The 144,179-nt window shown below is 37.0% G+C and overlaps 4 protein-coding genes and 3 pseudogenes across 4 annotated transcripts; 5 read left to right on the top strand and 2 right to left on the bottom strand.

The window, feature by feature from the left end:
- The first annotated feature begins 3,257 nt into the window (after positions 1–3,257).
- On the top strand, positions 3,258–25,760 carry LOC114688064 (taste receptor type 2 member 136-like). The gene is given in 4 exon segments (XM_028862674.1): positions 3,258–3,347; positions 3,681–3,804; positions 4,133–4,213; positions 24,718–25,760. Coding segments are annotated over 4 exon segments (1,338 nt in total).
- A 21,386-nt stretch (positions 25,761–47,146) lies between these two features.
- Positions 47,147–48,076, top strand: LOC114688059 (taste receptor type 2 member 124-like). The gene has a single exon (XM_028862669.1). The coding sequence runs from the start codon at positions 47,147–47,149 to the stop codon at positions 48,074–48,076; it is 930 nt and encodes a 309-aa protein (XP_028718502.1).
- A 5,526-nt stretch (positions 48,077–53,602) lies between these two features.
- Positions 53,603–54,589, top strand: LOC114688058 (taste receptor type 2 member 102-like). Its single transcript, XM_028862668.1, is given in 1 exon segment — positions 53,603–54,589. A coding segment is annotated over 1 exon segment (987 nt).
- A 1,981-nt stretch (positions 54,590–56,570) lies between these two features.
- On the bottom strand, positions 56,571–108,183 carry LOC114688065 (annotated as a pseudogene).
- Positions 108,184–112,233: 4,050 nt separating this feature from the next.
- On the top strand, positions 112,234–115,301 carry LOC114688066 (annotated as a pseudogene).
- Positions 115,302–125,302: 10,001 nt separating this feature from the next.
- On the top strand, positions 125,303–126,216 carry LOC114688060 (taste receptor type 2 member 13-like). Its single transcript, XM_028862670.1, is given in 2 exon segments — positions 125,303–125,657; positions 125,660–126,216. Coding segments are annotated over 2 exon segments (912 nt in total).
- Positions 126,217–134,552: 8,336 nt separating this feature from the next.
- LOC114688061 lies at positions 134,553–135,711 on the bottom strand (annotated as a pseudogene).
- Positions 135,712–144,179: the final 8,468 nt, after the last annotated feature.

Here is a 144,179-nt window from a genome sequence, read left to right on the forward strand (position 1 = left end):
ACTCTTAATCCCAGGATCGTGGGTTCGGGCCCCACGTTGGGCGCCAGATATTGGTGAAATTATTAAGGCTACTCCACTTAGTTAAAAGGATATTTATTTAATGGTGTAACTTACAAATTAAGGGATAGGTAGGTCGCGGGGTCTGGGGAAGGTATATTGCAGTCCAGCAGTGTTCTCTGGAGCTCTGCTAGGTCCACCTCCACCGTTCAGGGTCCGGAAAAGAGCGAGCCCTGGCCCATCCAGAACTCGGGTCTCTAGGCGCCTCCCCTGGCCTGGCCTCATAGGTGTGACAGTTGCCAGAGTCTCAGTTGGGGTTGGAACTTCCAGATCAAAGCTGGAATGGCTACCTACTACACCCCACACTTAAAATGGTAACAATGACTTATTTCATCTGGACAATTGCTAACCATTTCAGTATCTGGCTGGCTACTAGACTTAGCATCTTTTGTTTTCTCAAGATAGTAATAATTTTCCATTCTGTTTTTTTCTACCTAAAAGAAGAGTTAAAGTAAACTTTTTCTTTCTTTCTTTCTTTCTTTCTTTCTTTCTTTCTTTCTTTCTTTCTTTCTTTCTTTCTTTCTTTCTTTCTTTCTTTCTCTCTCTCTCTCTCTCTTTCTTTCTCTCTCTCTCTCTTCCTCCTCCTCCTCCTCCTCCTCCTCCTCCTCCTCTTCTTCTTCTTCTTCTTCTTCTTTGGTTTTTTGAGACAGGGTTTCTCTGTGTAGCTTTGCTCTGGAACTCGCTTTGTAGACCAGGCTGGCCTCAAACTCACACAGATCCACCACATACATACACAAAATAAAAATTAAAAAATAGGGTCTATAGTGATGGCTCAGCAGCTAAAAGCACTGGCTCCTTTCCCCAGAGAATCCAGATTCAGTTCTAGTGATCACATGGAAGCTCACATCTGTCTGTAACTCCAGTTCCAAGTGATCCAAGGTTCTTGTCTGCACCAGGCACATATGTGGTACACAGACATACATACAGGCAAAACACCCAATCACATAAGACATATAATTTTAAAAAAGGGTTTTAAAAACAAAAAAGTTAATCTTTAAAGATAAATAAATATTTAAAATGTTTGTGAAAAAAAGAAGAGTTAATAAGGTCATTTTAACAACGTTGTTTTTGTTTCTCATCCTTTTATTTTTAAATATTTCAATGATGAACACACATATTAAAATTCTGATTGATGAATTCAAGAAGAACTTGTATTACAATTCCAGATCAAAGTCTATTGCAGACTTCCAAATTTCTTTTATTGATGAACATAATGTTCATGTTAATACCATATACTATGTCTCTAACAAACATTTCTTTTGTTAATTTTCTCCTCATGGAAACATCTGAAGAAGATACAGGACTTTGTCCATGGATACAGAGATGTCATTGTCTCAAATACAGGAAGATGTTTTACTCACATTGCTATGGGTATTTTTAGTTTCATAATAAAGAACAATGGAACATGAATAGCAATACTAGGAATGTGTAATTTACATTTGGAAATATATTTCAGTTTTCTTTGTAGCTTTCTGGCATGAACAAGAGACCATTTTAATTTTATGCTTCAAATCCAAGTATATGACCATTGGCTTACAGAGTACCACACTAGGAGTTCTGTATTTATGTTTGACTCTATGTCATTGAGTACTGGCATTATTTTATGGTTATTATGGAAACAAAATTTAGAGTGACTTCTGAGTTAATTATTACAGTACACAATTAATACTGTCTTTTTCTTTATAAAAATGTTGCTAGTATTGATATTGTTGTAGAAAAACAGGGTAATGAATTATACAAAGTTATTGAAATCATTTTTTAAAACTTAAGTAGGTTGAGGAATTGATACAAACAGAAACATAGTCCTTTGTGCTTCACTGCTGTTAAATTTTTAGTATGATTCCATCTTTTTCCTTTTAAATAATGAATGATTCTTTGCTCTTTTTGTTTTAACAAAGAAATCCCTTTAGAGTGTGGGGTTGTATTTCAGCAGATATTTTTACTGAGTTCATTCATTCATCTATTGGTTGATTGAAAAAGTATGTGCTGAAAGTAGTTTATTAAATACATTTTAATTGAAACTAGATATCACAAAATAGAAATTTCACGTTACTTGTATAAATATATGTTATAGTTTTCAAGTGTGTATTTTTATTTATGAAGACAATTGTTTATTTCTCTCTTATATATCTTATATAATAAATATAATGATAGATATTAGTAGTGACACACACACATTATGCTAAGTATAGCACTGTTGGGGCCAGTGAGATGTCTTACTGTGTGAAGGCACCTGCAGGGAAGCACAACAAGTGGAGTTTGATCCCTGGGGTCTTTACTGTTGAGGGAGAGGATTGATTCCTCTAAGCACTCATGCACACACTCACACACATGCCTGCACATAAAAATAATAAATAACAAATGAATAAATGTCATTTCCAAGCTACTGAAATTGAAAATAAAGGAGATTCAAATCCAAAGAAGTGTGTGTGTGTGTGTGTGTGTGTGTGTGTGTGTGTGTGTGTATTTTTGTAATGTTACCTGTAGCCCATTATGTACCATGAGGAAGGAGAGAGACAACACTTTTGGGTTCCAAAGGTTTTATTAAATCACCATGTAAGCGGATCACTGATTGTTTCTTCTGACAGCCCTGAGCAGGGGCAGAAGAGTTTATAAGCACAAAAATTCCAAATATTTGTTGCCAAGTTACAATTAGAATTTTCACCAACCAGAAGTCAAAGATTAGGGACTTTCTTTGTGTGTTCCATCACAGTCAACTAACATAAAATGCAAGCTTTCCAGTCCAATTGATCAGATTCATTTGTTCCTTCTGTTGTTAGGAATAGTCGTAATGTTTCCAGAGAACTAAAGATGGATAATGACTAGTTCTATGGTTTAGGGAGGAGGTTAATCAGCTATTGGAAAGTTCTCAGGTTCCCTAGGTCTTGGAAACCTCAATTGTATTTCACCCTACAGATAAAATGGAGTCTTAAGTCAAAATGGCAGTGCCTAGACCAAGGTGCTTTTTCCTGCTCCCTTCAGTGAAAAAGTAGTATTCTCATTATCAAATGTCCAAAGTTTAATTATCTGTATGGTTTTCTTATATAACTAACAGTTCATAGGTGGAGCCTTGGACACATAAGCACGGATCTCTCTAAGGTCTGAATTTTCACTCTTTAAAAAACATCCTTGGTATTAACACTACCAAGTTTCTAATGGCCCTTGCCTGAACTCAAGTTATCATTAGAAAATATGTAAATATGGCAAAAGCAGAAAGATATATCATTATCTGCAGGTTAGTGTCTGGGATTTCAGCATTTTCTTTATCTTCAGTTACAGCTGCAACTACTGTAAGACAGAGAGTTACTGGATGAAACACTGCTGAGTGGTGTCAGAAATACAATACTTTTATGAAGATGGTTTTTCCACATTGGAAACTTTCATCCTTGCATGATTGTTATTATACTGGAAGCTTTTAAAGGTATGTTATAAAATTTTAAAAATAATATGAACACAGAATTTTAAATGAATGTCTTCAATATTCATCAGTGACTTTTGAAACCAAGGTCTTTTCTTACAGGTAGTGGATGGCATCATACAGAGCACACATATTCATAATTGAGGAAGTCACAATATGATGTTTTGGAAATGAACTCATTGCTCTGATGACCTACATGGACTAGGTCAAGAGAAGAAAGATCGCTGCAGTGGATCAGATCTTAACTAGTTTGGCCATCTACAGAACCGATCAGCTGCATTATATTAATAACTTCAGTACTTCCAGATTTATTGATGGCTGGAAAGATGGTAAGTGTGACTAATTTTATCTAGATTATTTCAAATAATTTTACTATGTGGATAGCTACCAGCGTCAACATCTTTTATCTTCTCAAGATATCAAATTTTTCTAATTCTGTTTTTTTCTACCTAAAGTGGAGGCTTAACAAAACACTTTTAAGGACATTGTGATATCTCTGTTTCTCCTTTTAAATATCTTAGAATGAAAACACATATTGATATCCAGGTTGACTAATTAAAAGTAGATTTATGGTTCCAGATCAATGAATCTTTTACAGGTTTCCTTTATTAGCCAATATCACACTCATATTCATGTCCTTTACTTTGTTCCTGACAGACTTCTTTTGGCTAATTTTCTCCCAGTGGAACCATCTGAAGAAGATGCAGCTCAAAGCCAAAAGCTCCGGAGATGGCAGTGGTGTGACCCCCACAAAAGCCTTACAAACTGTGGACTGCGGCTAGCTTTCTCCTATACACCATTTTCATTCTTTTTTTTTTTTTCTATGCAGCTTTGGACAACTGGGATTCAGGATAGATTTTCAATACGTTTTGTCCTTGTCTGCTCTTGTGTCTTGATTCTTGGAAACAGTAAGTGGAGATGGAACTCTCTTTGATACTGTGTTGCCTGTTGTACATAGTCTAATGTTTGGGTCTCTGACACACCTGGAAGGTAATTTTATATAATATAAATGAAAGTCACTTCATAAGAAATTCTTATTCATAAGAAATTCTTGATCAGCCAGGTGGTGGTGGCACACAACTTTAATCCCAGCACTCAGGAGGCAAAGGCAGGCGATCTTTGTGAGTTCGAGGCCAGCCTGGTCTACAGAGCGAGATCCAGGAAAGGCGCAAAGCTACACAGAGAAAGCCTGTCTAAAAAAACCATAAAAAAGAAAAGAAATTCTTGATCATAACTACATACTATTCAAGTAGATTCGATGTTAATTTGTTTATAATATAGGTCTGGAATAAACAGATCCTAAACTTACTATAAGTTTATAAGAAGATATACAAGTATAGGTATTAATATAATTTTACAAAGAAGGGTATTAATTCAAGCTATTCAGATGTAGAAACACTTTATAGTAACTAACAATTTTAGTGGCATTCAGAAACTCATTTGAGATTTTTTAATTATTGGTTTATAATAGGAAAGGTGAGGAAATATATATGAATATGAGATACAGTAAGTATACAACTGTGCAGTATATGTAAATAAAATAATTCCAAATATAGGAACATAGGCATAATTTCAGATAAGAAGTGAGGGACTGAAAATAGTTAGAAATCTTTCTTTTAAAAATTATCTCAGAGGCGTATGGTGTTTTACTCAAGTTCCTTTGTGCACACTCACTATTTACTTAATGAAGAAGTATTATGAATAAGTGATTGCATCTGGAAACATCCCACTTCTCTCAAGCATCAGTGTTTATCCTTTTCTTATTGAAAATAGATTCTTCTCCCATACAATACATCCCAACACAATTTCTCCTACCTTCACTCCTCCTAGACCCCAGGATCCCCATTTCCTTTTCCCCAGATCCATTCTCCCTCCATTTCCTCTTCAGAAGAGAACAGGTCTCCAAGAAATAACTGCCAAACAATTCAAAAAAGATACAATGAGAAAAGGTGAAAGCCCTCATATTGAGACTGGATAAGGCTACCCTGTAGGAGGAAAAGAGTCTCTCAAGCAGGTAACAGTTAGAGATCCACCAGCTCCTATTGTTAGGAGTCTCACAAAAACACCAAGCTAATGGCCATAATATACTCAGAGGGCCTGGTGCAGACTCATATAGGCCCCACGCTTACCATTTCAGTCTCTGTGAGCTCATGTGAGCCCTGCTTAGTTTATTTGATAGGTCATGTTTGCCTAATGTCCCCCATCATCTCTGGCTCCCACAGTCTGCCTGCCCCCCACCTCTTCTGTAGGGTTCCCAGATCTGTAAAAGGATAGATGCAATGGAGACCTCCAATTTAGACTTCCTTTGCATAATGTCTGGCTGTGGGTCTCTGCAGCCGCCTCCATCTGCTGTTGGAGGAAGCCTCTCTGATGATGACTGGACAACTCACAGATCTTCTCATGTCAAAGAGATTAGAATGTAGGGATGAAGACTCCAAGGAGACACCAGCTCTACCTTCAGTGAGCTGTGTGGACGTTTTCCTTGACAATGGGGCCCTGCTGTCAATTTTCAGAGAGTGACCATCTGTCATAGCAACAGTCTGGGTTGCTTAGGGATCTCCATGGGACTCTCTCAGTCAACAACTCAGCCAAATGTAACCCAATCTTACCACTAGGAGACTTTCCTGCCTACAAAAGATGACCAGTTCAGACTTGATATGTTCCATTACTAGAAACTCTTAGTTTCCACTGAACTAGGTTTCTATACCACCCCAAGTGTCCCCCAATTCCAGCTGTCCTCGGACACTATCCATCCATCTCTTTCACCTCCCCAACCTGATCCCTCCAACTCCTGTCTCAACCTGCCCTCAGTTCATCTGCAGAATATATTCTAATTCCAATTCCCAGAGAGGTTCATGCTTCTATATCCCACCACTTTACCTAACCTTTCTGGGTCTGTGGTTTGTAGCTTGCTTCCCATTGACTTAATAGCTAATATTCATGTATAAGTGAGTATATACCATATTTATCTTTCTGGGTCTGGGTTACCTTATTAAGGATGATTAATTTCCTAGGTCCATCCATTTGCCTGAAAATTTCATGATGTCATTTAAAAAATCGCTGAGTACTACATCATTGTGTAAACATACCACATTTTCTTTATATATTCTTCAGCTAAGGGGCAACTATGTTGTTTCCAGTTTCTGGCTACTATAAATAAAGCCACAAGGAGTACAGTTGAGCAAGTGTTCTTGTGGAAGGATGGAACATTTTTTGGGTATATCCCAATAGTAGTATAGTTGGGTCTTGAAGTAGATTGAATCCAAATTTTCTTAGAAAATGCCATATTCATTTTCATTGTGGCTATACAAGTTTATATTTCCACCTGTTTCAAGAACAGGAAAGTTTGTCAGGTGACAGTTCACTCATTGAATATCATACAAAGGTGTGGGTGTCTGTTTACTTTATGTTATCAGGTACCAGGATTTTATCATGATGGTCAACTTGTTTGTTATCTGAAAAAAAGTTGTATAACTTCTAAGTTACTTATGTAAGCAAGGAAATTTACATTTTTGATCTGGATAAGTGATTTACAAATTAATTTTTGGTAGAAATAGAAATGTAATGGGAAATTACATAAAGTGAACGAAACAGGTAGAAACATTGTCCTATAACCTGTGCTCAGCGCTGATGAGTCTTCAGTAAAATACAATCTGGTAAGTCTATAAGATGAAGAATATTTTTTTTCTGTCTTACTTTTCCAAAGAAAGCTCTTATACTGATAGATTGTGTTTAAATATTGATTTTATTTTGTATAAGTTAGATAATTCATCTATTAAATAATGAATAAAATGTGTGTTGAACTTAATTTCTCTGGTCCCTGAAGTCTTTTTTAATGCAAACAAGACATCACAGAACAGAAGCTGGAAATGTTTGTAGATAACCACACAAAACAGGGTGTTATTCTCATGTCAGATAACTGACATTTTGTACATTTTAGTCACTCATATAATATTTTTCAAGCAAAGAAGCTGGTGTCCTTAGATGTTTATTTTTGGCACATGGGTAATGTAAAAAGGAATAGACAATAATTATGTTTACTGAATAGGAAGTCCTGGTTAATATATAGTGGGATATACTGTTTACTGAATGGGAAGTCAAAATGCTTTAATAAAATGTTACATGAACTTTGTGTGCTAATCTCAGCCATTTGTCTTTTGTAATTATAAAGTAACTATGGGTGATGGTGGCACAGGACTTTAATCCCAGCATTAGGGAGGCAGAGGCAGGCAGAACTCTGTGAGTTTGAGGCCAGCCTGGACTACAGAGTGAGATCCAGGACAGCCGTGCTGTTACACAGAGGAACCCCATCTTGAAAAAAAAAAAAAAGAAAAAAGAAAAAGAAAGTCATATAATCTACATCTAATGGTTTCTTTGAATTATTTATGATTTTAGGGTTTTTTTTGAGGGGGTGTTGGGTATTTAAGGAAATGGCTGGAACTTTCCAAATGTTCTATAATTGTGCTAATAACTGGCCCCCCAGTAAATGGAGCATTTCTTAGTTTTTTTTACTAGCAGTTATAATAATATTTTTAGCTTTCAGATAAAAAGAATTGAAACTTTCTTCACACTGAATTATTAGCTCTTCATTTGATAAAATCCATTAAAAGTATCAAAAATGTGTTATTTCATAAAATGCTATTTCTTTTTAAAAAATTAAAAAACTTTAAATGAAAAAAATTACATCACTTTACTCCTTTCCTTTCCTTCATCCAGTCCCTCCTAGCTGCCTTCCCTAGAGCCATTCCTTCTCCCTCAAGTCGATAGCCTCTTTGTCTTTGATTATATTTGATGTGTGTGTGTGTGTGTGTGTGTGTGTGTGTGTGTGTGCGCGCGCATGCACGCGCCCACGTGCACTCACATGAGTGTGTTTACAAGTATGTAGAAATACAACTTGCTGAGTCCACTTTGTGTAGTGGGTAGTCAATCCAGCTTTGGTTGGGAAGTTCCAACCCCCATTGAGGTTTTGGTAACTATCACGCCCACAAGGCAGGGCCAAGGGAGGGCCTGAAGCCCAGAGATCAGGACATGCTGGGCTCTCTTGTTGCTGTGGGAGCCCTGGACACTAGAGGTGGATAGAGGAGAGTTCTCCAGAGAACATTGCCAGACTACTGCTGCGTCTTTCCCAGAACCCTCAACCTACCTATTCCTTCATTTGTAAGTTACACCATTAAATAAATCTCCTTTTAACTACATGGAGTGGCCTTAATAATTTCACCAATAACATTGTTTTTTGTGTGTTTATAGTTTTAGGGTTGACTATCCTGCACTGAACAACCAGTAATGGACTCATCCTAGGGAAGTTTGATTCTCCTTCTCCCAGCATACTTCTCTCATTTCTAATAAAAACAATGACACTTGTCAATCATACATAAACAGTGATGTACTTAGTAATATACATATGCTCAATTAGACCTTTGTATGTGTGAAACTTGTAAATGAAAGAAGCAAAGAAAAATAAGAATGTACTTACAAATAGTAAATAATGCCCAAAGTAAAAATATCAAATTCAATCACAGAAATTTGTTTCTAAAAATCGTAGTCTAGAAAATATTTGCATTTTACTATTAAGTGCTCAAGCATGGAGCTGGGTTGGTGGGGGTGGGTGGGAAGGATCTGGGAGAAGTTGGGAGAGGGGAACCATGATCAGAATACATTATATGAAAAATATTTTTTCAATTCAAACAAGAAATACATGTCATCATATTCTTAACCTCCTAACTCAAAACCTGTCTTTAGTTGTTCCATTAATTACTACTACTTTTAAGTGACTGGTACAAGTATTGGTGATTGATAGCATTGGAATACAGGGAGGTGTCATTCTTTAAGCTGTGTCCCCTGGTGGGTTTAATGTGCTTCAGTGATGGCCATACACTTAGGAGTATACAAGCAACACTAAGGAGACTCGATGGGTTCAAAGTAAAAGAGGACACAAAGTTGGGTATAGTGTAGAGAGTGGGTCTTGCAGGACATGGGAGAGTGAGTGAATATGCTTGGAATACAATGTATGAAATTCTCCAAGAATTCATTAAAATATGTATTTAAAGTGACTTGTATAATTTCCTACACATACATTCTCGCTACAATATCTAGTAATGGGCCTGTTTTACAAAGACTGTAATGGACTGATTTGTTTTTAAATGATGACGTATTAACCCACAGTGAGACAGTATTTGATGGTAACTATTTAAAGGATATCAGTAAAATTAAATGAGGTTATAAATCAAGGCTCTGATCATAAAAGAACAGTCCTCTTGTGGAGAGGAGAGGCCTCAGAAGTCTCTGTGTCCTACCAGCTACTAAGAGAAGCTTCACCAGAGTCCATATTTGCTGGCCTCTTGATTTTCATGCATATCCTCTTGAACTGTGAGGAAGTAAAGCTTGGTTTTCAAGATTATATGAATGGAATCATGCCACAGAAATTTAAACAAACTAACACAGAGAGGAAAACTTAGGATAAGGGATAATATTGAAGAAATGAAATAATAAATATTAAGAGAAAATATACAAAATTTAGCTCTGTATAAGTCACCAAAACTGTGATCTTATTACCTAAATTAGACTACATTTAAAGTTATAAATAAAATTAACTATACCATCAAACATATGAAATTTTAATTGATTATAATATTCTTTAATAATGCTTATTAATAAACCAAAAGTATCTGCATAATACCTAATGGAAAAGTTGGTTCATTCAAGAGGATGATAAAGTTGACAGAGTCATTGTCTAATTTGAAAAAGGAATATGACATAATCCGAAAACAATTAGGAAGATAAGTGTTAGACATATGAGCAAGTATTGGTCACAGTTAATAGTCAAAGGTGGGAGAGATGTCTCAGTAGTTAATATCATGTACCGCTCATGTTTTCAGCACAAACATCAGACAGCTGAAATTGCCTGTAATTCCAGCTGCAGTGTAGCTATTGTCTCTGACTTCTTTGGGTACCTGCACACATGTATACATGTTGACACTCTCAGAGCAAAAGACTGGTTCTTCCAATTCTAAGGAAAGTATTATTAGAAGTAATCTCTAAAGCAGCTACATGAAAATTGTGAAGAGAACTTAAATATCAAAGGAAAGTATAAGTAATAATTAAAAATAAGTTATTTTAGCAACATATAAGAAGATAATTCTAAATGCATATGTGTATTATTTTGGATGAAATATTTTCATCTATTTTAGTTTTCATTTTTTATTAATTATTTGAGAGTTTTGAATTTCATACAAAATTCATACAAAATTGAATTTCATACAAAATTCATACAAAATTGAATTTCATACAAAAATTGGATGTGTGGTCTTCCACTGGATCATAATCAAATTATCAGGGGATATACTAGAGAAAACCAGACAGATGATGTCATGTAGGTGACAGAGACCCAAGTATTTATACATGTTACAGTGCTCAGCAGTGTAATGTCAGTTTTCATATGGAGAAACTGAGGTCTTCCCATGCAGCAAAAGTTTAGGACCTAGTAATACATATATAGAGACATAGGAATTGCATTTGTTTTCTGAACTGGCAGCCAGGTGCTTTATTAAAACATCACATGAATTTTCTATGTTAAGCTCACTCTTTCTTGTTCATATACTCTGCATGTAATAATTTATAATCATTATATATCTTCTTCCTTTTAATTATTACAATTTTATCTTTTGGGGCTGATTCATAAGGAAATGAAGTATAATTGTACTAATGACTGGTATTGCAGAAGTAGGAGTATTTTCAGAGTCCAGAGAGTTAACTTTTAGACCATGGAACCAGATGGAATATTTCTTAGTGCTTCAATGGCAGGTGAAATACTAACTTCACCTGTGACATAAATTCTTAAAAGTTATCTTCACAGTGAAACAATTTCTATGTTTTCTCATAAAATCTGTTATAATTATCAAATGTGTATTGTTAATTTAATTATATTCATTTATTTATACTTATTTCATGCACATTAGTGTTTTGCCTGCATGAGAATGTTATATCCCCTGGAACTGGAATTGCAGACAGCTGTGAACTGCCATGTGGGTGCTGGGAATTGAACCCAGGTCTTTTGGAAGAACAGCCAGTGCTCCCAACTACTGATAGCTTTCTTTTTTTCTTTTTTGTTTGTTTGTTTGCTTGTTTTGAGACAGAGTTTCTCTATGTAGCTCTGGCTGTCTTGGAACTCACTCTGTGGACCAGACTGGCCTCAAACTTAGAGATTTGCCCTCCTCTGCCTCCTGAGTACTGAGTTGAAAGGCATTCTTATTTATAAGAGGATTTCATATTTCTTGTCTGTTGAATGAAAGTACTGACATATGTTAATAGTGTCACATAAACAATGGTATATCATCTAATCCATAGTACTGTATTAAATAAAGTATCTTGTTTGAGCTTTTCATGTGTGGGACTTTAAGCTATCAGATACAAAATAAAATTAAGTACCTAAAAAGAGTAAGTTATAGCCAAAGGGAAAAAGTCAAATTAACTGATTTGAAAAATATTGTAAAGATGTTTAAAGGTTATAGCTAAATATATATCTATAAATTATGTGTTTGCATTTTTTAGACAATGTATTTTGGTTATATTTCTTCCTTTATCCAAACTTCTCCCAGATCTCCCTTCACCATCCACCCAATTTAATATTCTTTCTCTCTCTTTATTAAAAACAAAAACAAAACCCACAAAATCCCCAAACAAAACCAACTAATCAATTAAACAAACAAATTATGGAATTCATTATGTGTTGACTAGCTATTCCTGAGTGTATGGCTTTCCCTAGAATGTGGTCTACACAGTATCACTCCATTGAAGAAAACTGATTTTCCTCTCTGAAAAGCTATAAAATGTAGATAGCCTCTTGGTTAGAGATAGGACTTTAAGTCCATTTTCCCCTTTACATACTGAGATTTTTTTCTGGTCTGAACTTGTGTCAGCCTTGTGCATACTGTCACAGTCTCTGCGAATTTATATATGTACCAGTCCTGCCGTGTCTGGAAAATACTGATCTTTAGAGTCCTTTACCACCTCTGGCTCTTACAGTCTGTCCACATCCTCTTCTACATAGATCCCTGAATCTTGAAGAGAGGGGGGTGATACAGGTATCCCGTTAAGGATACAAACTCTGAAGTCTTTCCCTCTCTTCTTGTTCTGTTGCGGGTTTCTGTGTTAATTGCCATCAACTGCAAGAACCTTCTCAGATGAGGGTTTAATGATGCACTGATCTATGGGTAAAGCAATATGTTATTAGTCGTCATTTTATTGTTATGTTCATTTATCAGAAAAATAATTTTTCCTTGTGCTTGTGATCTATCTGGTCACAGGTTCTTGGTCTCATTTACAAATCAGGTATGGGTTCCATTTCCTGGAGTTGGCCTTAAAAAGAGTAGTTGGTTACTCTATAACTTAACTCATGTCACTATTATACAAGTGGGCATATCATGCAGGCAGGTTGTACGTATATCTCATGAAGTTTAGAATTGGGCAAGACTGATGATTACTTAACTTCTAGAAATGATCATTAGTCTATAGGCTTGAAGTTTCCAGCTGAATAGCAGCTATATCTCTCCATACTATATGCCATAAGTGTGTGGTGTCATCTGTAATAGGGTCCTTCTGTGAAATTCTGCAGGGCAATGAATAGCATTAGCAGTAGCCTGTAGTGTTTAGGGGGTTTATACAGCAACTCTTCGGCAAACAACTCAAAAAAGATGTAACTCACTAGGTTTTATTTCATATGATGCATACGATGTGTAGTTGGGTCATTATATGGTAACTTCACTTAAATTTCACATATATATGTATATGTATATGTATATATATATTATATTATATTAGAAGCATCAAAGATACTTTATGCTGGAGAGGATGTGGAACTAGGGGAACTCTCCTCCACTGCTGGTGGGAATGCAAGCTTGTACAACCACTTTGGAAATCAATATGGCGCTTTCTTAGAAAATTGGGAATCAATCTCCCACAAGATCCAGCTATACCACTCTTGGGCATATACCCAAGAAATGCTCAATCATACCACAAGAGCACTTGCTCAGCTATGTTCATATCAGCATTGTTTGTAATAGCCAAAACCTGGAAACAACCTAGATGTCCTTCAACTGAAGAATGGATAAATAAATTATGGCACATATACACAATGGAATACTACTCAGAGGAAAACAATGACATCATGAGGTTTGCAGGCAAATGGATGGATCTAGAAAAAATCATCCTGAGTGAGGTAACCCAGACTCAGAAAGACAAATATGGTATGTACTCACTCATAGGAGGATAGTAGATATGGAACAAGGATGACTGAACTGCTACTCACTTCACCAGGGAGGCTACCTGTAAAACAGGACCCCAAGAAAGACACGAGGATTGCCCAATGACGGAGAAATGGCTGAGATCTACATGAACAACCTAGACATGAGTAAACCAAACAATTCTGATGAAAGTGAACAGATTCTCATTTTGAAGGCAACTCTACATTTTAAAAAAGTAAATCTAGAGGGACACTAGTGGAAGAGATTTGTCCCGACTGCCAGCAGGCTGGGGCACAAGAAAACGTCAGCTGCAAATGGCACCCACAGGCTCAAGTTTCTACCTGAAACCTGGGAATACTGCAAGTGACCAGGGTTAACGAATTGGTTCACTAAGCTGGACATTGGTGGTCCACAGGATGTGATACCCACGTCAGGTCTCCATGGGCACTGCATGTATGTGGTGTACAGATATGCAGAATTTAACAGAGTTCTCTGGAGAAAGAAGACATGATGTGGGAAAACAGAAGATGTGTAGGACAAAATCCTGACCAGCCATCCACACATCCCTTGGACCCTGGGACCCTTCAGCTTTAGGCAACCAAGAGAATACTAGTGATTTCAAGAAAACAGAGCAGTTTCATTTTCTGAATAGTAGAGCCTCATAAAGAGAAATTTTGCCAGGCATAGAGATGCTCATTTAATGCCAGTGCTTGTGAGGCAGAGGCATGTTGATCTTTATGAATGCAAGACCAGCTTGGACTATATAGCAAATTGCAGGCAAGCCAAGAATTTGTCTCAGAAAAAAAGGTTCAGAAATTATTAAATCCAATTTCAGAAAACCTCTTGGCTGTACATACTTTATAAAAAAATCAACATGACTAAAGAGTGTAGTTATAATTTAGAAGGGAAGTAAATAAAATTCAAAATGGCTTGTGGATCTGCAAGGAATGGGAATGAGTATAGTAACTTTTTTTTATTAACTTCCCAAGGAATCATTAAAATATTATTTTAAAAAAGAAGCATCTGCAGTAGTAGTTTTCAAGGGTTTTTCAAAAGGCCTTCAGATAGATATCTCACTCAATATCGAACTTTAAACTGTCTTTCCATTCCCATCTCCATTTAATGTTCCTATTCTAATTTCTGTCTTTACTACTTTATAAAATTGGAAGATACCCTACCACATCCAGGTGCCCTCCTTTATTTTATATATAGTATATAATAAATAAATATATACACGTGCATATATGTAACAATAACAATTAAGATGAAGTCATGAATTTGTAAGGCAGGAACATCCATGGGAGGAGTTGGGGGAAGAGGGAAGATTTACAATGTTGCAAATACACTACTCATATATGATATTCAAAAAAACTTTTTAAAGAGTGAAAAAAGAACCAACACACACACACACACACACACACACACACACACACACACACACACACTCATGTGTGTGTTCCCACCTTTCTGACTTAGAACAACAACCTCTTGAATACAACACAGCTTACCAAAACGAGCCACAAAAAAGATAGTTAAATCTTCTGTTGAGAATCCACTTTGCAGGCCATTAATTCTCTACATTGTTTCTTGTTGAAATTTTTGTGTGGGCCATTTCCTGATTAGACACTGAACCAATTAAGTGCAGGGATAATAACAACTCAATAAAAGGAGTGTGTGCTAGATGCATAAAGGACATACTTAGTGTTAGAAGGCATAAATATGTATAGTGATGACAAAATTGATGAAATCTTTGTATTAGAGGAATTTGACAATACAATGAGAAAAGACAAAAATATTAAAATTCAAAGAAAATGACAAGAATGATATATGTATCTTGTAGTAAATTTGCTTGTGATTGCATACTGCAATTCAAAAATAAGTGGTATATGAATTTATCAAATAGAATCCATAAGTTAACAGTACTGCTATGCACTAGCAAAGGCTATTTAGGATATTTCATATAAAACTGGATGTTTTCACAATAGCAACAAAAATTTGAAGGGACCTAGATAAAACATCAACCATCATATGTTATTGAGAAAGTCATTGAATTATAATGATGAGCGTAAAACATACTCTGTTCTTTCAAAGACGTTCATTTCTGAAGGTAAATTTAGTGTTGAAATCCTCATTCCCAATATAATTCCAATGAAAATCAAAATGGATTTCAGAGTTACATGTAAAATTCCTGGATATATTTGGTAAATGGTGAATAATTGAACACATAGTCAAGCCAGGAGATAAATTTTTATCAATATTGTAGTCTGGAAGGCTGGGGCATAGAAGGAAAGAATTTAAATCCTAGTAAGTTTTCCAAGGTTGTTGTAGGAAGTTTAACTAAATGAATTTGTGTCTCATAGTTGCTTAGAATTTTTTTATAAACCAAGTGAAACATATGGATCGTTTTGCTGGTATCTGTAGTTTGTGTCTATTTCTACAGCTTGTGAACAGGAAAAATGTGCAAGACTAGTTTTCTGTAGCTTATTGTATAAATGATTATCTTATCTGGGGTTTTCCAGAAGAAAAAATAAAATAAAAGCAAAAACATACAATAACAACAAAACAAACAAGCAAACAAAATAGAGAAGGTTTTGAAAGGAAAACTTTCCATAGAAGTTCCTCCAAACTTTTCTGCTTGTCTCCAATATTTCTGGCAAGATTAATTCTTGGTGACATTGAGACATTTGGCTCATTTACAGTGGTCTCAAGTTCATTTACTGTAACCGTGTCTAGCATCTGGTTCATTTGAATTGATCAAGTGTAGATGTCATCTAATATTTAAAATTGAAAGAATGGAACAGGAAGAAAGTGTCTAAATTGCTAGATGAAACCTAATCTGCAGTTGATTTGGACAGTTTATCATTACCAAAGAATAATGTTTTAGAAATAATTGCATTCATGCAGAGGATTTAAAAATTCTGTAGTTTTTCAATTAATACCTTCCTTTTTTCTCCAAATTCCCAGAAATTAAATCTTCTATAATATGGATAATAAACACAAATAAACACACCCCTGCGACCTACAATCTACCACTGTTTCCATCTGGATTCTTAAAAGTTCTAAGAAAATACAAACATGAAATTTTACTCTATATTTCCCAAAGTGATCCTCAAAGCAAGAGACATTCCCCTGCCCACCACCAGCCTTTCACGTGTACTCAGACTTCTTACCCCGTAATTCTCAACAAGCACCTCTCTCAGGCTAACAGTAATGGAAAACTCTCTTCCAGTGATTAATTAAAATTTAATTCTTCAGTACTGATAAAGCATTTCACAGATGTTCCTGAAATCTATTAGTTTTTAATTAAAATTTGCTGCCCCACAAAAATCTCACACTAATTACTTTGGAAACTGAATCCTTCACTATAAGAAGAAATAATCTCAATAAATCATACTGCTTTTTCAAATATAATTTTCTTTGGTGTGTATGTAGCTGAGTGTATGTATGTGTACTGCATACATATGGGAAACCTGGAAGGTCAGAAAAGTTGTTGAATTCCTAGGAACTAGGTTTACAGAGGGTTGTGAGCAACAGCATGGGAGCTGGGAACTAAAACCAGAAACCAGGTCCTTTGCAAAAGAAGTAAGTCCTGTTAAGTACCAAACCATTTCTCCAGCCCTAAAGTATGATGCAGAAGACATATTCTAATGCCCCTTTTAGATTTTCTTAGTAAGAAAATTTTGTCATTACAAAGTTTCAAATATCATGTTCTAAATTGTCTTGACTAAAGAATAACTTAAATTGTATTTGAAAATATTGCTTGACTTCTGTTTGATTAACATACTACCTATTTCTCTCTCTCTGTCAAGGAGAGCTGCCCATAGGTAATGGAATGCATCCCAAGAGAAAAACATATGTTGCAGGAATTAAAGGCAAGGTGAGAATGTCGTGTAGCATTGGACTGGACTTATATTTCATCTGCAAAAGAAAATTAAAGTTGTCATGTATTTTTCAAAACCCAGAAAAATGTGCATTGGAAGTGATATAATTTACTGTTTATCAATCATCTATCTGTGTACCAGAATTCTCTTTAAAATTAAGTGTCTCAGAGAGGAGAGGTGTAATCAACCACACGAAGTCAGTATTATATGCCTGTTTATTTATAATTTATTGTATATTATATTAATTTTCATTTAGCTAATCTAGTGTACTGATTAAACCAAATTTAAGCATCCTTAAATAATATAATCAACCACAATTTTATTTATTCCTTCATGCCTAAATAAGTATTTCTGTGGTGATAATTCCAGGTATATATTTCTATTAGTATTTATTTTATGATATTAGAAGACTCCCTGACAAGCCAATTTGCTTACAAGTGTCTTAGGTCAACTGAGCCACCTGGAAAGGACACAATTCAACTTGTTGAGCTGCCTGTAGGTTATTCAATGCACTCTAGGTTTCCAGCTTTTCTGAGCTGTCACCCATGTTGGGGTGGGCTATTGGTGATGTAGCTGTCTTTCAGTCAATTATGTTCCTTATAGTAGCCCTTCATCCATATTCTCATTAGTTTTGCCAATAAAACTAATTGGTTGAGCAAGTTGAAATTTATCTGTACTTTGATCTATCACCAGTTCTATATATAGGGTGAGTGGGTATTTGTTCACACCCGACCCCCCAGGAATAATGTCACAGAACAGGATTTAAATTCAATCAGAAAGTAGTTGGTTACACCAAAGAGTGTGTCGGCAGCACTATGGACTTGATAGGTTTAAGGAAAAATGACACAAAGTTAGTTATGAAAAGTGGGGGCTGGGAGGACCTGAGGGGGAAGGATAAATAGGATCAAAATATAATATATGAAATTCTCCTTCCTTTTTTAAAATCCTGGTGTGATTACACACCTGACACCTGGGAGTTGAACCCAGGTCCTCTGGAATGTCAGTCAGTGCTCTTAACCACTGAGCCATTTCTCTCCTCTGTATAAAATTCTCAAAGAATTAATAAAAAAAATTTTAAACATGGATTTTCAGTGACAGTGGGTCACTCAAGTGATGCCCAGATGACTATGACTCCTCTGCAAATTTGAATTTTTCTATCATGGCCTAGTACCGAGTTTCAAAATTTTACTAGCTGGTGTGATGAACCCTAAAATTATGCATAGATTTGCAAAAAAATGCAGCAACATAATGCAAAGTAGTATGCATACTTTGCTTCCCAGGAAATGAAACTTTAACATCCACTGCAATATCAACCTTGAAAAATGAAGAGATCAGAGATCAAAGCTTGAATTTCATTAATAGGTGCTTATTTGATCTCTTTTAGGAATATTAAAACCATTATTGAAATCATGCTTTATTATTATGGTATTGTCCTTTTCTGTTTGACATTAGTCAAATAATTAAGGAAAAGAACTTTTGTACATGTCTAGTAACCAAATGGTGAAATATTAGGTAATCAGATTAAGAATTTACAGCCAGAGATATTAGGCCTGGCTTCTACCTTCTTCAACAATGATGACTTCCTTACTCCAGCACCAAGAGAGCTAAACAATTACTGAATGAAGCCTCTGAAACCATTAGCTCAAATGATTCTCTCCACTTATTATGTATATTACCTCTGATTATTTTGTTACAGTTACAGAAAATTAATTAACATAGGACTGTCTTGCTTCCATTTCATTGGTGTGCTTGTATTTAGGAATTTTTCCTTAAAAATTGCTTATGTTACCCCACCCTCATCTTTTTTTTCACTTTCATCTTATCTTCCTCATAAGGAATGGCATTTAAGAATTTTCAGAATCTGTATGATTCACTAATTTTTCTCAGTACTACTTCGGGACAGAGAAGTTAGGTTCAACCCTTCACAGTTAATATCCTAGTCATTCTCTGCAGTATCTAACATTTATAATGCTTTCTACTCTCTTTCCTATGTAACTTTCTGTAGGCAGTCTATGCCTCATTTCAAAAGGAATCAGTAAGCTATGCTGAAGTTATAGACAGATGATCCCAATTTTAGCCCCATGACTGCAATACTTTTCCAAACATGAGCCTGTATGGATACTATTTCTTTGCTCCTCAGCTTCTGTTTGACAGAAACTAGGGAAATATTTTTATATATAATGCCAAAGAAGACCTGAAAATCAACATCTGAATCGATGGAGTCTGGAAAGAGACACAGTCAGTGACAGCTGATATTCATAAGGCCAACCCACAAGAAAAACATCCATCTGTTGAGGAAACTCATGAGCAAGCCTTATGGGATATATTGCCCATGGGTAGCTGGCTGTCAATCAGCACTTTATTTATTAACCAATCAGAGCAACACATTCACAGCATACAGAGTGATATCCACAGCAACTCTCTTCTTCTTTGATTATGTTACTTTGAGGAAAACCAGCTGCTGTATTGTGAATGATCCCAGGGATGGGCTATGTGACAAGAAAGATTCTTTGGTCAACATGCAGTTAATATCTGAAGCCTGACAATACCCAACTGAGCTTGAAAGTGTATTGACCTGCACCTTCTGCTCTCAGTGATCCCAGTGAGATTGTGGCCATATTAAAAAGTAGAGGCAGTTGTACTTAGCTAAGTTGTGCCTCAATCCTATTACTTAAAGCTACCAAGTTTGAGAGAGTAGTTTGTTATAAAGCCATAAATAATAAATGCACCAAAAAAGAGGCTGCATGATGTGTACTCATCAATAAACATCAAATAGTAGATTCAAAAACATAGATACAAAACCAATAGTTTTTACTATAGGAACTTTATGTGGGTAATTTGATTATGGCCTTGTCAGTCTGCGCAAGACTGTCTAGTATCTGTCAATGACAGTAGCATGATTAATAAGAGAAGAATATAAGTCAACTGAATCTCCTGTTTGAGCTAGACCCCATGGACTAGAGGGAAACTGTATATTCTTCTTGCTGTAGATCTTAAAGACAATGTAGGCCTGAAGAAATCAGGACAAAAGTTGGACATCTCACTAAATAGAAAGCCACCTCAATAGTTCTCATAACCTCAGGACAGGTAGGAAAGGCAACTCCATTTAGTTTTCTAAAATCAGATATCAATACCTGTTGCCTGAAATTGTCTGACTTACTATATTTATTCAGCTCTCTGAAGCTCATCCTTACCCTCAAGTTAAAATTAAGAATAACAAACTATTGGGGATGGTGGCACAGCCTTTAATCCCAGCACTCAATAGCAGAGGCAGGTGGATCTGTGAGGTCAAGGCCATCCTGGTCTACAGAGCAAGTTCCAGGACAGCCAGTGCTACATGGAGAAACCCTGTCTTGAAAAAACAAAAGAAAAAATAAAAAACCCTCCCATATCACAAATAAATGAACCCTCATGTTAGGCATCTACTTTGCCTTACAAATCAATTCAAAGGATAGTGGCTTTTCTCTAGCAAACAGAAATACTGTTGTCTTTTGCTGTTTCTGTGAGTTGTTTCCTTCCTCTGAGAGCTGAAACAGTTGGAAAAGCAAAGGATAATTGAAACAGCTCTATTTTTCTATATACTATATTTTTATCCAAGATTGTGACTCAGAGCCCCTGAAACAGATACAAGAGAAGTTCTCTGATCTAGCCTTAGTTTCTAACTAATTTAAGTCCCATGATGTCAAGAGATAACATTGCTACAAGTTCACAGATTTTAATGGCTCTTATTTGCAAATATAGTTTTTAAGGATTCCTTATTCTGCAAAATGAAATATGTATTCTCATGCTCTGAGAGTGAGTGTTAGCTTTATAGACAGAATACAGTTAAGAAAAACAAGGATTTATAAAAAAAATCAAAGATTGACCAATGAGTATTTGATCAATAACTGATCAAAAATAAAAAAAATGATTTCAATTTTTTTTTCAGAAGTAAAATTTGAGGGACTTTTTCTCTTAAAAATCATATTTATGAAAACTGGCCAGTTGGAGGGATTTCCTCCTCCTCGTCTTCCTCCTCCTCCCCTCCTCCTCCTTCTCCTTTTTTTGTACTTCCCCTGTCTTCTATCCACCCTCCTGCTAATTTTAACAACTCTGTTTGGAGTCATGATGTGGAGTTACAGCATGTTTATTTGGTTTGTTGAGCTTGGTGTAAGAACTCAGTTTAAACCCAGGCAACTTGGAGGCATGGGAGAAGCTCATAATACCAAAAAAGTAAACACTTACAAGGTTCAGAATGCTCCTGGGATGCACAAGGCTCAGGTCCTCTCTCCAAGGTTATTTAAGTAATAACAATCACTGGGAAGGGGAGACTTTCTTACTGTTGAGCTACTAACAAATCTAACATCTTTCCTAAGTCCTGACTGGCACTGAGATAGGCTGCTCATGGATGCATCTATCCAGAGACACCCATGTTACTGTAAGTCACCTCTGACCCATCCTCCCACAAGCAACCCAAAGAAACTCATTGGTTCACCAAGCTGGATATGGGTGAAATCATTTATTTGGTCTATATTAGCCTTTTATCTGAGCTGAACATCTCCCCTGGATTACATCCTTCCATCAATGTTATTTAATATTGACATACTAATTGTGAAAATAAATTATCATGGTAGGTAGATTATATCCTACCCACTTATGTATGATGTGTCAAGCTATCAAATTACGAAATGTAAACTTTTTTTCACCTTCATAATTACATCTTCTCCTAAATCCATTATTTTTGATGATTACAATGCTTCCCTTAACCACATCATCATTTTCCTCCATCACTTTTATTCTGTAGATGAGAGTATAAAAATAATCACCACCAATCTATGCTATATGAAAAAGTAAAGTCAAAAAGAAAAAACAAAACTTAGTAAAGATATATAATGTATGTAATTTATAGTAACTTCCAAATGGCTCTAAAAGGACCATCTCTGTCAAAGATATATATAAGTTCTGGGTTAAATTTGAAAATCCCAGAACTCTACAGTTGGTGGAAAATAAACGTGGAGAACTTGTTAATGCTTTTTGGAAAGCTAAGCAGATAATATAACAGGAAACAGAGACTCTGACCCTGAACTGTGTCCTCAGTTCCTTCAGCCCAGTAAGTATATGGGTGTCAGCAAGTAGTTACTGCACAAAATATAAAATAAAAACTATATATGGTCTTATAGCTCAATGAACTAATCTTGGCAACTATATTTTAACATTCCATCAAACGTTTCATTTACTGTTTAACATTAATCTAAGGTCTTACATATGAATGCAGAAATTAATTTAAGATAATATCCCACAGAAATAGTCACTGTTATATATTAATTTTTGTTTTGAGGCAAGGTCTGTCCATGTAGCTTTGGTGGGCATGGGAATCACCGTCCAGCTAAGCTGACCTTGAACTTGAAGTTCTCCTTCCAGGTGCTGGGACACATTCATGCACTATCACACCTGACAGCTATCTGTCTCAAGATTCTTCTTTGGTTTACTTGAGCAAACACATTTACATTTGTGTGTTTTATATGGGAATAATATTACTCTATTAGTAGTAAACCAGGTTAGGAGGTTTTGAAATTTTAGGTCAGTAATACCAAATCTTATAAAGTAAAGCATGTCAGAAAAACATCAACCCCATCTCCAAAGCAAACACAGCAAGTTTGCTTAATCTGTTGGAAAATAATCATTATTGGATGAATTTGTAATTTTTTTTCTTATAGAAAAATGTTCTGAAAAAGCAGTTTCTATTTGAAATATTTTAAGATTTTGTTTGTTTTCAATTTAGGAGGGAATTGTCACTGTTGTTGATAATGAAGATGTTATTTTTATTTGTATTTTACTGATAAGTGTACTGAAGTAACAAGCAGTTGTAAAAACGTCCATATTACAGCTGTGTGAAGTCAAGTGCCTGGTTTTCCATTTTTGTAGTGTAACTTCGACAGCCTTCTCTAAAACCAATCATATTACCAAAATTGAAAAAATTAGAACTCATAAATAAACCTATTTTAACATCTATTAATCTTAAAAACAAAGTCATCAAAATCAATTACATAAAAACTGAATATTTATATAGGAAGCCTTAATTCCACAGTAAGAAACGCATGTTCTTTGAGAAATCTTTGGAAAACTGTTGGGGCTAGAGAGTTAGCTCAGAGGTTAAGAGCACTTGTTCTTGAAAAACACCTGGGTTTGTTTCCCAGCCCCCACACGGAGGCTCCCACCCTTTAGGCACCAGGCACACGTAGTACACCAACATACATGAAGGTGAAACACTCATACACATAAAATAATAAAATAAATTTTAAAAGAGTTTAACAAAGATTTTTTTAAAACACTGTTTATTATTTGAATAAAATATATTTAAATATTAACTCTACCTAAGAGAATAATTATATAAATATCTAACTATGGTACATATATTTGGAAATATTTATATGTTACATATATTTATAGTGGACCAAATGGCTTGAAGTGCAAAAATGAGTACTTTAAACTTAATGTGATATTTTTAAAAATAGTCTCCAATTTAGAAGAGTATAGTACAATGATTCGTCTATCTATGAGGGATGCATAAGAGATGAGGGCGCATGTGTGGGTGCTTTTGTCAGCTTTTGAGGAAAAATTATGCACAGGTGATAGGTGTTTTCAGCAGTTGTCAGACTTCATAAAAGTATTAGCCTTCCTGGTGTCCCATGCAAAGGTCTTGACAACTTGGTTAGGAAATTTTCCAATTTTTTAATACATCAATCTGTCATTTAACAGGAATCCATATTGGTAATAATTTTATGTATAATTAAGATAGAATAAAGGATTTACAAACTCATTGTATATTCTCTGTACTGAGTTTTAAAATTTTAATAGCAAATCAGTAACATGGATGAATACAAATTATGGTGGGCCTAAGCAAGAGGAAATTGGTTTAAACCATAAAACCATGTATTTGTTTATTTGCATGCTTGCAAATGAGAAGGCAGCTTTCCTCTAACCTCAGCCCTGAAGTACACTAGTACTTAAAAGGCTGTATAAGTAGAAATCCACTTGAACTGTTTCGCAAGCATTTTTGTTTCTATAAAAACAGCACCAAACTCATTCACCAGCACATGGGGTTGCTTTCAAATTTGACATTGGCCATGGCATTTAAACACAGTGCGATCTTCACTGACCATAAATGAAGAGCACAGCGATGTGTTCACAGAATCACAACCAGTGATACGAGAGCTACATTTCGTTTTTTGTCTTTTAAATATTATTTGCTGAGACGTGATGAGTGTTTTTCTCAGAATTGCCACCATGGCAATGGTGGCAGAAATTACTCTGGGAAGCTTTGCCAATGTCTTCATTGTTCTGGTGAACTTTACTGACTGCATCAAGAGAAGAAAAATCTCCTTAGCTGATAGAATTCTCACTGCTCTGGCCATCTTCAGGATCGGTTTTCTCTTGGTAGTGTTAATGAATTGGTGCTCAACTGTGTTTAATCCAGCTTTATTAACTATACAAATAAAATTTATTATTTGTGTCACCTGGGCTGTAATCAACCATTTTAATACCTGGCTGGCAACTATACTCAGCATACTGTATTTGCTGAAGATAGGCAATTTCTCGAACTTGCTTTTTCTTGGCCTGAAGAGAAAAATTAAGAGTGTCATTGTAGTTGTTCTTTTGGGGAGTTTGGTGATTTTGTTTCCTAATCTGGTGATGGGAACCATATATGGGAAAATCCAAGTAGATGGTCACAGAGGCAACTTGACTGGGAAGCCCAAACTGGCTTATGTCGTAAACCATCATACACTTTTGATGACATTCACTCTGAACAATGTCATTCCCTTTACCACATCTGTGATCTGTCTTCTGCTGTTAATCTATTCTCTGTGTAAACACCTTCAGACAATGAAGCTTTACAGAAAAGGACCCCAAGATCCAAGCACTACAGCCCACATTAAGGCTTTGCAAGTTGTGATCTCTTTTCTGCTGTTATTTTCCATGTTCATTCTATCGCTAATCATATCAGGTTACAATTATATGACATCTCTGGATGAGCCAGTCCACCTGATTTGCCAGGTTATTGGGACCTTGTATCCTTCAAGCCATTCCTTCATACTGATATGGGGAAACAAGAGGATTAAACAGGCCTTTGTGTTGGCAATGGTGCACGTGCGACCAAGGCTCTGGCTGAAAGAAACAAAACCTTGAAGTCCTTCAGCCAATATTAGAGATGTGCTGTGACTAGTAGCAGAGTCGATGGCATTTTATGCTTCCTATTGCTTTTGAAAAATGAACTGTGTGTGAATTATTTCTAAAGAAATTTCAAGAAAGTATTTATGTCTATGTCAACAAAATTAGAGATTATTTGTGTTTGTGGACATGTATAAAATATATAAGAAAATGTGTCTATAGCATTCCCTTAATATTATTTTCATAAAAACCATGGTATAATTCAAAATAAGCTTCACATTCTTCAGAAATATGAAGCCAGGTATAACTGATACAAATGTTTATTTATCCTCTACATAATAAGTTTAAATATTATTTAAAACTTAATTTGTTTCAAGAAATCATTGCTGTTCTCATTTTTCTTTGTACCACATGTATGTATCAAATATTTTTACATTTCTGATAAACTGTCTAATGCTGGTCAATTCTAAATATGGATACATATAAGCAAAACTAAATATGCTTAGTAGGTTGTTGTTGTTGTGTGTGTATGTGTGTGTGTGTGTGATGATAATTATAGTGAAAGAAGATTCTGAATTTAAGAGGGATTGGTGGGAGGAGATGGGACAGAGGGAGGGTAAAAATGATACAAATACAGTACTCGTGCATGAAATTCTCAAAAACAGTAAAACTTTAAATTTAAAACAAAATGTATTTATGTCCTGGAATAAAAGTTGCAAATTTAAGCACATGTGTATTAGAAGAAAAACCCAACATTATTTTGTCAAAAAAAAAATAAGAAATGTAATTAAATATAGCAAATATATTCATCTGTTGCACAATGTTTATGGCACTTTTTCATTGAAAATGTCTTAATAATCTAAAGAAATTATAAAAACCATGACTAGAATTCATCAGCTATATTATACTTGTCTCTTTCCTTATTGTCTATTCCCCTGCCCTCAATGATTTTTTTCTACTTAGTAAACTATACTGGATATGAGCAGAGAGGACAAGAACACTGTGGGGAGAAATATATAAGCAGATAGAGGATGAGCCGATGAAGAGGAAAGGTAAGAGTAATGTGTAACCAAAACTAAGCATATATAGATTTCAATGATGAATTACCACCTCTTTTAGACATCTAGTATATCAATTCTAAATCACATATTGAAAACTTGTTTGAGGTATGTAGCTTTAGTTTTCCTGCCTTGCCCACTGTCAGGACAAATCTCTGCCACCCGCCAGTCCCACAGCCGCTCAGACCCAACCAAGTAAACACAGAGACTTATTTTGCTTTCAAACTGTATGGCCGTGGCAGGCTTCTTGCTAACTGTTCCTTTATCTTAAATTAATCCATTTCTACAAATCTATACCTCGCCACGTGGCTGGTGGCTTATCGGCGTCTTCACAGGCTGCTGGTCATGGCGGCGGCTGCAACATCTCTGGTCATTGCGGCGGCTGCAGCGTCTCCTTCTGCCTTTCTGTCCCTTTTATTTCTCCTCTCTGCTAGTCCCGCCTATCATTCCTGCCTAGCCACGGCCGATCAGGTTTTATTTATTAACCAATCAGAACAACTTGACATACAGACCATCCCCCAGCACAGCCAAGTGCAGACCATCTCAAACACCTGCACTCAGGCCCATGGTCCTAATCATCCTCTATACAGACCTGCTGGGTAATGCCACAAGGAACCCAAGAAGGGCTCCCACAGGACATACAGAACATCCCACAGCAGAGGTAGATTTTAGTTTTTCACGAATTGTTGGGTGGTGATGGTGCCCGCCTTTAACCCTAGTGTTCGGGAGGCAGAGGTAAGTGGATCTCTGTGAGTTTGAGGCCAGCCTGGTCTACAGAGCAAGTTTCAAAATAGTTAGAGCAACACAGAGAAACCCTGTCTCAAAAAAATCAAATAATAACAACAACAACAAAGCAGGAACTTTGAGACCTAGGCACGTAAGAGAAGAAAAGCAACAGCTCTGTGCCATGCCTTGCAGCTGGGTTGGGCAGGACATAACCAGGAGCCTGCACGGTGTTCCTGGCCATGCCGATCCAAATGACTACCACTTGTGCTACCACCTGGGACCATGGTAACATCTAAGCCTGGGCTACTGCTTGGGACTAGATGCTCAGGGTCTAGACTGCAACCTGCGGCCATGTGGGTATCCAAGGACTGTGATGCCACCAGGGCCATACTCATCTGAATGGACTGCACTGTCACCAAGGATCATGGTGTCATTCAGGCCAGGGCTGCTTGCCAAGGGCCATGTCTGGGTCTGCAGCCCTTACAGCAGCTAGGGTCTTACTTGATGTCCATAGCTTCTGTTACCACCAAGGGCCATGTAGATGACTGCAGTTGAGTCAGCCCCCTGAGACCATGTCAGCGTCTGAGGGCCATGCTGCTGCTGGGGCCATACTGATCTGGGTGTCCTCTTCTGCCACATGGGGCCATATAGACATCCAGGCCCAGGCTACAGCCTAAGGCCATGTCTCACTCCATGGCTCTGCAGCAGCCAGGATCTGGGGTGATATCTGAGGCTCCTGTTACTACAAGGGGTCATAGATTCAACCATGTGTGTTGAAATCCAAGGGCTGTACTGAACTGGCCTTGCCCCTCTCTAGAAACTGTAATAGGAGAGCTGGCTCTGCCCCTCAGGGGAGAGCTGGCTCCTGCCCTCTGGAAAGATGGCCCTCACCATGGTCCCCTGACTACCAAAGCTGACCCTGTTGGAGTGGGTGCAGGTGAGCCAGTCCTAAGGACATGGAGAGCAGGAGACCTGATCCCACCTCCTCACATCTGCCGTGTGGTGGCACGGGTGTGAGAGAGAGATGTCAGCTCTCTTGCTCTTGTGCCCTCAGGGCTGTCTCATGTGTGGCCCTACAATGGGCTTAGGTCTCATATGCTGCCCAGGCAGGATGCAGGGCCTGCTCTCTGGTGTGCTGCAGCGGGTGAGGGGCAGGGCTAGTTCTCCCTCTGTCATGACCACAGAGCCAGTTCTCTCATCAGTCACAGATGGTAATGGGTAAAGGGATGACATCATCACCCCCAATATACCTCCTACAACAATTGAGAGAGGGCCCTGCACTTGGCCTGGGCAAAATAGTAGAGCTGTCCATGGTGGTGTGAGTGTGGGTGAGGTGGATCCTAGGACCTGAGAGAAAGAGAACTGCCCCTGCTCCTTGCTGAGGCTGCATTTGGGGAGCTGGGTGAGGCAGTGCTGGAGAGCTTGCCCTGGTAGTGATGATGAGGGAAAGCTAGTGGGCAGGTAAACCCAGCCACCACCCAGGTCTAGAACCAGGACTGAGCTAGCCCACCCCAACATCCACCTTATCTAAACTGTTGGAGCATGTGAAGGGGACGAACCTACAGATCCATAACTGTAGGACCTTCATGAACACAGGACCACAAGATATCCAAGAGGAGCCCCAGTGAGAGCCTATTATCAATAGTATAGCAGAAGCCAGAGGCCTCAAACCAGACCAGTGACTCATAGCAATGAACAGTTACAAGTAAAGATGAATGGACTAAAGGGGAAACTGTGTGACTCATTGGGCTACACTACAGCTTCCAAGATGAGATTCTTTATTTTTGTTTTTGTTTTGTTTGTTTTGTTTTGTTTTTTGTTTTACTTTTTAAATTTTTGTTTTGTTTTGGGTAGAGGTTGCAAGAGCAGAGGGTACTGGGAGGTAAGTGGGATCAGATTGCATGATGTGAAATGCACAGAATTGTTATTAGAAACTCACACATAATGCATTTATGCATGAACAGACATATAATAAATTCAGCATGTGACTGCCATAAGAAGCACAAAAGAGTTTCATATTGAACACAAATAGTGACAAATTTTGGAAATATATTGAATCTGTGACAATGGCCTGACTTAAGTGCTATTGATGCTTTACTGACACAGCTAGGAGAATGCTAGTACCATGTATTGTACTTCTTGAAACGATGAAGACCAATTCTGAATTTGAGATGAGATTTTAAAATATTTTTCTGTTTTTTTTCAAAACCACATGTGACTTTGAAATTTAAAGTTGTTTGCCTTCATTTTTCATCCTTAGGAGTTATTTGAAATTTAGCAGATGAAACTATAAAATACCTACATTAAACATATTCATACTATGACAAGATTATATATAAATGATTATATATTATATATAAATAAATAATTACATATAAATAATTATTTTTAATCCATGACTCTCTCTGCAACTGTGAAAAAGGGGCCGAGTTGTATGTGGTACATAGACAATAATAGGTGCTTTCTCAAGGATCTGGCAGCCTCTTGTGTAAAATATGAAAATGAGAGAGAGTGTATTGATATAAGCACTGAAGAAAGTTCTGTTAGAAGAAGGAAATATATAAAACTATACAATGGCTAAATTCTATGTGTCTGCACTAGCATTGACATAGTGCAATTTTTGCTCAACATCCCTAATCATCAGGGAAATGCAAATCAAAACAACTCTGAGATACCACCTTACACCTGTCAGAGTGGCTAAGATCAAAAACACTGAAGACACTTTATGCTGGAGAGGATGTGGAACTAGGGGAACTCTCCTCCACTGCTGGTGGGAATGCAAGCTTGTACAACCACTTTGGAAATCAATATGGCGCTTTCTTAGAAAATTGGGAATCAATCTCCCCCAAGATCCAGCTATACCACTCCTGGGCATATACCCAAGAAATGCTCAATCATACCACAAGAGCACTTGCACAGCTATGTTCATATCAGCATTGTTTGTAATAGCCAAAACCTGGAAACAACCTAGATGCCCTTCAACTGAAGAATGGATAAATAAATTGTGGCACATATACACAATGGAATACTACTCAGCAGAGAAAAACAATGACATCATACGGTTTGCAGACAAATAGATCGATCTAGAAAAAATCATCCTGAGTGAGGTGACCCAGATTCAGAAAGACAAATATGGTATGTACTCACTCATAGGAAGATGCTAGATGTGGAACAAGGATGACTGAACTGCTACTCACATCACCAGTGAGGCTACCTGGAAAACGAGATCCCCCAAAAAACACGGAGAAATGGATGAGATCTCCATGAACAGCCTGGTCATGAGTGGGAACAATGAAGGGCGACGGTCGAGGGAAAGAGAGTGGGAGATCCTAGCTGGATCAAGAAAAGAGAGGGAGAACAAGGAATAGGAGACCATGTTAAATGAAGACCACATGAGAAGGGGAGGAAGCAGAGAGCAAGGGAGGCCCACGGAGATCCACAAAGATACCCCCGCAAAAGACTGCTGGCAATGGTCGAGAGACGGCAGGAACTGACCTACTCTGGTGATGGGATGGCCAGACACCCTGTTAGTTGTGCCATAAACCCCATCCAAGGAAGGTCTGAGGAATCTGGATGCAGACATCCATGGCTGGGCCCCTGGTGGAGCACTGGGAGTCTAATTAGTGAGAAAGAAGAGGGTTTATATGAGCGAGAATTGTTGAAGCCAAGGTTGGATAAAGCACAGGGACAAATAACCAAATGAATGGAAGCACAGGATCTATGAACCAAAGGCTGAGGGGCCCCCAACTGGATCAGGCCCCCTGAACCGGTGAGACAGTCATTTGACTTGATCTGTTTGGGAGGCAGCTGTGTGTTGGTGCTGGGTCCTGGGCTCGTTGCATGAGTTGGCTGTTTGAATCCTGGGACCTATGCAGGGACGCTTGGCTCAGTCTGGGAGGGGGGACTGGACCTGGCTGGACTGAGTCTACCAGGTCGATCCCGGTCCTCGGGGGAGACCTTGATCTGGAGGAGGTGGGAATGAGGCGTGGAGTGGGGGGAGGGGGAGGGGGGCGAGAGTGGGAGAACAGAGGAATCTGTGGCTATTATGTTGAACTAAATGATGTTGTAAAATAAATTTACTAAAAAATAAAAAAAACAAAAACAAAAAAGACATAGTGCAATTTTAGCATTGCTATCGAAAGCTCACCAAGATGATAAACAGATGATTATGTTTATCACTCATCTCCCTCAGCAGCATTTTTTCTAGTTTTCTCTTATTAAAAATAGACTTTTTTCATGCAAAATGTTCTGATTATGGTTTCTCCTTACCCAACTCCTCCAATTACCTCCTCACCACCAGACCCATGTGAATCCACACCATTTCTGTCTGACATTTAAAGAATAATAACAAAATAAGACAAAAACAAATAAACTAGAATAGGGCAAAACAAACAAACAGAAGGAAAAGAGCCAAAGAAACACATATAGATACAGAGACGCACACATTCATACACACATAAATCCCATAAAAAACACACAACCAGAAGCTATATATATATATATATATATATATATATATATATATATATACATATATATAATGTGTATGTGTAAAAACAAACAAACAAACAAACAAAAAAACCTGACAAATCATTAGGAGACAAAGAACCAACCCATAAGGTTTCTGTTGAGTTTGTTTTGTATTGGCCATCTGCTGCTGGTCATGGAACCTGCCCTGAAGAGTGGTTTCTATCACCGTGAGACTTGATTTCAGTCTTTCTGTTGACCCTATAATAATGCCACATTATAGTCGGAAAGCAATGCAGAATTTTACAAACTAGCAAATCTATTTCACTTATGCGTTCAGTATTAAATAACTAACTAGCAAACAAACAAACAAACAAACAAAGAGTCCTCCTTATGATGGTCATGGATCACAGTTCAAATGAGCACCTGATATCAAAAGCTTCTGCTCTGTGTGATAAACCGCAAAACCTTTTTGGGAACCCACATGATGCCATCAAATCCAGTGGAATACTTGAAAACCATTGAGAATGTGAACTTGTGTGTTCTCCCGGACAAATTTTATTGTTATTGTTAAATAACTACACATTTTGAAGGACACCACATGGTTATATCTTGAAATTTCAGGATCTAATACCAAGGGTTCTTATATGTCCCAAGGTGCCTGAGATCTGTTTCTCTAAATCAGCTCAATGTTAAGAAACAGGTGAGGAAGTTGACTCTCCATATTAATGGTTAACCTCGGAAAACACATTCATAGTTCTCCCATCATTTGTGCAGTTTGTCCTGCCTCTGTCATAGGGGACCTCTTGTCCTTACCATCCTCCTACTCTGCCACCATGAGTGAGTGCTGCCAGCACTCTGTGCAAATCTTGTGTGTCCTATGAGCAGCACTGGAGGAAACTTGTTTGGTTTGCGTGGTGCTAATCTCTTGATTTATATCCATCCACTTTGGGCCCTGCTTCTTGTTTTTTTTTGTTTTTTTTTTTTTCTTCTTTTGTTCTTCGGAAACAAACAAATGAAAACAATGTCAGATTTCCCTAGGGCTCAGTTCTTCAAAATAAACTATTGGGCTGATTTTACGACCCTAACCTCTGGACTGAAAAGGAGACTAAACATTTTTAAGACAAGAGTGAGCTTCACTTTGATATTTATCATCCATCACTCTTGGTGCTAATTTCACCTTTGGAAAAGCAATTTTTGCTCAACAGGTGCCGTTCAAGTGCAAAACTTAAATGTTTGCAAAACACTACTTGGGTGTGAGTGTTGCCTCCTCTGGGGACCCGGGTTCCAGCTCTTTGCCAGAATCCCTTGAATCAGCTGGTTGTTTTTATTTCCCTGTTTAACTGCTGAATCTATCTTTTATATCTGGAAGGAGATAAGTGAAAAAGACATTTCTGTCATGCCTTGAAATTAAGATTTTCAACTTGTAAAATTTTTATTTTCCATTCATCTGTTGAGAACATTTAAATTGTTTCTATTTCCTTGCTATATTGTGAATAGACTGGCATTGAACACAGCTAACCAAGGCTGTAGGGTAGGATGTGCAAAGAACTGGTATAGCTGAGCCATATAGTAGATTTGTTTTAATTTTTTGAAAAGTTGTTGCACTGATTTCCATAGTGGCTGTAATTAAAAAAAAAAAAGAAATTTAGATTTTCTTCCAGTTTTAGTTTTCTTTAAAATTGGAGCATGCTATCTTATTTCTGTTTTCAGCACATCTCTACCCTAGCTGGAGGCATCTTCGAGAACTTTAATGCATATTTGATTCACTTTTACTTAGTACTGCTAAAAGATGGAGACTGTGTCAGACATTCAAAATAAGATATCTTACTCTCTCTGCATTTTTGAAGGCCAAGATGTATTTTTCTCCATCATTTTTAGCATTTGCTTATTTCTTGTCTTTTTGTTTGTTTGTTGTTTTTGGTCTCTGTCTATCCTTTATCTCGTTAAGAACATCTGTGTCATACTGCTTAATTACCAACTTGCCTAGTTCATGTAGTGACGGCAAAGGAGCAGATACTGAAGGGAGGTGAGGCAGAAGATAAAAGTCTCAAGACTCTTGATGTTTATGCAGCACTGTGTCATCCTGTGCAGAAGGGTAAAAGAAAATGGGGAAGTTTTAGGCTGTATGATGGAATTTGCACACCAATGAGTCTGTTTCATTGAGCCAGAGATAGAATCTCATCTTTTCATACACTCCTAAAAATGTTTCACAGTGACTCCTTAAAGTGAATGACATATACTTGTGGTCAGTCATTGTTTTTTATTGAAAAATGTGAAAAAATGTCTCTTTACCCGAAGAAGACACAGTAAAGTAATGGGTCAATCTACATGCAATTTCTTGACCATCAATTTTAGGTAAACTGTTTATTAAGTTTTTAATTAAGCTTATAGTAATATGTGTGATTCAAAAGCAGTTGTATTATTAAACAAAAATCCCATCCTGGCCTCACCTTTTTCCCAATCTGTTACCATCTGCCCAGGAATCATCTTTGTGTGTCAATCACCTTTTCTGGATGAAAGTAACTAACAACTCATATCAAATAAATTTCTCTTTATGGAAAATGGAGACCATCACCGAAAGTCTTAAATGAGTAGACTATAGAGATGAACAGATTGTGGAGAACACAGCCCCAGTAGATACATTTATATCACAGCTCTGGCTTCTATGGCTCGGGGAACATCTGAGAAGACAGGAAAAAAGACTGTGAAAATCAGAATACCAGAAAGTCTGCTGTGAAATAGTCTCTTCTGGAAATGGCTGCATAAGCAAGACAGGAATGGGCCTGTCAGTGGGCATGGTCATGTGGAAGGGGAAGTTTGTGTGGTCCCATCCCTAGACATAGAACTGCAGACAACTAATGACTGCTGGGAGAGGAATTAACTTCTTCCAGGTCTGAACCTCCTTATTAGTTGTCTAATATGAGTGGTCAGGTCTGAAGCATATACACTCAAACAACAAGATCAAACTCAGCAGGTTGTATTTATATATTTGTACATACCAATACATACATACACACACACCTATGTATATGTAAGAAAAACAATCAAAGAAAAAGAGGCTTGAGAGTAGGGAGGCATGGAAAGGATTGGACAGAAGGTACGTGTGAGGGCTGGAGGAAGAATAGGGAAGTGGGAAATTGATGTAATTTTATTTCAATTAAAAGTATGCATATATAAAAATATCCTACCCTGACCTAGATGATTGCCTTCAGTTACCATCCATCTCCTGTATACTATTACATCTCAGCCAAGACTACATGGAACTGGGAAGCAGAAGGGAACAATAGCTGGACTTATAAATGAGAGTCTCATAATTCTATCCTGTTCTTGTTATGATAGGAATGCTAAACAAGCCTATTGCCATTATCCTGTACCTAGCTTGACTGTATTATTTTGCTGAATTCATTGTTGTGACTATGGCACCAAACAATTAGAAGTTTAGCACAGCAACCATGATAGCTATTGCTAGAAACTGCTTAGTTAGGAACACTAAGAAGCACCCCTGAGACAGTTTCTTCATAAGAATGAGTAAACTGACAATGACCTCAGCTGATGTTAGTGAAAGTGAAAACCTGGATTATTGGGGAGAGGAAAAAAGGGAATGGATTTAATAAGTTTAGGCATAGGCCTTTTTATGTAAAGTAAAATAAATACTATGTAAAATACAAAGTGAAATGATAGACATACTATATTCAGTGCCTGGCTTTGTAGGAATATTACTCTATTCATATTTATGATGAAGATTCTACAAGGTGGATTTATTGGCTAGAAAACATGCTGCTTTTTTATCACCATATTATTGGAAATGCACATCCTTCAGTCCACTCTTTTGTTTTGATTCTGGCAGACAATAAGCTGAGTCAAGCTTCCCTTAAGGTACTGTGGTGGCTGAGGGGCAAACCCCTAAAACACTCAGCACCTTGGTTTCTAAAACAGGGAACATGTTGCAATTCCTGAGAAAGGACATTCCCTGTGAGATATTTGCATGCTAGAAATTTATGGATTTCTATTCATTTGCTTTGAACATATTTTTTTTGTATCCTGACAATGTGTGTTTGGAATAAACACTAACTCAACGTATTTATGGGTGCACATGAGAAATAAATACCGTGAAGAGTCCTTTATAGCTTTATTGAAATAAATATAAACTTTAATATTAAATATGTCCTAAACATTTTAAATTAGAATTAAGGAATAAAATATGAGCATTAGAAGTCAGATATTCTAAATGCATGAGTTCAAATGAAGATTCCAAGAAGTATTTCTAAATTCCTCAATATCACAAGGTAACATCATCCTAATTATCTTATTATATTTTTTATTTCAAATTGAAGAAATAATGGAACATATCATTCTGAAGTGTTTGATATATTGTGCACCACAATAAACTTATCTGGGGGTCAAAGAAAAGAACAGCCACTATATTAAACATGGGGGTTAGGCAATGGTAGCACATGCCTTTAATCCTAGCATTCTGGAGGCAGAGATCCAGATCTCTGTGAGTTCAAGGACACACTGGAAACAAAGCCAGGCATGGTGGCACACACCTTTAATCCCAGAACTTGAGATCTCATGTCTTGCTTGAGAAAGACACATGCCTTTGATCCCAGGAAGTGATGGCAGGAAGCAGAAAGGTATATAAAGCATGAGGACAACAAATTAGAGGCTTTTTAAACATTTGGCTTTTTAGCAGCAGTACAGCTGAGATCCATTTAGATGAGGACTCAGAGGCTTTCAGTCTGAGGAAACAAGATCAACTGAGAAGTTGGCAAGTTGAGGTTGGATGTGGCTTGTTCTGTTTCTCTAATCTTTCGGTGTCCACCCCAATACTTGGCTTCAAGTTTTTTTTATTAATAAAACTGTGTATTGGTTTGTGTTATACTAAGGCACAACTGAGATCATTCAGAGGTACATATTTTATGATGCAGTTGTCAGGAATATACTAAAACATTTGAATTTTAATTTGTAAAATATGAAATTGTGACTGATTAGTCTTTTAATTGAGTATCTCATTAGGGAAGTATACATTGTTACTTTATTGCATCACATACCTGTGACTAGAGAAACAAATGGTTGTCCTAGGAATAGAAATTTAGAGACACCTATGGAGAATAGTCATATGATTAACAGGAACATGATATTCTGTGACAGAAATAAAAATTAAATAAACAGAATTGGTAATCAGTTTAGTTATGTTCATGAGTTGAAACACAGGAGGTAAAAATGATCACATATTCTCTATTTGTGTTGCTAAATCTTGATTAAGATATCGACCTACACATTTGTAGAAATGGATTATTCATTCCTTGTTTCTGTAAAGAAATGCTACAAACCGCAGGGTTATGGTTTGCAATCATTTTCTTGTTCTCTTAATGTTGTTCATTAATTTATTTTTTCATTCATTTATTGAAAAATCATACGTGAAATAATGTGTGATTGTGATGTTATCTTGTATTTCTATTTACAGATGGAGAATGCTAATTATCTAACAATGAGCATGCTACTATCTTGAGTTTTGAGATAAATGATTCATTTGTGTACATTTTTGAGAAATTTCAATGAGAAGTGATGAAAAAAGTAATGACATTTCTAGCAAAAATCCATTACACTAAGAAGGCCCCCATGGCAAAATCAGTCCAGTCCTTTTCTGCCATCATAAAAGAAACCACTTCTCAGAGCAATTAAATAATCATATACCTATTGCAAAAAACCATACTGCTTGGGGTAATAGAACAGATATAGAAGAAAAAAACAAAAAAATTCAGGAGAAACCATAAAGAATTTTTTGGGCAAACTTCTATAAATGAACAAAGACAAAAATTAAAAATACAAATAAATGACATTCTCATTAAAGGTCTTGTAAACACAGGTGTAGACATAACAATAATTGTGCCAGAATTTTTGCATCCAAATTGGCTTCTTCAGGATGTAAATGTTCAGCTGTTAGGGATTAGAACATTATCTCAAGTAAAACAGAGTTCAAGATGGGTTGAATAAAGGACAGAGAGGAAAATTAAAGCCATATATGGCTAATATAAATATTAATCAATGGAGCAGTGCTTTATTACAACAATGGAATACCTGGATTAATATTCCTCCAATCTCAGACATAAACCATAAACTAACATATGTTTCTGAGAAAAAATATTAGAAGGTATTACAAAGAACAGTCACCAACTATCCAGATTATACAAGAACAGGGCACAATAGCTGCTGATATTTCAAAGTCACCAACAGCCCTGCCTTTAAAATGGTTAACAGACAAGCCTGCATGGGTTCAGCAATGGCCTTTAACAACAGAGAAACTACAGGCCTTAGAAGAGCTGGTACAAGAGCATTTAAATCCTCAGCATATTGAAGAATCAATTAGCCCTTGGAATTCTCCTTTATTTGTAATTAAAAAGAAATCTGGTAAGTCGAGAATGGTAACAGACCTTAGAGCAATTAACAAGGTAAATCTGCTGATGTGCTCTCTACAATCTGGAATTCCTTTGCCTACTCTGTTACCTAAAGGATGGCCTCTTATAGTTATTGATTTAAAAGAACTATTTCTTCTCAATACCCTTACAAGAAAAAGACAGAGAAAACTTTGCCTTCACAGCCATTTAAGAGATATCAATGGAAGGTTCTCCCAAAGGGAATGTTAAATAGCCCAACCCTATGCCAATATTTTATATGACAGCCATTGGAAATAATATTGAAACAATTTCTTAAATCTATAATTTATCATTACATGTACAATATTTTACTAGCTGATTCAAATATAGATACTTTAGAAAGAATGTTTGAAGAAGTAAAGAAAATTTTGCCTTGTTGGGGATTACAAATTACTCCTGAATAGATGCAAAGAGGAGATTCTATTAATTATTTAGGATATAAAATAGGTCTACAAAATAGTAGACCTCAGAAGGTACAAATTATGAGAGAATGATTACGGACTCTTAATGACCTTCAAAGATTATACAGACACATTTCCTATCTACAGACCTCTATTGGGGTAAAAAATGATGAACTGAGTAATTTGTTCAAAACTGTAGAGGGTGACAAGGACTTAAATAGTCCAAGAGACTTATCAGCTGAAGCTGAGAGAGAATTGGCTTTGGTGGAAAAGAAAATACAGGAAGCACTCGCGGATTGTGTGGATCCAAAGCTTGATTTCATTTTATTTTACTCTCTATGCATTCTCCTATAGGAATTTTAATGAGGAGGGAAGATATTATATTGTAATGAATATTTCTACCAAATAATGTAAAAATTAAAAACTTATGTGGAAAAGATCTCTGAATTGATTTTAAAAGGAAAATTAACAGGAATAGACCCAGCAGAAATTGTGGTACCTTTAACTAATGATGAAATTAACAAATTATGGGCAGAAAGTGAACTTTGGGAAAGAGCTTCCAGTAATTTTTTTGGGAAGATTAACAACAAATATTCCAAAAGTGATAGAATTAAACTTATAAACAGAGCTAATTAGATTCTGCCTCACATTGTACAGGAAATACCAATATCTTGAGCCCCTACATTTTATACAGATGCAAGCAAACAAGGAAAGGCAGGTTACAAATCAGAAAACATAAGTAAAGTGGTTCAAAGTCCTTATAATTCAGTTCAAAAATCAGTTAGTTATGAGTTGTTAATTGATAATGGTCAGGAAAAAAAGCTCAACAAAGGAATTAGATTGAGAATTTTTGTTTGGGAAAAAAGAAGGAAAAAAAGGACATAGATAAGAGATAGATTATTGAAACTATTCTAAAAAAGATACAGAAATGATGGATAAAGGGTAGATGATTGAATCTACTCTGAAAAGAAAAAAGAGGATATAAATACATTAAGATAAAAGGTAGATTGTTGAAACTACTTTTAAAAGGCAACTACTAATTTTAAATATTTTACATTGGAATGGACTTCTGTATATTGCATACAAATTATGTATATTGACACAAATTTGAGATTGATTTTGTTAGAAAGTATTGTACATATTGTTCAAGGTATTGCACCTATACAGTTCATTTAACAATATAATGCAATTTGCTAGTCCTTGAAAGTTATTATTATCAACTAATTAGGATATAAAAAAATGAAAATTAATAGTTAGTCATTACAATAGAACTTATAGTCATATTAGGTATATTTTCAAGGTCAAACAGAGATATATTTTAGATAGGTCATCATCAAACACTTCAGAAATCTATAGAATATGGCATTTAAAATGTTTTAATAACATAGATTATTTTTCTTTCTTTATGACAATGAGACATGTCTGCTCCTAGCAGCACCACTCTACTTCAGAGATGATGATGGACACCAAAGAAACTCTTTATGAAGTTTACTTTCATTGTTGCAAAAGTTAGCCACTGGGCAAGAAAATGCCCTTGCCTCAACTGCAGACAGTATGATGTCCAAAATGGACAAGCAGGACACAAAGAAAAGACTGCTGATCCTTGCCAAGGCAAGGTAGGAAATCCCTTTAGAAAATCCTGCTTCACAAATGAGTCTGTCAGAAATTCTAGGCCTGTAGGCCGAAAATGGATGCCCCAACATTGCAGAGAAACATAAGGTAACTGTCTAGGCAGCCAGCTGTTTCTGTCATTCCTCACATTTTTTTGGAAGTCATTTGTTTGCACTTCCTGTTTAACTAGTTAATATTATTTCCTTCTTGGGTCTCTGAGGGAGTTGAAAATTAGATAGTTATAGTTACAGTTTTCCTTGTTTACAAATTCAGGAAAAACTCACTAAAACGGTACAAAGCGTATAAATTTGAAAGACATTAAAATCTTGTTTGTGGTTGGTAATAGAAGTTAGGATAGAAAGTGAATTCAGTACATTTTGGACTCACCAAAATAGAATAGATAATGGAATATTTTTCACTGAATTTGTCAAATGCAAATGGACTAGAAATTGTTGATATATTTATTGTCTGTATATATTGTATACAGTTTTTCTTATATTAGTGATAAATCTTTTGATTTTAGACAAAAATGGTGAAATGTGGTGATATTTCATTTGTGCTATAACAAATGAAGCTTGCCTGAGGATCAGATGACAAAGCCAGTCACTGTATTAACCATAGAGGTCAGGTAGTGGTAGCACACGCCTTTAATCCTAGCCTTCTGGAGGCAGAGATTCATCTGGATATCTATGAGTTCAAGGCCACACTGGGAACAGAGCCAGACATGGTGGCACATGCCTTTAATCCCAGCACTAGTTAACCATAGAGGTCTGGAGGTCTGTACAGATAGACAGGAAGTGATAGAGCTGGGCATAAAGAGAAAGTGATGTAGCTAGATGTAGAGAGGAACTGAGATGGCAGGGTACAGAAAGGTTTATAAAGGTGAGAGTACACAGGAAGTAGCTCTCTTGGGCTGAGGATTTCCCAGTGCTAAGAACTTGTGACTGGATTGTTCTATTTCTGTTATCTCTCAGCTTATACCCCAATATCTGGCTCCAAGTTTTTTTTTTAACTAATAAGTCTGTTTAGCAATTCATATTACAGAAGGGAAATAAGATTATGAATCTTATTCAAGGACTCACATCTGGGGAGTAAAAATTCTAGGAACATTAGAACACGGATGCAGTGGTACCCAGCTTTATCATGGTCATGAAGCCTCATGCTCATGACCTGTAAGAACTGGATTCACTTCTCTCTGTACACATAAGCACTTGTGAATGCTTCAGTGACTTGGATTGAGTTTGCATATAGTCATATTTCTGGATATGTATAATACCTATTACAATAGGATGTTATACAAATATTCATTACTTGTACTGTATAGAAATATGAACACAAAATTATAATGTTCATTAGGAACAAAACTCAAAACTAATTTATTTCTATTATCTTCAGTCTGCAGTAGCTTGAATCAGCAGGCATAGAAACCATAGATATTAAGAACTAACTCTTAACTACAAATGAAGGAACTAATGACACAGAACTATCCTCTCTCTCTTTACACACACACACACACACACACACACACACACACACACACGGGTTAATGGGGTTGAGGTAAAAAAAAATCAAAGGATTCTTCATAAAATTTAAGAACCAAGAGAAACAAATATAGTTACTATTAGAAATAAATAATCGACACTAAAAAATAAAAATTATGTCAGCACATGTTTGCAACTGAAAATGGAAAGATAGGTCAATCAAATTTTTTTAGCCTTTAGACAGGCTCCATGGCAGCTTCTCTATGCAAATTTCTTGAGGAACATGCTCAACCACAGCACCATGCTGCTAGTGTCTTCTAAGTCCTCAAATAGACTTATACACAATGGATTTATATCTCTTGGAAGACTTTTGGGGTAGGTAGGATTTTTGTTTGTATCACATCTTAGGTATATATGTTGTTATTTTGTCCCAATGGATATATTTACAAAATACTACCACACCTAAGGCTCAGGAAACATTGTGAAAAAGTGGGCAGAAAGACTGTAAGAGCTGGAGTCTCAGAGAATTGACTGTGAGATTGTGTCTTCTGATAATGTCAGAATCTACAGCGATAAGTCTGACCAACATGACTGCCCAAATACGAGCTGAACAAGAATACCAATGGACATGACAAAGTAGATGAGGAAAACCCCATGAGGCCTCAAGTCTACACAAAGAACTACAGGCAACTGAGGAGAACTGGGAACAGAGGAGGTGGTCTTCCTTAGAGAAGAGTACACTAAATGGTTTTCTAGTACCAAATGGTCAGCCCTGAAAACATCCTTATAAGCAACATTGCATGGACTGAGTAGGTTATACTTAAGAATATATATGTATGGAAATGAGTGCAACAGTCATGTCATGTCCAGAAGGCAGCCGTTCAGAGCACTTTTCCATAGCCTCAGCTCTTACAGTCTTTCTGCCTTCTCTTCCAGAATGTTCCCTAAGCATTGGTCTGGAAAATTCAATAAAGATGTCGAATTTATGGCTAAGTCTCCTATTATTAGCACCTCAAACACTTATATAAATCTCTATTAATTGCTGTCCAATTGTGAAAAGAAGTTTCTCTGATCAAGGTTAAGAGCAACTAGGTTTCTAGATGTAAACATAAACACTCAGAAGACAATTTGACATCATGACCATTTATTAAAAGAACAATAGTAGGTTCTACCTTAGGACTATGATCTCCCAAGACAGAGTTGTTTTTACCAAGATTACAATACCAGGCATCAGAGTCCATCCCATGGACTAGGGATTTACATTAGTGGTTTTATTCATAAGATAATAGACTCATAAAATCAACTTCTGATGAACAAGAAGATTATTAAATGTAGCTAGGCTTGTTGGAACATTCCTATAATGTCAGCACTAGAGGTAAAAAGATCAAGAATTAGAGGACCACCTGGACAACATTGTAAGATATATGCTGTGTGGGCTACATAGCAGAGCCCTATTTCAACAAATTTGACTGCCAATATTCCTTATAAACAAACTTATAATGCATTATTGGCATACTGAATCCAGAAATGCTATAAAGGGTTGTACATCATAGCCAACAAGGTTTTTTCCCAACATTGAAAGTTCTATTTACTGTAAGAATATTATTAAGATTTGAAGTAACTTAGTGCTGTATCAAGAAAAAATTAAAGTATAACTGAGGAGACCCTTAATTCATAAAAGGGTCCACTAACAATCTACAGAAAATATCTTATTCTGCTGTGATAAACATCATTCTTATTGAAAGGTAATGTAAGATGCATTGTCTGTAGGGGCAATAGTGTAGTAATGCTACTGCTGACACATTTTTTAAATTAAAATATAATTACATTACTTCTCCCTTGTCTTTCCTCCCTCCACCACTTATATACCCCTTTGTCCATTTTACATTACATTTTACATAGTCTTCAATTTTTATTTTTACAAATACACAACATACACACTCACAGATACATTGATATGTCTATTATTATTTCATGGACTTGTTTGTCAGTGCAAGAAAATTATTCTCTGTGTATAATTAGCACACAAAATCTTAGGAAATACACTAAAATTTACCAGGGTGTTAAGTAAATCTTAAGTGAATGAGAGTAAGAAAATCAAAGCACTTGTCATACATCCTCAATCCAAGGAAAAGAAAGAGTTGGAAATACTTAAATTTTTCATACAACCCCATTCGTATCATTGTCTTCTTTATTGTCATTCAGACATTGAGAAAAGTTTCTGTGTACTTCCATGTTTATAGGAAACCACTCTCATTGTTCTGGTTTATCCTCCCAAAGTTTTTACTTATAGAATCCTTCTGGGACCATGAACAATGTGTAGCTCAAACTGTAACACAGCCTCTCATCCCTTAACTCATAGCACTCATTATGCCACAAACTCTAGTGTCAGTGGTATTTCCTAATATATAAAGTCTGTGCTGTCCCTTAGGTGACCAGTGTGTACAGATTCTGAGTGCCATTAAGCTCTAGGGAATATCACTATTTTTTTTCTACTTATAATAGAAAACTCTCATTTGCTCCTAGAATCAAAAGATATAAAATACTTATTTTCAGGTCTATGAGAATAAAATTAAAAGCTCCAATATTTAATTATTCAGAAGTTGTAAATATATAATGCTAAAAATTTAGTGTAGAACATTTATTTTTACCTAAGTGGATATAGAACTATCATGAGAAGAGTCTTGGGTTGAGAAGAGAGATGGAAAGGGGATACCTCAGACACCATTATGGGAGCATGAATATCAATATGACAGCATTCTCTGGCTGGAGTGGCACAGGTGGTTGATCCAGACTTTATAAGTGGAACTGGTAGGTGGTTACACTATGTGCCTCTCATGTGCATACAAGATTGTGGCTTTCTTTAAGGAAAGATCCTGATTTAAAGAGGAACTCCCACTTTACAACCTAAAGGAAATCACTCTAATAGAACAGGGAAGACATGACACAGCTGAAGATGAGTTTGGGAAATGGGAAAAATAATTGTCCCCTCAATGGGATACGTGCTTGCTCATTGGGTTCTACTGCAGTGCCTGTTTGCTTTCTGCTTTCTACACCAGAAAGCAAGAAAGTTACTAGAGAAGTAGATGACCGTCTTGGTCTTTAAGTAGGGCAACCTAAGGTTAGGGGGACCACATCTAGAACACCATACCCACAAATGTAGAAAGAACAAGGCAAAAAAGAAATAATAGTAAGAGAGGATTTAGTAAAGTGAAAAGAGAAAATACATGTAGAAGGTTGAAGGTGGGCAGAACAGAGAGAACAATGAAAAGAACACCTGGAGTCTGCGTCCATTAAGGCTTTTAGTGAGGTGGGAATAAACACTATGTATTCTGTTCTGTGGTGTGAGCCTAGGGGTTAGAAACTTCTGTACCTTTTCAGTCCAGCCAAAGAAACAAACAACTAACAATATTCCATTACTATCTGTTTTAAGTTATTATCAGTTAAAGTCTGTCCTATTTTGGCCCAAATTTAAGTTTGTTTGAGATAGGAGAGTTACCCACATTCACTACTCTTGGCTAAGTGGAGGTGCTCATGGCTGGCTGCCGCCTGTGCTGGCCATGCCAGAAGAGACCACTGGATGCCGTGGTCGGGGAAGAATCACGAGCCATGATTACATTTCTAGAGCTTTATTGGGAGAGAGGGAGAGAAAGAGAGGGAGAGATAGATAGATAGGTAGATAGGTAGATAGATAGATAGATAGATAGATAGATAGATAGATAGATAAGTAGGTAGGTAGATAGATAGATAGGTAGATAGGTAGATAGAGAGACCTCACAGAGGAGAGAAAATACAGAAGGAGAGGCGATACGGAAAAGGGAGAGGGCACAGAGGGCACGCCTGCTTTTTAGGCTGGGATGCCATCGTAGGCTAGTGACGTAATTAAGGAAATAATCCTTACAACTACCACAAGTTTTCCTTTTAGCTCTTGTTAACTGGATATAAAAGACACAACTAGTTGAATTCCTTGTCTTCAGTTTGTTTGTTAGGTTTTTGGGACAGTTTAGGGCCATGAATTCTTGCTCCGTCCTGTTTGAATTAAGCACTTACAAGCATTTTGAGAATTGCTTTCTGAAGTGTTAGCACCTGACACTTGCAAATATCTTTGAGAATCCCAGTTACTTCACTCATGGCCTAGATTCTTTTCTGATGCCTTCTCTTCCCATCCCCCTGCTCCTCATGGCTGCTGACATCTGAAGCTCACCTATTCAGCTAGTTAGGCAACCACTTTCTGCTCTCCAACCCCATCATTCCCTTTTGTATCGGACTTTCAACTTCCATGATAATGATATATAAGAATGCAGAAAAGGGACTTTGTCTCCTGGCATTGGAAACAACATAACTATGTTAAACTATAAATCAAATTTAAAAATTAATTATAAATGTCCAAGTGTTTTGTATACCACCTGACAAAGTTTGAGTGATTAATAAAATGCAAAGCTTATTAATCCATAAATTGATAATTTATTAAATGAAAATTTTTCCCATCAGGTGAAATAATGATATATCAGTCAAGGTTAAAACAGTATTTAAAGTATTTTATTAACATGACTTTGGTCCGTATTTTTGAATTCTGCTTTCTGCTTTTCTTCTGAGGCAGAGAGAGAAATTGACTATTTACTATGAATCCCTCTTTCTTTATTTGAAGCCAGATTCCACCCTTAGTGTGGTAAAACTGGGGCCTGAGCTCCAGTGGAAATTGAAGTTTTGTGGAAAAACACAGACCTGTCACCACATGACTTTTAAGTCTTCAGTGGCTCAAAAGAATCTTGAGCACAAAACCCTTTTTTAACTTCATATTTGTTGAATAAGAATTTTGTAACATTTGTACTTCAGAACTCAAGTTGGCACAACCAAATTTCCTAAATTGGAAAAGGGCCAGATATGCAAAAGAGTGGGAAAGAATCTTTCTTGATTTGCACATTAGGAAATGTGAGCTGTCCTTGGTTTCTAAGTCATCTGGTGAATATTTTAGCCCACGGCAAACATATAAAAACTTTAGCTAGGACTCAGCAGAAAACTGCAGAAAAATATTTCACAAGAATGTGTGCAAATTAAATGTCAAATGGGACATGATTGTCGTGCCTTAAAAATCAGAGGTTGGAGAAGGAGCAGGACAAAGAGGAGAAAGATTTTAGCTCCACATTGGACCATACACCAGGCATTTAACCCGTACATGAGGAGCAATGCTAGTAGACTTTGAGTTTTCTCTGTTTGAACATGGGGCCTGTCCTCCACAGCATCTCCACCACTGCAGTAGTTGCAGAGTTCATTCTGGGGAATCTGAGCAATGGATTGATAGTGCTGAACAACTGCATTGACTGGATCAACAAGAGAGAGCTTTCCCCAGTTGATCAAATCCTCATTATCTTGGCAATTTCCAGAGTTACTCTCCTCTGGGAAACAATATTTATTTGGGTTAAAACCCAATCAATTTCATTTATTACCAGAGAAGAATTAAAAATACTTGTGTTCTGCTGTATACTATCTAGCCACTTCAGTCTCTGGCTTGCCACAGCCCTCAGCATCTTTTATTTACTCAGAATAGCTAACTTCTCCTGGCAGATCTTTCTCTACTTGAAATGGAGAGTTAATCAACTGATTGTGGGGGTGCTGCTGGGAAGCTTGGCCTTCTTGCTTGCAAATCTGATGCAAATGAGCATCACTCTTGAAGAGAAGTTGAATCAATATGGAAGAAACACAACTGTGAATTCCATGGAGAGAGATTTCACATTACTTTCAGAGTTGATCTTATTCAACATGACTATGTTCTCTGTAATACCATTTTCTTTGGCTTTGGTATCCTTTCTCCTGCTAATATTCTCCTTGTGGAAACATCTCCAGAAGATGCAGCTCAATTCCAGAGGACATGGAGACCCCAGTACCAAGGCCCACAGGAATGCCATGAAAATTATAGTCTCCTTTCTCCTGCTTTATGCTACTTACTTTCTGTCCCTTCTGATAGCATGGATTTCTGAGAAACATCGTAGTGAACTGGTTCACATTATTTGTATGATAACTGGACTCATGTATCCGTCAACTCACTCATTAATCTTGATTCTAGGAAACTCTAAATTAAAGCAGACTTTTCTTTTGATACTGAGGCATTTGGGATGTAGGCTGAAAGGACAGAATATCCCAACTACTTAAAGCATCCAAACAACATGCTTTGCTGTAAAGAACAAGCAAATCTATGAGGCAATAGTTCAAGAACTTTTTTCTTTTGCCATAAACAGTTTATTATTAGTTAGTCTATATCACTGACTAAGGCTCACAGAATTATTTGCATAATATTTGAGAAATTGTTAGTCAAGAGTCACTGGAAGTTTATGCAAGTCAGAACAGAGTTCCTGTATAACCATCTTGCCTAGAGACAAATCCCCTAAAAAGGAGTAAGTGATAATGGGAGAAAACTAAATCAGTCTGACCGAAGTGCTGGGAAACAGGTATCTGCTTACAAATCTATGTTATGGAATCTTGCTTCTGGTTGCTAGAAATACATCTTATTTTAAAGCATATAGCCCCTACCTAGCAAGTATATAGGCTGTAATAGTATATATACTGTACTCAAAGTAGTAGAATTTGCTTACTTACCTGTTTTACTTAATCTTACTGTTGCTGTAACAAAATGTCCTAAGTAAAGCAACTTTAGGAAGAAAGTTTTATTTCAGCCCACAATTCAAGGGCATTTTACTCCATTTTCTTGCATCATAACCACAGTTTTTTTCAAAGTATATATACAATTTTGTCTTACCTAAAAACATTAAAAATTTATGATGAATATTTCTGTATTATCAACAATTTGAAACCTTTTTGAGGAAATCATTGATTAGTAGCCTTATCATTTAGAAATAGCTACAATTACTTATTTACATGGTACTTGTGGACATCAAACCTTTTGGCTGTAAGTAACCAATTTTATATTACACATTGTGGGGTGCACTTGATGTAATTATTTTATTAGATTATGAAGCTGTGTTTAGTTGAATTAAGGACATTAAGTGCAGTTATTTAGAACTGAAATAGAGAAGTTTTTATTTGTTCCTTTTACTGATAATTATAGTGTATAAAATGATTAAAAATTATGGATGTACTGCAATAAAGTTAAAAGATGTTCCTCTTTGGATAATTTAAACCAAGAGCAATGTAAATTTGAATTCTCTACTTCTTTCCTATTGAATTCTGTCTCACTCTCTTTGTTTGGTATCTGTCCCTAACAAATGGTCACATTAAATATGTCATGGGGAAGGCATGAGAAACTTTCTCATTGGTCAATCTTATCCTAGAGTTTGCAATGATAGTAGTTATTTTACTGACCTCTATTGATTCAGAATAGCCCTGCAAACTACAATCATTTCAATCATGGAGCCTGCATGGGTCTTTGCTAGGTCCTCTGCACATATGTTATGGTTGTTAGCTTGGTGTTTTTGTAGAACTCCTGATAGTGGAACTGGGGTATCTCAGAATCTTTTGTCTGCTCTTGGGACTCTTCCTCCTACTGGGTTGCCTTACCAAGACCTGATATGAGGGTTTGTGGCAAGTCTTATTGTAACTTGTTATGGTGTGTTCAGCTGATATCCCTGGGAGTCTTGCTTTTTTCTGAAGGGCAACAGAGGAGGAGAAGATGCAGGGGAGAGGGGACGTGTGCAGTAAAGAGGAGGTGTGTTGTAGAGAGGAGGTGTGTGTATTGGGTACTGGAAGGAGTGGAGGGAGAGGAAACTGTAGTCAGGATGTATTGTATAAGAGAAGAACTAAAAAAAAAACCTTACCCATGTGTTACTTCCAACATTTATGTTTGTTTTTTTCACAGTTGCTTTCAATCTGTTGGCTGCTTTCAACAAATAAAAAAAGGTTAATATAATTAATTTAAAACTATGGCCTTTCTATTTAATTATGTTATGCATCTGCATAAATGCACAATTTACAACAAGCATTTTTAAAATGAACACTATTAGCACATAATGAATATAGCAAAATAATTTTTTTCTCTGATTATATTGTTGTTGCTGTTCCTGGGTGGTACTGGTAAGTGGTATTCCACAACTGTAATAAATAGTACATTTAAAATAAGTCACTTTACCTTCTGATGACCTATGAATGGTTTTAACCATTGGCCATTATAAATAAAACTTATTAGTATTCACTATCCTCGACCAGAGATTCTTCAGGTCTGATCTTCATTTTAATTTACTTAAATGCATATAAAGGAACTAACTTTGCTGGCATTTTATTTTCCCTGAAGTGTCAGTCCTTAAGAAGTGCAGTATGTTCATTTGATTCCTTTTAGCTTTGTGTGAGAGCAGGCAACTCACTATCCTCGATATTGGCTACAACCACTTATAGCTGGATATTTATCTAAATGTAATCCAGTCATTCTCAATATGAGATTGCCAGCCACATTATAGAGATGATTGTATCCAGTTTTTACTTATCTCTGATAATCAAACATTATTTGATTTTGAGAAAGAAATTAGCTCTTCCAAAACCAAATGAAATCCATGCTTCTGAAATCCCTGAAATTTTTCCTAATCACAAAATATTCATTTTTTTCTGAGCTTAATTGAAAATAAATGAAGTAGAATGTACTGCTAATATCATCCAAATAAAATGTTTTACTATGGTGTGAGAAAATCCTCAAATATATGGTATCATGTGTTAGTTTAATAACTGTTAACTCTCATTTTGTTTATAAGCAGTTAACTATTATTTTTCTTGGTTGCTGTTAAGGAAGAATTAAAATATTAATTCAATGTTTCATTAATTATTATTTATTAATATATTATAGTTATCTTATGATTATTATGTCATAATTATTTATTATAATTATTATTTATTTTAGCTATAATTACTATAATTTATCAATTATTACTAATTTAATATTCCAGCATCACACATAGAAAAACCTGAACAAAATGACGATCAAATTAGTATATTGCACATTTGCTTCAATAACAAGACCTCACATTTCATTTTGGTTAAATGAAGCATTGTGTTATTTCTGCTTATGTGGTTTGTCCGATAGTCTTCTGGCCACAGAAGGGTGTAAGGTGACACACAGTTTTTCCTTGGAACTTGTTTTAGTTCAAGGCAAACTGGGAATTCCCTAAGGGCTTCAGCTCATTTGGAAGCAACATGATATGCCCACAGCATATAATTGATGTAAAATTTCACAGAACAATGTGTAAATTTAAGAGGGATAGCAGAATTCTCAGAAATGCTTTTCTCATAACCCTACAGTAACTAGAATGCTAGTATTAAGTCTCAAGTCTTTACTCTTTTTTTATTTGTTTGTTTTTGCTTTTTGGTTTTTCTACACAGGATTTATCTGTGTAACAGCCCTAGCTGTCCAGGAACTTGATTTTGTAGATGCTGCTGGCCTTGAACTCACAAAGACCTGCCCACTTCTGCCTCCCAAGTGCTGACATTAAAGGTTTGTACCACCATGCCGCACAGACTCAAGTTTTTTATCATAACTTTTATGCTGCTTACAAGCCACATCTCAGCCCCTAATAATCCTAGTTCTTTCCTAAGACTTAAAAGAATATAAACAGGAGAAACATCCATAAATATAAAAATAAAGTAGTTACTTTGAGTTCATAGAAGGTCTTATTCTATGAAGAACAAGTACAATGAATGTAAAAAACAGAAGTTTAAAAAAAACATTCATACCCAGTCCAAATCCCCTTCCCAAAATTTCAAAGACATAGGATGATAAACATTAAAGCTTGACATAATAAGTGCAAGAAATGTGAAAAAGTCTTCACTGGTCCATGTTGCATTCAAATATATAAAATCTACACAGTGCATAGAAAAATCTATGATTGTAAATAATATGTTAAAATCTTAAGTAATTCAGTTTATTTCAAACACAATTTATGTATACATACACACACATCAGGGGCTGGAGTAGGGTTTCAGCAGTTAAAAGTACTTGCTGCTCTTACAGGGGACCCAGGTTCAATTCCCAGTGTCATATTGTGGTGTATAACCACTTGTAGCTCCAATTCCAGAGGATACAATGCTCTCTTTTGACTGCTTCAGGCAACAGTCATGCATGTGGTATACATACAGACACTCAGCCAAAACATTTAAACCTATAGAAGAAAATAAGTAAATCTAAACAATTTTTAAATACATATCACTATACAATATATAAACCAATTTTTATAGTTTTTTTTACTTTATTATAATTTTATTTGTTTATTTAAAACCTTTTTACTCTTTGAAAGTATCATACATTTATACTGTGTATACTGATCATATTGATGCATCACTACCTCCCATCAACTTCCCCTAGTGCACTCCACAATATTTCCTTCCCAACTTCATATTTTACTTATACATTTTTGTTATTAATAATTCCCAACATCCAGTTAGTGGTACCCATACACACATAAATAAATTGTAGTCTGATAAGGCATAGAAAACCTTCTAATGCCCATGTCTCCAAAGGAAGCTGACTCACCTACTTTGATGGACATCAACTTACAAAACTCTTCTAATATAAATGGGAATTCAGATTCTCTACCCCACCTGTGCTAGAGTTTTGACTAGCTTGATCTTGTGGAGATCTTGTGCAGGCAACTGCAACTTCTGTGAGTTGATGCATACAACATCCATATTATGTCTAGGTATTGGCATCTCACAGCTCTCTCTTCATCCATCCCTCTTTTATGAAGTTTCCTGAGCTTTGAGAGGTTGGAGGTTGATAAACAAGACCCACTTACTGATGAATACTCTCCTACCCTATTACTTAGACTATCTCTTCTACCTCCCCAATCCCAAATAACTAACCTTCCTGCACCTGGATTTTAACTTCCTTGATGTATATGACTATGACTATGGAAAAGGGATAGTAAAGATGATGTAATTATATTAATGGTAAATATCTTAATGCTCTGTAAATCACCTGATCAAATGTATATGACTAATAAAACATAGAGCTTTTAAAATCATGAATCATGTGTTTATGAAATGAAGTATTTTCCTCATAAAGCAATGAAGCTACACATTTTCTATAGTCAAGATAAAATAGTATTGCAAGTATTTTGTTAAAATGAATATCAAATTAGCCATTTTTATTAAGACTATATATTTCCAGATTTTTGCTGATTCTTTTGAGAGAGCGAGAGCGAGAGCGAGCGAGAGCGAGCGAGCGAGAGAGAGAGAGAGAGAGAGAGAGAGAGAGAGAGAGAGAGAGAGAGAGAGAATTGACTCTTCACATGAATATCTCTTTCTTTGGTTGCCATCTTCCACTCTGTGATAAAACCATGAAGCCTGAACTCCAGGGAAAACTACAGTCTTATGAAAGAACACAAACCAGTCTCTGCATTTTCCCTAAGTCCTCATTAGCAAGGCTGTAGAGCAGAAGACTTCATTAAGCTTCATATTGTAACACTGTAACCCATGAACTTAGATTAGAACTCAGGGAGCCCAAACAAATTCCCTTAAGCTAGAACAAGGTGAAAGTGCAAAACAGTGTAAAAGAATATATCTTGATTTGCATATCAGCAAATATGAGTTTGCCTTCTTTTCTGAATAGAACTTTAAAAAAATAACAAGAACAATGTGCAGATTAAATGACAAACAGGAAATGTTCAGCTTGCTGTATAGCCAGAGATTTCAGAAGGAGCAGGACAAAGGGAAGAAAGAATTTAACTGAACATTGGACCACAAATGGGGCACTTGGTTAGCACATGGTGAGTAGTGCTGTTACACATCCTGCTTTCTCTGAACATGGAACCTGTCCTGCATAGCTTTGCCACTATAGTAATAGTGGCAGAGTTCATTTTTGGGAATCTGAGCAATGGATTCATTGTGCTGTCAAACTTCCTTGTCTGTGTCACTAAACAAAAGCTTTCCTCAATGGATAAAATACTTCTTACATTGGCAATTTCAAGAATTACTGTTATCTGGGAAATATATATTTGGTTTAACATTATATGTGATCCATCTTTATTTATGATTGGAATAGAATTACAAATTCTTTATTATAGCTGGATGCTTTCCAGCCACTTCAGCCTCTGGCTTGCCACAGCCCTCAGCATTTTTTATTTACTCAGAATAGCTAACTTCTCCTGGCGGATCTTTCTCTACTTGAAATGGAGACTTAATCAACTGATTGTGGGGGTGCTGCTGGGAAGCTTGGCCTTCTTGCTTGTAAATCTGATGAAAGCTGGCATCATTCTTGAAGAGAGTTTCCATCATTATGGAGGAAATACAACTGTGAATTCCTTGGGATTTCCTCTGTTTTCAGAGCTGACCTTATTCAACATGACTATGTTCTCTGTAATACCATTTTCTTTGGCTTTGGTATCCTTTCTCCTGCTAATATTCTCCTTGTGGAAACATCTCCAGAAGATGCAGCTCAATTCCAGAGGACATGGAGACCCCAGTACCAAAGCCCACAGGAATGCCATGAAAATTATAGTTTCCTTTCTCCTGCTTTATGCTACTTACTTTCTGTCCCTTCTGATAGCATGGATTACTGAGAAACATCACAGTGAACTGGTTCCCATTATTTGTATGATTACTGCACTCATGTATCCTTCAATACATTCATTAATCTTGATTCTCGGAAACTGTAAATTAAAGCAGACTTTTCTTTTGATGCTGAGGCATTTGGGATATAGGCTGAAAGGACAGAATACCCCAACTACATAAGGTATTGAGACAACATACTGTCATGTGTTCTAGATATTAAAGAAGTCTATGAGGAGGCAGTCTGAGGACATTTATTCCTATCTTCAAAATGAAAGTATCCAGCTAAGGAATCTGAAGACCATTGGACAAATGAGACATCTGAGGAAAAAGGATGAATTGTCTGGAGAAAATGTCCCAAGAAATGGAGTAAATTGCCCTATTGGTATATCACATTTCCAACAGGATAAGATTTTATAAATCTTCCCAAATGTTGATTTCTGCTATGCTCTACAGACACATAACACAAATGGTCTTTTTATAGTCCCAGTTCAATTAAAAATTAAAGCTGGTTTTGGAATTAGGGTGTGGCTCTCTCCTTCTCTAAATCCTAGCATGCTTGTTGAAAAGAAAGTCCAAAATCTCTGTCTTATGACAGAAGAACTACACGACATAGAACCAAAATTAAAGGACTATTCTATTGCTACTAATCTCATGATCCTTTGGTTTTATTTGGACTTTTAAAAGCTTTTCCTTTTCTTTTTTTTCCAGTTTTAAACCATTTTTTTTTTATTTTAGAACCTAAGGAATATTAACCACATATCTTTAAGCAGAAAACCCCTCTATCTTCTTATAGTATTTTTCTTATAGTATCTTTAGTGAAAAAAAAAAAACCAAAGAATACTTCTGGTGTAGAAATGATACTGAGTCTTTATGAAAAAAAAGAAGACTGTATTTTTTTTAATCTATGGAACTCAGAAGTCTAAAAGCAAAGGACAGTTATCAGAAGAGCAATTTCACCCATTTATGGTAGTATTTGCAATATTAGAATATAATTAGGTCATGTATAGTCAGACTACAAAAGAAACTGATCTTCAGGAAAGCACAGCACACCATGGAAATTTTATGAAAGAACACACTTGAACAAAAAGAACACTGTGCAAACTTCAAATTTAAGATTATGTGTTGCTGGAGGGCTTCTCTCCAGGTTCCACTAAGCCCCGCAGTCCCACAATCCACGTATAAAGTAATCACTCAGATGCTTATATTACTTATAAACTGTATGGCTGTGGCAGGCTTCTTGTTAACTGTTCTTTTATCTTAAATTAACCCATTTTTATAAATCTATACCTTGCCACATGGCTGGTGGCTTACTGGCATCTTTACATGTTGCTTGTCCTGGCAGTGGCTGCAGTGTCTCTCCCTCCTTTTTCCTGTTTCTCCAATTATCCTCTCTCCTTGTCCCGACTATACTTCTTGTCTGGTCACTGGCCATCAGTGTTTTATTTATATAGAGTGATATCCACAACAATTATGGGATGAATGTCTCTCAAGGACTTTAAATGCATGCTCTGTTCAAATACAGCTTTTTCTTACATGTAACAAGATGCATCTGTGTCTGCTGTATGAAGCAGTTAAACCTGCACAAACATATGATTTCAGATATGTGCTAATTTAAATATGCACTCTGCATATCATTTTTCTTCATCTTTGCAGCAGAAGGAAGGAGAGAAAACAGGCATTAAATACATCACAGTACTTAAGAGCTAAATAGGACAAATGAATCTTTCATCATACGTAAACAATTTAAACTCTTCAAAATATAAAGATGTATACTTCAACATGAACTCTAAATTCGCAATTGTTTCTCAATTTCATAAGCATACCTAAAACCAAAGTGAATCCCTCCTTCCAATGTCTTTTGATATGATAGGAGTTCACAAGTGTAGAATTTTAATATTTAAACAAGCAACCCCATGTCCAAGTACGATACCACAGCTGTTACAGGTATGGCCTTACAATTACCATATGTACCATATATGAAATTAAACTAGCAATAAATATGCTTCCACAATTACGCTGTGAATGATAGAACTGATGATGTTAGTGAAAAAACACTATCTTAGCTCAAGAAGATTATAAGAGAAGGACAAGCAGACGGGTATTCTCTTATAGGAAAGGTCATTTTTGGCAGAAACACAGAAAGCACTCTTTCTCCACGATGTGGGAATGCTATGGAACATTTATTTGAAACAGTGACAATGGCAGAACTAGACATTCTAACTCCACTGTAACACTTAAAATATTACAAACAAAGATCGCTGCTGCAGCACAGTGTAAGATTTCAATGGAGCTTACACAAGGTCAAATAAAACCTAGGACTTGCTGCTGCTCTGTCCAACACTTCAGTCCTATCCAAGTCAGATTCAAATATTGGTGGTCCCAAGAGATTCACTGAAATAGATCATTTTGAAATAAAACATTAAAAAAAAGACAAATCAAGATGCTTCAGTAACCATATGTCCAACTCAATCAACTTAAATGGGTTTTATTTGCTTCCCACTAACAAATCTTTATTTCCATTCATGAGAGCAGTAAGTCGACCATATTCAGCTTCCTTGCCCAGTAATTCAAAAGAAAAACCCAAAAAGATTAGTAAAGAAAAATGTAGGAATTAACACCCCCTAAATTTTTTAAAAATATGTTTAAGGTTGAAAAGTGTTTCAGGTTTGTACTTCCTAGTAGGAAAACATTATCTGAATGAAGACCCTAATGGCAAACCACTGTAAAATGCTTCAGCTGCAGTTGATGCAGAAGGGTAGGGATAATCTTCGAAGCACCCTAGCTCTCCCGATGAGGTCAGAGGTACACTGGTTTGTATTATTGCAACATCCAGTAAGTGAGCTAAGCAGCTCTTCATTCAGCAAGGGCTCTGTTTAACATTACGCTTGACCTCCAAACTTGGCTGACAATTTACTGATGAGATTCATAACCTTTGGGTTGCTCTGATATTTTGACATATTTCCTGGGTTCTGGGCCACATCCTGGAAAGCCACCATGACTTCTGGATCCTGCATGGCTGCAAGAACCTCTGAATCACTGAGGATTTCATTGAGTCCAGGCATTCCTGCCATTCCAGGTATGCCAGCGCCCATTCCAGGCATTCCTCCAGGGAAATTACCAAGCATACCCCCAGGAAAACCACCTGGAAAAGAGCCATATTGAGCTCCGGACTGTCTTCTGGCTTCTTCTTCCCTCTGGGCTCTCTGATGCTCTTCTCGAGCCTTCTTCACCCTTTCTATCCTTTCTTTTATCTCTTGCTCTTCACGCTTTCGCTCCTATTTTCTCCGATGTTCAGCAATTTTTTGAGCCCGAGGTTGAATCTCTTTCAGCATTGCACTGGCATCCTCGTCATAATCCAGTTTACAGGCAAGGGCAAGATCATGAGCTGCTTCTTTCCAGTGACCTAGAAGTCTGTGTGCTTTCCCTCGCCATTTGTACGGCTGAGCTGAATCAGGGTTTATTTCAATGGCTCTGTCACAGTCTCGGATGGCAGCGTTTGGCTTCTGCAACTTGATGAACACACTGACTCCCTTGGCATATAGGATTGCCAAGCGAGGATTTAGCTTGATGGCATCAGTGAACAAGTCAATGGCTTTCTGCAGCTCACCATTGTTTAGGGCCTGAATGGCAGCCCCCTTCTTTTCATTTGCTTGATCCATCATCTCCTCAGTGATCTCTGCATTATCATCTCCCATCTCTTGAGGGGCATCAGTGTCTGGCTCAATTACACCCTCACAGTCAATTTCTAGATCACTCTCCTCACTTGACAGTTTATCCGTCTTTGTTTTCCTGTCTTAGTGTCTCTTTTTTCTTCCTTGGTATTTTCTTCTGACTTAGTTTTATGAGTAGCAGGTGGTACTTTGCTCCCCATGCTCTCCACCCACTCCCTCAGGAAACGCATTTCCTCGGTGTGCAGGATACTCGGATCCTGCTTACACAATCTTCATGAGCAGGGATCCATGGTCAGGAGGCGGGAGGCGGTGGGCAGCGGTGGAGACCCGAGGCCAGGCCGGGGCGGCTCAACGTGACCAAGTAGAAGGGGACACAAGGCAGAACAGACTAGAACCTCCCCGGCCACTGGCTCCTCCCCCCAACAGCCTCGTGACCCCGGTCCCTAGCTCGCTCATTCCTACTCCCTCTGCCTCTGGACTTGTGCACCACCTAGAACCTTCTAGAAGTGTAGCTGTCCATGATATTGCCCACTTCTAGACCTGAACATTCTTACTCGTATTCTTTCCTCTGATCTAGCTCCTGGGAATAGATGAAGGACCTCGCATGTATGCTTCCGAGCGGGAGACAGGGAGGCACTTTTAAAAACTTTTCTTTTTTTTTTCTTTCTTTTTTTTTTTTTTTTTTTTTTTTTTTTTTTTTGGTTTTTCGAGACAGGGTTTCTCTGTGTAGCTTTGCGCCTTTCCTGGGACTCACTTGGTAGCCCAGGCTGGCCTCGAACTCACAGAGATCCGCCTGCCTCTGCCTCCCGCGTGCTGGGATTAAAGGCGTGCGCCACCACCGCCCGGCTTTAAAAACTTTTCTTAAGGAATAATATTATATCAAAATTTATAAAATATATATGTATATCTTATAAATTTTGATATATATATATATATATATATATATATATATATATATAACTTTCTGCCATGATATTAATGGTCATATAGGGTATTGACTAATTCTAGAAAAAAAGCTTCATCTAGCTTCCTATACATGATTTTAGGTTTGAATCTCTCTCAGGTAAGTAGGATTAATTTTTTGTACTCATGATGTATATAATAAATTATGGTCCTTTTTTAACCCTCCCAGATCTGCTGCATATGACATTTAAAATGTTTGTTTTCTGCAGTGAACCATGTCCATGCCTAACATTGACTTTTGAAGTCTCCAAAAGGAGGATGGGGCCCCACAAAGACAATTCCATCTGGACTTAGTAAAGTCACTAAACTGACAAACATCACCTAAAGATCGACTTTGTGCTACACAAACTGTTCAGGACAATTTCAAGGTAGCTAGCTTAGATGGTCCAGCCTAACAGACTACTGTAGCCAGGACTTGAGACAAATCCTGAACTTTCCTATTACACAGAGACATAACAAATGATACAGCTAAGTCTCCCAGGACTTGACAATTATTCCAGTTTTTTCAGGGTCCTCTAAAGATGCCATCACCCCCAGACAGCAGGAAGTAATTTTAAGAATTTGACACTCATATCCCCAAGAGGTAGGATTGTGATTATTGGTTGTTCTGTGGGTTATGGATATTTGTCATCACTTAGTAGGCTTGGTTACAAGTTGTTATTGGTAGTGATCAGGAAAAAAGCCGAACAAAGGAGATTAGACTCAGAGATCTTGTTCTAAAAAGAAAAAGAGGAGATAAAGAAATAAGAGAAGATGGTGGAGACAAGCAGACGCAGGTAGGCCTGTGGCAGCGGCCCGCAGAGGTAGACGATTCCAGCGGCAGTGGCCAACAGGGACATTTAGGCCCGGCGGCAGCTGGTGGAGACATTCAGGCCCAGCGGCGGTCCACAGAGGTGGACAGGCCCTGCGGTGGAGAGAAGCAGACGGCGGCGGCCAACAGAGACATTCAGGCCCAGCTGCGGCCCACAGAAGTAGACAGGCCACGCTGCGGAGACAGGCGGACGCAGGTCGGCGACTCACGGAGGTGGAAGGGCCCAGTGGAAACCCGCAGAGACATTCAGGCCCGGTGGCAGTTCGCAGAGGTGGATGGGCCTGGCAGCAGTGACAAGAAGAGGTAGGTAGGCCCGCGGTGGCAGCCGGCAGAGACATACAGGCCCCTTGGCTGCCCGAGGAGGCAGACAGACCCAGCGGTAGCTGACAGGAACATACAGGCCCAGTGGCGGTGGAGACAAGTGGACGCAGGTGGGCCTGTGGCAGCGGGCCACAGGGGTGGACAGGCCTGGGGACGGAGAGGGGCGGACGCAGCTTGGAGCAGGGACACCCCTAGCCCCAACACCTGGAGTGGAGGCTATCTTCGTGGGTCAGAACTGGGGCGAGTCTGGACACTCTGTCTGGGGACAACCCAGGGCCCAACTGCTGATCCTGTGAAACCCAACAACTTGGAGGTGTTGGTGAGACTACCCTGCTCAGCTGAAACCCATCTGGGAGAGGATTCAGATGCCTACAGTTTGAAGTCTGAAGAAACAAGATCAGCTGAGAAGTTGACAAATGAACAAAACATGACCTGGGAACACAGAAGAAGGCACTACCCAGTCACCAAACCAGATCACCAGAATCATAAGTATATAATTCACCGACTGAAATCAGCTGTCCCTGAAGAAACAGCCCAATAGCACCAATTTAACCAAGAACCCCTACTAAACCAAGACTAAAAATTAGAACAAGAGAGGCACTCTCAGACACAGACACCGCCTGCACCGCACAGAGGAAAAGATGAGTAGACGCCAGTGCAAAAATACAGGCAACAACATAAAGACCTATATGGCAACATCAGAACCTAGTGATTCTACACCTGCAAGACCTAAACATACCATGACAGAAGAAACAGAAGAAATCAACCCTAAAAATGACTTTAAGAAGATGATAGAGGCCCTTAAAGAAGAAATAAAACATTCCCTCAATGAGGAAATAAAAACTTTCCTTAAAGAGGAAATGAAAAACTACCTTAAAGAGGAAATAAAAACTTTCCTTAAAGAGGAAATAAAAACTTCCCTTAAAGAGGAAATGAAAAACTCCATTAAAGAGGAAATAAAAAACTCAAAGAAATGGAAGAAAAAACGAACAAAAAATGGGAAGAAATCAAATCAAGCCAAGAAAAAGCAATTAAACAGATGAAAGAAACATTCCGAGATCTGAAGAATGAATTTGAGACAATAAAGAAAACACATGCTGAGGGAATGCTGGAAATAGAAATCCTGACAAAACAAACAGGAACTACAGAAACAAGCATAACTAACCGATTGCAAGAGATGGAACAGAGAATCTCTGACACTGAAGACACGATAGAGAAAATAGATTCGTCAGTCAAAGAAAACACTAAAGACAAAAAAGTCATAACACAAAACGTCCAGGAAATTTGGGACACCATGAAAAGACCAAACCTAAGAATAATAGGGATAGAAGAAGGAGAAGAATACCAACTCAAAGGCACAGAAAATATATTCAACAAAATCATAGAAGAAAACTTTCCTAACCTAAAGAAAGAAATACCTATGAAGATACAAGAAGCTTACAGAACACCGAATAGGCTGGATCCAAAAAAAAGTCCCCTCGCCACATAATAATCAAAACACTAAACACACAGAAGAAAGAAAAAATATTAAGAGCTGCAAAGGATAAAGACCAGGTAACATATAAAGGTAAACCCATCAGAATAACACCAGACTACTCAATAGAGACTATGAAAGCTAGAAGATCATGGACAAATCTTATGCAGACACTAAGAGACCACGGATGCCAACCCAGATTATTATACCCAGCAAAACTCTTAATCACCATAGGCGGAGTAAACAAAATATTCCAGGATAAAACCAGATTTAATCAATACCTGTCTACAAACCCAGCCCTACAGAAAGCACTATAAGGGAAAATTCAACCCAAAGAAGCTAAACACATCCATGAAAAATCAAGCAATAGATAATCCCACACCAACATACACCACAGAAGAAACAAGCTGGTGTAGCTATCCTAATATCTAGAGAAAAAGGATGTTTCAAAAGAGAAGAAGTCTTGTGGCAATGCCTCAGTGGTCCAGGTAACTACCAGAACTCGGAAAAGTTGGTTGAACTTGGGATTGTCTGGGAGGCCAAAAATTTAAAAAGCAGAACATTCTCTCAAGACACAAGTTGTGTGATAATAGTGTGTTTTGTGTGTGTGAATGAGAATTTGTAAATGTTGAATTCTAGGCTTCGACAATCATTGTCAGTGCAGATTAAGCTGCAAGTATTTATGCTTTAAAACTTAAATTATAAAGCTAGTTACGTCTTTCTAACAACTAGTTTTAATGTTTATGAGCATATTTTACCTACATTACCTTTTCAGGATGTTGAGAAAGATGCATCACAAGCACAGGCTGGAGGCTGGGGGCTAGATGGTTTTGAGGAAGAGGTCTTGGTGGACTCTTTCATAGAGAAAAGGGAAGCATGCCTTCTGGGAAATGAGCTAAGTTTTAACCTAGTCTTTAAGATTAGAAGTCAAAAACAAAAATATTAAGGAAAGGAAAACCTAATTGATCTTTGAAGTATTGTTATGTGGAATTGAGTGGGACTTTTGAGGCCTTTCTTCCAGAAAACAAGGACTTGGTTGTCAGGCCTATATTAGGCCTAAACCTTGGTGCCATGTAGTTGTACTTAAATCATGTCAATGAAAAGTGTCTTAGTGATTGGAACTTCTAGTGCAGTTTGGAGTTCTTCCATTTGAAAAATGTGATATTTGCATGGGATTGTTTAAATCTTGTTTTCTAGTCCCTCCCCATCACCACCCTCATAGTCTGAAGGTAGATTTTTCTCTTGATAAAGGAACAAAAAAGGTGAACATCTTGTTTGTAAATAGGTATCTAGTAACTAGTGGTAAACTTGAAATGGTAGAATTCTTTAAAGCCTAATTCTAGGTAGCCTTAAGAAAATGTATCTTAATTACTTTTGAACCTGTATTCACCTTGTTTTTTTCAAATATCTTAAGTTATATTTTCTTTTTCAGAGCTGCTTCTTATTTGGGGCTACTTTTTTTTTTAAATTGAGTCGTAATTCATAAAAGGGTATATTGTTTTGATGAGACTTTTTACAACTGTGGCTGGATGTCTTTCTTTAGTCTTCCAAGAAGGGCCATTTTACTTTTTTAGAGTTACTTTTTAAAGTCATGAGGTCAACAACTTGGACTACTATGCATGTAAGTGCTAATGCAAATTAAAGCCCAAGTTGACCTCTAGCAGCAGTTCATTCTATGTTGACAGTGAGAGAACACTTTGCCTGTTAGGATACTGTTACTCGTGGACTGAAATGCTGAAGAAACCCCTCCCCCTATTTTGTTTTTTTTGCAAAAATCAAGGTATATTCTAGGGTTTCCTGGTTGACCTCAACAGATAAACTGAGATGATAGTCTTAGTTCAGAAATGATCTGAATGTAGATTTACAGTCTGCGTGTACAGCTGGCTAAGTGAGATCGCTTTCACAGTTATGCATGTATCCCATCGGCTCCCCATTAGTCACTGAACTCTTAAAACTGGTATTGTAACATTATCACAATGTTTTGCGCCAATTTTATAAACTTTACAGTGCAATATGTGTTCCTTTTCTGAGGCAAACCAAAGGTATATTTCTCAAGGTTCTGCTGCTATCAGCAGCGTTGATGGAGGATTTTTTATACATTTGTAATAGATAGAAATAAACCAGAAAAAAAGAAGAAAAAAAAGTGGTGGAGGAAAAGGTGAACACTGCAAGAATACTCAAAAGGGCTGAGAGTTGCAAACACCAAGAATGGCTTTGCATAGTAAATGGAACAGAACAGCTCTGAACGATAGCTTACTTTTCCTGGTTTGGTCTGACAGAATGATTGAATGCTTTTGTACAAAAATCAGAGCCTTAAAAACAAGGATTTGGTGAGATTGTAAAATGGTGTGCCACTTTGGCAAAACAGTTTGGTGGTTGATCAAAATGCAAAACATTGTTATTCTGTTACTCAACAATTCTACCCTTAGGAATATATCCTCAAACTACTGAAAATGTGCACCTATGAAACATGTACATGAAGGTTTACAGCAGTGTGTTGCTAATAGTAAAAAAGTTAAAACAACTCAAATAGCCATCAAATACTGGAGAGAAATAAAATGTGGCCTATTCATACAATAGAATATTATTAAGACATAAAAATGAATGAGAAACTGACAGATTAAATGACTTTGGTGAACCTTCATAATTTCATTTGTAGATCTTTCCATTTCTAATTTATAAATATATTTGGGGTTATAATTTATAAATGTACTGCCTCCTGTCAACATTGTATACTTCTATTTGATGATTTCTGTGTCAAACATTATATGGAAATGTTTCCAAGTATTTTCTGTATTAACTGTGAATGAATAGAACAAAATAAATTGCCTGTGATGAAAAAAAAAAAGAAAGAAATAAGATAAAACGGTAGATTACTGAATCTACTTTTAAACCAAAAACACAACTACTAGCCTTAAATATTTTACATTGGCATGGATTTTTTATATTGATACAAATTTGAGGTTATTTTTGTTATACTGTATATATGTTATAGAAATGATAGGACAAAAAGGTAGATTATTGAATCTATTTTTAATTCAAAAAAGCAACTACTAGTTTTAAATATTTTACATTGATATGGATTTTTATATACTGATACAAATTTAAGGTTATTTTTGTTAGAACATACCATATATACATTCGTATTCTTGTTCAAGGTCTTGTATCAATACAGCTCATCTAACAAGGTAATGTAAATTTCTAGCCCTTGAAAGTTATTATTAAAAACTATTTAGGATAATAAGGAAATGCAGCTTAGTAATTAGTTACTTATCACAATCAAACTTGTAGTCAGGTTAGGTATGTTTTCAAGGTCAAACAAAGATATAATTTAGATATGCAAGTGATCTTCAAACACTTCAGAGATCTACAGAATAAGAACTTTAAAAAGTTTTGCCGGGCAGTGGTGGCACACGCCTTTAATCCCAGCACTCAGGAGGCAGAGCCAGGTGGATCTCTGTGAGTTCGAGGCCAGCCTGGGCTACCAAGTGAGCTCCAGGAAAGGCGCAAAGCTACACAGAGAAACCCTGTCTCAAAAAAAAAAAGTTTTAATAAAATAAGGTTCTTTTTTATGACAATGAGACATGTCTACCCCTGGCAGCACCAATCCACTTCAGAGAAAATGATGGGCCTAGAAAAATCTCCATGTGGAGTTTACTTTTTTTGTGGCAAAAGTTATCTATTTCGTAAGAAAGTGTCCTTGCCTCAGGTGCTGACAGTATGCTGTCCAAATTGAACGAGCAAGATATAAAAAAAAGTGACTCCCAATCCTTGCCAAGACATGGCAGGACAGTCCTTGAAAAATACTGCTTCACAGAGAAGTCCATGAGATATTCTAGGCTGAAGATGGATACCCCAACATTTTGGAGAAATTTGGGGTGACTGTCCAGGCAGCCAGTTGTTTCTGTCATTTCTTAATTTTGGAAGTGGTTTGCTCTGTACTTCCTGTTTACTCTGGTAATATTATATCATTCTCAGGTCTCTGATGGATTTGAAGACTAGATAGTTATAGTTTTTCTTGTTACCAGACTCAGAAAATAAACTCACAAAATAGGTATAAAGTATATAAGGTTGAGAGACATACAAAGAAAGTTTTGGGTTGGTAATGAAAGTTAGGATAGCAAGTAAATTAGGCACAATACTTTGTACTCACCACGATAGGATAGATAATGCAATATTTTCTTTGAATTTGTCACACGCTAATAGATTAGACATTGTTAATGTAATTATTGCCTTTATATATTTGTGTATAACTATTGTACTTATTGTGTATAATTTTTCTATGTTAGTTAAAAACTTCACTGTTTATTTAGACAAGAGGGGGAAATGTGTGATTTTTGTGTGTGTGTGTGTGTTCTGACAAATAAAGCTTGCCTGGATATCAGAGGGCAGAGCTAGCCACTAGTTAGCCATGGATGCTGGAAAGTTGTGGCTCATACCTTTAATCTCAGCAGTTGGGAGGCTCAAGCCTAAAATTCCAGCACCCAGGAGGTGGAGAGAAGTGACAAGGTGGAGCAGAGACAGGATTTCTGCCCTTTTGGTCAGAGGATATGGAGAGGTAAGAAGTCATTTGCCTCCTTTGATCCTTTCAGGTTATTACTCCGATATCTGATTCCTGGTATTTATTGATAAGACTAATTGGGTTATGCTTTGACACCAAAATGCCACCCCAGCAGTTCTTCACAGCACTCCCCCACTCTCCCCTGAAAGCTGATATTCTCATCCCCATCTGCCCTCCGTTCACTCAGAAAATTTTATAGTGCACATACTATACTTGGATGAAGTATAGCTTGGCTATGAGAAAAACTGCATGAATTTCATGAAGAATCCTAACAAGGAAATCTTTAGCAAATAACATGTTTACTAGTATTAAATCATCTTTGTGAGTTTTTCACATAAATAATTGAGTCTTCATGAATCAGATAAACATAGGGCTTTTTTTGTTGTTTTTTTGAGGGAGGGTCTCACGGGTCCTAGAATGGCCTTGAATTTGTTTATACTTGAGGATGATATTAAAATTATGACTTATCTGCTACCTCCTTCCAACTTCTGTTAACAGAGGCATGTGCCGCTGTGCCCAGTTTTTGTGGCCTTGGTTCAAACCCCAGACTCCATACATTGCAGACAAGTACTTTAGCAACTGAACCATATATCCAGTCCCCAAACACAGTTTTATAGATGAATATATAAAATAACTGTTTTGGGACATTATCTTACAGATACTGGATGTTTTGCAGAGCATATTTGCAACCTTTTTCATAGTGGAATTTGTAATGGGAAATTTAGGAAATGGATTCATAGCCCTGGTGAACTGCATGTAGAGAAGGAAGTTCTCTGCATTGAGTCTAATCCTCACTGTTCTGGCCATCTCCAGGACTAGTTTACTCTGGTTGGTATTGCTAAATTGGTTTGTGTCAGTGCTCTACCCAGATTTATTGGCAATTGAAAAAGTCCTGAGAATTATTTACATCACCTGGACGGTGAGCAATCTTTTCAGCACTTGGCTTGCCACATGCCTCAGCATCTTTTCTTTTCTCAAAGTAGCCAATCTTTCAAACTCCCTTGTTCTTTGCCTAAAGTGGGGAGTTAAAGAAATGATTTTAGTGACTTTGCTGATATCTCTGCCCCTCTTGTTTTTAAACATTATAATTTTGAACACACGTGTTGATATCTGGATTGGTAGATCTAAAAGAAACACTTCTAATGTAAAGAACCATCCACAATTTTCCAAACTCTTTCTAGTTCCCAACTTCACTCTCATCCGCTTCACTGTGACCCTGGTCACTTTCCTCTTCCTCATCTTCTCCCTGTGGAGACATCAGAAGAACATGCAGATCAAGGCCCAAGGATTCAGAGATGTCAGCACCATAGCCCATGTCAAGGCCCTGCAAATGTTGATTGTCTTTCTCTTCCTGTACATCGTTTTCTTTCTGTCAATTCTGACACAACTTTGGAAGTTTGGATCTCTGATCATTCATTTTGGACAGGCCTGTATGCTAGCTTTTCCTTCTGTGCACTCGTGTATGCTGATTTTGGAGGACAAGAGGCTGTGGCAGGTCGTTCTTGTGGCAGAGGTACTGCCAACCCAATGATGTGGATCCTGGAGATTCCCAGAACATTATGTGGATCATTTTGAATATTTTAAGTGGAGCTGACTTCAGAAGATATTCTTATATTTATGAATTTGTAATTTTAAAACTATACTGCTTTCATAAACTTCGTGAGTTTTAAGAAGTATGCTTGCAATAAAAATGGTGCTAAATATGGGAAACCCTTAGGTTTCTGTGTTTGGAAACTTCTGCTGAAAAAGACATCAATGCAGACTACCGGGATGTGCGACAGCTTCATCATAGCTAATAGTGGGAACTTGTGTCAATTTTTAGCCTATTGCAAGTTTTAAAATGGGAAATCTAAAATGTGTAAGAATGTGTGTTTATTATCATGTGAGGCATAGTGAAGAAAATAATACCTTATAATTTATAATATTCTAAATGTAGAAGATGTACATATATATTAGATGAGAAACAAGAAAAATATAGACTCTATGCCAAATTGATCACATTAAAAATGAGACCCAATACTAATTATGAAATCCTCATGCATGAACCTAAATTATTTTCATATTATTATTTATACTTACTCATGCTTCTCACTTTAATGTTCATTTTATTATCCAATGTAGTTCTCAAATGTACACCAGCATCCATTTACTTTAATGTAAAAGAGCACAAAGCCATTCCTTTAACAGTATTTTAATTGTGTATAACAATGGGATGTTGTTTCATCATATTAATGTTAGTATAAAGCTGTATGGGCAAATGTAGGGCAGAAAACAACTAGATCATCGTATGAAAAACTTTTCATAAAAGCTGATTTATGAGCTCAAACAAAGCATTAACATGGACATTTGTCAGGCTTAAGTTAAAATGATTGTGCCAATTCTCACAGCATAAAACAAAATTAACCTTCCCTGCTCATACTGATTTGTGTCAGACATTTGGAAAGAGCAGAGACAAAACAACCTAATGCAGCTAGGTAATGAAATAACTCTAAATTAAAAGCATTAGTTTTTTGAGTAACTTTCATCTCTGTAAGTGGAAGGCTTCCTGTTGTCCTATCAATAATGGTAAGACAGACTTATGTTAGAGACAACGTTAAAATACTTTTAAAATTTATGTTCACAGATAATTTATTTGTACTATGCTTATCTTTTCTGATAAAAGTTATGATAAAAACTGTCAAATATATATTATTTATTTAGATGGTTACATGGTTCTGTCTCCTCTGACCAATTAAAATGACAATACACCTCCCATCCCATCCCATTTACCTTCTACTCCCTCTCCACATCCACTCATCCTCTTTCTCCATTCAGAAAGGGTGAGGCCTCCTGTGGTAGGCAACAAAGCATGGCATATCAAATTGAGGCGGGATCAAGCTCCTCCCCCCTGCCCTGCATCAAAACTGAGTAAGGCATCCCATCATAGAGAATAGGTTCCAAAAAGTCAACTCATGTAGTAGGGACAGGTCCAGAGGATGGAGGAGAAACTGTGGTTGATATGTAAAATAAATAAAATATTAATAAAAAAGTGAAATAAAAATAGAAAGAAATGTTGAAGAAAGTTTACAGCTTAAAAGGCAGCATCAACTTAGATTTTGATTCATAGTAATATACCTTTTGTATTTTGGGGTTATTGATTATAAATGAAAACTTTCCTTTTTCAAAGAAAAAATTAAAATGCTAAAAATGACAATAAACATTAAGAGTTGTGTAGTTAAAATGACAAAAGATATTATATATTATTTGAAGTTCTTATGAAGGTGTTGTTTCCTTGATTTCTTCCTTAGTCTATTTGTCATCTATATATAGAAAAGCAGTACTGATTTTTGTGAGTTAATGTTGTATCCAGCTACTTTGCTGAAAGTGTTTATCAGCTGTAGGAGTTTCCCAATGAAAATTTTAGCATCACTTATATATACTATCATATCTTTTGATATAAAGATACTTTCATTTCTTCCTTTCTTATTTGTTTCCCATTGGCCTCCTTCAGTTGTCTTATTGTTCTAGCTGAGACTTCATGTACTATATTGAATAAGTATGGGGGGAGTGGACAACATTTTCTTGTTTCTGATTTGACTGGAATTTCTTTGAGTTTCTATTGATTTCAGTTGATGTTGGCTATGGGCTTACTGTAAGCTATCTTTATTATGTTGAGCAATGCCCTGTATGTCCCTAATTTCTCCAGGACTTTTAATTTTTTTTTCAAGACAGGGCTTCTCTGTGTAGTTTTGGTGCCTGTCCTGGATCTCGCTCTGTAGACCAGGCTGGCCTTGAACTCACACAGATCCACCTGGCTCTACCTCCCAAGTACTGGGATTAAAGCAGTGTACCACCACTGCCCAGTCTCTCCAGGACTTTTATGATTATAGTATGTTGGATTTTGCAAAAGTCCTTTTCTTCATCTAATGAGATGAACATGTGTTTTTGTCTTTTAGTCTTTTTATATGGTATATTACATTTATTGATTTACATATGATGATCCATGTCTTAATCTCTGGACTAAAGCCTGCTTGATCATGGTGAATGATCCTTTTTATGTGTTCTTGGATTCAGTTTGCAAGTATTTTATTGAGAAGCTTTTATCTATGTTCTGGCACAGACATATCTAGTGGGAATGGCAGAAGTCATAAGGCCAGCACAGCTGCTTGACCAAGATCCAGCAAAGCTGAGTCACATGATCACTACTGTGTCACTGTTGGTTTTCAAATTCACCTGTTGTATACTTTGGGGACTTTTAATATTTGTACAATTTGGGAATATTGAATTGATGGGAAATTTCTTATGAATCATTTATGACTTCTCCCAGGAGTAATGCTTTTAAGCTTCCTTGGGAAAGTTCTGAACATAACACCCACCACTGGTTTTAGGGAGATACCCTTATCTACTTGAAGGTCTTCCTTATGCCTTGGAGGTTGTGATACACATAAAGAAACCAAGGGTCTCTTTATGAGGTTATGAGATATTCTTGAAATATCTGTCCCTGTACTTAGTCAGGAACAAGATAATCTAAACAAAGTAATCTTAAAAAGGTCAACATGATTCAGTGAGCTAGAGGAGTTGGTCACAGATCAGATTGCAAGCCTCTTCCCACTATACCCTCAGGCAGTTACATGGCATATACAGCAACAAAATTAGATTGGCTGAAGTTACCTCTGCCCTACACAGAATTTATATTAATAAGTATAGTTGAAAATTTTCCTGTGCTCAACCAGCACCAAGGTCCCACAGACAGTTATAAAATTCCTGTGTCCTGCCTGGTCCTGCAACCACTCAGATCCAAGTATACACACACAGGCTTATATTATTTTTAAACTATAGTCATGGCAGTCTTCTTGCTAGCTAGCTTTTATATCTTAAATTAACCCATTTCTATAAATCTATACTTTGCCATGTGTCTTATGGCTTACCAGTACTTTACATCTTGCTTCTCCTGGCAGTGGCTAGCAGTGTCTCCCTTCTCTCTTTTTCTTCTCTCCTATCTCTTTAGTTAGAATTTCCCACCTAACCTTATTCTGCTTTACCATTGGCCAAACAGCTTTATTTATCAACCAACCAGAGCAACACATTTTCACAGCATACAGAATGATATCAACCATCATTTCCTTTTTTCTTTCTATTCAAAAGGAAGATTTTAACTTCAACATAGTAAAATTACATATAAGAAAACAGTAATCAAACAAGAATTATAGTTATAATATCTAATCTATTTTGCAAAAATTAAAGAAGATATCCTATCTACCCTATATCTGTGAGTCTAAGGTTTTATATCTACCTTATCTCTTATCATAACCAAGGAAAACCATAATATATATATATATACATATATATATATATATATATGCTTAACTCAACAGCTTTTACAATCAAATATCTTTCTGCAGTTAAAAATCCCAAAGACAATATAATCCAGACTCATTTTCTTCTCTCTTCCAACCCTACATACATTTTTTCACACACTGTGAACCATTTAAAGTCTTATCCCATCTGAATCTGCCTTATTGTGAATTTATTGTTTAAACTGCAGTGGCTAGGACTGAAATGGCAGCTTTGGCTGCTGGCTCTGCCTACCTCAGCCTCCCAACATGAAGGAATTAAGTTTATCACCAGCTCTGGGGGAACTATGCTCACTACCAACTCTGGGAAACAGTGAGTCCATGCCTCCATCCAGCAGCGTGTAGCCCAGAACTCCCCCTTTAAAAAAAATTACAAACTCTTAAACTATGGCCATGGCAGGCTTCTTGCTAGCTAGCTCTTATATCTTAAATTAACCCATTTCTATAAATCTATATGTCATCATCTGGCTGTGGCTTACTGGTCTGCCTGCATGTTGTTTCTTCAGTGGTGGCTGGCATCTCTCTCCACCTTCTTCCTGTCTCTCTGTTTTGATTTCCTGCCTGCCTCTAAGGTGCCTTGTCATTGGTCAAACAGCTTTATTTATCAACCAATCAGAGCAACATGTTTCACAGCATACAGAAGGACATCACTCATTAGTTGAGTGAAAAATGTTTTAAAACAATGTTAATCTATTCTTACTTACTAAATTCTATATAAATAAAGAAGCACTCTGGCTGATAATGAGGCAGCAAGAGTCTCACCACCATGGCCTGGCTTACCTCCTTCCCTTGCCAACTCCTTACATCCTCCGCTGGGACATGTCCAACACTGGGGATGGCTCCCAGCAATGTTAAGGGAAATTGATCTGTAATTCTCGTTTTTTTGTTGGGTCTTTATGTTGTTTGGGTGTCAGAATGACTATGGCCCCATAAAACAAACTTGGCAATGTATCTTCTATTTCTATTTTGTGGAATAATTTGAAGAGTACTTGTATTAACTCTTCTTTGAAAGTTTGGTCCTGGCCTTTTTGGGTTGGAAGGCTTTTGATTACTGTTATTTCAACATGGATTATAGGTCTGTTTAAACTGCTTATCTGATTTTGATTTAACTTGAGTAAGTGGTATGTATTAAGGAAATTATCCGATTATTTTATATTTTTCAATTTGATTGAGTACAGGTTTTAAAAATATGCGCTAATGATTCCATGGATTTCTTCACTATCTGTTGTTTATGTCTTCCTTTTCATCCCGAATTTTGTTATCTTGAATATTCTCTCTCCTCCTTAGTTAATTTTGATAAGTTTGTCAATCTTATTGATTTTGCTTTCTTTCAAAGATCAAATTCTTTGTTCCATTGATTCTTTGCATTTTTGTTTATTTCTATTTTATTGATTGTCCTGAGTTTGATTATTTCTTGCCATCTTCTCCTTTCAGTTGTGATTTCTCCCTTTTGTTCTAGAGCTCTTGGATATACTGTTAAGTTACTCGTGTGAGATCTCTCCAAATTTATATGGAGGTACTTAGTGCTATAAACTTGCCTCTTAGAACAGCATTCATTGTGTCCCATAAGTTTGGGTATGCTCTGTGTTCACTTTTTATTAAACTCTAGAAAGTCTTCAGTTTCCTTACTCATTTCTGTCTTGACTCACTTTTTATTCAATGGAGAGTTATTCACTTTCGTTTAGTTTGTATGCTTTGTGTTGTTTCTGTTGTTGTTGAAATCCTGCTTTAATCTGTGGTGACCTGAATAGATACAGGATATTATTTCTATTTTCTTGTATCAGTTAAGACTTACTTTGTGTCCAAGTATGTGGTTCTTTTAGGTTAGGAAAAATTTCTTCTCTGACTTGACTTTGTTGAAAATATTTTCTGTGATATTGACCTTGGTTTCGTCTCCTTCCTCTATTCCTTTTATTCTTATATTTGGTCTTTTCATAGTTTCCCTGATTTTTTTTTGTGCCAGGAATTTTCTTAGGCTTAACATTGATGTATCCATTTCTTCTATCATATTGTCAATTCCTGAGATTCTCATTTCCATCTCTTATATTCAGTTGGTTATGCTTGACTCTGAGCTTCGTGTTCAGGTTCCTAAATATTTCATTTCCAGATTTCCATGAGCTTGGTTTTTTTTTAAATTCTACTTTTACTTTCAGGTCTTAAATTGTGTTATTAATTTCCTTCCACTGTTGGTTTTTGTTTTCATATAATTTTTACAGACATCATTCATTTTCTATTTAAGGACTGCTATTCATAAAGGCTATTTTAAGGTCTTTGTCTTATGCTTCAATCATGTTGCAGTTCTCAGGACCTGCCATAGTAGGGTTGCTGGACTCTAGTGGAGACATATTTACCCGGCTATTATTGATGATATTTTTACATTGGCATTTAAGCATATGTGTTTGTGATGTTTGCATTTGTGGCTGCTAATATCTGGTCTTGTATTTGCTGGGTAGGCTTTTTTTCCCCTGGGTTTTGGTTGCCCTCTATAGTTCTTAGGAGGATATGGTGGCTGTGTGTTGTCTGTTAGGAAATTCTTCAGGGATTCCATTAGGTGTGGCCACTGAGGGTAGAGGGTAAAATATGTTTTAGGTATTGGAAGCTGACACCTAGGAATGAGGATGACCTGGGTGAGATCAACAGGAGTGAGAAAATCAGGTTGTTCTATCCAGATCTGTTTAAACCCTTGGGAATGTGAGAAGAGGCCACAATAGGTAGTCTGATACAGAACTGGGGATGAGACTGTGGGATGGATTTGGAGGAGAAGAGGGGAGTGAAGAACTGAAGCTTGCCTACCTGCTTAATTGGGCTACTTGCTTCTCTGGTAGGCTTGGCTGGTGAGTTACTAAGGAATACTTTGCTTGAGTTGAAGGCTGGGATAACAGGATGAGTTGGGAGGGTGTTTGGAAGAGAGAGTCTGTATGATCCACTGGAGGTGGGGGTAGAGAGGAAGGGGAAGTGGCATCTGGTGATTTGCTACAGACCTGTGGGTGAGACTGGGGAACTGTTTTGAAGGAGAGGAGGAAAAGCTGAATCTCTGAAATTAGCCTACTGTCTTAGGTAAAGTTTCTACAACTGTAAAGAGACACTATGACCATGGCAACTTTTATAAATGAGAACATTTGATTGGGGTGGCTTGCTCATATTTTCAGAGGCTCATTGCTGTGGGATGGTCTGTTCTCATCGGTTAATGAATAAACCTGCTTTGGGTTATGACAAGGAAGCTTAGAGCCATGTGGGAAATTCAAGCAGAGATACAAAGAGAAGAAAGGTGGAGTTAGGGGAGATCCTGAGTGCTGCCAGGGGAGCAAGATGTAATGGAACACAGGTAAAGCCACAAGACAGGTGACAATACATAGATTAATATGAATGGGTTGATTCAAGATAAAAGAGCTAGTGAGAAATAAGCCTGAGTCATAGAGCACAAAATTTGTAATTATTTTCTCTGCTGAGTAGTATTCCATTGTGTATATGTACCACATTTTATTTATCCATTCTTCAGTTGAAGGGCATCTAGGCTGTTCCCAGGTTTTGGCTATTACAAATAATGCTGCAATGAACATAGATGAGCATGTGTCCTTGTGGTATGATTGAGCATTCCTTGGATATATGCCCATGAGTGGTATACCTGGGTCTTGCGGGAGACTGCCAATTTTCTAAGAAAGTGCCATATTAATTTCCAAAGTGGCTGTACAAGTTTGCATTCCTACCAACAGTGTAAGAGTGTTCCTTTTGCTCCACATCCTCTCCAACATAAGCTGTCTTCAGTGTTTTTGATTTTAGCCATTCTGACAGGTGTAAGATGGTATCTAAGAGTCATTTTGATTTGCATTTCCCTGATAATTAGGGATGTTGAGCAATTCCTTAAATGTCTTTCAGCCATTTGAGCTTCTTCTGTTGAGAATTCTCTGTTTAGTTCTATAGCCCATTTTTAATTGGACTGTTGGGTATTTTAATGTCTAATTTCTTGTGTTCTTCATATATTCTGGATATCAGCCCTCTGTCAGATGTGGGGTTGGTGGAGATCTTTTCACATTCTGTAAGCTGTTGTTTTGTCTTATTGACCATGTCCTTTGTCCTACAAAAGCTTCTCAGTTTCAAGAGGTCCCATTCATTAATTGTTTCTCTGAGTGTCTGTACTACTGGTGTTATATTTAGGAAGTGATCTCCTATGCCAATGCATTAAAGACTACTTCCTACTGTCTCTTCTATCAGGTTTGGAGTAACTAGATTTATGTTGAGGTTTTTGATCCACTTGGACTTAAGTTTTGTGGATGGTGACAGATATGGATCTATTTGCAGTCTTCTACATGTTGACATCCAGTTATGTCAGCACCATTTGTTGAAGATACTTTCTTTTTTCCATTGTACACTTTTGGCTTCTTTGTCAAAAATCAAATGTTCATAGGTGTGCGGATTAATTTCAGGGTCTTCAGTTTGGTTCTACTGGTTTACATGTTGGTTTTTATGCCACTACCAAGCTGTTTTTATTACTGTAGCTCTATAATAGAGCTTGAAGTCAGGGATTGTGATGCCTCCAGAAGTTGTTTTATTGTACAGGATTCTTTTGGTTATCCTGGGTTTTTTGTTTTTTCCATATGAAGTTGAGTACTGTTCTTTCCAGGTCTGTGGAGAATTGTGTGGGACTGGCACTTGTCCTTGGTACTTGAGCTGGCTGTTTGGAATCTAGGGCCTATGCTGAGACACTTTGCTCAGCTTTGGCATAGGGAAGAAGGGACTGGACCTGCCTCAACTGAATCTACCAGACTGGGCTAACACCCCAGGGTAGAACTTGCCTTGGAGGAGGTGGGAATGGAGGCGAATGCTTGGGGGTGGGAGGAGGGAGGACAGGGGAATCCGTGGCTGATATGTAAAAATAAATTATTTTTAAAATTAAAATATTTACAAAAAAAGAGTTTGTAATTAATATTAAGCCTCTGATTGGTTATTTGGGTGCTGACTGGTGGGAGAGATTTATCTATCTATGTTTGGCACCCATCATTGGGCATTGATCCACATAGACCTGAGAATGCTTAAATAGCCCACCCTGGGTTTCCTTTTCTCACAGTCTCATGCCAGCAGCAGCACAGAGACACATCTCCTGACAGTTGCCTGTGAGGTAGAGCTGGCTTCCAGTTGTCATAGGCTTAAAAATGCAGCTACATGCTACTAAATACTGCTTCCCAAAATTGGGGAGGTAAGCATGACTCATTGGTACCTGCACCATGTTGAAAAGCTAAGCTGGGTGGATCCAGCAGCCAAAGCCTCATTTTTGTCCTAGCCACACAGCTTAGTTTAAAAACTCTCCTGCTCAGAAAAGGATTAAAGACATACAATCAGATAGATAACTCCTCTAAAGGGGTTAAAATGTGTTTAAAAATATATGTGGGCTTGAAAGAGAAAAAAAAAGGGTTGAGAAAGTCCTTAAAAAAGAGGTAGTTTAAAAAAGCCACATAAAGATGGAAAATATACAGAGTCTGGGTACTGTATATTGTTGTGTTGTCTTTGGGATTTTTAACTGCAGAGAGACATTTGATTGTGTGGGCTGCTAAATTAAACCAATACATGTAACATGGATTGCTAAATGGTCTTATTAATAGAAAAATTCCACAGCCTGATATTGGGGTGAAATCTGAAAAATCAGAGAGGCAGAGCAAGCCAGCCACAAGTTCTTACCTCTAGGAAATCCTCAGTCTCAAGAGAGTGAGTTCCTGTTTCCTCATACCTTATATATCTTTCTGTGTCTTGCCATATTAATTCCTGGGATTAAGGGTGTGTGTCCTTCCCAAGCAAAGACATGTGATCTCAAGTGCTGGGGTTAAAGGTGTATGCCATCATGCCTTGCTCTGTTCCCAGTGTGGCTTTGAACTCACAGAGATCTAGATGGATCTCTACCTCCCCTCTAGATCGATAAGATTAAAAGTATGTTCTACCACTGCCTGACCTCTATGTCTAACTTAGTGTCTGGCTTTGACCTCTGATCCCCAGGAAACCTTTATACACAATATACCACCACAAACATATATATTTTAAAGTGATCTTCACTTCAAATTTGATTCTAAGGATATGTTGCTTTGGAAAAGAGGTTCTGTTCCCACCCCCCCACGCAGAAGATGAGGAGCTGTGGATTCCTTCCAGGTTAATATGGTTCCACCAGGGAACACCCACTGAGAGGTCTCCAAAGGGAATAATGGACCAGGTGATCCAATATCCAGAATAGCTTCAAGGCAACTGGCTGAGATGATGCAGCCTCACAGACTACTACAGCCAAGATTTAACCATAATTCTAAAATTTCTCAGGATTCCCATAAATTGTCAGTACCTCCCAATCATCAGGAAGTAGTATGAAAAGCCATGACAAAATTCCCAAAATATTATTTATGAATGTTTGTTTTTATTTAAATGGGGTTGATTATATATGGTTAATGGTCATAGTCAATCACTTTCTAAAGAAAAAAAAGGGGATATGTATTGGGGAAAATTATAAAGGCCACTCCACGTAGTTAAAAGGAAGATTTATTTAGTGGATGACTTACAAATGAAGGAATGGATAAATCGCGGGGGTCTGGGGAAAGTGTATCGCAATCCAGCGGTGTTCTCTGGAGCTCTGCACAATCAATCTCTACTATCCAGGGTCCAGGCGCAGAGAGCGCACCCAGAGCGAGCGCTTGCCCATCCAGCTCTCAGGTTTCCAGCACCTCCCCTCGCCCCGCCTCGTAGGCGTGACAGTTGCCAGAGTCTCAATGGGGGTTGGAGCTTCCAGATCCAAGCTGGAATGGCTACCCACTACATCTCCCCCTTTTTGTCTAAATAAGAAGGTTCTAAACTAATACAAGACTATATACAAAGGAATGGTTATCAAATATTGTCCAGAAATAATGAGGGATAATGACCTAGATAAGATGTAACTACAACCAATGCAAACAATATCAAGCAAGAAACACATTCTAAAATCCAGAGAAGTATAGAGCATAGGTAAATGGCATGTTATAAAGATCATTCAAAGGTGTCCTATCCTAAAGAACCTGAATCTAATACTTAATATGTTCTATCTAAGATATTATATATACTAAGTTGTAACTATAACTGCTAGTCTTCAATCCCATCAAAGACCTGAGAAGGAACATAATGGTACCTGAGAAATGATAGACGGATGCAAGCAACTTCGGGAATCTTGCAAGAGTAGACCAAGACAGCTGGCAGCCTGGACAGTCACTTAATGTTTCTCAGCATTGTTGGTGCATTCAAATTGGCTACAGGCCTAGAGTATCTGACAGACCATTTTCAGAAGCAGGATTTCTGAAAGACCATCTTACCCTGTCTTGGCAGAGTACAGTGGTCGCTTTCCTTGTGTCCCGCTTGTCCAGAAAGGACAGCATTGCATTTGTACTGTCAGCCATCAAGGCAAGGGCAGTTCTTTGCCCAGTAGGCCATTTTGTGCCAAAAAGACAAACTTCCAAATGGAAATGTCTTAGAAGCCCAACATTCTCTCGGGATCAATTGGTGCAGCCAGGAGCAATTTTGCCTCACGTCAACAGAATTCTAAGTTATTTAAATGCCATATTCTCTAGGTCTATGAAGTGTTTGAAGATTACCTGTCCATCTGACCTATGTACCTGTAAATCTGGATTACCTAACTAACGTAACTATAGAGATGACAGGCATAGGCGACTATAAATCTATAAATCTTATCTACCGAAATAACCTAAGGACTAAGGCTTCATGTAAATAAGGTAAACAGTCTATAAGCAAATGTATGGTGAAGAACGATGACTTCAAAATTGTGACAATACACAAGATATTTATAACAGAGGTAGGAATATATAGTGCGATATGCAATATGACAATAATCTTAAATATATATCAATATACCAAATATCCTAACAGAAGTAGAACATATATAAAGTATGATAGATATAAATTTACATTTGTATCAATATAAAAATGTTTCAAATAAGAGTAGAAATATATGTACATTATAACAAATATAGTTCTGTATTTGTATCAATATACAAATTATCTTAAACAGGAGTATAAAAATAGTTTACATTTGTATCAACATATGAGAATCTATAACAGTACAAATTACAGTGCAAATTGTCTAAGGTTGCTATTTTACCAAGTTTGTTTACTAGTATATACAATGATTTACCATCATATCTTATACCTATCCGTTCCATTTCTTCCCCCCCCCCTTTTTTTTTTTACAATACTGAGTTAATATTTTCTTCCACCCCAACCCTACAACCGTCATCCATAACCCTGAGAATTATGAAACCTAAGGGAGAAGGGGCGTCGTTTTCTTAGAATTGCTTCCTGCCGTTTAGGGGGTGATGTTATCTCTGTTGGGTACTGTGAGAAAGCTCAGATAGTTAAATCTTAGTTAGACTAACTGTAGGTTCTGCAGCAAGTTTTAGAGTAATGGGTAAGATTGTCTGAAATTGTGGCAAGAAGTGTAGTATGATGATGATTACCATGGCATCATTCTGGATTGGGTAGAGTTGTTGTTGTTGGGGCCCCATCTTCCTTCTGGAGACTTCTGAGATTGCTATTGGAAAAACTTATTTGTTATCAAAAATGGGAGGTTTGGATTTAAAGAGGACATAGCATGTAAGAAAGGATTCTGAGAAATCAAGAGTAAGCATGGAGAGAATTAGAATTTAGAAGACAATGATCCCTTTTTATTGGTTTCCTTCTGTCTCATACCAGAGGGCTCTTCTGATACGGGACTGAAGAATCTCTCAAACTTTTCTTTTAGCAATATGCTTGGGTTTAGAGAAGGAGTGAGCCAATTCCATCTCCAAAGCCAGCTTGGCTATAATTGAATTGGAACCACAACTTTTTTAGATTGATAGAGAGAAAGATGTTAGACAGTGAGATTTTACCATGTGTAGATTGGTACCAATAGATTCTTCCTTTCTGTTGTAAATATCCGGATATCCAAGGCCTTATGAGTTTTGGAAGATGGGTATTTCCATTATCCTGGAAAGACAAAAACAGAACCCTACCCCACCCTTTGATTGTTAAATTTTCTTACAACTTGTAGAGATGTCACATTGGTGAATGATCTTTTACTTCTCTTCATCAAAGGGTTTTTCCTGTTCGAATCGAATTTTTATTAATTTTGTTGGTATCCATAGCTTTTCTTCTCCTGCAGAAACAAAGGCAAAACCCCTTCCCCAACGTAGAACATATCCAGGTTTCCATTCTGAGGTCAGCACATCCTTGAAATAAACTGGTTGGTTTAGCTCAGGAGTTTTGTCTGTCGTCCAATGTCTCTCCGCAGCTGTTGTTCCTTTCTCATTAGCATTGAGAAAATTCAAGGTTAATAAAGCACTATGCAGTCTATTTCTAGGAGTCATTGTTACCTGTTGCTGTTTATTTAGCATATCGTTTAAAGTTCGATTGGATCTCTCTATGACTGCTTGGCCTGTGGGATTATGTGGTATACCTGTAACATGCTTTATATTGTAATAAGCAAAGAACTGTCTCATTTTATTGGAGACATATGCTGGGGCATTGTCTGTCTTAATTTGTACAGGTATTCCCATGATGGCCATAACTTCTAATAGGTGTGTAATCACAGAATCAGCTTTTTCAGAACTCATAGGAGTTGCCCATTGAAATCCTGAATAGGTGTCAATGGTATGATGTACATACTTTAATCTTCCAAATTCTGCAAAATGAAACACATCCATCTGCCAAATTTCATTTCTTTGTATACCTTTTGGATTACTCCCTGCAGGTAATGGAGTTTGGTTATAGATGGAACAAGTAGGACATTTTTTTTACAATATCCTTAGCCTGTTGCCAAGTGATGGAGAAATCCTTCTTCAAACCTTTGCTATTTACATGGTGTTTCTTATGACATTCTGAAGCTTCTAGCACATTACCTATTAGTAACTGATCAATCTCATCATTACCTTGTGCTAAAGGTCCTGGTAGACCTGTATGGGATCTGATATGTGTTATATATATAGGATGTTCCCTTTTTCTGATGATTTCCTGCAATTGTATGAATAATGAAGTTAATTCTGTATTATCAGGAATAAATTCAGCAGTTTCAATATGTAAAACAACTCTCTCTGCATATTGAGAGTCAGTGACTATATTGAGGGGTTCTGTGAAGTCCATCAGTACCATAAGAATGGCATACAGTTCTGCCTTTTGTACAGAGCTATATGGACTTTGTACCAGTTTACTTAAGTCTCCTGATTTATATCCTGCTTTCCCTGATTTATTTGCATCAGTGTAGAATGTGAGGACTCCAGAAATTGGCTTTTGTCGTACAATGTGAGGAAGGACCCATTCAGTCTTCTTTATGAATTCTATTCTCTTGCTTTTGGGATAGTGGTTGTTAATCTCTCCCAAAAAGTTACTGCAGGCTCTCTGCCAGTATTCATTATCTTTCCATAGTGATGAAATTTCCTCATTAGTTAATGGTACTACAATTTCTGCTGGGTCCATTCCTGTCAACTGGCGAAGTCTTAATTTACCCTTTTGAATCAAATCAGAGATCTTTTCTATATAAGTCTTTAATTTCTTATTTGGTTTACGTGGTAGGAATATCCATTCCAATATAATATCTTCCCTCTGCATCAAAATACCTGTTGGGGAATGTCTGGAAGGGAATATGACAAGAATGCATTTAAGTTCTGGATCCACACGATCCACATGTGCTTCTCGAATTGTCTTTTCTACTAGAGCCAATTCCTTCTCAGCTTCGGCTGATAATTCTCTTGGACTATTTAATTCTTTGTCCCCTTCTAGAGTATTAGCCAAATTTTTTAGTCCATCTTTGGGTATTCCCATGATACCCAGTAAGTTGGAAATGCTTCCTAATAACTTTTGAAAATCATTAAGAGTCTTCAATCTATCTCTTCTTAGTTGTACCTTTTGGGGTCTAATTTTTTGTAGCTCTATCTTATATCCTAAGTAATTAATAGAATCTCCTCTTTGTATTTTTTCAGGAGCAATTTGCAGTCCCCAGCGAGGCAAAACTTTTTTTACTTCTTCAAACATGCTTTCTAATGTATCTAACTTTGGATCAGCTAATAGGATATCATCCATATAGTGATAAATTATGGATTGTGGAAACTTTACACGAATTATCTCTAATGGTTTCTGCACAAAGTATTGACACAAAGTAGGGCTGTTTAACATTCCCTGTGGGAGGACCTTCCATTGATATCTCTTGACTGGCTGAGAATTATTATAATTAGGTACTGTGAAGGCAAATTTTTCTCTATCATTTTCCTGTAAGGGTATGGTAAAGAAACAGTCTTTTAAGTCAATAACTATTATAGGCCATTCTTTTGGTAGCATAGAGGGCAAGGGGATCCCAGTCTGTAGGGAGCCCATTGGCTGAATTACTTTATTAATAGCTCTCAGATCTGTCAGCATTCTCCAATTACCAGATTTTTTTTTAATAACAAATACAGGAGAATTCCAAGGGCTGGTAGATTCTTCAATGTGTTGAGCATTTAACTGCTCTTGAACCAGCTGTTCTAAAGCTTGTAGCTTCTCTTTTGTCAAAGGCCATTGTCCAACCCAGACAGGTTTATTAATTAGCCATTTTAAAGGTAAGGCAGTTGGTACTTCTGAGAGTTCAACAACAGTCGTGCTCTGTTTGTGAACAGCCTGAATGGTTGGTGACTGATTTTTATAGCATGTTATGATATTATTTCTAGAAACATGTATTGGTCTGTATTCCTTTTCTGAAAGTGTAGGAATTTTAATCTGGGTATTCCACTGTTGTAACAGATCTCGGCCCCAAAGATTTACTGCTACATTTGCTACATATGGCTTCAGCCTTCCTCTCTGTCCTTCTGGCCCTATGCATTCAACCCATCTCGAACTCTGTTTTATCTGAGATAGGGTGCCAATCCCTAACAGTTGGACATCTACCTCTTGAAGAGGCCAATTTGGATGCCATGATTTTGGTGTAATTATAGTCACATCTGCACCTGTGTCTACCAGGCCCTCCAGAACCAGGCCATTAATTCGAATTCTAAGCTTTGGTCTTTGTTCATTTATGGAAGTCTGCCAAAATATTTGTTTTATAGTGTTCTTCGTAAACTGTGATCCATCTATCAAAGCTGTTTTATCATCCATTGCAGTATCGGTTTTTACATTAGGCATTGGTTTATTCAGTTGTCCTGGAGAGGAATTTCTTCCACAGTGGCTGGGAATGTTCGTACTACATTTGATTTGGGGGCCTGCAAGAGGCCCCCTGAGGCGTTTCCCGCCAGTAAAGGGTTGCCTCGTATATCTATTTTTGATCTACACTCATTGGTCCAATGTTGGCCTTTGCCACACCTTCTACATAATCCAGGAGGTGGTTGGGGTCTCCTGTTTAGGCTATTCCTAGAAGGAGTATTACTTCTAGGAGTACCCCACGTACAGTTTTTACTTATATGACCTGGTGTACCACACTTAAAACATTTGGTAACACGGGGCCTTCTTTCACCTCTGGGATTTGTCTCTCCTATCCAAGCCTCATTACTGTAGTTAAGAGACTGAACACCATTAGTGTACTGAATCCATTCTTCCAAAGGAGCTGATCTGATCTTTAGTGGTGTAAGTATTCTTCTGCACTCTGCATTAGCATTGTCGAATGCCAAGGACTCAGTTAATACTTTTCTTAATTCTTTATTTGATACAGCTTTTGTTATAGCTGTGTTCAGCCTTTGTAAAAAATCAGTGAAAGATTCATGTGGTCCCTGAAATATCTTTGTGTATACCTCAGTTGGTTTTCCAGGTTCTGGAATTTTTTCCCAAGCATTTAGAGCTGCTGTACGGCATAGGGATATTGTATGCTCATCATAAGTGGCTTGTACATTCCTGTCAGCAAAACATCCCTCACCAAGTATTTGATCTTGGGAGATCACAAAACCTCTGAGTTTACCTTGTTGTTCTAAATTTTTTGCCTCTTCTCTCAACCAGCTCTTCCACTGTAGCTGCTGGCTATATTCTAGAACAGCTGAAATTAACTGATGCCAGTCATCTGGGATGATTTTATGTGAGGTAGACCATGAATTTAACATCTGTTTTACGTATGTGGAATGTATCCCATACGTAACTACTGCTTCCTTTATATTTTTAAAGTCCCTTGTTGAAATTGGTTGTAATGTATATGTCATATATGGCTCGGGGTGTGTGTCATCTGCTGGCTTCTCATGGACGATAACAGGATAAGCCATTGTATGAGAGCTGTTTGGAGATGTTACAACCTCTATGGTCTTGACCTTCTGCTTATTAGTTTCCTTGTCACGTTTACTGAGAGTTTCTTCTAGGGCTTGCAAACGAGCACCTAGGGTCTGTTCTAGGGAGTGAACCTCCTCTCTTGTAAGGGACTCCAGATTTCTCATGGAATCATAGACATTTTTATTTTCCTCAGAAGTACATGATTCCATGGACCTTATCTTATCAATTAATGATAATCTTTCTTCCTTATGCAATGTCTGAGTAGCCATAACTTCACTCTGGAGAGTTAGTGTTCTATCCATTAGATATTCATATTTATTATCAATAAAATCAATTTTGGGTACAAGCCTGTTTTGTAAATCCTGATTAGCAGATTCTAGAGAAAGAATCTTTTCCTGTAAGCCTTCATTACTATCTTTTAAAGCAGATTCCAGAAAGAGAATCTTTTTCTGTAAGCCTTCATTGCTATCTTTGAAAGCAGATTCTAGAAAGAGAATCTCTTTCTGTAAGTCTTCCTTGCCATCTCTTAAAGCAGATTCCAGAAAGAGAATCTTTCTCTGTAAGCTCTCACTGCTATCTTTGAAGGCAGATTCCAGAAAGAGATTTTTCTTCTGTAAGTCTTCATTGCCATCTCTTAAAGCAGATTCCAGAAAGAGAATCTTTTTCTGTAAGCCCTCACTGCTATCTTTGAAGGCAGATTCCAGAAAGAGATTCTTCTTCTGTAAGTCTTCATTGCCATCTCTTAAAGCAGATTCCAGAAAGAGAATCTTTTTCTGTAAGCCCTCACTGCTATCTTTGAAGGCAGATTCCAGAAAGAGATTCTTCTTCTGTAAGTCTTCATTGCCATCTCTTAAAGCAGATTCCAGAAAGAGAATCTTTTTCTGTAAGCCCTCACTGCTATCTTTGAAGGCAGATTCCAGAAAGAGACTCTTTTTCTGTAAGTCTTCATTGCTATCTTTTAAAGCAGATCCCAGAAAGAGAATCTCTTTCTGTAAGCCTTCATTGCTATCTTTGAAGGCAGATTCCAGGAAGAGAATCTTTTTTTGTAAGCCCTCATTGCTATCTTTGAAGGCAGATTCCAGAAAGAGATTCTTTTTCTGTAAGCCTTCATTGCTATCTTTTAAAGCAGATTCCAGAAAGAGAATCTTTTTCTGTAAGCCTTCATTGTTATCTTTGAAAGCAGATTCCAGAAAGAGATTCTTTTTCTGTAAGTCTTCATTGGTATCTTTTAAAGCAGATTCCAGAAAGAGAATCCTCTTCTGTAAGCCTTCATTGCTATCTTTGAAAGCAGATTCCAGAAAGAGATTCTTTCTCTGTAAGTCGTCATTGGTATCTTTTAAAGCCTGTATCAGTCCCAATAATGACTCATCTTTGTTCTTATTATTAAAGCAGTGTTTGAACACTGTGTGAATTATTACGATGAATGCCAAAATGGTACAGGCCAAATATGCCTGAGGAAGGTCATATATTTCCAGGAGAATGTCATTCATCATACAGGCAAAAAGGTTTTTAAATTCTTGTGAGGTAATGTTGTCAGCCATATTACAAGAATTACTCAAAATTTGTTAGTCAATTTTAAGATGTAAAATTATCAAGTACTTTTACTTGAAATAAAATGCTGGTTTGTTTATCTTACCTTTCTGTGGTATGGGGGGTGTAGTAGCGCTTTTCAACCAGCAGGCGGTGCTGGTACAGCTCCAAAGCAGGGCCTGCTGGCGACCTTGGCTGGCAGCAGCTGGAGGCAGATGGCGGGATGGCCGGGAGCCTGGGGCCGGATACCTCACTCGCAGCGGTTTTTCACTGGTCTCGGGACTAAGCTAGGGAGCTGAGACCGGACTAGCTGCTCCCCTTTTCAGGAATGGACTGGTTATATGGAACTTTGCAGGTGGGTTTAGGTACCCGCCAGCCGGGGAGCAGGCTGAGGGCAGGAGCCGCCCAGACCTTTGGAATTTGACCCACGTGGGCGCCAGATATTGGGGAAAATTATAAAGGCCACTCCACGTAGTTAAAAGGAAGATTTATTTAGTGGATGACTTACAAATGAAGGAATGGATAGGTCGCGGGGGTCTGGAGAAAGTGTATCGCAATCCAGCGGTGTTCTCTGGAGCTCTGCACAATCAATCTCCACTATCCAGGGTCCAGGCGCAGAGAGCTCGCCCAGAGCGAGCGCTTGCCCATCCAGCTCTCAGGTTTCCAGCACCTCCCCTCGCCCCGCCTCGTAGGCGTGACAGTTGCCAGAGTCTCAATGGGGGTTGGAGCTTCCAGATCCAAGCTGGAATGGCTACCCACTACAGATATGATATAGAAATGATGAAAAATAGATAGGTTATTGAATCTACTTTAATCCCAAAAAACAACTGTTAATCTCAAAATACTTTACATTGGTATGGATTTTGGTTTACTGATACAAATTTAAGGTTGTATGTTTCTACTCTTATTTCAGGTATTATGTTTATGCCTAATTTTTATCTTCACATCTTCATGAATTGTCACATCAGAGCCTCCTTGCAGAGACTTCAAACCTGGCACATATTGCCTAAAATTGCAGAGTAAAATTTCATGGCCCCTAAATATCATATTTTTTATTATTATAAAACCAATACCAAATAGGCAACACTGCCAAGTGTGGTGGTATTGTGTTCCCCAAAATATTGTGTACCTTAATAAACTTATCTGGGGTCAGAGAACAGAAAAGCCACTAGTTAGGCAGTGATAGCACACGCCTTTAATCCTAGCATTCCAGAGGCAGAAATCCATCTGGGATCTCTGTGAGTTCAAGGCCACATTGGAAACAGCCAGGCATGGTGACTCACACCTTTAATCCCAGGAAGCAAGCCTTTAATTCTAGGGAGTGATGGTAGAAAGCAGAAAGGTATATAAGGCATGAGGACCAGAAACAAGAGGCATTTGGCTGGTTAAGCTTTTGGCTGGTTAAGCATGTGGCTGGTTAAGCTTCAGGCTTTCGAGCAGCACAGTTCAGCTGAGATTCATTCTGGATGAGGACACAGAAGCTTCCAGTCTGAGGAGACAAGACCAGCTGAGGATCCATCGAGGTGAGATAGCTGTGGCTTGTTCTGTCTCTCTGATCTACCAGCATGGACCCCAGTAACTCGCTTCGGGTTTGATTTTATTAATAAGAACTTTTAAGATTCCTGCTACAGCCAAGTTCTGTCATCACCTCAGAATGGAACCAACCCCCATGGACCAGAGTTGCACAATGCTTTGAGTGTTGGCTTTCTAAGCATAGAGAACCTTTCACCTGAGTTTTAGGCTCTCTCCTTTCTGATTAATTTACACTTTCACAAGTTATCTCCAGCCTTTGATGGGTGGGATCTTTCCCTCAAGGCTTCTTCCCTATTGTTCCACTACAAAGAAGGAGGTTTGTCTTACCCAATTCTACTTGTTTTATAACACAAACAGGCATGATTTTAGTCCTTTCCAAGGTTTTTCCTCAACAAACTGCACATTTCTTTTGTTTCTGCCCCATGTACTGCTCTTTTCACTGTAGTCTTGAATACAAATTATCCCTATAACCACGCTGCAGTTACTGTAATCTAGACTCAAAATTTCCTCTGCCAAATGCATTAGTCCACTACTTCTAAACTCAGTTTAACTCAAGTTCTAAGGACACGGGCAGAATGCAGATGAATTCTTAGCCAGAATATTGCCTGAATGGAGTGTAAACCCAGTTCTCAGTAGAGTTCTTATTTTCCTCCTCTTATAAACCAGATCTCCTCAAACAGCATTCTTCTTTCTCTTCTTTTTCCAAAATTCGCCCAGAATAGCCCATGAAGATCTGCTTACAGCATAGGGCTTTCCCAACACAAATTTTCAAAATCTTGCACAATCATCATCAAAATTAGTTCCAAAGAGACTACAAAACACATGATCATATTTCTTCCAGCAAGGGCCTCCCTTTTCCTTTTTGAGTTTATAGTTTAGTTACTTTTCCAATTGCTGCGATAAAATATCATGACAAAAAGAACGTTAAGAAACAAGTACTTATTCTAGATTATAGTTCGAGTGGATCATTCTATCATACATTAAAAGGCATTGCAATAGACAAGGAACACATGGTGTCACACATGAGAGGTAGGCCTGTGACATTGCATACACACTCAAGAAGTAGAATGAAGAAGAAGGAGGGAAGGCTATAAAAGTTTACACTCACTGACTAGCTTCTTCCAGCAAGACTTTTTGTAAAGGTTCCACCACCTTCCCAAATAGCTCCACCAGTAGAGAACCAAGTATTTAAACACAGGAGGCCTGGCCCCATGTGACACTTTACCACATTGTTGAAAGCCATCATTGACTGTGATGGATGTATGTGTCTTTATTGGCTGCAATGTTCACCCTATGGATGGCAAGCATTCCTTATCTGAAGTTCTAGATTGTGGTGATATTTTATTTGTGCTGAAATGTGGTGATATTTTATTTGTGCTTTAATAAAGGTTGCCTGGAGATCAAGGGGGAAAGGGACAGCCAATTTAAGTAAACAAGAAGTCAGGCAGCACACACCCTTAATCCTATCACTTAGCAGGCAGGGTCTCTGTGTGTGCAAGGCCACACTAGGGAACAGAGTCAAGTGTGGTGACATACACCTTTAATCCCAGTACCAAGAATAGAGGCCTGGAGGTCTGTATAGACAGACAGAAAGCCACAGAGCTGTGTAGCAAGAGGAAGTGAGGTATCTGGGCTAAGAGAGCAAATGAGAGGTCAGAACAGCAAGGTAATAAAGGTGTGGGTAGACAGGAAGTAACTTGCATTTGGAAGCTGCAGAGTTGATGAGGTAAGGTTGATTGGTGCCTTTCCCTGTTTCCCTGATCTAAGGTTTTCACCCCTATATTTGGCTCCATGTTTTTTATTTAAGACCATTTAGAAATTCATCTACACTAGGTCTTTGATCTGCTGGGAACCATCTTTGGTGGTGAGCAGGTCCCTGCAGAAGATGTAAAGACTTGGTTGGGGAAGGACTGAGACAGGTTATTGTGCTAGTGAGAACCTTGCAGCCTGACTGACTAGCAGCCAGAGTACTTCTTTATTTATACAGAATTGAGTAAGCAGGGATACATTCATGATGTTCTAAAACATAGATCATATCATTTTTGTTTTTGGACATGTGTTTCACTTCCTTTTGCTTATCTTTTAGTCATCGTTGATAAACTACGACAGCACAGATTTATCACTTCCAATCACTTTCCCTCTAGTTTTGACATCACTAATAAACATAGTTATCATTTTTACTCATAAACCCCATAATCTAATTTTTAAGAATCTAGGGGCATATGATAGCCTGTTCTCAGGCTGGTAGCTCTGGTAGTTATAAGGATGCAAAACCAAAACAAAATTTCCAAGCCAGCCTGAGCATATTGCCAAGTCCCAAGCAGTGTATTATTAAGTCTTAATGGTCAGAGTGCCCCAGAAAAATCCTCAGGCCAAAGTTGCTGCAGTTATTATTAAAATTCTGGCATAATACTATGTCTGCATTTTATATCTTTATAGAACTTGTCTATATGCCTAATCCTGGCATTCTGCTGTTCCTTGGTCATATAATACCATAGTGGCTCTGTGCTAACCTTTGTAAGAAAGGGAGGTCCTGACATCTCATTCTTTTATAATTTTTCCACACCATTCTTTTTTTTTTAATCAATATATGTCTCTGTGTAGAGCAGAGATATATGCCACATAATTGTCTGAGTGCATAGTGGGAAGAGGCTTGCAATCTGAACCATGGCCAACTCCTGTAGCCCACCAAATCTTATTGATCTTTTTGAGTTTACTTTGTTTTGTGTATCTTGTTCCTGAATAAGTTCAGGGACAGATGCTTCAAGAATGTCTCATAGCCTCATTAAGAGACCTCTGGCTTTATGAGTGTCACAACCTCCAAGGTGTAAGGATGACCTTCAAGTAGATAAGGATATCTCCCTAGAAGTGGGGGGAATAGTGTGTTCTAGACCCTTCTGTGGAAGCTTAGAAGCAACATTCCTGGGAGGAGGCATAAATGATTCATAAGAAAAATTTCAACAATCCAATGTCCTCAAATTATACAAATATTAAAATTCCCCCAAATATGCAACAGGTGGAGATAAAAACCAAAGGTGGTATGGCGGCCATAATGTGGCCACCTTTGCTGGATCTTTATCAAGCAGATGTGCTTGCTTTATGACTTTTGCCATTCCCATCAGATATAACTGTGGCAACTAACCATTAACAGATGTTGAATCATTATGGAACTAAAAGGAATTGAAAATAACACAATAAAAAGTTGTGCTAAATAAATATGTTATCAATCTGATCTATTCTGAAACCAAAAACTTATGGGTGATGTTTCCAGAAATACTAGAAGGCTTGTATTAGAATTTGAAATTGTCAGATATGAAAATGATGAAAGATGTGAATAAATCTTATCTTATGAAACCTTGAACAGAAATAGTAAATATTTAATTTTATGATGGAGTCTGCAAAGATACACAATAATGGCAGCTGATATTTATAAGGCCAACCTACTAGAGAAATACATATCTGATGGAGGAAACTCATAGGCAGGGCCTATGAGAAATATTGTCTATAATTATTGACTGTTTGGGGCTGTAATTCTCTTGTGTGATACCATAGTTTCCTTCTAAAACAGCTGTGGGACTTGTCCCACAAACCTTAGCAGTGTATTCCTTATTTATGGGGCACAGTCATTCCTGGGTACTAATAGATGGGTGACTTTTCTCTACACTGTGTAATTCTGCTAGGTTTTGCTATGCTGTAGTTTTTTTTTCTTTAAACCCTGGATGTAGCCTTGAGAGCAGGTCTTTCAGGACACAAAATTTTTCTTATGAAAATATTTGTATAGATAATCTAATGTCATCTAGATGGAAATAATTAGTACCATAATAAATGGAATGATAATGTTTAGGAAAATCTCTAATTATGATTCTAAATTTGGCATAATCTAGTAATAAATACATACTAAGGATAAGACTATGAAAAGTGAATCATCACATTAGCAAAAGTAATTGAAATTTCTTGGAAATATGTGACATACACTACAGTTTACTGAGGTATTCGTACTGAATAAACTAAGAAAAAGTGTGTGTGTGTGTGTGTGTGTGTGTGTGTGTGTTCTTGAGCATATGAAACAAACTTATTAAAATAGATAATATAGCCAAAACTTTCTCTCTAATACAATTCTAAGGAAATACTATGGTGGATTTCAGAATATCTACAATTATCCTGAATATTGTAATTAAAGAAAAGTTTTAAATATCACTAAAAAGGATGATTTTGTAAAAAATATGAGAAATATTCTTCTGTATATATTATAGAATAAGAAGTAAGAGTGTCAGTCCTAAATGGGATGTCTTCAACAAATCTCTCTCCTCAGCATTCAAGGAACTACATGGAAGAGGAGGCAGAAAGACTGTAAGAGCTAGTGGGGATGGAGGACACCAACGAAGCAGTCGCTTCCAGTCACAAGAGGATTGACACAAATGAAGTCAGAGACTATGAGCATAGCTGCATGTGCAGATCCTGTGGATGGGGTTCTAGTGCTGAAGGGAAGTGGACACAAGCCTCCATTTCTTACCCAGAAATTATCTACAGTTGATAACTGCTAACAAAGAAAAAATAAGTTTCCTGAATGGAGTCCCGCTGGCGATACAAGCAACTATTAAGAGCAGGCTCTGTGCCCAGCAGTAGATGGTCAGCATAAAACAAATGCAATGCCACCTTTGGAAATGCTTTCTCTCATAATTCTTTGGACATTTTTTGCTTATTTTTTGCTTGTCTATTATGGTTCATGATTTTGTGTTTCTATGGTGTGTGTGTGTGTGCATGCACAATGTATTTGTGTATGTATTTCTCATGCTTTTCATTAATTTTTCTTTGTCTATGTGGTTTGTTTTATTCTGGTTTGTCTGTTTGCTTGTTTATTGGCCTGTTTGTTTTCTAAAGAGAGAAAGAAAGTAAAGCGTTGAATGTGTGGGATGATGATGAGGATCTGTTAGAAGATAAGAGAGAAAAAAACCTTGATCAGGATATACTATATGAAAAAATTATTTTCCATTAAAAAAGAAATCAGAGTGTGAAAGATTGGGTTTTAATTTTGATATATTCCCTAAGGTTTAGTATTTTAATGGATTTTGAGGGTTGATTGGTTGGTTGGTTTTTGATTGTGTTTTTTTTGTTTCAAAAATTATAGGATAATATTTCTTTTTGTTTTATTGAAAATAGATTTTTTCATTCAACATATTCTGATTATAGTTTCCCTTCCTCTACTCTTCCCAGTTCCTCTCTACCTCCTCTTTTATCCAGATTCATATCCATTTTTGTCTCTTATTAGAAAACAAACAGGTACATCAGGAATAAAAATAAAGTAAAATACAATACACTAAAACAAAAACAAATAGGAATAGGACAAAACAAACAGAAGGAAAAAAAGGCCAAAGAAAAAGTATAAACATGTATAGATGCAGAAATACACGTTTGCATACAAAAGAATCACATAAAAGCACAAAACTGGAAGCCATAATGTATTTACAATGAATCTTTAAGTTTAAAAATAAAATGCCATGACAGAACATTATGAGACAAAAGCCTCCAAAGTTTTGAGTTCATTTTCTGTTGGCCATCTTCTGCTGGGTATGGGGCTTTTCCTTAAGAGTGCTTTTGTTTCCTTAGTGAGAATCCTTTGGAGAAAATTTATTTTTCATTTGCAACTGTTATCAATTGAAGACAGCTTTAGTTTAGGGAAGGGGATGTGTGTCCACTTATATTTTCAGCCCTTGCACTCCATCTGGTGCAGACCCATGCAGGCCCTGTGCATGCTGCCCATCTCTATGAGTTCATATGTGCATCCATTCTGTTGTATTTAGGAGGACTTGTTTTCTTGGTGTCATCTATCCTTCTATGTCTTACATTCTTTTGGCCTTCTCTTCTGGAGAGTTCCCTGAGTGCTGAGGGGAGAGATTTGATAGAGATATTCAGGGTAATATTTCATATAATATTCTTGTTAGATATTTTCCAGAAACAAAACAAAACACTAGTGAGGTGGCAGTGAGTGTGTGACTATGTTAATTAATTATAAGGAACAAAGTTACAATTACATATTAGGTATCAGCTCCCATTTTACAGAAAAGATTATATTTTCCTGGGTTCATAGAGAAAATGAAGGCCTTGAAAAAAACTGAGTCAAATCTAGAAATAATTTTTTAAAGCATAATAATTTCTCCAATGTTTTTGTTAAGGTAGAGTCTCAGTGATAAAAAAGCATACATGCCATCTTCACACAATTTCGTGCAATCTATTATTGATTTAGATATTTCCTGAAAGGTTTAATGTTTGTAGTTTAAGGAGAACACTGACATAGATTGTCCTTTTTACAGCAAATTAACTGGAAGAAATAGTAATGCCATAGATATACATGCAGAAAATAGCATGGAGTCTGTGAGACGAGATCAGGTGCATGTGTCTTCCTACAGGTGTTAGAGGAAAGGGAGTGGGAAGGATATTGGAAAATTTCCCTTTTTGTAACACAGCTGGCTGTTGCTACGAGTAACCAGTGAGTGCTCATTTAAAGAATGTCAGTTGGTCATCTCTGACCTCTCTTCTGGCAGGCTATTACTGGGAAATAAGATTGAATGAGGTTGAAAAGGCAAAACTCTAGAAAAACAGTTTACTTTAATTTCTGGAATTATAGTTCAATCAAAATGGAAGATCTTTTTATGATGGTATGGCTTTGGTTATCATTTCCCACAAAGGATTGTATTACATTTAAACATTTTACCAGCTGTCATGCAAACTTTATAAAACCAAATCCTATAGACCATAAACAATTCGAAAACTTGTAAAATCATGCAAAAGAATAAATCTTCATTTACATACTAACAAATAAGGATCTAGCATTACTTTGATTTACTGCTGAAGGATTCCTTCCCTTGAAAGACAATACACTATATATTATGACTTATTTTGTGCTATTGAGGAATAACAGTATTTTTTCAAAGAAAACACTACTGAAGTCCTCCTTTAGTAGACAGTATTGCAGTTTTGGTTAGCAGTGGTCACAGGAAGTAGAAGAAAGAGAGAACTTCAGTGTACATCAGCTCATCTAAAAACTAGACTGTGGTAAAAGCTTGTCACAAAATATGTCACAACCAAGTAGTTTTGCTTGAATCCTTTTCTTTCTGTCTAAATTAACTCATTACTGTCATCCTAGTAGTGCAGAAATTACTTCTGGAAATTTGAAAGTGAGTTCATGGTGTTTGGTGAACTACATTTAGTGGCAAGAAAAAAAATGATTCCTTGTCAGATTTACTTTGCTTGAATTTCTCCAGATTTTTCTTATAGTATAGAAAAGTTAATAAACTCACATAAAAGTGAGATTAATGCAGGGTTTTATGGAGGAAAATAAGCCATTGCTCTTGTTACTTGGGCAGTGATTAACTGTATTGGTGCATGCCTTCTGATTATTCTCAACAATGTTTGCTCAAGATAGATTCACCAACTGTACTTTTCTCTATGGAGAGATAAGAGAGTCATTTACCATTCTGATAGGGTTGAGAATCTTGGGAATGCCCATTTATTTATTTGATCTTATGGCAATAAATATGGAAGAGACCAATAAAGTGAAAAAGCATGTGGTAAAGATGACGTGGTTATTTAATTGAAGGACACTATAAACCCTTCAAAGAGGCATGGGTATAGATATATCTATTCTAGTGATGTGTGAAACTTCATTATGTTCTTGATTGGTGTTCTGCTCTTCATTACTGCTAATGTAAGCATCCTGAGGAGATGTAGCTATGTAACAAAAGTTCCTACGATCACCACTACTCCCTATAAATCACAAAATATACAAACAGCTCCCTTTCTCTTGTTAGATATCACATACTCTCTGTATGTCATCATATCAGTTTGGGGGAATAAAATGGATTAAGATGTCATTGACTATCTCCTCTTTTCATTTTCAACAATCCTCATGGTTTCCCCCCATAAAATAACTATATGTTCTTGTTAAGGTAAGCAAGAAGCTAAAACAAGCTCTACTTTCAATTCTTTGGTAGTTGATATATTGGCTAAGAATGCAAACCTTTAATTCTATAGACCTATAAACAGGATATGGTGTATCTTATGTTAGACATGAAACTGACTGAGTGCTAATTTATTCTCTTAATATTTTCTTCATATTTGTCATAGCAATAGGGTGAAAAATTAGCATATAAAACATACAAAACAACTCCTACACCTACAGATAGGAATTTTTGTGAAAGTGGAGGCAGGAAAATTGTAAAAGTCACAGGATAAGAGAATTGTCTATGAGATTGTGTCTCTAGGTAATGTCAGAAGCTGCACCTAAAAGTGTCATCATCATGACGGCCCAAACATGAGCTGGACAATGACATCAAACATCCAAAAGTTGACTGATGAAAGATCACAAGGCATCAACTATGGGCAAGGAATGCTGACACTGTGAGAAATAGTGTGCTCTAGGGAAGAGCATATCAGTTGATTATCCAATACCAAATGGTCAGCCCTGGAGATATACACACTTATGGATATATTTTATTTGTACTAAAATGTGATTTGTATGTTAATAAATAAAGTTGCCTGGGGTTCAAAGCTAATAGCAAGCCTTAGCAGAACCTGGGTGGTAGTGGTGCAGACCTTTAATCCCAGCTCTTGGGAGGCAGAGCTAAGCAGATCTCTGTGTGTTCAAGGATACAGCCAGCATGGAGACACATGCCTTTAATCTCAAAACCAATGAAAGAAGACCTGGAGGTCTGTACAGACAGGCAGTGACTAGGAGGTCATGTGGTTGGGTTCACAACCAATGAGAAGGCAGAACAGAAACACTATAAAAAGACAGACACACAGGAAGTAGGTCTCTTTTGGAGAGGTAGTGCAACAGGGACAGTGAAGGGTAAAGTTTTTAGCCCTTAGCTATTGCTCTGATCTCTTGGCTTTCATCTCTGTTTTGGCTCTGTGTTTCTTATTTAATAAGAGGGTTTGTTACATATACACACACTAGTAACATTATGAAGACAGAGTAGGTTGCATTTACATATTTAGAAATATATATGTATATGTATGCATATGTATGCATGTATATATGTATGTATGTATATAACAATTGATGGATAGTCTATGAATTTGAAAGAGAACAACGAAAAGTATGTGAGAGGTTTTGGATGGAGAAAAGGTATGGGGAAATAGTGTAATGATACTATAATCTGAAAATATTAAATCATAATTTTTAAATAAGTAAGTTTTTCTTATATCAATAACAAAAATCACTGAGAACAAAATCAGGAATATTCTTAAAATTTAATACATCTAAGAATAAAACTAGCCAAAATTAGGAAAGAACTCTACAATAAAATGAGAAAGCATTGAATCAAAAAGTAGAAGAAAATGTCAGATCAAAAGGTTCCATGGAACTAGACATAAAAAAATCATATAATTAATATTAAAGCACAAAGTACTATAAATATCTAGAGAAATTCTGTGCAAAAAATACCAATGCTTCAGGCATATTTAATATTTTAATAATCTAAAGTAACAAAAGAAATAAATGTATTTATATACAAATTGAATGTAAATGAGTGTATTATAATTATATCATAATGGGAATGTAGTATAATTATATTATATTATAATGTAATTGTAACATAATATAGTTCAACTATTAAGACATGAAGTAATGCTCACCACATTCATGACAAAGGTCCCAAAAATGCATACTGATGATGTTACAGCCTTGATTAGGGAACCTTGATTTTCCTTAGTATTTTGTAAGGTAATTAAATACAATTTAAGAAAAAATAAAGCATTAGAAAGGAGGTATCCTGCATGGCTGGATAATATAAACCTTAGAAGCCATTGTTTGTCATACAAAAATCCCAATGCCAGATATGGGATACAGCTTTAAGAGCCCAGAGATCCTCTACACAACACAGACTCTTGCCGTTCTTCTTGATTACTCACCAGAACTAGAAGATAAACCTTATTGCTGAAAACACCACACAGGTTGGCAATAAGACATAACTAAGTCAAGATGTAGTTGACATAGAGGCTTACTTATTGATGAATAGTTTTTATAAGGTTGGAAGGTACAATTCAGGCATCAATGTTTTTATGCTATGAACCCTTTGAACTACAATGCAAACCTGCCAAGCAAGATATGCCCACCGGTGGCAAAGTTTCAATACATACTTCATTCATTCTTTTGTTGTGGGAATTCACTCCACTAGTGACCTTGGGGTATCTGGCCCAATGGAGGCATAGGTTTTCTGGGTAAGTGACTGATGAAATCTGAGGAGGGGATGTTTGGTTCCATTCAGCCCCGGGAAGAACAGAGAATGACGACAGCAGTTTACTTTGTTCTGTATCGATGCATGCATTTCTCCCCATTTTATATCTTAATAAATCCTCGGTACCCTTTTAAAAAGGAGAACTGGAGGGATAGCTCAGCCACTAAAGGCTAGGCTCACAGCCATCTCTAATGGGATCTGATTCCCTCTTCTGGTGTGCGTGAAGACAGGTCACTCACATACATTACTCTTTGGTTAGCATTGCTTTGGGTGACTGAAGCTGGTTTAGTGCTTCAAAGAATTGATTGTCTATGCATAGCTCTCTGAAGCATGTGACTCATGTAGCTCAGCCTGATGAGACTGGTGTTGGTGCTTTCTTTTTACCTGTTTTTTGCTTACTCTTTGGCTATCAAAGAGGATAGGTTGTATATTACATTACAATGTAGCTCCCATCCTGAGCAGACAGCATACTCTTCTACACATTCCTTGCTGTCTATTGTGGGAGTCCTGGGACAGACACTGCTGGGAAGAGAAGCGTACAATCTGAACATGTTCATGCTGGGCTAGGAGGAGACAGAGAAGGACAAAGACTCTTGCAGTGTTAATGAGCTGATCCATTTAAGTGTCTGTTTCATGTGACAGTAGCATTGTCTTCCTGCTTTCACTGTTTCAAATGACAAAGTTCAAGCTGACTAAATGCCAGCATATAATATCCTATGATATCAACATGAAACCAAGGTTAAACAATTTCTTGACCACTAACATAACTTTTATCATGAGATAGATGCACAATACAAGTTGAATAAGAGACTAACCTGAATTATTAAAGTGAAAAAAGAAGCAATTTTTATTCAAATAAATATTTATTGGTGGGTATGTTTGTAAGAGTATGAATATATACATACCTACATACATACATACATATTCCTATTTACAGGGCATATGACAAATAAGGTAAAATATTAGACAATGTGAATGGAGGAAGAACATTGAGTAACATGTGCATATTAGATGTTAAAGACCTAATTTTCAAGCATTCAAAGAAATTCCATGCACTAAAATATCAGACAGAGGCATCCTATTTCTTTTCATATTTATGAGGATTTTTTAAGTGCCAAATACCAAAGCTAAAGGGGAAAAATACAAAAATTATAAATGAACTCATTTTTTATTTGCATTTCAGTGAAGTAGAAGTCAGCGTGCCCTTCAGTATCTGACAAGAGGATTGTGGTTTGTAGCGTGTTAGGCATAGAAGATCTGGATGGACCTCAGCTGGTCTCTGTGAGAATATGCAAGATTTTTTTGACTAAGTTAAGAAGTGAATAACTAGAAAACATTAATTTTTGACTGGTTTGATAATGTATATGTTGGTTTTAACAAAGAAGAAATGACTTTTTTATCAAATATATGAAATGATTTAGACAAATTAGTAAAGGTTAAGCAGTGATAGATGACATTCGGGCATTGTTCTAAGGAGAATGGGTGTGGGCATGCTGAGCATACTAACAATCATTTTAATTATGGAATTCATTGTTGATGTTTGAGGAATGGATTCATAGCTCTGGTGAGCATCACAGACCGGGTCAAGAGAAGAAGGATCTCTTCAGTGGATCAGATCCTCACAGCCTCAGGTTTCTCCAGCACCACTCTCCCGAGTGTTGCCGCTAGATTGTTTGCTATGTATCATTTGCCCTGATGTATTGATGGCTGAAAAAACATTACAAACAACTTATGTTTTCTGGACGCTGACTAATCAGGTTAGTAACAGACTGGCTACCAGCCTCAGCACCTTTTATTTTCTCAAGATAGACACTACTTTTTAAGTCTCTTTTTTTTTCTAGGAAAAGTAGAGGTTTAAAGAGGTTGTATTCATGGGCATCACTGCTGCCCAGTGTGCTCTTAGTTTTAAATATAATAGTGTTAGGCATCATATTGATGCCTAGTTTGATAGACCAGAAGGCTGTGTTTCTTGTAACTTTACTGTAAATGATTTTCTAAAATTCCTCATGTCTGTTTATTCACCATCTTTATCTTCAACTTCATTGCCTTCAATGTGTCCCTGGCCACGTTTTTCCTGCTCATCTTCTCCCTGTGGAGACATCTGAAGAACACGAAGCACAGTTCCAAAGAATCAGAGATGTCAGCACTGCAGCCCACATCAAAGCCTTGTCATCCATCACCAGCTTCTTCCTCCTTTATGGTATTTTCCTTCTCTTTCTAACTCTATGCACTTCAACATTTGAAATGGTTAACAATCTGATGATTTCCTTTGTGAAAGCTACTATCATAACATTTCGTGCTGTCCAGTCATGTATCCTAATTCTGGGAAATAATAAATTGAGTCAAGACTTACTACTTATGCAATGGTGGCTAGGTTGCAGGTCCAAAGATGCAGAACCCCCAGTTTCATAAAGAAAAAAAAAACCTCCAGTAATCCGTTTGTACAACATAAAGAAAAGTCACATAAAATTCTAGTACTTATAAAGTTGAGCTTTTGATATATTTGCTTGTATTTTACTTTGTGATTTTGTAAAAGTATGCTTAGAGTAAGGAATAACTATTTTTGCTCCTTTGTAGTCTAGTTAGAAGTCAGCTGCTTTACTCAACTGTCTACTTTATTTTAATCATTTTCTCGTCATTTGCAGCTATAAAAATCCATTACCTCTAACAGGCTTTTTCTTTTGGGCCACCAACCAGCTCTGAAATTCTGACACAGAGACTTCTTATTAGTTATGAGTGTTTAGCTTTAGCTTTGCTCTTATTTTAATCTATTTCTTCATGTTTTGCCTCAGGGCTTTTTACCTTTTTTTCTGTATATCTTACTTTCCTGCTGTCTCCGTGTCTGGCTGGGGGCCGCCTGGCTTCTGACCCTGGGTGTGTCCCTCTCTTTCTTCCTCATTCTCTTCTCCTTCTTCTCTCTTCCTATTTATTCTCTCTGCCCACCAGCGCCACCAATCCCATTCCTGCCTAGCTATTGGCAGTTTTTTATGAGACCAACCAGATGACTTAGGCAGACAAGGTGAAACAAATTCAACACATCTTTACATAATTAAACAAATACAGGACAGACAAATGTAACACATCTTTACATCATTTACAAAGGCAGCAGAAATAAATGTAGCACACCTTGACACAGCTAAAGTAATACTTCTCAGTGTAGACAAATGTAACACATCTTTACATGGTTAAAATAGTATTCTACAACAATTACCTACATATAAAAATTTATAGCATTTATTTCTTGTACCTATTTATCATCTTTCCTGTTTTACTGACTACATCATTAAATGTCTATCTCTCACACATACACATGCAATTACTAATTGTTATGGTAATTGTTTATCTGTTTATAAATACATTGTCCTTGCATCTTCTAGATGTGAGATTCACTTCAGCTTTGATATAAATATTTTTTAAACTTATATTTGGGGATAATTTTTTTATGTTGATTTTTGCTGAAAAATCTGTTTTTTTTAAATCTGTTGATAATTTCCATACAAGTGTTTTTATTTAATCAGAAAAATGCAACTTCCTCTGTCCTCTGGCCAATTAGTAGAATGGTACATGTTATTAGTATAAATGGAACAAGGGTAATCTTCACAGTATATGCAGTCTATATCAATCAATGTCACTTAAATTCTCTCATTTGTATGTTAAAAGAAATATAAAAATATCAAACATAAATTGAAATTTGTAAAATATCTTTTTTGTTTTTTTTGTTTTGTTTTTTCGAGATAGAGTTTTTCTGTGTAGCTTTGTGCCTTTCCTGGAACTCACTTGGTAGCCCAGGCTGGCCTAGAACTCACAGAGATCTGCCTGGCTCTGCTGCCCAAGTGCTGGGATTAAAGGCATGTGCCACCACTGCCAAGCTGTAAAATATCTATAATGTAATAATTAGTAATATCCAAAATGGTAACTAACCAAATTAAATGATTTCAGAAGTAATTCCAGCCGTAAAATCCCATTTGTAAAACATATGATCCCTATTTTCAAAGTGTTGAAGTTTGCAAAACCACTAAAATTTTTATTTTATTTGTGTCCTTAGGATTAAATTAATTAGTGTCATTTCAGTAGAATGATTGGGGGCTATTTCTTGTACACTAATATTCACTAAATCATTAGTATTGTGGCTGCTTCAGAAACTCTGTTATAAAATGGATTGCTTTATTCCAAAATCTTAAGGTTGTCATTTAATCATTGATATGTCTTAAAAGTATGGCCCTGATAATCCTATTTAATATTCAGTGAGGTTGTAGGGGTGAGGCTTTAATCCAATAACAATGCTGTCACTATGGGATGAGGAGAGAACTCAGAAGTCTGTGCAAACAGAAGAATATCAAAGATGCTCACCAAGGAAGAGCCTGTGGAAAGGTGGTTGCTGGGTAAGCCCAAAGGAGAGGCCTTACCATAATTCAATGCTGCTGGCCTTGGTCTTAGACTATAAAAACATAATCAAATTTATCATGCATAAATAATTTCAATGAAAGGACAAAGGTATTTAAAAACATGAAAAACGACTTTTCTTGGATTTAAAAGAAACAAATTTCACTCATGATTAGGGGAAAAGCCACAATATATGTTACGTATTATGTTTATATATAATAAATATTAACAAATATATATATATATATATATATAGTACTTAGCTCACAAAAGCAAAATTTGTCAGTTAATAGATGACTTTGAAAAATAATAATTTCATTAAACTAAATTAAGAGAATTAGAAAAGATATGAATAACAACTACAAGTAAATCTTCAAAATAAAGCTTACAATTATCAGAAATACATATAAATATGTGTGTGCATTAAATTTGTTTCAATTAGTAGATTTTATTTTTATTTATTTATTTTTTTTGGTTTTTCGAGACAGGGTTTCTCTGTGTAACTTTGCACCTTTCCTGGAACTCACTCTGTAGCCCAGGCTGGCCTCGAACTCACAGAGATCTTCCTGCCTCTGCTTCCCCAGTGCTGGGATTAAAGGCGTGCACCACCACCACCCGGCTCAATTAGTAGATTTTTTAAATGAGACAGGTAATTTTTTGTCATCTTAGAAGCTCACAATAATTTACTAATTTTTCTATAAAAATTTAACCTCATTATTGATTCTTTGAGAGTTTCACATCATGCATGCCATTTCTGCTCACCTCCTGGTCCCCTCATATCCTCCTGTCACCCCTGCAGCATCTCCATCATAAGAAAATTAAAGAAAAAAATCAAAACAAAACAAGCAAACAAACAAAAACAAGAACAAACCAAACAACTACAACAACAACAGCACAAAATACCTCTTCACTTCTCTCCAATACCTCTTCGTTAATCCTGGTGGCAATGGGGGCCTCGGTGTGTCATATAAGACAATTAGCAAATGTTCATGTCAGTGAGTCACTGGTCTGATTTAAGGCCAGTGATGATGGTATATCAGAATCTACTGATATTTTAATTATCATCTTTGGCCCTATAGTCCCATGGTCAGTGCCCCATCAGCCACTGTCTGGAGGACCATCTGGTCCTGCATCCCTGGCTCTGCAAAGGCCGTGATATGTAGGTTTAAACTAAGTTTCTATCATTCTGTTTACCAACAAAGACTGGGAAGTCAGGTGTGGGCATGAAAATCTGCTAGATCAGAGAAGCTGAGAAAGTAACCAGCTGACCTTGCTTTTTGGCCAGAGAGACAGCAAGACACTCATCTTTTTACTCACCCCAAAACCAAAAGAGGACCCAAACCCAAGACCCTGCCCTTTCCTTCCTGTGTGTCTTCTCTATCCAAATTTCTGGCTTCTCTATGGCAAATTATGCTTAGCTAGTTGCTGGCTCCACCCCCTGATTCAAGGTAAACTTTATTAACCTTCCTTCTCAAAGCGTCACATTGCAATCAAATATCCCCTCAACAACAAAGTTTCTTGGGGTAGCCCTGGCCATTCTGGAGTTCAAGTTGTAGACCACACTAGGCTTGAAATCAGAGATCTGCCTGCCTCTGCTCATCAGTACTGGAATTAAAGGTACGTGCCACCACCTGCAATTAGTAGTTTATTCCCAATTCCTACATCATTTTACACAAGTGATTTGTACATCCACTGGTACTGGTGTCCTTGAAGGAGGCTAGTGGAACAGAAATTCTATGTTTCTGTTTAAAGTAGCTATAACCTACCAAGAACAAATCTATTCATGGAAATAGAGGATAATCAAGTTTATTACTATATAAATATGCATAGAATATAATAACTTTGAGAAAAACATAGGAAGTACTGGCAGTTATTAGATTAATTTATGGGAGGCAAGGAGAAATGGATAAAATCAGAACATCAATTATGCTGACAGAAGAAAGTACCATCTGGGCAAGGAAGAGTCATAGATTAAGGATTCTCACTTGTGAATGAACTCATTCATTTCAGTGTCTGCTTCATGAAAAAACAGATGTGTTTTCAAGGGCACAGATGAAATATTTCAAGTTTATTGATCATTTGTATTTAATAATATATACTTGAAAGCATTTTAAACTATCTTAATCATTCATACAATTTAAGCATGATTCACACATTTATTATATGAAATAATATGGATTATTAAATTTTAATAATAAAGAATTTTAATCCATATAAAATATTTTTATTGGGAAATACTTGTCTCTCTTCCTGTCTTGCTCTCTCCTTCTGTATATATATGTGTGTGTGTGTGTGTGTGTGTGTGTGAGAGAGAGAGAGAGAGAGAGAGAGAGAGAGAGAGAGAGAGAGAGAGAATATAGGTTTTTATAAACAGAAAATGTAGTTTTTTCATTATTGAATATGTGAGACATAATGCATTAAATAGCTGATAGTTTTTAGAAAGAGCAATTAGTGACCTATTCATATCTGATCCTGCAGGCTCTTTTCAAGCTTTAAGGAAAGCTCAGTGTCCAGAAAGTAGCATATTACACAGTAAGACTTAGCACTGTTACAGCCGCAAACACGAGAGGAGGGGTTGGCTATGTGGCTAGTGGAGACTTGCAAATGTGCCCGTATTTACTTGCAGCTCTTTAGAATTTGGTGTCATCACTGGTGACAGAAGACTGAGCTGCTGTTGCTAGGACACAGAATCTTGATGAAGTGCAGGTGAGCTGTGAAAAACATCTACAAAGTCTTTGGCTGCTTTGTGGTGTCCATTTTAAACATGGAAAATACTACTGAATCTTCATGAATCAGATATTTGCAACATTTTAGATAAATTCAAAGGAATCGTCTGTGAACACTGGCATTGGGGTATTGTGTTAAGGAGAATGGGTGTGATACTAATGATCACACTTACAATTGTTTTTTTTATGGAATTCATACTTGGAAGCTTGGGGAATGGATTCATAGCTGTGGTGAACATTGTGGACTGGGTCAAGAGAAGAAACATCTCTTCAGTGGATCAGATCCTCACTGCCTTGGCTGTCTCCAGAATCTCTGTGCTCTGGGTAGTATTTGTAGACTGGTATTTTTTTGCAGTTTACCCAGCTTCTTTGATTACAGAATGTATCATAAGAATTATATACATTAGCTGGACGGTGACCAATCATTTCAGTATCTGGCTTGCTACCAGCCTCAGCATCTTTTATTTTCTTAAGATAGCTGTTTTCTCGAATTCTATGTTCATCTACCTAAAGTGGAGATTTAAAAAGGTCGTGTCAATGGCAATGCTATTGTCTCTGTTCCTCTTGTTTTTAAATATCTTAATGATAAACACCCACATCAATACCATGATTAATGAATCTAGAAGAAATGCATCTTACACTTTCACTGAAAGAACTTATCCACAGTTCTTTAGGTTTCTTTTATTCCCAAGCTTTATATTTACATTCATACCCTTCATTGTGTCCCTGACGGCCTTTCTCCTGCTCATCTTCTCCCTGTCGAGACATCTGAAGAACATGCAGCACAGCACCAAAAGATGCAGAGACATCAGCACCACAGCTCACATAAAGGCCCTGCAAATAGTGGTAGTCTTTCTCATGCTTTACATCTGCTTCTTTCTGTCTATAGTTGTAGTAGTTTGGGCATCTGAATTAGAGAATATTCAAATCATCTTGTTTGCAAAGGCTACTCTAACAATTTTTCCTGCTGTTCACTCGTGTGTACAGATTCTGGGACATAGTAAACTGAGGCAGGCCTTGCATTCTGTGGTACAGTGGGTGAGGTTCAGGTCAGACAAGAGACCTTTGCATCCCTAGACCACTTCAGAGATCATCTCACATATTCCATAAGAAAATCAGTTTATGACTAAGGCTTGACTCGTCTATATAGTTTTTTATATTAAACTTTATAAATTTTGATCAAAGTGTGTTTAGAAAAATCACTGTCCAAACCATAGAGCTTTGTGGCATATGTCAGATTTGTGTCTTAGTATAGTTTTATATGGAAGAATATTGACAAAGCATATTTAAATGCAAGAAATCTTTATAGTAAATATGAAGTTTTGATAAGCTTTTAAATTTTTCAGATTATGAATAAGTCTATGATGTCATAGATACAATTTATATTTATAATATGCATGTGAGTAATGGCATTAAAAAGAGTACTTCATTTGATTGGCCGTACCATCCTATCTTGAGGCATCCTGTTTGCTCTACCCCTTTCAGTTTCTCAAATGCATAACATTCCTCAAAGATTTTGTACGGAGGACGTAAAGGTTTGTTATTAAATATAATAAATGGTGACATGGATACAGCTGACCCAGAAAATCTCATGGAAATGGATGAAGAACCAAGACCTATTAAACAAGTGTTTGAACTCCAAACATACACTTGTGTATCTTTAAACCAGAATTGATGCATTTGGAGAAAAATATGAGCCAAATCAGAAACCCCAGCACTGGGACAATATTCAGAAAATCTCATGATTGCTTCTGACGTTTTCCAGAGACAGACACACAGAAAGGAAACAGTTAAACAGCTGGATTTTCACTTTTTCTCATGCAATTGTTACTGCTGTTGTTTTTCTTTAAAATTTGGATAGATTTTGTCTGTGCCTTATTGAAACTTAGAGAGATAATGGCAGATTTGGTGAAGTTGACTGCATGGTCATCTATGAATTTATATAACATTAGTCTGGGAAATTCCAAGTGTATTATACAGACTTTATAATTAAAACTGCTCTCTATATATATGAAAATTGAAGATGACTTTTTAAAAAAATTGCTTGAATTAGTAGATTGTGTACTGATTTTTATTTTTTGATAATGCATTAGAAACTTAATTGTCAATGAAAAAATTTAAATTAATTATTTTTTTAGGTTTACCTATCTCCCACTTCTCACTTTTAAATTTATGATTTCATATTTTATTATTGTTATATATGTGTGTATATGTGTATATATTTCTAAATATACAAATACAACATTCTTAGCCTGTATAACCTTAATTGCATGTATGTTTCTGGGCTGACCATTTGGTATTAGATAACCAATTAGTGTACTCTTCACTTGGAGAAGACTATTTCTTCCACTTTCAGAATTTCTTAATTGTCTGAATTTCTTTGCTGAGGGTTGAGTTCTCATGAGCTTTCCCCTGTCCACTTTGGCATGCCTATTGTAGTTGTCCTTGTTCAGTTCACGATTAGGCAATCAGTGAGATATGATGTAGCTTCTGACATGCATAGGAAACAGTCTCAGAGGAAACTCTCTGATCCTTTGGCTCTTACACTCTTTCTATGCTCTTCCACAATGATCTCCGAGTATTAGTTACAGGAGCTGTTTGATAGGTGTATCGTTTGAGACTGGGTTCAACAACTCTGTATTTTGATTGGTTGTCGTTTTCTGTAGCAGTCTCTCTCTGATGAGAAGAGAAGTTTCCTTGATGGGTGAAATCAATGCTTATATATAAGGACAAATATTTATTCAGGTTTAGTAGAGTATCTGTTGTAGGTTCTTCTCCAAGATTCATGACTTCACTATCCCTGGGTAGTTAGCTATGTTTCCATTACTAGGCATGTTTTTCCTCTTGTTAAGTGCATCTCAAATTGTATTAGACAGCTATTGGTAACAGCCAAGGTATGTTTGCAGCCACTGCACCCTTAGAGTGAACTGATGATAGTCATTATTGTAGTTCATAGGTGTCATACCTGAGATGGACTGTTGCTGGCTTTCCTCCTTTGGAAGCATGCATAGGATCTTCTACTACCATGAAAACTAGTCCTCAGAAAGAAGGCATTCAGATCAGTTCCAGCTCAGGGTTCTCTGGGCTCCGGCTCTAAATTTCATGATTATGCAACTTTTGGATATATGTCAGAGGGGTCAAGGACATCTCAAGAAAATCCACAGAAACAACTAACCTGGCACATAGGAACTCAGAGTCTGAACCAACCATCATTGAGCATTCATGGGACCGGCTCAGGCCCTCTACATACATGTGATAGTTTGTAGCTTGGTCTACTTGTGGGACTCCAAAAAATGGGAGAAGGAGCTATCACTCACACCTTGGCAGGCTCTTGGGAAACTATTCCTCATATTGGATTGCCTTGCCCAGCCTTAGTGCAAGGGGAAGTGCTTAGTCTTACTGCAACTTGATGTACCACACTTTGTTGATACCCATGAGAGACCTGCTCCTTTCAAACAGATGCAAAGGAAGAGTAGATTGAGGGGAGGATGGAGATGGAGAAATGGGAGGAGAGGAGGGAGGAGAAACTGTGGTTGGGATGTAAAATTAATAAATTAAATGAAAAAACACACAAAAGAGGGATTTGACAGTTTGGTGTTGGGTCTATAAGACAGTCTTTGGGTCTAGGAGGGGGTATTGTTAACCCAAATGAGAAATTTTCATTTAAACTGTATATGTATATTTATATACAAAATTACATACATTATAGCATTTTTAGATATATCATAGTATGATTCCTTTTCAGACTTCATTATTGTTACTCTACTCTCTTATTTTTCTGTATTTACTCATTCCCCCTCCCTAATTAGAAACCTTTGTTTTCCCATTTCCCAATTAAATCACTTGTACCTTGCTATTCTCCTCTGTATTGCTCCGCAACCCCTGTATTCTGGCAATGGCCCCTTTTTATTTTCCTAATTTCTGCAGTTGTTCCAGGATATGTACACTTGAAATTTTGAAGCTAGGAGCCTTACATGAGAAAGAACATGTGACATGTGTCTTTGCGAGTCTTTGTTATCTCAGTCAATATGATCTTTTCGAGTTCCATCCATTTACCTTCAAAATTCGTGATTTCATTTTTCTTACAGCTAGGAGCATTCCATTGAGTATGTATAGTATTTTCATTATTGATTCTTCTGTTGTACATTTAGGTTTTTTCCATTTCCTACACATTGTAAATAGAGTGGTGACAAGTACAACTGTAGAAGTATCTGTAGAGTAGGATGTCAAGTCCTTTGGGCAATAAGCCAACAAGCAGTACCGATGCATAATGCTTTTTTAAATTATGTATATGGGGGTACATGTGTCTGTAGGTGCCTATAGATGCCATAGGCATTGGATCCTGTGGAGCTTCAGTTATAGTTGGTTGTGACCCATTTTAACTAGATACTGGATACTGAACTTGAGTCTTCTTCAAGAGCACTATGCTCTGAACTGCTGGCCAATTTTTCCAGCATGACACTCTTTATAAAATTAAAATTTTAATTAGTTAATAAAGTAGTGGGTTTTCATAAGCATTCTTAGCTTGGGTAAACCATTGCCTACCCTCTTTATCCATGTTGTCTTTTTAAATCTTTATTTCCCAGTACCCTGCCCCCATCTCTCAAAGTGGCTGTATTCACTCACATTAAATAATATAGGTTTCTATGCAGCATTTTCCATTCACAGTTCATTTTCATCAAACCTAACTTTATCCTCTGGTTTCTGATCACTCTACTACATGCTTAAACTTCTGTACACAAGTATTTTCCCTCTCTGCTTTCATTTATCCTATATCCTATTACACCCTCCCTTAACACATTGTACTCCCTAACAATGACCCATTTCAGGTTTCTTTGATTCCACATGTACTCCTGGTAAAATATACAAAAATGTATTTTAAGTTAGGACACATAAGAAAGAAAACATGCAGCATTTGTTTGGGGGTGGTTAAAGCTTGAATGATCTCAGTATAATTTTTCCACTACCATCTATTTATCTGAACATTTCATGACTTCAATTTTTTTGCAGATGACTAATGACTAATTTTGTATATGGACCACATTTTCAATATCCATTATCAAATGTACATTTATTCCTTCCCACAAACATTATGAATAGAATATCTGTGAACTAAGATGTATAATTGTCTCTGTAGTAAGATATAAAGCTCTGGCATAGATGCTTAGGAGTTGTACATTTGTGTCATAACATAGTTCTAGGCTTTCTTTTTAAAAGAAAAGTCTAGATTAATTTCAAAGTGGCTGTATCAGTTTGCATGCCCACCAACAATATATAAACGTTCCCCCTTTCCCATATCTAAACCTGTATTTCTTGTCATTTGCATTCCTGACTATGGCCATTTTGAATAGGGTAAGAGTGAATCTTGAAGAAGTTGTGACAGCTAATATTGGGAATTGATCTGACTACATTTGGAATAAACTAAACTCAAGGAAATGGCAACACCAGTGAAGGATTTTTATTGGTTGGATCATTTGAGGTAGGATGACATGTCCTAAATCCTAGTTATCTGAGTTTGAAAGACAATCCCTAATATAGGCCACACTCTCATGTCAGCCTGCATTAAAAACAAAAACAAAAACAAAAACAAAAAAAGTGCCTTTTGTCTGCTTGCCCTCACTCTCTCTGGAAAGTTCAACTATCCTGATGATGAGGCATGCATTCCTTGCTGGTATTAGAACTTATTACTAAGGGATTCCAAGATAAACTGAAGACTAGCTGAGACATCCAACTTTATGGACTGAATAGCTGTCAGATTTTTGGACTTTCGGTTAGGAAACAGCTATTTTTCTATTCCAGCAATTTAGTTATATACAATAATAGAATTCCAGACTTTCATAATAATAGATCATCATTTCTCCATTTCCTTATGCTTCTGAATTCTACACATTAGTTAGTAGACAGGCCTTGAAATGCTGTCTTCTTTTTGTTCCTTACTGTTTGAGCCTTGGACAAAAACATTTGAATGGGTAGGAATGAAAGTAGACATTGTTCATATCAGAAGTGATATGCAGCATTTAACAATGGCAGAAGCATCAACAATATGCTGACTACACTGAGCACTTGAGATATTTTAATAACTTCAAGAAATTACATTTTTAGTATTATTTGACATTACTTACTCTAAACTTAATACCTACAAAATAAATTTGTATGACAATAATCACCCAGTGAAACATTATATGTAATGAAAGATTAATTTTAACTCATGACTTCATTTACTCTAGATCATGGTTCTCCAGGAAATCATGGCAGTGTGGTTGAATTCATGCTGATAAGTGCAGTGGAAGCTATTCACAACACGGCAGAACAGAGATCAGAGAACAAGGAAGAACAATAGGTGGGTTTAAACCTTCAAGGACTTATCACTGGTGACTCAGTTCCACCAGATAATACTTCTTTTTCCTAAAGGTTTCTGACATCCAAATGTGTTAATTCATCATGAGTACTTCAAAATACAACCCAGTGGGGGAGATTTCAGGTACAGACTATAGCAGCACCCATATGTGCGATGTGACTGATAGATATGTGTTCCTTTGGAACATTCAAATATAATAAATATTGTCTATAAGCTTTGTTTCTGGAATGGGACTGAAAGCAAGACTTAGATGCAACAATTGCCATGGTGTCTATGTTTGATCTCTCTGTGTGATTTGCATATTGTGGTTTCTGGATATTTGCTTAGGTCTCAGCAGCGTAAATGGTGAATGGATCAGATGCAAAAACATGTCAAAAATAAATAAATCTCATGCAAATGATAGCATTAGGAAATGTATCACTATTTACATTTATCAAATAAATGTTAAAATTACAATGCAAGGTTTCATATTTAAAATATAAGCATCACAAAAACTAATAAAGAATATAATATCATCCTTGAAAATTGGTAGTTGATATGCTAAAGAAAAAATTGTATAGACTTTACAATTTAATTGAGAACTCACTTGGGAGTGTACTTTCAGGGTTTCCCAGAGGCACTCATTGCCCATCTAAGATTTTCATTTACTTGCCTATACTAGTGTAGCAAGGATTCATCTTTCTGTGATGAATTAAAGCAGATACAGCTTATTAACAGACATGTCAAGCCTACAGAAGACTTTGGTTGTGGTAATTTCTATGTAGAATTCATAATGGGAACATTTGGAAATGGATTTGTTTTAGTGATTAATAGCCTTTCCTGGTTCAAGAAACAGAACATCTCTGCAATTGATTTTATTATCACTTACTTGGCAATCTTCAGAATTCATTTTCTGTGGATAATAATTGCAGGTGTCACTTTTAGTAAATTCTATAAGACATTATTTTACTCTAAAAACTTACTAATGTTGTTTGACATTATCTGGAAAGGATAAAATATTTAAGTACAGGCTGTACCACCTGCTCTGGAAAATCTTTTTCTACACTATGAGTATGTATTACTCTCATTGGCTAATAAAAAGCTGACAGGCTGGTAGCTGGACAAGAAGTTAGGTGGGAAAGCAAAAATAAGAATGCCACAGAGAAGAAGGGGGGATTCAAGAGTCACTAGCCAGATGCAGAGGAAAATGAGACTGTCATACTGAGAAAAGGTACTAAGCCACATGGCTAAACATAGGTCAAAATTTATGGGTTAATTTATTGTTAAGACCTTGTTAGTAATAAACCTGAGCTACTGCTTGAGCATTTATAATTACCATAAGCCTCTGTGTGATAATTTAAGTGGCTGCTGGGTATTTGGGAGTTGCTGATGGGACAGAAACTTGTGCCTACAACCACTTGCATCAGTGTCTTCTACTTCTTCAAGATAGCCATCTTCTCTAATCCAATTTTCTTCTGGATTAAATACAGAATTGTAGCTTGAGAGTTTTCCTGCCTTGCCCACAGTCAGGACAAATCTCTGCCACCCGCCAGTCCCACAGCCGCTCAGACCCAACCAAGTAAACACAGACACTTATATTGCTTTCAAACTGTATGGCCGTGGCAGGCTTCTTGCTAACTGTTCCTTTACCTTAAATTAACCATTTCTTTTTATCTATGCCTCGCCACGTAGCTGGTGGCATACCGGCACCTTCACATGCTTCTTGTCATGGCGGCAGCTGCAGTGTCTCTGGTCATGGCGGCGGCTGCAGCAGCTCTGGTCATTGCGGCGGCTGCAGCCTCTCTGGTCATTGCGGTGGCTGCAGCAGCGTCTCTTTCTCTCAGCCTTCTTTTATTTCTCCTCTCTGTTAGTCCCGCCTATCTTTCCTGCCTAGCCACGGCCGATCAGGTTTTATTTATTAACCAATCAGAACAACTTGACATACAGACCATCCCCCCAGCACAGCCAAGTGCAGACCATCTCAAACACCTGCACTCAGGCCCATGGTCCTAATCATCCTCTATACGGACCTGCTGGGTAAAGCCACGAGGAACCCAAGAAGGGCTCCCACAGGACATACAGAACATCCCACAGCACTTCCCCTTTTCTTTTTTTTTTTATAAAAGGAAGGTTTTAACTTTTACACATCTCCAAAGCCAGCTTGGTATATTTGGGAATTTGGGCGTAGCTTCTCTTAACTACTTCCTGCTGGAGGGGGGCGCTGTATCTTATGGGGCATGGAGTAGTCCGTGAGGCTGTATCGTCTGAGCCAGTTGCCTTGAAACGATTCTAGATGTTGGATCATCAGGGCCATGGTGTCATCGGAGACCTTTCAGGTGGTCTTGGCTGGTCAAACCTGATGTATCTTAATCTGGAACAAATCCACAGCCTCTGGCTTTCTGTGGAAACAAAAGCAGAATCTCCTTTCCAAAGCAACATATCCTTACATCTAAATTTTGAAATCAAGGTACCTTTAAAATATACATTTTGGCATAACTCAACAGCTTTTGCAGTCAAATGTTTTTCTTCAGCTACAATTCTCTGTGTGATAGCCATCTTTACATGGCCTATTTTTTTTTATTACTTTTACTTTCTCTTTAAAGACTTTATTTTTTCAAACTTTCTATTTCTTTATATAACTGTCTATGTTCCTTTTCCTCTCTCTTCCAAGCCTATGTACATTTTAGCAAAGGCTAAATCCACCACGCAGCTTAATGTGCCACTTGCAGAGGCCTCATTTCCGCCTTACTGCAGGTTAAGTGCACACGCCAGGAACCCGCCAGTAACTCAAACCGGCGGCTGCCGCTCATTTGAGAGAGAGAATTAGGAACTGTGGGGCGTTTACCGACGTCACCGTTCCTGGAGAACTTAAAGACGTCACCGCTCCATGTGTTGAGTTCTGAATCCTCCTTAGCACCACACGAGGATTCTTCTCAGATCACACTTTATTGGAGCGCCTCTTGGTTAAGGGACTTTGTCTTTAGTATTTTTTTTTTTTTCATAACACCGGCCTTTATCCCTGTTCATTTGTCCTTTTTCTTTAGTCCCTCTTTTTTTTTTCTTCCCTTTTTTTCTTTAGCCCTTTTTTTCTTTAGCCCCACTGCTGCTCATTTGAGAGAGACAATTAGGAAGCTGTTTTTAGCTCCGCTCTAGAATCTCTTCTCAGGTTTTAGGTGGAAACTCCTGCCCTCTCGTTGGGCGCCATTTTTAGCTGGAGGTTTTAGGACATACAGAACATCCCACAGCACAGAATTTATAAGATGCCTCTTGCTATTGGCTTAGAGAAATAATTTATTTATTCATATTTCTCAATTTTCATGAAAGCAATGGTGAACAATTTTATCTATGAATGGACAGAAATGGAAAAAATACAACATTCACTATTTGATATATTCTAAATGGTTTCTTAGTCTACCATATCTTAATAATAAGATTCTTGTAATCATTTTTGTAGTGTCTCTGATCTCATTCATTCTTTCACTTTTCTCTTTATAGAGCCACAATAAGAGGATGAAACCACATGTCATACATTATCAAGGACACAAGTACAGAAGCACACATAAGAGCTATGAAAACTATGATTTCATTTCTCTTGCTATTCACCATATATCATATCAACAACAATATGATTATGTTGATGTACTCCATTCTTCAATGTGGTTGCACAGACTTTGCTTATATCCTAACATTTCTATATTCATCTATTCATCCATTTATCCTGATTTTATGGGACAGAAAATTGATACAGGAATTGCACTATGTGTTGAGAAAGCTGGTTTGTCATAGTGGTTATCCCTCATTTCAGTAAATGCATCCAATATGGCTGATAATTTTCTAAGGTAAGAAAAATGAGAGGAAGGAAGAAAGATGAAGAAATTCCTATATACTTTTGCAAATCCTCTTTCCTATCATTATGTCCATTATTGACTAAATTCATTGTTGACTAAACCATTATGTTTAAAATTAATAGAAAGTGTTTCAACATTGTTTATATATTATTTAAAATATCATGTTAATTTGGAAAAATACTTTAAATTAGCAACTACTGTACAAAATAATTTTAATTTTATTGGTGTATAGTAGCATCAAAATAATAAAGAATTACTGGGCATCCAGATGATGTTCTATCCATTGAAAATCTGCATGTTAAGAGGTTATAGGGAGCATCCCCTTTTACCTGGCTTTTTCTAGGTAGACAAGAAAAATATTCTACTAACTCTTAAATACAAAAGATGTGTGTTGTGGGCCTCTATCAGGAGTTCAAACAAAAGCCTATATGTCACATATATAAACACTTAGATTCCATAATTGTATAAAGTTAATTACCTTTTAAGAGAAGTAAGTGGCATTCTATTTTGACAAAAGTACTGCCATAATAGCTTTTAAGTTGTAATTAAAATTTGAAAACTATCAAAGATAATACAGTAATATTGCTTTGTGTATATCTAAATATTCTTTATATCATATAGAAACATTTGATGATTTATAATTACAGATTTACTAATTTGTAAATTATATTTTCATTAAAGAAAAGTTTGACTTTTTCTATCAAAGTGGTGATATGTTACATCTTAATTAAGATTAAAATTGCATTTTATTTTTAATTCATTTCTTGAATATCACCATTTTGAAAATTGTATTGACTTATATTCTTTTCACTGTGTTACTTGTAAGAGATATATGATATAATGGATGATGCCAGGTTTTAATAATTTCTGTTATTTTTGTAGCGTATTATTTCATGCTTAATTTCTTTTACAGTGCATCACTTATTTTATTCAATATTATCACCACTTTCTTTCCCTGGGGTAGAAAAAAATTCAAATGTGTTATCTGTTCTACAAGACATAGATGACAGCCTACCAAATGCATTTTTGACTCCGCAATTTGTCAGCAACAAGTGATGCATTCTCTTGTTTATCATCAAATTGTTAAGCCAAAGTTATGGTTTAAGCAATTGTTTTATCAAGAACCCATGTCTGCCAGTCACTCAGAAGCAATCTGCCTTCTCAACACTGTGGGAGAGAACATAAAGTTCAAATGGCATTGAATAACCTTAAGGAGAAGAAGGAAATTTTAACAACATTTTTTTCTGGGTTTTCAAGACAAAGTTTCTCTTGGTAGCCTTGGCTGTCCTGGAACTCACTGTTTAATCTTGGAATATGTGGTATATTAGTGTACTGTCCCTCTTCTATTTGCTTGACTTCCATTCTTTTTTATAACAACTACAGCTAATAAAAACAGATGTGCTGCTGTAGCAATAAAACAAAACATACAGAGAAAGGATGTTCCTTTATTAGAATATCAACAAATGTGAGTTTGACTGCACTTCATGATCTTCTATAGTATATTTCAGCCTGTGTGAGTACATAAATACCTTGGTCTTTGCAGCGATCAGAGAATAAAGAGATTCTACAAGAATATTTTTAGTTAAGTTAATATACCTGAAATCTCTCATTGATTTTAGGTCAATGATTACAGAACAAGGAGTATAATGAGAGGTTGGCTGTGCATCTCAGAATAGACAGGGCATTTCAACTGAGGATGTAATAACAAGCACTGAATCTTCTCTCTCTGTACATGGGAAGTAGCTTGTACAGCATCTCTTATATTGTCATGATTATAGAGTTCATATTTTAGAATCTAAGCAAAGGATTCATTTACTAGGTCAGGAAAAGAAAGCTGTCCTCAGCCAATCAGATCCTTGTTCCTTTGGAAAATTCTGGAATTGCTTTGATTTCAAAAATTTTAACTTGATTTAAGACTAGACATCATTCATTTTCATTTATAGCTGAAACAGAATTAAGAATTTTTATTTGGACTTGCATGTTTTGCAGTCTCTTCTGTTTCTCACTTGCTATCATCCTTGGAATCTTTTATTTGCTCACAAGAGCCAGTTTCTGCTGGAGTTTAATGACTGAAGTAGAGGAAACAATCTTTCAACATCTCAGTTGCAAGAAAGCACATGTACAACCCCCCTGGCTGCCTCTTACTACATAATATTGCTTGCAATGCTCTGGAAACACATGCTCTCACATTTTATCTATGACCATAGCATACAAATTTTCTTTTTGAACATATGAATGAATAAAATGATGAAAAGACAAATATTTTCAGTAGCTACTGACAACTACAGAAATCCATTGTATTATATATTTTACAAATAGGCCTTTCAGTAATTATTACCACCTTATGGTTTAGTTCTGATGACTCAACAGTTCTTTATTCTCAGCATTTAGAACAGCTAATTGGAGTTTGCATTAAATATTGCACTCTATAAAATGAAAGTTTTTATAAAAATGAACAAAACCTTATAATTAGATAGGCTCAGACACTTAAGAAGAATTTGCTATTTGTGATTTTACTAATATAAAATATGAAACAGAACTAAGGACAGTATTGTTATGTAACTTTCACAAGAATTGATAACAGAACATTTAAAGAATTAAATATTTAACATGAATATTTTACATAAAGCCCCATGATCTTTGTTTTTTAGTAGTAATATACATGGGTGTGCATCAATATTTACTTCATATCATTTTAAGTACATTATTAGTTGTAATTTATATCTATATAATATAAACATTTGTATATTCACTCTAGAGAGTTGATAACATGAAAACTTATGTGACTTCAGCATCAGTACCACTTTCATTTCCTCCTGTGCTTGCTCATCCTTTCTATACAGACAACTCTGTCTATGTTTGATAGCTAAAGAGGATTTTTTTTTATTTCTGAAAGATCCTTTGTTTGCTGTCATTTGATGTGTACTGTTATTTGCAGGGACTCTCAAATCGTTCACAATATTTTGCAGTATGTTGACTTTGTGTTGTAAATCAACAGTGTGCTAAAGATCAGAGAACTTGGGTAGTATCACTACATACTATGGAATAGACCACACATGGGAAAAACAGTTTTGTTAATGAACATATAATGGCTATTATGAATGAAATTGGTGTCAGTGTTCATGAATATGTCACTTATAGATGGGTTATTTCATTGTTTTTTGAGTAAAAATCAAATCAGATGATAAGTATATTTTACTTTTAAAGGTTTATTTACTTTTATTTTATGTGTATGAATGTTTTGGGCACAAGTTGAATGCAATAGCCATGGAAGTGAGAAGAGGCTGCCATATCCCATGAGACTAGAGTTACAGATGCTTTGAGTTGTCATATGAGTGCTGGGAACCAAAACTCTGTCCTCTGCAAAAGCGAAAAGCTCTTAGCCATGGAGCCATTTCTTCATCTCCAAATTAAAAAAAAAATACATTCATTTTTTCATAATGCGTATCCACATGTGGGTGGAGGTGCATGCCATGTATGTGTGTGGATGTTAGAGAACAATTTCAGGGAGTCATTTCTCTCCTCTTACATTTGGAAGTTGTCTCCACTCCACTCCAGAGGTGACATCATGAGTCTTTTTTTTTTTTTTTTTAGCCAACTTGCAACATGATAACTTTGTCTTCTGCTGAGAGCAGCTGGTAGCTACCAGAGGTCATGGAAGTATATCACAGGTGATACGTAGTTTTCAACAGGTTGATCCACCAGACAAATAACTCTGATGGGAATTCCCACCTGACAAAAACTGTGGGGTCACTGACTGTAAAGGACTGGTTGTTTCTGTCTGAAGTTTTTCTAGTGGGCCACTAACATTTCTTCCCTAAAAAGTGCTATGGGTGCTTTCTCACTGCTTGTGCATTTATTTCATGTATATGTTGCATCTATTGGGCACATAGCTGTGGGTGGTCAGAAAGATGATTTTTCATTAAGCTGTATAATTTTGATAAGTAGAAAATATACTAAGACATGCTTCATAACTAGATCTATTGTCCCATGAAGACTGCAAGACACTTAATGGCCCCTTTTGTTTCTTTTCTTTTTTATTTATTTATTTATTTTTTTTTATTTTACACCACCATTCAGTTCCACATAATAGCCACAGATTCCCCTGTTCTCTCCCTCTCGCCCCCCTTCCCCTCCCCCCAGCCCACCTCCCATTCCCACCTCCTCCAGATCAAGGTCTCCCCCGAGGACCAGGATCGACCTGGTAAACTCAGTGCAGGCAGATCCACTCCCCCCCTCCCAGACCGAGCCAAGCATCCCTGCATAAGTCCCAGGATTCAAACAGCCAACTCATGCAACAAGCCCAGGACCCGGCACCACCGCACAGCTGCCTCCCAAACAGATCAAGCTAAATGACTGTCTCACCCACTCAGGGGCCTGATCCAGTTGGGGGCCCCTCAGCCTTTGGTTCATAGATCATGTGCTTCCATTCATTTGGTTATTTGTCCCTGTGCTTTATCCAACCTTGGCTTCAACAATTCTCGCTCATATAAACCCTCTTCTTTCTCACTAATTAGACTCCCAGTGCTCCACCAGGGGCCCAGCCGTGGATGTCTGCATCCAGATTCCTCAGTCCTTGGATGGGGTTTATGGCACAACTATCAGGGTGTCTGGCCATCCCATCACCAGAGTAGGTCAGTTCCTGCCGTCTCGCGACCATTGCCAGCAGTCTTTTGCGGGGGTATCTTTGTGGATCTCCGTGGGCCTCCCTAGCTCTCTGCTTCCTCCCCTTCTCATGTGGTCTTCATTTACCATGGTCTCCTATTCGTTGTTCTCCCTCTCTTTTCTTGATCCAGCTAGGATCTCCCACTCTCTTTCCCTCGACCATCGCCCTTCATTGCTCCCACTCATGACCAGGCTCTTCATGTAGATCTCATCCATTTCTCCGTGTCTTTTTTGGGGTCCCGTTTTCCAGGTAGCCTCACTGGTGATGTGAGTAGCAGTCCAGTCATCCTTGTTCCACATCTAGCATCTTCCTATGAGTGAGTACATACCATATTTGTCTTTCTGAGTCTGGGTTACCTCACTCAGGATGGTTTTTTCTAGATCCATCCATTTGCCTGCAAACCGTATGATGTCATTGTTTTTCTCTGCTGAGTAGTATTCCATTGTGTATATGTGCCACAATTTATTTATCCATTCTTCAGTTGAAGGGCATCTAGGTTGTTTCCAGGTTTTGGCTATTACAAACAATGCTGATATGAATATAGCTGAGCAAGTGCTCTTGTGGTATGATTGAGCATTTCTTGGGTATATGCCCTGGAGTGGTATAGCTGGATCTTGGGGGATATTGATTCCCAATTTTCTAAGAAAGCGCCATATTGATTTCCAAAGTGGTTGTACAAGCTTGCATTCCCACCAGCAGTGGAGGAGAGTTCCCCCAGTTGCACATCCTCTCCAGCATAAAGTGCCTTCAGTGTTTTTGATCTTAGCCACTCTGACAGGCATAAGGTGGTATCTCAGAGTTGTTTTGATTTGCATTTCCCTGATGATTAGGGATGTTGAGCAATTCCTTAAATGTCTTTCAGACTTTTGAGTTTCCTCTGTTGAGAATTCTCTGTTTAGTTCTAAAGCCCATTTCTCAATTGGACTGTTGGTCGTTTTGATGTCTAATTTCTTGAGTTCCTTATATATTCTGGATATCAGTCTTCTGTCACATGTGGGGTTGGTGAAGATCTTTTCCCATTCTATAGGGTGTCGCTTTGCCTTGTTGACCGTATCCTTTGCTCTACAAAAGCTTCTCAGCTTCAAGAGGTCCCATTGATTGATTGTTTGTCTCTGTCTGCGCTACTGGTGTTATATTTAGGAAGTGATCTCCTATGCCAATGTGTTCACTACTCCATCCTACTTTTTCTTCTAGCAGGTTCAGAGTAGCTAGATTTATGTTGAGGTCTTTGATCCACTTGGACCAAGAAGGAACCACAAGAAGATGGGCAGATGTCAAGGCATAAGTACATACAACAAAATGAAGAGCAATACAGCATCACCAGAACCTAGCCCGCCTCCAACATCTAGACCTGAACATCAAAAATTGGAAGAAGCAGAAGAAAGTAGCCTTATGAGTAACATCATGAAGAAGGTAGAGGCTTGTGTAGAGGAAAAGACAAGAAAATTGGAAGAACGCTGTAAACAACTAGAGGAAAGGGCAAACAAATTAGAAGAAAACAATAAAGCCCTGCAAGAAAACAATAAAGTCCTGCAAGAAAACAATAAAGTCCTGGAAGAAAACAATAAAGCACTGAAAGAAAATCATGAAAAAGCAATGAAACAAACAAAGGAAACAGTCCAAGAACTGAAAAGGAAAATTGAAAAAATAAAGAAGACACAAACAGAGGGAATGCTGAAAATAGAAAACCTGAGTAAAAGATCGGGAACTTCAGATGCAAGTATAACCAACAGAATGCAAGAGATGGAAGAGAGGATTTCTGGCACTGAAGATACAGTAGAAGAAATAGTTTCATCAGTCAAAGGAAACACTAAAGCCAACAAAGTCATGAACCAAAATGTCCAAGAAATTTGGGACACCATGAAAAGACCAAACCTACAAATTATAGGGATAGAAGAAGGTGAAGAATACCAACTCAAAGGCACAGAAAATATATTCAACAAAATTATAGAAGAAAACTTTCCCAACTTAAAGAAGGAAATGCCTATGAAGATACAAGAACCCTTTTGTTTCTTTAACTCAAACTAACATAAGAAAACAACAGTTTCCCTCCAGTCTAAGACAAACTACATATATTTAGCTGATTTGAAAGCTCAGAGCAGTTTCAAACTAGACTGAGTGTTACTGTAAATGGATTGTAAGTTAAAGCTTTACAGATATGCACAAGGACAGAGACTCAGATGTCTAACCAAGGTTATTAATACAAAGCAACCTAAAATACTATGCCAAATCTTTACTTGCCAAGTTTGGCTGATGGCACAGATCACGTTCACTTCCTGAACAAATTCCTCAACAGCTTATCTCACCAGGCACTGTGCCCCTGGCCTTAGATCACAGTTGGCACACAAGAGACCTCAAGGCCTGGCATTGTCATGGCTACTCACTCCCCCAATACAGCCTTTGTAACTTTTTTATTTAAAAAGTTTGTTGTTGAATGTATATATAAGCTGTGGGTAATTGAAGCAGGAGGGAATAGAGAGAAGTAGAACTAATGATTTAGAACTAGAGAATTGGAATAAAAGAGAAGAAAGGAATAAAGAGAATTATAGCTGAAGAACAATAAAAAAGCATGGCTCTCAGATTGTGTATGTGAGTCTTCTTACAGATAGGACAAGATAGGACATTTTTCTTTCTTTCTTTTTTTTTTTTTTTTTGGTTTTTCGAGACAGGGTTTCTCTGTGTAGCTTTGCGACTTTTCCTGGAGCTCACTTGGTAGCCCAGGCTGGCCTCGAACTCACAGAGATCCGCCTGGCTCTGCCTCCCAAGTGCTGGGATTAAAGGTGTGCGCCACCACCGCCTGGCTCAGATAGGACATTTTTCTAGCCCCACTCTGAAAAGAATTTTTTGAGTAACCCTGGGTGCAGCAGTAAGAGCTGGTCTTGCAGGCTGCAGAAGTCTCCCTAAACTTGAAGCTAGTAGATTCAGACAGCCTGGTGGCCCAGCAAGGCACAAAGAATCTCCTACTTCTGTCTCCACAGCACTGGGGTTACAGCCAAGGGTCACAGTGCTGAGCTGTTTTAAATGGGTTGTAACAGACAAATTCACTTCTCCAGGCTTCATGGAAAGCATTTTTTTACCTAGTGAGCCTTCTCCTTGGCTGTATTAGAATTTTAATTACCTTTCCCCTCAGAGAATATTGCTGAATATTTCTTTGGGTATTTGGTCTTCATATATTATTTGAGATGGATTTGCCTGATTGTTTATTTGGTTTATTGATTTGACATTTTATTGTGTTTTAACTAGTCCTTATGCAGCCTGGACATTAGTTTTTATCAGATTTATTTTTCCCCAGCCTGTGGCTTCCTACCCACTTTGGTTAGCCTGTCTTTCAGAGGTGAAATCTAACTTTACCTTCTTATAGAAATTTATGGACAATCCATGTTAAGAAAACTATCTTCTGCAGACTTTTCAATTTTATATTTTTATGTTTTATATTTAAGTTGATGACAAAAATTGTGTTTGCAGTAAGTAAACAATGGGGAACTGGTTCAGACTAGTTTTTATAATACAGGCTAACATTGATTTTTAAAATACATTTATCAACTGCCACAGTATAATGTGCTACAAAGATCATCTTTTACTACTGTTTCAATTTTATACTTTATTGGATACCAGTTGACCATACTTAAGTATATTGATAACATTGTATCTTTGTATTCTGTTCATTATATTAGTAGGCCCATATTTTAATCACATTTTTTAAAGTTTATTTTTGTTCATTTTATTGTTTTTTTTAAAGCATCATCTAACCATGTAACCAAGACTGGTGTTGAGCACATTATCATCTTGACTCAGAGTCCCAAGTGGTGATATAATTAGCATATACCACTGTGACCAACTACAATTGTCTCTTTATGCTACACACTAATACTACGTATTGAAACATAACAGTAAACCCTCACAAATTGTTCTTAAATTTTATTTTCTGAGAATGTCATATATGATTCACCTTTTATATAAAATTGCAATAGAACCTACTCATTGAGAAGATAATATCTGTAAAGTGTATTAAAAATGGAAGGAAAGGAGTCATGTTTACCATGATGAAAATACATTCCAAACACAGAAATAGCAAGGAACAAAGGTGATAATATTGGAAATAAATAACTATGTAGAGCAAGAAAATTAGGGTGGTAGATGCAGAGCCACAGAGAGAAACCATGGGAAATGAGACCAGAGGAAGAAATGAGAGATTCAATTATTTAATACTTCAAAAGCATTGGAAGAACCTGGCACTTTTGTGAGTGATATTTAAAGACTTTAAAGGCTGTTGAGCAGAAAAGTGCCATAATCAAATCTTTTTAATGAAGTTTTTTATTTATTTTTATTTTATGTGTATGAGTATCTGCCTAAATACATGTTTACCCACCATGTGAATGTAGTGCCTATAGAGGCCAAAAGATAGCATTTGTTGCTCTGGGACTGGTGTTACAGATGGTTGTGAGCCTCCCTGTGGATACTGGGAGTTGAAACTTGATCCTTTGTAAGAGCATCAAGTGATCTTAATCTCTGCTACCTCACCAGTCCCCACAAACTAATTTTAATTAAAAATACTCTTTTTGGGACAAGTGTCCACAGCCTTTGCTATTCTCTTAACCATTGCTAATATGTGTATATTTGGTTATTGGTCAATTATGGTCAGAAAAAAAGTTCATGCTGTGGGTAGTAGATAAAATGTGAAAGCATGTAACCTAGGCATGGTAAGCATCACTGGATGGTAAGAAGCATCAAAAAAGAAGCCTGGGGTTTGTTCATGAGCTTCTTGCATCTCAGTTATTGGAAAAAGTGGGGTTACAGCTCCATATGAAACTGAGGATTCACGGATTGCTACAGAACACTCTCTATATGTCTATAAGTCATCAGTGGTGATGCTGATAGACTCAAAGTGTATCACTTAGCTAAATTCTGGATTAATCATATTGCTGTTATCTTTGTTCCCTAGAACTTAAGCTGCTATAATAATTTTTTTTTCTGCAGAGACAATGCAAAGCAGTGAAACAGTGAAAGATAATATGAATCTGTTTGCATGTGAACAAATGACACCTGGATATACTGCATGAGCTTCAGTGCCACACTTCACACTCTAGAAGGATATAAATATCATAGCCCTCACTGAGGTCAGAGAAAATTATTTCACAAGAACATGTGCAGAATCATTAGCAAACTTTCAATACTCTCATTGACTCTAGATCAGTCTCTACGAAAGAAGCAAAAGTTGGAGGCTTAGCTGTAAGTTTGAGACTATGCAAGCCATTTCAGCTTAGCAAACAACCAGCTGTGGATCTTTGTCTTAACATGGAAAGTATCCTGTACAGCATCTTCACTACTGTCATAGTGGCAGAGTTTGTATTTGGAAGTTTGAGCAATGGATTCATAGTGCTGACAAACTGCATTGACTTGGTCAGGAAAAGAATGCTTCCTTCCATTGGTTGGATCCTGCTTTTCTTGGCCATTTCCAGAATGGTTTTGATCTGGGAAATATTACTAGCATGGCTAAAATATCTGCAGTATTCATTTTCATTTGTGGCTGGAACAGAACTAAGGGTTATTATTTTGACCTGGGGAGTTTCCAATCACTTTAGTCTCTGGCTGGCCACCATCCTCAGCGTCTTTTATTTGCTCAAAATAGCCAGTTTCTCCAGGCCTGTTTTTCTCTAAAGTGGAGAGTAAAGCAAGTGCTTCTGACAATCCTTCTGGGAAATGTGATCTTCTTGCTGTTAAATATAATACAAATAAACAAACACACAGAAGAGTGGATGTATCAATATGAGAGAAACACGACCTGGAATTCCAGAACAATTGGTTTTAGGAGGTTTTCACAGCTAGTCTTATTCAAGATGATTATGTTCTCTTTAACCCCGTTCATGGTGGCCCTGGTCTCCTTCATCCTGCTTATTGCCTCCTTGTGTAAACATCTCCAGAAGATGCAGCTAACTTTCAGAGGGGAACGAGACTCCAGGAAAAAAGCCCACATGAATGCCTTGAGAATTATGGTCTCCTTCCTCTAACTCTATGCCTCTTATTTTATATCATTTTTTATATCATTGTTTCCAATGGTACATCAAAGAGGTCTAGATCATATGTTTAGCCTAACTGTTGGGTTTTTCTACCCTTCCAGCCACTCATTTATCTTGATTCTGGGACATGCTAATTTAAGGCAGGCCTGTCTTTGGGTGCTGAGGCAGTTGAGATGTGGGCAAACACATTAGAAACTAACTGTTCTATAAGGTAGTCAAACAACATATTAGGCATATAGAACTCACTCAGTGGTAGAGCTCTAGGCAAGCATAAATATTTAAAAATATATAATTTCTAGAATCTTCCATATATGGTAAATCTCTCAAAAATTTAAAAACAATACTAAAAGGGTGTGCTCTTGTATACAGATATAAGAATCAGACTTCAGGAATGCATACTTTTTACTCTAGGTGTGATATCATATCCCTGTTAACTGAAAAGTAACTAGGCTGATGCATTCATATTTGGATCCAGGCCGAGCTACATCGTGAGACCCAGGATGAAGATATTTTTTCTTTTTTCTTTTTTTTCTCTTCTCTTCTTTTCTTTTTCTTTCCTTCTTTCTTTCTTTCTTTCTTTCTTTCTTTCTTTCTTTCTTTCTTTCTTTCTTTCTTTCTTTCTTTCTTTCTTTCTTTCTTTCTTCCTTCCTTCCTTCCTTCCTTCCTTCCTTCCTTCCTTCCTTTCTTTCTTTTCTTTCTTTCTTTCTTTCGTTCTTTCTTTCTTATCCAAGACAGGGTTTCTCTGTGTATATTTGGTGCCTTTCCTGGAAATCACTCTGTAGCCCAGGCTGGCCTCGAACTCACAGAGATAGCCTGTCTCTGCCTCTTGAGTGCTGGGCTTAAAGGTATGTACTTTAAGCCCAGGCCACTGCCTGGTCAGGATGAAGATTTTAATCATCATCCAATTGAGAGTTATCTCAAATCAATGTCATTATAGGCATAAGCAAAATTTTCACACACTGAAACAATTTCTTATATTTTATCATATTGTTTTGAAAGTAAATTAGAAAATTTAAATAAACATAATAGTAATCAAAACTATAGAAGCTTTACACACATACATGAAGATTAAAATCTAGACTCTGGGACTTGGGTAGATGGCTCAGTAAAGTGCTTTCTTTGCCAGCGTGAGGATCCGAGTTTCAATCCTCAGGTTCAACAAAAAGTCTGGCTTCAAGTTTCAATGCAAAACATATATATGTAATATACAACCAATGCCAAGCGCATCAAGAACACAAAATTTTTACTTGAAAATCATTAGTTGATATTCATGTAGATTTTACTATTTAAGTAAGATTTCACTTGGAACATGCTTCCTGAGCTTTATGAATACAAAATATATGAAGGAAGACATTCATCACACATCTTAGGTTTGGATAAACCTGTTTCTACTCCTGAAGTTGAAATGTGTCAGTCAGTGATGAAGGAAAACAGACACTTTTCTATGATCAGCATGCCCAGTGTGCCAGAAACTTTACTGATGATAGTAGTTTCATTTGTAGAAATCATAATGGGAACTTTTGGAAATGAATTCATTGTGCTGATAAATAGAACTTACTAGGCCAGGATCTGGAAGGTTTCCCTAGTTGACTTTATTCTGTCCTGCTTGAATCTCTTTAGGATATGCTTTTGTGAACAATAGTTGTGTGCATCTCTTTTGATACAAGCAATGGGAAAATTATTTCAGTCTAAGAGTGTTTTTGTTAATTTTGAAATCCTATGGACAGGATTCAATTATTGCTGCTCACCTTGCACCACCTTCCTCAGTGTCCTCTATTCCCTTAAACATGCAACTTCTTCAGTACCCCTTTTCTGTGGACGAGCCAAAGAAATAACAAGGCACTTCTGTGATTGTCTGAGCAACAGCACTCTATTGATCAATGTTTCTGATTTTCATGGAAATATTGACTAATAACTTTATTTAAGAATGGTCAAAAATGGAAAAAAAACAATTCATTTTATGGAGACTCTAGTTTTTTTTTTAGCATATCACATTCTTATTAACTTGATTCTTATAATCATTTTGTAGTGTGCTTGATTTTGCTTTTTCTTCTAATAATGTTGTTATGGAGCCACACCAGAAGAATAAAACTGCATGGCATTTATGCTAGAGATTTGAGCACTATGGCCTATATGAAATCAGTGAAAACTATAGTCTCATTTTTATTCATCTTTATTAAGCATTTTATAAACAGCATTCTCATGAACTTGTCCTACAAGATCTTATCTACTTTGTAGAAAATGTGTTGGTAAAGACTTTTTCTCACATCCTGGTATTTTGGGATGCATCTAGGCATCCTTTTCTTCTGATTTCATGGAACAAAATGTTGAAGCAGGGCATGTTCTATGTGCTGAAAAAACTGAAGTGTATCAAGGAGTACACATTCTCTATGTACTCTGATCAGGTCAGGCATCGTGTGACTGGTAATGTTCTAAGCAGTAAGAGGAGGAAGAATAATGACTTTACATCCATCCTGTACACTCTCCCTTTCTTGAGACAAAACCTGTCTATGGAGGTCTGGCTATCCTGGAACCCAGAATGATTTCAAACTCACAGAGATACACCTGCCCCTGCCCCTGCCCCTGCCACTGCCCCTGCCACTGCCACTGCCCCTGAATGCTGTAATTAATGACATGTGCCACCACACTGGTTACATCCATCCCTTTAACCTATTCCCCTTTCTTTCATTCTGTCTTATTGTACATTATTCAAAATATTTGCTTGTTTTAAATGAAAGGAAAGTAGTTCTATGTTATTTGCATTAGATATAGAAATTTTGATTTACAAGAAAAAATTTAAATCAATGAGAATTTGTTTTGCCAAATGCACCACAAAACAAAATAATTTGTTTTAAAACTGCATTAATAATTGAATAAATGTTAGGCTAGAAGAGGATTAAAATGTGTGAATGATTGTGTGTGTTCATATATGAATGAACAGTTCTACATTTTAAGAATTAGAAAGTTAATTATTTGCTTTCCCGAGACAAAATGTGTATGATTTGACTTTTTTCCAGCCATATCTTTTTTTGTTTTTGGCAAATGACATGTATTTGATCTTTGTTGTGTTTGAAAAAAATGTCCATTGTGCATATAAGATTCGTTTCCTCTATTCACATCACTTTTGATGTGTACTTGGGTTGCTTGTACAACTTACATATTGTGAATATTGCAATGAGTCTTAATGTGCACACATCTCTGTGAAATTTTGAAAGATGTCAGTGGGCATGGTAGAACTGGGTCAGATGGCTGCTTTATTTTATTTTTACTTTGGAGGAACTGACTTACATATTTGTTCAGATGATTCATGTCACAACCGGCAGTGTGTGAATGTTCCTTTTGTCCTCCATCTTGCCCTTGATCATCGAGGTTACAAGTGTGGGCCATCTTGTCCAGCATCACTTGAGCTCCTGGAGGGCTTTAGTTTGATTTTTGTCACTGGATTTATTTTGATGATGTGTGTAGTCTTATATTTCTCTGACTTTGGTATCAAGATATTTCTAACATATGCTAGGCATTTAAGAAACAATTCAGGAGGAGGAGGAGGCAAGTGAATCTCTCTATGTTTCATAACAGGCATGGATACATAGTGAGACCCTGTTTTAAAATTCACACACACACACACACACACACACACACACACACACACACACACACACACGCCAGCATAGAATAAGTTGGTATTGCATTCCTTTTAGAAAAATATGTGTAAATTTACAACTTTTACACTTCAATTATTTTATTGAAACCTGATTTTCCTGGAAAAGGGAGAGTCAATTAAGAGTTTGAAATTTAATAACAATGTAAAGTTCTTAAGACTTCCATCTTTTCTTACACCGACTTCAATAACCTCTATCTTATTTACTATTCTATTGTTGGAAAGATAAACTATGACCATGGCAACTTATAAAAGGAAGCATTTAATTTCAGGGTTTTTTTTTAGTTTTAAGATGGTTGTTCCATGATAATAATGGTGGGAGGCCAACAGGCATGGTACTGGAGCTCTAGGGACTGGGGGGGGTCTATCCCCTCAATAGTCTCCTCCCAGGGTCCAGGAAGAATCTACAACCAGCTGATAATTAATCTTTGATGAAAAGAAATGAATTTATGCACACAAAACTCCTTAGTCCATACACTTCATTATTCTGTGTTAGTTCTCTCTCTACAAGCTTCTGTTATCTTTTAGCTCCTTTCTTGCCTGTTTTCTCTCTCTATTCATCTACTGTTCCCTCTAAATTCTATCTTAATTCTCTCCCCTTAATTCTGCCTCATCTAGGTCCTTTTCATCTCGTTCTTTCCCAGCTAGTACTTCCCCATCTGACTCTTCCTCATCTGCCATCTCATTCACACATTCTCTCTGGTTAAAATCCTCCTTATCCCTCTCCGTTCTCCGTCTCTAAGCTCTCTCAGTTGTCTATGTACCTCTTAAGTCTCCCCAAGTCTTACAGGAGTTCAGTTATAAACCCAAGCAATATCAATCCCCTGGTCAAGCAAGGTCACCAGGCTTGAATTCTACCGGGTCATAAAGGTAGGTAGGAATTTTCCTCAGTCAGTGACCACCAGGCTTTCTTTTACAATCCAAAATGGGAGTGGTAAAAGAGGAGGTCAACTGAGTGCCAATGACCGGTTAGTATATCAAAAAGGGGATCTATGTGCTCAATCTACCTTCCTAGAAGTGGTTAGGTAAGAAGTTAGGGGTCTATAAAGTTAATAATGCTATAAGAAAGGAGGGTCTGAGCTAAACTGTGTAAAGCTGTTACTTAACATCCACCTGACCTAGGTGGTATCTCCTTGTGGAATTTACCTTAAATCAGTAGACTAGCATGTTCATTATTATTTTTGTTAGTCCTTGAAGGTGGCTAAGGGAGATATCTGATTCCAGTGCTGAAAGGGAGAAACAGATGGTCTGGGAGGAAGGAAGCCTTTCCTGAGGCTGTTCTCCAAATACCTTGAATGTATATGTCCAGAGAGTAATCAGTCCACACTGTTAGCTCTTCTTAGGGAAAAATCAATTGGGAAAACTATGAAGGCACACATAATTTTCATAACAGAAGACAGCTGATATATAACAAGCCAAGAAACACCAAAAGCTCCTTGGAATTTGGCTTCCTCTGAAGGAATTACTGGATCCTTTCAGGTAGTGGCTTTGCCATAACCAGCTGAGTTCTTATAATATTTTCCTGTGGCCTGTAGCATGGAGCCATAGCTAAGAGCTTTACATCCTGATCCACAGGCCACAGGCAAAGAGAGAGACAGAGATTGGGCCTGTCGTAGGTGTGTGAAAACCCAGAGCCTACTGTTTCTCCAACAAGGACACACCTGTTAATCCTTTCCAAATATCTCATGAATTGGAGACTAAACATGCAAGTATATGAGACCATGGAGGCCATTCTCATTCAAACCATGAGAATATGTTTAAATAAAAATAAAAACAAACAAACAAATGACAAAACCCAACCTGATATTTTAAATTCTCTAACACCACCTCTCTCTAACCCATCCCTTTTTTTAATTTAAGATAGTACTTTGTAGTCTCATCTGACTTATGCATTTTAAAATCCAATCTTGATCTTATCTCTAAACTTTAAATTCATGTAATTAACCCAGATGATGGTGGTATATGCCTTTAATTCCAACACTTGGGAAGCAGATCTATTAGTTCAAGGCCTACCCAGTCTATAGAGCAAGCTCCAGGACAGCCACAGCTATACACGGAAACCATGCCTTGAAAAATAATACAAAATTTTAACTAAAAGTAGATTCATGTAATCAACCATCACTTCCACTACTCCAGTTTCATGTGGAAGTTATGTCTTAGAGTTGACATATTTTAACCAACACATTTTGATCCCACCACACAACAGCTACTGCTTTTCGTTCCATTACCTCCCTCTCATTGAAAAGTAACTTCACACTCCCAGAAACAAAGAAACACAGCCTGGTGATCATCCTTGTCCTCTCTGTTTTTCTCATGAGCCATATCAAATCCATCAACAAATGCTCTTAACTATCAACAAATGTTTTGATGTGTCTATAAATCACCACTCAGTCCTCCTAGCACAACCATGTCACACCATCTCCATACAGTTAATCCATGCATTTTAGAATTATTATTCGATTTTTTAAATTATAATATGTCATCCTTCCATCCTTCCAAATCTTCCCATAAATCCACCTTTACATTTTTTTCAAATTCATGTCTGCTTTTGTACTAATTATTTTTTCATGCATATATATTCCAAATCTATAAATACAGTTTGCTCAGTCTGTATAAAGTTAAATGTATATGTGTTTTTAATGGGTGAGAATATGGTATAGTATATTCAATTGGTGTGTGTAGCTAGCGTTTTCCTGCCTGGCCTGGCCCAACATCAGGACAAATCTCTCTCACCCACCAGTCCCGCAGCTGCTCAGACTCAACCAAGTAAACACAGAGACTTATATTGCTTACAAACTGTATGGCTGTGGCAGGCTTCTCTCTATCTGTTCTTATATCTTAAATTAACCCATTTCTATTAATCTATAATTGCCATGTAGCTCATGGCTTACCAGTATCTTAACATGTTGCTTCTCATCATGGAGTTGGCTGGTAGCATCTCTCTGACTCAGCCTTCCTGTTCCCAGAATTCTCTCTCCTTGTCCCACCTATACTTCCTGCCTGGCTACTGGCCAATCAGCATTTTATTTATACAGAGCAATATCCACAGCAGGTGTGTTTTTCTCTCTCTCCTCCCCTTCCTGTCTGTATCCTAAGGACATCCTACTCTAGAATCACATTTTTCCTTGCCTCTCATTGGCTTTATACCTATATTTTCTCTCTCAGGTTCTCTAGAATTCTTCCTCTTTCTCAATTAGAGTAATTTAAAATATAAATTACATAGTATCAGTTTCCTCTAAACTATTCCAAAGTCTTTACTTCTCACTCAAGACAAAGCCAAATTCTTTTTACATCTCTGGTTTGTCATAGAATATACACTCTTACCCACTCATTTCTCTGGTCCCATTTCTGTCTGAATCATCCTGACTTCCTTGTTTTTTCACACTCTTGGTAGCTAGTTCCAATATTAGTTTCTTGCTACCTCTTATTCCCTAGGGATAGAATGTGTTGTTCCTGTATAAAGTGTGGCTTGTTCTCTATGGTTTGTATGTCTCTGATGATCACTGTCCTAGTGATCCTGGACACTGTTTTAAAATTTCTTGTTCCCTCCTCATACACTTGTTCTTTCCTGTTGGTATCTCCTTATACTTCTGTTTACACTAGAATTTAATCTCATGACAATATTTAAGTTTCATTTTTGTGTTTCTTAAGACAGGGCTTCTCTTTGTAACAGCACTGGTTGTCCTGAAACTCACTCTATAGACCATGCTGGCCTGGACCTCACAGAGATTCACCTGCCCCTGCCTTCTGAGTGCTGAGATTTAAGGGGTATACCACTATGGCCCTCATGACAATACTTAAAAAGTCATTTTTTTTTCATGGCTTCTTCTGAGCTCCTATACATCTGTAACCATAAAAATATTTAATAATAAATTTCTTATCTGAGTAAATAAAATACCCTCTTTCACAGTCCTTTTCCCTTGATTTCCTTTCCAAACATTTCAGTTTGTGCCTATCTAGCATAATTAGATGTTTCTTTGGTCAAAGATATGTTAGTGAATTCTTCCAGGATGTCTTTTTTGAGTTATGTATCTTATGTTATTAAAACTTTTTAGTAGTACATGTGTACCTCCTTACTGTTTTTTTTAACTGTCACTGTATTATAGGCTATTTTTGGAAAGAGATCAACAACTGAATTATCTTATATATTCTTATATAATATATAATATTATATAATATTGGCCTTCCATTTGTTTCATTAATTTAGAATATTGATTAAGTATTTTCAGTTAAATACATGAAGGTTTTACAAAATAGATTTAAGTCTAACTATTTTTGTGAATGAAATGAAGATATCCCATATATCTTTATAAATTTGAGACAACAAAATGTTATTAATATTCATGTGCTACACAATTATTTTCTGAAAATTTGTCCTGACTGAATTAATTAATCACCATATTACTATGCTTTTGAAAATGTTGGATAAGGCTTATCAGGATAGTTCTTTTTTTTTCACTGTTCAAGGTTTATTTGGTGTTTTCATTGGCATGACACTTGGGTAGTTGGTTGCATCATCCATATGCACATCTTACTTTTTATATAGTATTTCAATGCACATTACAGGCACATAATACACAAAATAATATCCTTTAGAACAGTTATGCACAAATATGCATGATGGATTTACCCACTGGAGCTGCTTTATGACTAACCGGGAACTCACTGGCCTAGGCATGTTGGTGAGGGTGCACAGCAGACACAGCAGGCTCCCAAGATAAGCAAAGCCTGCACACAGTTGGTAGTGTGTCTCAGAGACAGTGGGACAACAGTGGTACTGCCACACCAACCAGGTTACCACTACATAAGTACACTTAGCAGCAGGGTAGAGCTGTGGGAACTGCCACCTTTACACAACAACATAAACACAGCTCAGATGAGGAGACGGTGTGTGGTCTCCATAGAAACCCTGCTGCAGCCTGGACAGTGAAGCTCTAGGACATCTGAGGACTTTAGAACTGCAGCTCTTTCTGGATGCCCCAGAGTGTATCTGCGCTTTTCTTCAAGTGGGCCTCCTCTTCAGAAGTCAGAGTCATCTTCACAACATCTGAGGTTCCATTTTGTCCCGGGATACAAGGGACACTGAGGAAGACATCATCCTTGATTCCATAGAGACCCTTAATCATGGTAGAAATGGGATGCACTCGCCTAAGATTCTTCATCATGCTCTCAGCCAGGTCAGTCATGGAGAGGCCAATGGCCCAGGATGTATATCCTTTGAGTTTAATCACCTCATAGGCACTGTCAACCACCTGCTTGTGAACCTCCTTCCACTGCTCCTTGTCTGCATCGCTGCCCAGTTCTGGGTTCAGGTTCTTCAGGGAGACACCAGCAACATTCACACCACTCCACACAGGCACACTCGAGTCTCCATGCTCCTCTAGGACCCATCCATGACAACTTAGCGGGTGAATGCCCAGTCTTTCTCCCATCAGTTAACGGAACCGAGCTGAATCCAGATTGTAACCACTCCCAATAACTTGGTTTTTGGGAAGCCACTTATCTTCCAGGCCACATAGGTCAAGATATCAACTGGGTTTGAAACAATAAGCAGCTTGCAGTTTGGACTGTACTTCACAACGTTGGGAATGATGAACTTGAAGATGTTCACATTTTGCTGGACCAGATTGAGTCAACTCTCTCCCTCTTGCTGACGGCCCCCGCTGTGATAATGACCAGCTGAAAGTTTGCAGTCACACTATATAGTCTTTGCCAGAGACAATTTTTGGTGTTCTGAGGAAAAGGCTGCCATGCTGGAGATCCATCATCTCTCCTTTCAGCTTGTCTTCCATGACATCAACAAGGGCAAGCACATCGGCCAAGTCCTTCATTAGGATACTGATGGCACAAGCCATGCCAACAGCACCAACCTCAACAACCGTAATCTTGTTCTGGGGGGTTTGTTCTTCCTTAAGTAGATTCACAATCAGCTGGTCCTTGAGGGTTGCCATCTTGGTGGACTTTGAACCTCTTGGGACCGCTAGTGCATGATGAACAGCAGCGTGGTCTGGGCTTGGCGACAGAGGCTCCAGCACCAGGATAGTTCTTCATCGCACCTTAAGGTACAGGATCTTGGGTTGAAACACTTGATTAAACAAAGGTTATTTAAAAGTCTGAGGCTGAATTATCCACTAAAGTGCTTGTAAATAGACCATTTGACAATTATAGAAATGATGAGCTTGTATGAGACATGAAATAACTAACTAAATGTAGCTTCTGGCCACTTTAAATATGGTTAATGTTTTTTTAAAACAAAATTTTTATTCTTTGAAATTTCATCCACTTACACAATTATTTTGATTATGCCCATCCACCATTACCTCCCTCTAACTCTCCTTGGTGTCTCCATTACATCTCTTTTCCATCATCATGTTTTCTCTCTCTTTTTTTTCATTTTAATACCCCGAGTTCAATTAGAGATGCCCATGTACACATGATTGTGTAACCATCTACTTGGACATGTGAAACCTACCAGTAGCTGTACCTGAACCCCCAAAATATGTTCACTCTCTTAGTGTCCATCAGATATTAGTGGGACCATAGCCCCTCAGATATTAGTGGGACCTTAGAGCCTTTCCCCATTCATGCTAAATGTTAACTATCTTGATCTTGTGCAGGTAACCACAGCTGTTATGAGCTGATGTATGCAGCAGCCATGGCATGTACAGAAGCCAGCATTTCATAATTTCTCTTTTTTCCTACCTCCAATTTAATATTTTTCCTTAGCATTGGATGGTGAGATATTGGTATGAATGATCCATCTATAGCTTGCCACTCAGAGCTGTTTATACTAGACATGTTGACTAATTATGAATCGCTGATTAACTTCTATGCAATAAAAGAAAAAAAAAGATTACCTGACCAAAGTTGAGAGTAACACAGATCTCATCACTGGATCTGTAAGTTTCACCATCCTGAACTTATCATATATATATAGTGTTGCTGGGTATGTATGCACCCTAAAATTTGAAAATAGAGCTGATTGTTTTTCATATACAAAAGTTTAGGTTTGTGATTCTTTTAAGATTCCTTGTAAGATTACCTTTCAAGATAAGTAATAAAGTGATTGATTCTTTCCTTGTAACTGTAACATGCTGCCTGCCAATAAAAGAACTAGCTGAGAAAAATACCCTGCTTGTTTGCAATCTATTAATCTATAACAAGTTACTTAGATGTGAATGTATGTGGGTTATTGGGATGACTTTGTTTTAATCATATAAGGGATATGAAAAACAATGTTTTTACCTTTATTGTACTCATTCACTTGAAAAACAGAATGTGACCACATTGTAATTTTTATAATGCCTGAAAGATTTTGTTGGGATATATAAACTGTAAAGGAAAAATAAAGACAGAATTGAGACAGATGATACAAGACTCTCTCTCTCTCTCTCTCTCTCTCTCTCTCTCTCTCTCTCTCTCTCTCTCTCTGTGTGTGTGTGTGTGTGTGTGTGTGTGTGTGTGTGTGTGTATGTGTATGTGTGTGTGTTCTCTTTTGGCCCCAGAGAGTTAAATTTAATTCACCTCACTGGCCTCAAAGAATTAAGATTCACTACTTCAGATAACTTGTATTTGCGAAAGTGTTGTAAGTAATTTGTGACACATTCAAAAACAGTTATGGATTCCAAAACCTTTAATCAGATTGTAAGTTTTCTACATTTTGTTAAGTTTTTAGGGTTTCATATAATTTTTTGGTGAAGTTAGTGTAGAAGATATATGTTGAACACACACTCTAGAACTATCCATATAATGAGAGGATTTAATGCAAAAGCAGGTCCAAGTCAGTATCCCCCTCCAAGAAGACTACTACCTGAGACTGCTTCCCTACAGAGATCTTTTACTGAGACTAGCTGATCCCTCCCCCTTGTGCTGAATACAATAAACCTGGTGAGTTTCTTGGTTCCCTAGTAGGTACTGCTCCATCAAAGCAAGTAGAGCCCACTCAATCCCAACTGTTTTGTATGTGTCTGCCATTTATTCACATGTATGTCACCCCTGTAGGTTTCAAAGACCAATCCATGCAGGGCACAGGAATATGATAGATAAACATTAGACTAAAGTAAAATTGGAATAGATGAAGTCTTGTGATGCATATTCAGTAGGTACAGTTCTTGCATGAAAGCTTGATGAATGCAGTTTGATCTCTAGCACCCATGTAAAAGCAAGGGGTTGTCACAGTTTCTGTAATGACAGAATTGGGGAGAAGGAGATAAGATTCTTGGGGCTTTCTGACCAGCCAGTCTAGCTGCATCCAATGAGCTCCAGAGTCAATGAAAGATCCTGTCTCAGAAAAATTGAGGAAGATACCTATCATTGACCTTAGTCTTCCACACACATATGAACACATATTAATATATTAATACACACTAGCAAACACATATGTTTACACACACATCAATACAATGCACACACACAGAGCTATTTGCACACATATCAACACAATGCAGAGAGAGAGAGAGAGAGAGAGAGGTAGAAGTAACCATCTTATTAAATAAGAAACCCAGAGCCAATGTAAAGATAAAAGCCCAAGAGGTCAGAGCTAAGAGCCTTACCCTTCCTGCTTCAGCAATCCTCTTCAGCCAAGAGAGACCTACTTCCTGTGTGATTGTCTTTATATAGACTTTCTGTTCTGCCTTCGCATTGGTTGTAAACCCAACCACATGACCGCCTGGTCACTGCCTGTCTGTACAGACCTCCAGGTCTTCTATGGTTGGTATTGAGATTAAAGGCGTGTGTCTCCAATGCTGGCTGTATCCTTGACCACACAGAGATCTACCTAGCTCTGCCTACCAGTGCTGGGATTAAAGGCGTACACCAGCTCTGCTATGGCTTACTATTAGCTCTGACCTGCAGGCAACTTTATTTATTAACATACAAATAAAATCACAACTCGGTACAAATAAAATATCATGAGAGAGAGAGAGAGAGAGAGAGAGAGAGAGAGAGAGAGAGAGAGAGATCACAAAATGTGGTACAGAAAGATGGAAAGATGAGACACATAGATACGATCTGAAAACAATTACTTAATATGGAATTGTACACAGAGCAGTTGCCTTCTTTATATTTGCATGGCGCAACTCACCAATATAAGTCTTTAAATGAAAACATTCTCATAGCTATGTGACTTTTCTGGGGGTTTTATGCATAGTGCAGTCTCTATAATTCCATATCTTGCTAGACTCCTACTGGGTACCAACACTTCCTCTGAAAATTAAGTATATATGGTTACTTCACTGTACCACTCAGTCAGAATTTCAAAGTTTTTAATTCACTGATGACTGACATTCTATTCTGACCCTTTATCATGTCATGCAGTAGTCTCTGGTAGTTCATTTTGTCATTTGCTAATATGTTCCCATTCCAGATAATATCTGTAAATATACCAGTAATAAAACCAATACCCAGAAACCATATAAGGGCAATATTATCTATAGCAATTCTCGTTACTTATAAAGTCTTTATTTATTGTTTGTTGAATGCTTTGAACAGCTAGAACAGATACACATGTGCAAAACATAGTACCCAGTCATCCACCTGAGACAAATGGTTCTCATTTAAGACAAATACATGTGTCCTTTCCTCTCATCTCTCATAATCACATTAAGCTACATGGAGTTTGAAATTATAAAAACAGATGGACAAATCTAGATATTCCATGGAGCAGATGAGCTCTCAGATATTAGATACAACTGACTAAATGGCAGATTAAATGGGAGCTAACAAAGCAGTTTACACAGAAAAATTGTTTGAAACACCACATCTGGTTAGAAGCTTTTAAATAAAATTAAACTAAGTATAAGAGAGAAATTTATATAGTCTTCTAATATGCATAGAAAAGTATAACTTGACATTGATGTAGAGCATCTACCAAGGTAGAATCAGGCAGAGACTGGACAGAACTGTTTCTCAGTATACTTTCTAGGGTTTTCTCTATGTTTTGTTGAAGATCAATCTGAGAAAAGAAAACTATCTACATAAATTAAAAATTAATAAAATGCAAAGGAGACTTAGAAGACATTGCAAACTTACCTTACATGAGTATAATTTTGGTCAAAGAACCAGTAAAAGCACTACATAAAATTAAGTCTGAAATATAATCTTACAGGAAAATATGAGAAGCCTCACGGGAAAATTCCATTTTTGTTTCTGTAAACACTCTTGCTTTAAGAGCCCCAAGGATGCTGACAAGAACAGATTTGGTTTTATGAAAGCAATGCTTCTGCCAATGAGAATGTACTGAAATTGTAGGCAAACTTTCTTGACTTGAGCAGGCTGCAGGATTCAAGTTTAAAAGTATAATCTGTCAGAGTTGAGCATAAATGATTTCCATGAGAGAAGCAGATCATCATTGATCGAGTATACTGTAGCCAATGGTAAGACTACCTTCACTTTAGGATAGAAATCAGCACTGACAGACATAAGCAAATGTGTGCACACACCACTCTCACCCACAGCCACAACCATACTTGACAAAGAGTAAAATGACTGAGTTACAGTCTCATCAGTCAAATCCTCATAATGCTGGAACATAAGTTTTAATATCTGTGACAATTGCTTAGATGATTTTTCCTTCTAAACCTTGTCCAAATTATATGTGGCAGCAATTGGAATGGGTCAGTAGTCACCTTTTCTATGTACATTTCTATTATGCCAAACTCTCAAAAAAGAATCTGGACAGAAGACATTCTAGTATATGCAGCATGAGGTCACCTAATATAGAGTACAAACATCTTTATATTTGTTCCTTCTTAAGAAATAAAGGGAGATGCTGTGTAGATGTGTAAGGAAACCAAACACACATTCAAGATGCTTGTGTCTCTACTGATCATTCTACAATTTTGGAAAAAAATAATCATGAAAATGTTACCTTAAAGCCACTGATAGAAAATAGAGGGAGATGGATGCGCTAGGATTCTTTGCAGGGATGCTTCACTCTGTGATGGCTTGTCTTGCTTCCATTGCAGGGAGCATACAAGTATCATTACATGAAGATGACACACTGTCTAAGCTATGTAGAAAAAATAGGCATATAAAGATTGTCACTGTAAATTTTCCAGCCTCAAATGGATCAGTCTCAGTTTAATGTTTCACCATGCATTGTCTGAGCCATGCAACTACGCTTTCCAACAGAACAGACTAGTTAATGAAATGACTGATAGCTGAAGTGACTAGTTAATATTTGAAAACATATTGAACATTCTTAACTATCATGGAAATTAAAATTAAAACTGCTTTGAGATTCCATCTTGCCCAAATCAGAATGGTATAATGAATATAAGACATCACTACACAAAATCACAACCAATCAAAATGCTAAGTTTTGGAGTCTAGTCCTAATGTATACATCTATAATACAATTCTTGTACCTAAGGTTCAAGGATCATTGTGAAAGATGGAGAGAAAAGATTGTAAGAGCCAGAGGATCAGGGAGTTTGCTGTGATAGTGTCTCCTAATAATGTCAGAAATACACCCATCAAAATATCACCAACATGATTGTCTAAACATGAGCTGAACAATGAAAATAGTCATGCCAAATTGTATGGGGGAAAGCCCACAAGGCCTCAACCCTACACAAAGAGCTATAGGCAAATAAAGCATGCTAATAGCTATAGAAACAATCTTTCCAAGGTTCAGCCAAAGAGAATAATTGGTTATCCAATACCAAATGGTTTACCCTGAATATATAATATATAATACAAATGACATTATGTAGACTGTGCATATTGAATTTAAGTATTTAAGTATATAAGTATATATATATATATATATATATATATATATATATATATATATATATAAAACAATTAATGTAAAAGGAGGCCATGAATTTCAACAAGAGCAAGGATGGGTATCTATGAGGGTTTTGAAGAGATTCTCAACTTTCCTCATACTGCAAAACTTTAATACAGTTCCTTATAAAATTCCTTTCATTACTACTTCATAAGTATAATTTTACAAATTTTATAAATCAGAATGTAAATATTTTTGGAGGTAGAGGTTTACCAAAGGGGTCACAACCCACAGGTTGAACAGCTGGTTTAGAGGAAGGAAAAGGAAGGGAGAAATGAAGTAATTATACTATAATCTAAAAATAAATAATTCAAAAAAGAATTCACCATAAATTCTGGCAATGAGTTGGATAAAAAAGAGCATATATACACTGTTGGGGTGGATGTAAACTTGAACACCCAATATGGAAATCTATATAGAGTTTCCCAGAATTCAAAAACTTGAAGTACCGTTATGACCCACTCATGGGTATATGACCGTAATAAAAAGTCAACAAACAAACACGTGGCACATTACTTGTATACCCATATATATTGCTGTATTATCTATAAGGAATAAGAAATGGAATCAGATAAGAGGAAAATCAACACACAAATGGATAAAGAAAATGTAATATGCATACAAGATGAAAAAATAAAATCATTACATTTGTAGACTTGAACATTGTGTAAAGCAAAATAGACCAGATTCAGAAAGACAAATAATGTTTGCTTTCTCCCATAGATGAATGGAGATTTAATTTAGTCTCTCTCTCTCTCTCTCTCTCTCTCTCTCTCTCTCTCTCTCTCTCTCTCTCTCTCTCTCTCTCTTGCTCTCTCTCTCTCTCTCTTTGTGTGTGTGTGTGTGTGTGTGTGTGTGTGTGTGTGTGTGTGTGTGTGTGTATCTTAAAAGTAGAAAGGAGCCCATGAAATGGGAGGGAAGGTTGCAAGGGAAGGAGATGGAAGATAATTCAGTTTGTGGTACTTTTTTGTTTGTTTTTTTGAGACAGGGTTTCTCTGTGTAGCTTTGCGCCTTTCCTGGAACTCACTTGGTAGCCCAGGCTGGCCTTGAACTCACAGAGATCCGCCTGCCTCTGCCTCCCGAGTACTAGGATTAAAGGCATGAGCCACCACTGCCCGGCTAGTTTGTGGTACTTGTAACATGAAGATGGAAAAGGAGACTTTGGGGGGGTGGGAAGAGAACCAGGGACAAAGAGAATATGAGTAATGAGTATAGGGGATAAATATGAACAAACTTAATGACATGTATTGACAAAACACATTGACACAAATCATTTTGCTTAAGAATTTTAAAAAAGAATAAAAATGGAAGTTTGGCTTAAGCATAGTATCTCAAATTGATAATTGCATAGAACTCAATGATGGACTATTTTATTGTTTACATTAGAACTTTCCATCAATGATTATACCAACACATATGTACCATTTCCACAATTTATACAAGATTCTAAGAAATCAGATCCTCAAGAAATTTCTTATACTTGCATTACATAGTTCATAGATGTGGTTTTAGTAGATGAAGAAAAGATCACGTGCAATTTCTGTATTGTTTAACAGTGATGATATTTAGAAAATATAAAAAGTAAGGTTCTTCTTGTATTAAGCTTAACATAGATAGACAATTCATTACCCTTATGGGTTTAAAAATGAATACAAAAGCAATAATCTGAAATGAGTAAGATTTTTCTTTTTTTAATTTCAGCACACATTTTTTTAATTAAAGATTTTTAGGACATAGCTTTCATTACTCTTATACAAATTATCACTTTTGAAGCTTCATGCCTATTCATATTAATCTGACATTTAACTATACTACTCACTACATACATTCACTAAATTTACTCTATTTTATAATCACTAAATTCTACTTGTTTTGTATTTTATAATAAGAATTTTTGCTTGCTCTCTAGTAAAAATGAGAATTCTGTTTTCTCTGCAGTAAAAATGAAATAAGGAGATTTGAAGAGTCAAAGCCTGTTTTTTCCTTTTCTTTTTTCTTTTTATTGAAAGTATATTCTTCTCTCATGCAGTACATCCAGAAGATTACATTCTTATATCCATAAAAAATTTACACTATGTGCTGAGCATGAACTTCTCATCTTAAGCTATCAATGTTGGATAAGGCACTAAATACACTCACCAATGAAACAGAGATGTTGATAGTTGTTGTAAACTTCCACACAAGGGTAAATGAAGTCACAAGTAGGAAATGGTGAAACATATTTTAATTGTATCTGGAATATATCAGACTCCTATGTAACATCACAATTTTATATGAGAGTTTTTTAAAAGAGTAAAATAAATAAATGCATACTTTCATAAAGTTCATCATTTTTTCAGGTTAAAAAAATTCAGTTTAAAAAGATATCTCCTCCTAGCTAAGAAAACCTTAGACTACTGTACCAAAATGTCTTTCTGGAATCACATTGTATAACTCTGATACAAATGTGTAATTCACAACAATGTTGGGTCAAATAAATGTTGCTGCCAGTACAGTTTAATCTTCTTTGGTGATATTTTGTTATTTACTATTCAATTGATTTTATTTGCCACATAATGCCTGTTTTAAATGTGCACTTTTGCTATATGATTTAGAATCCAATGTTCTTGCCATCTACAAATGGCTGAAACATCAAAATCTGAACTCACTTTACACCTATAGTGATGACCAGTGTAGTGGAAACACATATTCTCTTATTACTGATAA

This window comes from Peromyscus leucopus, chromosome 3, assembly GCF_004664715.2.
Source record: "Peromyscus leucopus breed LL Stock chromosome 3, UCI_PerLeu_2.1, whole genome shotgun sequence".
Lineage (NCBI taxonomy): Eukaryota > Metazoa > Chordata > Mammalia > Rodentia > Cricetidae > Peromyscus > Peromyscus leucopus.

Bases quoted from the DNA above. Each gene is read 5' to 3' on its own strand.
- LOC114688059 (XM_028862669.1), top strand. From the start codon at position 47,147: ATGGGGCCTGTCCTCCACAGCATCTCCACCACTGCAGTAGTTGCAGAG.